This window comes from Megascapheus bottae, chromosome 5 (genome assembly GCF_031878675.1).
Source record: "Megascapheus bottae isolate mThoBot1 chromosome 5, mThoBot2.hap1, whole genome shotgun sequence".
Taxonomy (NCBI): Eukaryota; Metazoa; Chordata; class Mammalia; order Rodentia; family Geomyidae; genus Megascapheus; species Megascapheus bottae.
This window is the reverse complement of record NC_143513.1, coordinates 59,063,865-59,208,043: the sequence shown is the minus strand read 5'-3', so window position 1 is coordinate 59,208,043 and position 144,179 is coordinate 59,063,865. Positions and strand designations below refer to the sequence as shown.

The following is a 144,179-nucleotide window of genomic DNA, read 5'->3' as shown; positions in this document are numbered from 1 at the left end:
TGTATAGAAGTTTTCTGAAATATCTTTTTAGGCCAGCAACACAAATGAATAGAACTTAAATTTGTTATTTTTTTGTATTATTATTTAAACTACTTTTAGAGCTCATATTCCCCTGAAGAGATATACATCCATGAATACATTTTCCTAACATATATAAAGATTTTTTTTCTCTAACAGAACTTTGGATAATGATGATGTTATTTACTTGGGAAGAAGTTGAATTTTCTATAAATGAATTATTTTGGGGCATAATAGATGCCCAATGTATGGAATATGAAGGGATAAAGATAATATGTAGTTTCTAAATCACAGTGAAGAAGTGATAAATTAGAGGAAGAAAGGAAGATGAAACATAAGTAAAACCACTGTAAAACTGTAAAAAATCACATGTGAAGTCAGAGCACAAGTAGTTCATTTTCAGAATTCAAAAATGAAATTCTGAATCATTTCTCTTCTTTGTGTCCATTCTTGCTAATTTTACTCTTTTAGCTCTTGGTGATCTCTCTTTCTCATGCATATATCCTTGGAAAGTTTACTTCTATTTAAAAAATAAGAATGAAAAGCTTTTCCATAGATTGCATCTGTAGATTTTCTTTTTAAAGTCCATTTTTTCCATATATTTTTCATTGTAATTAATAGAAGGGTTACATTATATTCACCAGATAGAAGGTGAATTACTTCACAAACATTGATACCCTTTCTCACGTCTTGGTCCCCATTTCCCTCCCCCCACCCCTGCCACTCATCTTGTTATCCCCCCTTCCCTATCCTATTTCAAATAACCAAATATGCATATATCCAATTTTTTCAGATTACAAGGTGAAATACTGTAACAATATGAGATAACCAATGGACAGCAAAAGAGATGAGAGATAACATAGTACATCAAGGACAACAATCAGTCATTATATGGCTTTTGTTTCTGTAACCTGGAGGTCCTTTCATTTAGCAGCATCCTATATGGCCTTATGTATCTAGGTTTTGTTCTATTGTAAATCTTTGCTAGGAGAGCCTGAGGTTTCTAGTGATTATGACAAATGAGGGAAATCATTGAGCCTATGTTCCTTTGAGTCTGGCTTACTTCACTTAATATGATTTTTTCTAAGTCTTTCCATTTCCTTACAAATGGGGCAATGTCATTCTTTCTGACAGCAGCACAGAAGTACATTGTGTATAAATACCACATCTTGTTGATCCACTCATCTACTGAGGGACTTCTGGGTTGGTTCCATATCTTTGCCATGGTAAACAGTGCTGCAATGAACATCGTTGTGCTAGTGGATTTAGCACATCGTTGTGCTAGTGGATTTTTCTGGATGAGTGGGTAAATGTTAAGTAGTGGAATTGCTGGGTCATAGAGGAGTTCTGTGATTAGTCTTTTGAGGAACTTCCATACTTCTTTCCATAGTGGTTGAACGAGTTTGCATTCCCACCAACAGTGTAGTAGTGATCCCTCCTGGCCACATCCCTGTCAACATCTGTTGTTATTAGATTTCTTGATCATGGCCATTCTAACTGGAGTGAGGTGGAATCTTAGCATTGCTTTGATTTGCATTTCTTTTATGTCCAGAGATGTCAAGCATTTCTTCATGTGTCTTATGGGCCATTCTTATTTCTTCAGAGAAGACTCTCTTTAAGTCTTTGGCCCATCTTTTAATGGGATGGTTGTTTCTTTGGAGATTAGTTTTGGAGTGATTGGCAAATGCAATTCTTACTTCAGAGTTTCAAAGAAAGCAATAGAGTTGTTCAATGGGATAGATGATACACATATTTGCCAAGATTTTTACCTAATTTTATTGGCTGTTCCAAAGTTCCAGAGCAATGTTTAATCATATTAAAATACTGAATGGAGAGTTTGCAGGCTTTGTCAGTTAAGTGAAGTTCAAGTTGTAACTACTATTATAGGAATCAAAATGTAAGAGCCAAATAGTAACTTCTGTTATTTATTCTTTTCACTTGAACTTGTATCATTGTGAAAACAGTGCCTTCTGTGTTCACAGGAAACCTCTCTTTGGGATGCTGAGAAGTGATCTGAACTTAGAAAGGACAATTAGTAGGTTAAAAAAACAAAGGTTTGTATGTTTGCAAGTTTAAACTGTCTTTATGGGAGATTTACTTGAGACAAAGGTCTGACAGTGCTGCCATTCAACCACTACCTCCCAGAGCAAATATCTTTACTAACAACTTTGCTCCAGGCTAAAGTTTGTATCAAGGTTTTAGCCTGGAAGCTATTTTGTTTTTGACAGTCAGTTAGGCTAGTTTAACTTAATGGTTAGAGGTGTTGAATAATAATATGAGTTCTATCTGTTTTTTATTTTATTTTTCTGACATACTTATTAAATTGTGACTTGAATGGCATGAGATTTTTCTCATCTATACAACAAAACAGACATGACTTTATAAGGAGAGGAGTTTAGAACAATGGCATTTTTTAGATGATTTTGCAAATGGGGTTAATGGATTTGAGCTCTTATTTTTATTTTTAAGAGAATGATGGATGGTGAATAGTAGTGAATACGTTGTGTTTGTATATATATGAATATATATTGACATACACTGTATATATATATAGACACATGCAAACACACACTTATGTATATATGTATAGATAGATGGGTCCTAGTGAGACAGAAAATGTGAAAATTAAGAGCAGTGTGGAGATTAATCTGAGTACAGGATAATATATGCATATGTGAAATTATCATGGTGAAGCTTCTCTGTACATATAGTAAATGACAGAAGTGGCAAAGAATGTGTGCCCAGGTCTGGTGATCAGTTGGTACAGTTGCAGAACAAACAGAAAAAAGAGTTAACGTAGTCTAAGTACTTCCTATGAGTGAATGAAAACAATATACTGAAACCTCTTGGAATGGGTTTAAGAAGGGGGTGGGGATTAGAAAGTTCTAGAAAAGGTGCATTTATTTACAGGGACATGGCCTGCATGGATGCAGCTATCACAATAAAATCCCCTTATATGACCAATACATGCTAATAAGGTGGGAAAAAATGAGCATGTTTATATTGGAAATGCTTCTTGGTTGAGAGTACAACAAAGTCTATTTGGGATCCATTTGGGAGACAACTATCTTGGCTCCAATCAGGTCTTGAGTGTCTATTCTTTCACAGAAAGCATTAGTAACTAAAGCATGATATTTAAAAAAAATATCAACCTTATTATAATTGTTTATAAAATGGCTGCGGTAAGAATCTCCTCTTAGTGATGACCAAATGGGAGGAGAAGGATATTAAAGAAAAATAACATCCTAAAAATTTTATGTGAAAATTAATATTCTTGGCTGGCTCGATTTATAAGTGAACCAAGTGTTGGCATGGATGTTTGAATAGAAGAGTATCTCTAGGGATACTGGCTACAAGAAGGGAGGAAAAAACATAACCTTTTTTTTTTTAAATCAGCAACACATCATATATTCCTTTTTGTGTGTATCCTTTTGCCTTTAGAGAGTGGTGATGTCCACCTAACTTGGATGGCCTTTTCAGGGTTATGTTCCTAGTCTCTGCTCCTGTCTTAAGTCATCACTTGCATTTCTATTTTAAGTTGCACATATCAGACTTTTTCTTTTTCTTTTTTGCTAGTCCTGGGGCCTGAACACTGCCCTTGGACTTTTTTGAGGCTAGAGCTCTACCACTTGAGCCTCAGCAGCACTTCTGGCTTTTTTCTATGTATGTGATACCGAGGAATCAAACCCGGGTCTTCATGCATGCTAGGCAAGCATTCTAACACTAAGCCAAACTACCAGCCAGACTTTTTCTTATATGTTTGTATTCTAAATTCATGCACTAACACAGTTTTGGTCTCTATAACGAATGCAACTAATCATTGTATCTTTAAAAATGCTAGTGACTGTGATTTATGCTTAATGGCTATTCATCAATACTGTTCACCAACTTGTTCCTAAAGTCACTACCAACACTTTAAGCTTGTCTCTTGTTCCAGAGTCTGTCTCTTTCTGTCATCTTTCATAATGTGACCCATTTACATTCCTGAAGTAGGGCTCCACACACACACACACACACACACACACACACACACACACACACACACGCACACGCACACACGCACACATGCACGCACGCACGCACGCACGCACACACTCCTTTAACTCCTATCATTTAAATTACATGTGTGCTTTTCATCCTTGAATTCAAGGCCTTAAATAATCCAGTTCCTCCTACATTTCCAATGTTAGTCATTAACTACCTTTTTTGAATCATATTTTCAAGTCCAGTTACAACAGTCACAATTCATCAAATACCTTCCGTGCTTCTCTGTGATAAGTACATAGAGTCAGTAGAGATTTCAAGGATAAAATTGATTCCAGTTGCTATAGATTTAAGCAAGTGCATTCTAAAGTGCTGATGAATTATGGGAACAACGTGATAATGAACTGTAGTGAGTTTATAGTTGTATGAATATCTAAAACCTGAAGAGACTTGCAAAAAGTGTGCAATTTTTATGTTTTCATCAATGTTATGCAGAAGTATTAAACTTGGACCCCAAATTTGCAATGTTTGTAACTTAGTAAATTCCCTTCTCAATAGATCTCATTTTGTCTCTTCTCTCATGTCTATGGTAGCCTGTATGTATGTATGTGTATATGTATGCATACATGTATGTATATATATACATTTATGTGTTTTTACTCATGTTATACATATCTTACTTGATGATATTTAGTGAATATATTTCAGTATTTGAAGTAATTGTTTCTAAGATTAATCTTTTTCATTTATATTAACAAACACTACTACATGCACATAATTGAATAAAAGTAGTTTAAGATGAGCTCATTTAATTTCTATTGAAAGTTTACAGTTTATTGCTTTTTCAGGAAATATACAGATATATGACCACTTTGAGAGTAGTTATTATTTTTTTTTAAGTTAAAGTCTCCATTTATTTTTGCTCTTTTTAAAATATCCAGTGTCAGACCACTGTGCTCGTGGTTGAAAGGAGAGGGATGGGAAGGTGTTCTCAAGAGTCTCAGAGCATCATTTCAGCCAGGAGCACTTAGAGGCTACTGCCATTCTTCAGACAGGGCTGGTCACAAGACATGCCTCTAGTGAACAGGCACTGCTAGAGACCTTGCTCTGCAGTAGATACCATTTTCATTCCTATTTTATATGTAACAAAACCAAGGAAAACAGACGTATAATATCCTGTCTCTGATTCCAGGAATATTTAGCCATCATGCATGTGCTGATGTCTGGAACTATATTTGTGGTAAATATAGCCCTATACAGTAGCACTTTGGGTGGAGATAAGGCAGCTGACAAATCTATTCTTTGAAAAGGTTAGAAGATGATTTCCAAAGAAAGCTCTCTCTCTCTCTCTCTCTCTCTCTCTCTCTCTCTCTCTCTCTCTCTCTCTCTCTCTCTCTCTCTCTCCCTCTCTCTCCCTCCCTCCCTCCCTCCCTCCCTCCCTCCCTCCCTCTCTCTCTCTCTCTCTCTCTCTCTCTCTCTCTCTCTCTCTCTCTCTCTCTCTCTCTCTCTCACAGACTAGCCTAGCAGGAGGTGAGAACAAAGCCCTTGGGCATAGGAAAAACCTGTACCACAGCTCAAAAGTGAGAGATCAGAAAGATTTGGACAGCAAAATAATATGAAGAATAAACTCATGAATTTATCTTGGAGTTAAGACTTCATGGAAACTATTTTTTCAAGAATTGGTGGATTATTACAGAAGGAAGAAAAACTCATGAAAAATGAGCATGTGAGAGTTAGATTGCTTGTTGTTGTTTTTTGTTTTTACTGCTTTAGATTAAGCATTAAGTTGAGGTTAGAATATTTTCGTTTCCTTTGTTAATTCTAGGATTTTTTTTTCTTTTTCATCCTTTCCATTCTCAAAGACACCTTCTACTTCATGTATTTTTGGAACTTGGTTGGTTAGGCAAAGATAATGTGAAGAAAAGTTGAAAAATATATTTTAGCTCCTTAGTTTCTGAGTACAGAATCTGTTGAAAGGGAATGATAATATTCATAGTTAAATCCGTGAGTAAATTTATATAGCTTATGAGGCTGCCATTGAAAAATTGTAAAACACCACCACCACCACTGTATTTGCAATGTATGTGCAGTTCAGACGTGAAGAGTAAGACACATGCAACCTAGGCACTTCTGGACAGTGGTGCTAGATAGTAGTTTTCACTATCCTGGACATTTGCTTTGATACATGTTAAGTTAATTATCTTCATTTCTTAATTTTCACATGTAGTAGTTTCCTCACACCAAAACCACATTGTTAAGCACATGAATTTTTCTAATGAAATATATAATATCCTTTTATGGTAATTCTTGAGTAAATGTATTTTAAGGATAGTTTCTTTGGGATACAATGTTGGTCTAAACAATGTTGTGACTTGTTGCTACTTTTAGGCTTCAACCACTGGCTGAGGTATCTTCTTTCTGCTAGTCTTTAGCTGACTGTGGATCATGTACCAAATGAGTTTTACCTAAAAATCATCAAGAATGGTGCAAATAATGACAGACAAGTGCAGAAAGTTAATAGTTGTCGCTGATGGAAACCATCATGATTTGTTTGATGTCCTTAGTTTACTTCACTTAAAACAATTTCTTTCTAGGTTCAGAAAATACATCTCACTTATATTTTCAGGAAGGAAAATATGAGAAAGATGATCTTGTGAGATTTATGAAAGAAAGCCAGTGTAGCAGAAATCATAGAATTCACTTCAATCAAGTTTACTTGTCCACAAACAGTGGAAGGGAGCCTACAATCATGGCATGGCAAAACACTCAGCTTTTGTTAAACATCAGGTTTTCTAGAATCTCTGAACTCTCATCTAGAACTTATATTGTCTCCTTTCCCTTTACTAACAATCCATTGGGGAAACATGACATCTTTGTAGCACCTTTAGCGTTAGGACATGTAGCACAGCGGGAGAGTACTTGTATGAAGACATTCAAGATCTGAAAAACGAGGACAGGAAGAATTCAAATGGTTACCTGAAGTTGACTTTTCTCAAGTTCCCTGGTCTTTAATATGGTGCTAGTATTTTAGGAAAGTGGCCATTATGTGCCCAACCAGAGATGGAGATGACACTCTGGCATCCGAGGGGCGGCATGTCTATTTACAGCACTCCTCTTAGTTTCAAATATGGAAGTGCTAGCTCAGAAAGGAAAGCCTTTAGAATAAAAATACTTCCCTATCATTTACTTTTGATTTTCATTAGGAAAAAGTAGCTTAATATCTTAAATCATGTATGAAAAGTTAAATTTTAAAGAGATAATTGGCATTCTAAAAATGAAAAGTAGACAAGCCACAGGCTCTCCATGATATATTTTACAGTGGTTATGTAAGAGTCAATTAATTCATGGAACTATTTTTGCCATCCTGATGTTCATGCTAGAGCATCTTATGAAAGAGAGGTTAAAAGGATATATTTAATAACTTTGGAATCATGGTTGGTTATTTTATCATCATGGATTAGCTTTATCAAAAGGTCATTCTAAAAGTTCCATCATTGATAATTCTGGTGGAAATAACCAAATACATATACATCGTTTCTGCTAAAGGTGAACTCTATATGACTTCGAATGAATGATTGGCCTGTTCTCAGTGTAGCTAATAATTTCATTTTAGTTTTACTTTGGATTTACTTTATTCTTGTGACATTTAATAAAATCTATAAACAAACTTTAAAATAACCTTATTCAATAATTTAGTACTCTGGGCACTTAAGAATATTCTTCATTTAACCATAAAATTATTATTCCATTTTTTGATACAGTTGCTTTGAGGGGTTTGGGACTCAATCATTTTTTAATGGACATTAACAAATGCAATCCATTTGGTCAAATATTTCTATAAATTAGATTTCTAAGTAAAGTTTTATGGGATGTGCAAGAAATTCTTTTTACCATAGAGAAAGCAGTGGAATACAGATCTGCTTCACTTCTAGCTTTAAAATTTTTTGATTTATTCTTCGGTGCAAAGAAATCAATTCTACTGTATCTATTGTTCCTTAAATAAAAATCATTCCCTTTTTTCCATAGAATTTCATTTAATACCCAAAGCCAACCAATGAAGTGGGTACAGTATTTATGCTGAAAGATGAAAATACAAGAGAAGATACCACTCACTTGAGCTTTGGGAATTGGTGGTGTACGGCGTTGGTGATCATTGTGGTGTGCACATGGGTGTGTGTTTGTGCATGCACGCATACCTATACATGTATCTTTAGCTTTTATAAAGGACTTCATATCTTCATATTTTCTTGCTGAAACTCATTGCAAAGATACCTTCAAGGTGGGTGGAGGGATAGTGCTTGCTGTTTTATTTTTACTTTTAAACGTTTATTGTACAGAGAGGGGTTGCAGTTACATGGTTCAGATAATGAGTACATTTCTTTTTGAATCGTGTCACCCCCCACCTTCATTCTCTTTCAGTGTTTCCCCTCCTGACTTCCCTCTCCTCAAAGCTGGATGGTTCCTTTCCAACATAGTATAGTGTCTACTGGGTTTCACTGCTAAATTGGTTCACTTTTTGTCCCACTGTTTCTGTGCTTCCCTTTCCTCTCTCCAAGTGAGGTGAACTTATATACAAGACACTCTTGCATGATCTGGTTCCTGTCTATCTTTCGAAGTGAGTTCCAAGTCATCCATTTCCTTTTTGTTAGGTTAAAAACTGGCCTTAATGCAGCAACCCAAGAAAGCCTAGCATGCTATCTTCTCACAAGGACATCTTTCTATCACGTATCCATCTGCCTTGTGTGCACGGATGGCTCCTTTCATTAACTTTAAACCCATATTTAAAAATTAGCCCTTGTATATAATATTAATATTTGCTTATTTGCTGACTTTTTGATAATTCTACTCTTCTAAAGCAGTCAGCAAATGCTTGATATATAGTAGTTGTCCAAGAATTCCTCACTAATAACATAGCTAACACATTTATTAATTCCTGTACAGCCCTTAAACAAGTGCCTAGAGATACTTACTTAAATAAGCTTCAGATACTAATTGAAATTTAACTATATGTGACAAATGGATTTTAAAGCATTTTCAAAAAAAAGGAAATATAAAGCATGATATGATACACACTAGAAAGCATTATAAAGTATCCTTATTTTTAGGATTTTGTTTCAGAATTTTCTTAATGATTGAATATTGGAATATTTAGAAGAATCTGTAGACTCACAAATTGGTTCATTTCAGTATCCTGTTAATGTATTAAGGGTAGTTAGTATGTAATAAAAAGTTGATTAATGTGTCATATAAAATTGAATTTCCTCAGTTTAGATGAATGAGAGAAAAAGAATTTTTCCTAGATGGTGTGACTCTTTGTACAAGAGCAGAATAACTAATTTAGATTTGGTAACAATTCAGGAAAGTATTTTGTTATAAATAATGTGTTTGTACCTTAATTAGTGCAGACAGCATTTAATTGTACCATTCATTTTTAGGAAAGGCTCTACCATGGAATAATTTCTAAGAAAATGTTAAAGTTGTTGTGGTTTATTTTTCTCTAGGCAACTTGGTGAAAACATTTTAGGCAAAACTTGAAAAGATGCTGGAAGGCCAAGCAAAAAAAAAAAAAGCCAAGAATTGGCTTAATTGGCATCACACAAGATGGTTGGGCACAATTGGGAAAAGTGACGGAGAAGAGAGAATTTCCACCAAGAAAGACAGTTTGTGCAATTAGCTCTCTGAACTTTAACCCTTCCAGAATAATTAATGAGTGGCAGAAGGGATCAGGACAAAGACACAAAGTGATATGGTGGGTGCTAGCAAGGAATACATCAAAGAATGCCCGTAATTGGCCCTGTGGCTTTCATTCCTTGCCCTATTTCTTTCAATTCATTGACTCAAAATAATGGGTTCAGGTTCATTATCAACAGGTTTCAGCTACAAGGGAGCACAATATCACGACAAAGCTTGGATTGTGGCTGGGTTGATGGATGAGTAAGAAGTTGCTGTTGCTAACCACTATTAGAAGAAGGAAAAGAGCAAATTCTCTCAGAATGAATCAACAGCTTTCACACTCTTATCCATAATCGTGAAAGCCTTGTGTTCTCCAACTTTACGATGCTTCAGTATGGTTGGTGTGGGCAGGTATGTGTATTTCTATTTTAATGATGACAATGACCACAGAATTTATGCTCTGTATTATTCTCAATGAAGTTGATAGGCAGGATACAGTAAAGACACCAAGCAGTTTGTCAAACATGTTACTATACACAACATTTTACATTTTGAATTATGTAATTTGCTAATTAGTCCCTTTGATTATTTACTTTGTGACTATAGTGGAAGGAAAAGTGGGGTTTTCCTGAGAAATTTCAGAGAAGAGTACTGTGAATTCTTCTAAATTTAGTAAGCTAAATTTATTTTATACTTATTGATATATTCTAATAGTAACCTATTGTTATACAGAAAATATGTGGTTTCCTCCAAGATGTATGAATTCAAATGTATTTTCTGCGAGCCTTAGGTGGGATTATATCTAATTTTAGTACTGGGATACTTGAGGCATATTTTTCTTTACTAATCATTCTTGTCTCCAAAATAAATTAGAATGATAGTCACTGATTTCTGTTATTAAACATCTGTTTTCAATTTTGGAAATTTGGATATGGTTATACAATTAAAATACTAGTGTAAAATGAATTAATATAGTTATATAGAATTTTTAATATTTTCAGAGTAACTAGTATTTCATATAACTAGATATATACAGTGAGCTGACTTTTTTAGTTTTAAAGGCTCTTATACCTTAAGCTATTTCTGTTTGGTAAAAAACAGAACTATCTATTGGTAAGTAAGTCACTTACTGTTGCTGTGTGATAAGCTGGATGCAGAATTTTAAAGACAAATCTTAATAAAATATCAATCAAGAGACTGAGTTAGCAAGCTGTTTTTTAATTTTTACTACAAAAATCTATTAAATTGATTAAAATGAGGTGAGACAACTGACTAGAACTTTTGGTGGTACTGTATTGGAGCATTTATATAATATTGAAATCTGCACTGATTGCATGGATTGTGTCTGCTAAATATTTAATGGTTGCCAACAAAATTGTGCATCATCATCATTAATTCATATAATCCTATTGTTGGAATAATCATTGATAACTATAAAGTGTATGACTGTACTAGGTTTGCTTTACATTTCCTGGCAGATAAGGATCAATGTGCATATTTGTCTAAGGTCATAATTTGCATTCAATTTCAAATGAAGATATCTGTTCATTTTCATGAGTCATAATTATTTTTTTATTTTGGCTGATAAATTATTTCCTCTAGTAAGTCAAATATCTTAGGGCTTTAATCTTAGTGTTTTAGGTCATTAGACCTTTTTGTTATTATCTTCAAATACTCCTTCCAGGGGGTTCCTATTTAACATAACCATTAGTATATACACTTTATCCAGATCATAGTCACCATTCCCTGCTCCTCCTCTATCCACCTGTACCCATTTCATCAACTTTCCTACTTTATTTTTTTATATCTGTATATCCCATGTTATGATCCTATCAGTTTGCTCTTTAGCATTCCACTTATTTCCCCCTACTCATTTTAGACCCTAAGCCCCATTCTAGACACATTTTAGCTTCCTGATATTTATTTTGTTAAAGTATTAATTGCTCAGAGGTATTAAGAATATCATGGAACCTCAGATACTTTTGATTGTGGTGTGTCAAGTCCATGTAGTAGAATGTTTCCCAAGTTCTAATAAGCTATGCTAAAAATCTGAAAGTAATAAAGTTCAAGATTATGACACGTTGAGCATTTGCCTCTCTGTTAAATGCTCATCCTGAAGTTAATGTGTGGGTGCATACTCATAGTTATCACTTCTGTATGCTTTCTATGCTTCCATAAAAATGAAACAATCATTCCTGATGTATCAAGTATTGTATTATTAGATGGATTGACAAGGGACAATAAACATGTCACCACTTATCTCACAGTTTTCTTGGGGACCCACACACATAAATAAAAAATAGCAATGTGATAGCATTCAATGTCATACTAAAGATAAATGTCCCCCCCCCACTTAGTAGAAGGAGCTACAATAAAATCTACAAGAGGGGTCTCACTAACATCTCAGAATAAGTAGCATGTAAGCAGTCTTGAGAAATAAATATTAATCACAGAGAGTAGAAAGAATGTAACCAAGTCACCAAGTTGAAAAACCAAGTTGTCAAAGTATAAAACTCATACAAGTTAATTCAGAAAGCAAAGCAGCAAATTAAGTTGGTTGGAAGTTGACCTAGAGTAAAGTGTAGAGTTTAAAAAGTTGACTGAGCATTAGGCAAATATTCTTTTTTCTTTTTCTTTTTTTGCCGGTCCTGGGCTTGAGCTCAGGGCCTGAGCACTGTCCTTGGACTTTCTCAAGGCTAGAGCTCTACCACTTGAGCCTCAGCACCACTTCCAGCTTTTTTCTATGTATATGGTACCAAGGAATCGAACCCAGGTCTTCATGCATGCTAGGCAAGCACTTGAACCACTAGGCCAAACTCCCGGCCCCAACATTAGGCAAATATTCTTTAGGGTCAGATGAAAGAGTCTCTTCTTCATAACTCTACTAAAGATTTGATTTAATTCCAGGAACTGTAATAGGAAGTATGTGCATTAAGGAAAGTGTGCAGGTGGTGGCTGGCTTGGTCTGGAAATAGTAGAGACATGTAGTAGTCAGGAGATCTGATGGGAAACGGTTGTACTTACACAATGAACTAGAATCTACTCAAGCGAGCTGGTGCAGTGTGCAAAAGGCAAGACTGGGAAATGGGGCACACATGCACAATGGATGCTATCCAGAAATAAAGAAGAATGACATTTTGTCATCTGTAGGGAAACTGATGGAACTGGAGACCATCATGTTAAGCAAAATAAACCAGATTCAGCAGGACAAAGGAATCAGTCCTTTTCTCATATGTGGACGCTAGACCTAAAAGATAAATGTATGTACATAAACATACAAAGGAATGATAGATATGTCAAATATATAGTTTCCAGTTGTCAGGGCATTATGACAGGATTCAAGAAAGAAAGAGAATATTGCAAGGCAAACAATACTGAAATATGTGAAAGAAGATGGCAAAACAAAGCTTACTGAAAAGCCACTGGATAAGAAAAGTGAGCGATCATTCTGATTATACACAAATTAAATACTACCAAGTCCATTTACGTGAACATCTACTAAAATAATATAAATGACAGTAATGCCAAATAGGAGGTCCTGTAAAGAGTATGAGAACTATCTGGAAGAGGAAGGCAATGTAAAGGATGGTGAATACGGTCAAACTGCTTACACACATGTGTGAAAATGGAACAATGAAGCTTGTTCTAATTGGTTGGAAAAGTCTGAGAAGGGATTCAGGCAGGATGGCTGGGCATGAGTCAGATCAGATACCATGTTTACATATATGGACATGTACCAATAATTGAAGTAGAAATGTGGAACGGATTGAAAATGATTGTTGTTATAAAGAAGAAGATGGTAGAGTTGAGGGGAAAACAGAATTCATACTTCTGTGTTTGGGACATTTTAGGTATATATGGTTTTTGTGGAAAGAAGTAAATAAGCATTTTAAAAGAACAGCTTCGATGAGATAAAAATCCAGAGTCTTTTCGTTTCACCCAGATAAAATGTGTCATTCACTGATTTTTAGACTACTCACAGAATGATGCGAACATTCTCATTTTAACTTTAGAATACTTCTATCACATTGACCAGAGAACCCTTACCATACTTGTGTAAAGTTACTCCTCAATTCCACAGTAGGTCTTTTCTCAAATATGGACCACACTGGACTTTTTCTTTTTTTTTTTGTTTTGTTTTTTTATGAGATGGGGATTTGTTGAGGTGGGTTTTTTTTGTCTTTTCATAAAACAAAAAATGTTTAACATGTAGTCTTTTGCGACTAGCTGTTTTGAATTAACATAATGTTTTAAGGCCCATTCATGTTGGAACATGTATTATGATTTTATTTTCCATGTCTTAATTGGCAGGTAATATTTCATTGCTGGGCACATCACATTTTATTTGCTTATTAATCACTTGGTGGATGCCAAAGTGCTTTCATTTTGGACAACTGTGAATGATGCTGGAAACGTGGAAGTTTCTGTATAGACATATTTTGATTTATTTATATAAATAAATCTAACTGTAAAATTAGTACATCATATAGTTAACCTGCTTCAAATTTTTAGACAGTATCTATTGTTTTCTAAAGAGCTGTATGAGTTTACACTTCCACTGGAAATGTATGAAAATTCTAATGTCTCCATATCATCATCAAAAAATTGTCCTGTTGAGAATTGATATCTTTTCATTGACTAATAGATGATTAGTATGGCTTCAATTGAGAAATTTCTATTGAGTTCCTTTAGCCATTTTTAAATAGACTTCTTAATCTTATTCAAATTTAGGTAATTATTTGACCATGTATAAAATATGCAAACATATTCTCCTCTTTTTGCTTTCTTATTTTATGTAAAGTCCTTTTTTTTCTGTGGAAGTCCAGTGTATATGTTTGTGGGTATTCTTTCTTTTTCTTGCCTTATTGCTCCTCATCCACACATGACAGTCCATGTGTTTTCCTTTCTGAGTTTTATGATTTTCTGTTACACATGTGTTTAGGTCTATAATCCATTTTGAATCATTTTCTTAAATCTTCTGAATAGTGATATTCAATTCACCCAGCAACATTTGTCTATGTGATTTTTCTCTTCCTACTTGACTGTGTGTTGCATCCTTGTTGAAAATCAACTGCCTATCCATGTAAACTTTTGTGAATCTGTGTTTATTCTTAGCTAATTCCACATAGTCTTGATTACTACAGATATCTTTGGTATGTCTGAGAACTGAAAGTCATGTCTTCCAACTTAGTCATTCATCATTCTTGATCAAGATTTGTTAGCTATTCTGGGAGTTATTAAAATTTCATGTGAAAAATCCAACTAGAATGATTTTTATCTATTTTTCTTGCCTAGTTGGTTGAAAAGAAGTAGTAACATGAACACACTTATGTTGTTTCTGCTGGTAAGGGTGAGCATCTAGTCTTTTAGCTTGCTTTCAGCCCTGCCTATGCTCTTCATAGCTAATCCTAATTCAGTTGATCCCTTCTATTCATGGTTTGTTGATTATTATTATTATTATTATTATTATTATTATTATTATTATTATTTTGCCAGTCCTGGGCTTGAGCTCAAGGCCTGAGCCCTATCCTTGGATTTTTCTCAAGGCTAGAGCTCTACCACTTGAGCCTCAGCATCACTTCCAGCTTTTTTCTATGCATGTAGTACCGAGGAATTGAACCCTGGTTTTCATGCATGCTAGGCAAGCACTCTACCACTAGGCCAAACTCCCGGCCCTGATTATTATTTTTTAAATCATAAAAATGTGTTGGATTTTGGCAGATGTATTTTCTGCAGCTACTGATATGCCCATGTGGATTAGATAAGTTGAAACTTAGACAAAATGCAAATGCAGCAGGTTTATAAATGCATCATTATACTTATTTAACAACTTCAATATTCCTGTAACAAAACTTTCCTTTTGATAATATAGATTTTCTTTAAAAATGAGCTGAACTATAAATATATGATCTGTGTTTTTTCATGGTTAATTATCTCATACTGAGCAGCACAATTTTATTTTGGGTAAATTTTGAAAACTTTTTTTACCCATAAAATATAAAAATTAATTTACATTATGTGTAGCTGAAAGTATACCTTTTATGTAATTTCAGTGAAGACAGAGAATTGTTCTTAAATGAACAATGAATTCATTTATTTCTTTTGATCTCATATATTTCTATTATGAGAAATACACATTTCATAGTTTAACATTGCCTATTTTACTTATAATTATAGTATACACAACATAGCAGCAATTGGGCATCTGCTTTGATATTTAAACTTGAGAAAAATCCAAGCACATTATTATCATGAGGCATTTTAATGAAAGCAGATGTTTAGATCGGAGCAAGATGTTATTAGCATTCATCAGAGAATTATTGAAAGTAGGAATGGGGCATTATGTGGAAAATGCAGAATTTCTTTTCCTGTTCCTTTTTACAAATACAGCAATGATTATAAATGATTCAAAAAAAATCTGAATTTAGTTGAACACATTGTTTAGAAAAAGGAAATTGGGATGTTTCAAATTACTAGTTATTCTTAAAATAATAAATCATTTCTTTGAAATACTTTTTATTATATAGAATATGAAAATGTCAGTTCAAGATAAATATTGCTGGACTGCTATATACCTGAGCTGCCCTTTAAATGTCTAATGCCCTGATCCATATTCAGGTTTGTTCAAACCTGAGTCTTCCTGCTGTGATGAAAGAGCCATCCTTTCTCGTGTTAATTTCATTGGATATACAGAATATCATTATGACATAGCTGTTGGGGAAGCTTAAATTCAGAAACTCTCTAAACTTTACCAGTAATATTTAAAAGTTCTTTTGTGTAATTTTTATGTTTTTTAGATGTTTATTTTAACATTACCTAAATATAGTAAAAAAAAACTTAACTTTATGATTATCAGAAAATCTCTTTTTTCAAAAAAAAATCAGACCCTTTCATTAAAAAAAGTAGAATGCACCATTACTGGATGCTAAAATTGTTCATATACATTGACATTGTGAAGTTATACAATATAATATATATACAATATATTATATATAATAGATAAATATTTGAATGTATTCTAAAACTAATTATTAGTAAGATTAATGAATTGTGGTTTGCAAAAGATGATTTGAGGAGCTTTCATGATTTTTCAGAAAATAAACCATGAACCCATCAGCTGATATAAGGGCTATGGAGAAAATCAGGAAGATTTTCAAACTATTGATATCACCTTATTGGTCTAGGTTGAGCCATTAATTATAAGCTCTTTGGAGAATGAAGAAATATTCACTGTAGTTTACAGGAATAAATCAGATCAATCTATAATTATAGATAAGATAAGACCCCTGGCTATTCAGTTACTGATGAATAGTATTTTATCAACGTAGAGATAAGAAACTGTGGACATGACACAGAATGTTATCTTTAAATTTTCCTCCACAATATTTTTATTATCAATACAAAGAGGGTAAATATATGAAATATTTGCATAGAATCATTAAAGTTCTCTATTTTTTCTTCCTTTTCCTTTTCTCCCTCTCTCTCCCTCTATCTCTTTTCTGTGCTGGTCCTAGTACTTAAACTCCTGGCCTGAGCACTGTCTTTGAGTTATTTTGCCTAAGATTAACACACCTCTACTTGTGACTGTTTAGGTGCTTAATTGGAGATAAGAGTTTCTCACACTTTGAACATAAACTTGAGCCACCTTATTTTTCCAATTTTTAGGAAACTTTTACCTGAACTAAAAAGAATATCTTAGACATAGTTATACATTTTTCATAGTTTTATATTTCCATTTACTTTTATAGTTTATACCACAGTTTGCTGACCTAGCAATGTACCTTTTTCAGAATCTCTAAATGCCTATATTTAGCTTGAACTTAATATAATACTTAATCAAGCTTGTTCCAGGCTTGGTAACATCAATATACTTATTTGTCTAGGGGTGGTGAGATTAGGGCCAGGTTTACAGAGAAAATAATTAGCCCATCACACCATGGAAAAAAAGCAGGTGCTTTTCTTTCTCTTCACTGATCTCAAAGATAGAGATGAAAATTTACTTCAATTTTCTTTTTAATCCTTATTTCATTTTGCAACACCTTGTGAAATTCTACCAGTTAACCATAAAATTGATATATAATTGTTCCAAAACCATGATATTTCCCAATGGTGGAAATGTATATGGATTTATTTTTGTAAAGTGTGTTGGGTTGTTTGAAGCATTAGAGTATTGCTTTAAAGAGGAAAATGAGAGAAAAGTTTAGCTCAAGACTTTCAGGAAACTTGAGTGGAAGTTCTATACAACATTTCAGATTAGGAATGAAATTTTCACTACTTCCCTTTTTTTTTGTTCTATCAAAATTTAATGAATCTATGAACAATTTGCAAGCTAAATGCTGCATGTTAGTGACCTGACACATTATCAGGTCATGGAAACTGGAAGTGAGAGAAAGACTTCAGTCAAGGATAAAATCTATTTTGATAGGTGAAGTAGGAGTGCGTTTGGAGCTAATAGTCCTAATCAGCACATACTACATGTCAATCAGTAGTTTCTCAACTAATAAATACATACATATTTAAAAAGGATGACAGAAAATTGGTCAATGTACCTGTATAGACAATACACAGTAGAAATCAGTTAGGCTAAAGTGGTTGTGATGAAGGATATACAAAATGCTTGAATAAGTAACAACAGTTTTCTCTGTATTTCTCTTCTTAACCTTGTTTCTTATTTCAACTTTTGTTTCATAATTGAGACCTGTGTTTTGCTGAAAGAGAAGTACTGCAGAGTCTGTCAAAGTAGCACTTGAAATCACTACTGCATTTCTGCCTTATACATGGAAAATATCCCTGGAAAATAACTTAGACTATGAAAGATAAAGACGCTTTTCCTGGGTCTTCCCTATGTTCTGTGGTCTCTTGCTTCTGGGCTATGGTTCAATCTACCTCCCTGTTCATGAGATGTGACCTATGATATGTAAAATCTATGTTAGTAAACAGATCTGGATTTAAATAGTCATCAAAACGTACATCATACTTTTTCCAAAAACTTATTGAAGAAGCTTATATCGCTTGAGTTATCTCTTTAGATGCCATTTCTTAGATGAGAAAAAATGAATGGGCTGCCATTATTTCACTTGAAATCTCCATTTGGCCAAGACAAGTTATGGCCATTACATAAACCATACTTTGACTTAATAGGCCATATATTCTCACTGTATAAACTTTGCCTAGGGAATAAGCTAAACCTTTTACAAATTGCATTATCTTCTCAAGACCACTAGGGTACCATTAAGCTTACTAAAATGGCCATCTGCACAGTGAATCTAATCCCATGTTCTATATTCAGCTCCAGAAAAAGATAAGTGTAAGTGCATTTCTAAAAAATCACAGAAAACAATTACGATTTGGTTAAATTGCTTCATCTGAACTAGTTTATATATCCCCAGTGAAGTTCAAAGCTCTAAAGCCTTTTCCACATTCCTCAGAATCATTACCACACAGAGAAAGAAAATTTTTATTCCCAAATGTGCTTTGACATTTAAAAATTAGAAGATATATTGCTCTTCAGGTTGATCTCATGCACATATCCGACATTTTTGAAAACATGATCTGTTTCATCTCCACTAAGCAATTATTACAAACTATAATAAAAATCTTATTTTCTAGCATATTAAATGTTGATTAATCTCTTAAGAGTGAACTTACATTAACCTAGATATCAAAAGAAACATGTAATTATATTAATTTCTAGTGAGAAATGCAACTCCCAAGGGCAGTACACATATGTGTCCTCTGATAAATGCATTTGATCTTTATAGGTCAACTTGGTGATGGCCTGGAAAAGAGTTAAGAAGGGAGCTGGCTAAGTAACTAAAATGTCTAATGGCAGCAGGTAATGACAGCTGGATGAATTTGCATCCTCAATAGGGAAAGAAATGCCACTGGGGCTGTGAGGCTGTAAGCATAGTATATTCTTTCTTGAGCTGGTCTTGAATGGACAGTATCTCCATTTGCTAGTTTTTTTGCTGACATGGGCTTTACAAGATGGATGCATTATTTTGTTGGATAAACTAACTCTAAAATAACTCTAGTGTGATATGTTATACTCCAATTCTACTTCAGTGGGAAGTTGAACTTTGCTAGGGAAGGAATGAAGAAAAATGTATTTTTTATGCATCTACCATGTTAAATCCATGTACCTAGACACCTCTGGTTTCCCACTTTCATACAATCAATGGCAAAGACTATGGCAGGTTCAGCTGGTGAAAAGTCAATTTATAATTCATGCCGTAGTACATGTATCTGCTATATACAAATACTTTTTTTTTTCTTTTTGTTCAATTCTGGGTCTGGTTGCTATCCCTGAGCTCTTCAGCTCAAGGCTACCACCCTACCCCTTGAGCAACAGAACAACTTCCAGTTTTCTGGTGGTTAACTGGAGATAAGAGTTTCACCATCTTTAGTGCCCGGACTGGCTTTGAACCTCGATCCTCAGATCTCAACCTCCTGAGTACCTAGGATTATAAATCTATTTTGTTTGTTGGCATTTTCACTGAAGTTATACACAACTCAATAACTCAAAAAGACCTTTAGTAACATCAGTAGCTACTCCCCTCCGTAATCTGCTTCCTCCATTCCCTGGAACAATTCTGTTCATATCTGATTTGTTTGATATTATGTTTGAATTATTACTCCAAATGGTTAGAATTACCCTTCTCTCCATTTACCCTCCTAAGTCATTCTTCCATGTTTTAAAGTATTATTACATTAGTTGTTTATATCAATATTATGTGTTTACATCATTATGACTAAGCAATATTCAGAATGGAATGAAAGGATAAACAATGGTTAATTTACTGATCAAGGTTTACTTTTCCTGTAATTATGAGTTATCTAACTCTTTTCTTATTGGGATTTGAACTCAGGGCTTTAAGCTAAAGGCACTTAAACCACATACTTACATACTTCAGTCTTTTTTCCCCTTTTAATTTTTTTTTTTTTTTGCTAGTCTTGGGCTTGGGCTCAGGGCCTGAGCACTGTAATTGGACTTTCTCAAAGCTAGAGCTCTACCACTTGAACCTCAGCACTGCTTCCAGCTTTTTTCTATGTATGTGGTACCGAGGAATCGAACCGGGTATTCGTGCATGCTAAGCAAGCACTCTACCACTAGGCCAAACTCCCGGCCCCCCCTTTTAATTTTTTTTTTAAAGTAGGGCCTAACATTTTAGCCTGAGGATAGCATAGACTGTGTTTTTCTTACTTAGACTGTCTCACATCATTTATTTATTTATATATATATATATATATATTTATTTATTTATTAAATAGTACAGGATACAAACCTGTACTACCATGCTTGCCTTATTGGTTGATAGAGATTTTCCTATTGTTTCCCCCTCTGAACTAACTGAACCACAATTTTGCTTATCATCATATCTCAGTTAGCTAGAGATATGGCTGTGCTTGGTCTAGATTTATTCTGAACTATTTTGATGCTATTTAAATAGTGTCATTTTAAATTTTGATATCGAGTTTTTTGTTAATGGATTACAAAATTGCCACTGAATTTTATATATTGAAATTCATCTGATGTTTTTAGGGCCAGTTTGTAGAGTCAAATAAAATTTTATTTTTCTGTATGTGGTATTGAACTCAGGGCCTTATATTCACTGGGCAAGCAATTTCCTACTTGGCCCTTTTTTGTATTAGATTATTTTCTTAATATGATCTCTGTTGTTGTTGTTGTTTTGCTTTGTTTGTTTTATTACTAGGTCTAGGGAACCACCACCAAATTGCTACTTATGCCTCCTCCTACATAGTTGGGATTATAGGCATAAAGTGCAGGGTTTTCTGTAGAGGTAGAGTCCTTCCTCACTGTTTCCCTTGTCTGGGCTTGAATTGTGACTCTTTTGATTACCACTTATTGAGTAGCTGAAACTCCATGTATGAATCATCATGTTTCATTAATTTTTAAAAATATAGACAAAATTATTATCATTTTACTACTTTTCCTATCTGGATTTTTTTAAAATGCCATTTTCTATCATATTCCAAAGCTCAAGCTTTCAGTACGAAGTGGGATAAAAGTGGCGGTAGTAGACAATTTGTCTTGCTTTTTTTTTAAAAAAAAAAAAATCTTAGTAGCAAAACATTTTATCTTTCTCTGTTAAATATGCTTCATGATTGCCTTTAATCAGACCAAGGAAGTTATATAAGGCTAGATTCTAAATTTACTGAAACTTGAAGAATTAAGAATAAATGTTATGTTTTGTAAATTTTTTGATACCTTAAGCTAATCATATCATTTTTTTTCTTCTTACGCTTTGTGATGGCTAAATTATACACTGGCCTTTTGTTTGTAGAATGGACTCAACTTCATTTATCATGAGTTTTTTCTATTTGATGTAGATCAAGTTATATTTCCATAATATTTGTTTAACATAACACTTAAATTCATAAGAAATATTGCTGTTTAGTTTTCATATTTTTAACATTTGGCTTTGGTTCAGGATAATATTAGTCTTACAGGGTCATTGGGAAAGGATTGCCTTCTTTTGTTTTCTTTTGAAAAGTGTCAATATTTATTTTATTGTCAAATTTTTGTTAAAAGTTTACTGGTGAATTCATCTGAGCTTGTAGCTAGCTTTCTTTTGTTTTCTTCCTCTCACTTGTTTTGGGTTTAATCCTCTTTCTTTGTTTCTTTTTTTTCTTCTAGCTTTTATTATCTTTAAGTACATGTACATAGGAGTTCCAATTAAACATGTTAACTCATGAGGGCAATGCAGCTTGGTCAATGTTACCTCTTCCATCATTTTCTCGCCTGTGTTTATAATCATGTCTATACTATCTAGTCTTTGTTTGTACAAACTATAAATCCATTTTTATAATTGTATCTATTCTAGTGGTTCTGTTTCTCCAGGGCAATATGTTTCTCTATGTTTCTAGAGCAGTTCTGTTTCTCTCTAGAGAGGCACTATGAAATTTGTTTCCTGTTTGTTTTTTATTTTATCCCCTTCTCTTTTTTTTGCTTCCTTTTGAGTCAATTAAGCACAGTCTATCATTATATTTTATCTCTCGTTGCTCTAAAACCCCCAACTTTCCTAAATTCTTTGTTTAGTTGTGTTAAGATTTACCTTAGAGTTTAGAATACACATCTTTCACTCAGCTCATGCCCAAATGATTTTATTACATATTTTTGTGACTATTACATGAATAGTATAGTTGTGTAAGTTCAATTGTCCTCTTCCTATGTTGTACCATTTTTATTAAATGTACATATATTTTCTACATTCCATTGTTATTGTTTTTGCATAAATTGTCATTGATCTTTTAGAGAGGTTTAAATGATAAGAAAAATATTCTAGATGTTATCTAAAAGCTACTATTTCCTCTTCAGTTCTTTATGTAGTTTCATGTGTTCCCAATGAAGTAATTTTTAAAATGTATTTTGTAGTATAGTTATGCAAATTATAAATTCTATAAGGTTTATGGTTTTCTGATATAATGTTTCACCTTTATTTTTAAAAGATAGCATTGTTGAGTATAGATATATAGACCCTTGCTTTTACTTTTCAATATCATAATGTGGTTTTATTGCTGTCAGTGATAGTGCACTCATCTTTTTTCCATGTACGTTTTATTATAATTAATAGAAGGGTTACCTTATATTCACCAGATAGAGGTGCACTGTTTCACATACATTGATACCCTTTCTCATGTCTTGGTCCCCATTTCCCTCCCCCCACCCCACCCCTCATCTTGTTTTCCTCCCTTCCCTATCGAATCTCAAATAACCAAATATGCATAGATCCAATATATCCGATAATAAGGTGAAATACTGTAACAATATGAGATAACCAAGGGACAGCAAAAGATATGAGAGATAACACATAATACATTAAGGACAACAATCACTCATTATATGGCTTTTGTTTCTATATCCTAGAATTTCTTTCAGTTAGTGTCAAACTATATGGCCTTATGTATCTAGGTTTTGTTCTATTGTAATTCTCTGCTAGGACAGTCCAAGGTTTGTACTAATTATTACAAATGAGGGAAATTATTGAGCCTATGTTCCTTTGAGTCTGGCTTACTTCGCTTAATATGATTTTTTTCTAAGTCTTTCCATTTCTTTACAAATGGGGCCATGTCATTCCTTCTGACAGCAGCATAGAATTCCATTGTGTACAAATACCACATCTTGTTGATCCACTCATCAACTGTGGGGCATCTGGGTTGGTTCCATATCTTTGCTAAGGTAAATAGTATATCACATCTTTTTATTTTGAGATATCCAATTTGAGTCTTGTCCCTATTTTTTATAGATCAAAATATTTATTTCAAATATGTGCAGTATGGTTATAATCGCGAATGATCTCCTTAGGAAATCTCTGCTTATTTGGTGCTTTCCTTTTTGTATGTATATTTCCTTTTTTCCTTCTCTGGCTGTCAGACATTGTAAATTTTACCTTGTTAGGTGTTGAGATGTTTATGAATATTATATAAATCATTTTTTTTACTGGGAACGAGTTAGTATTTTAAGGTCATATTTTTAAGATTTTTTTTTTTTTTGCCAGTCCTGGACTTGAGCTCAGGGCCTGAGCACTGTCCTTGGACTTTCTCAAGGCTAGAGCTCTACCACTTGAGCCTCAGCACCACTTCCGGCTTTTTTCTATGTATATGGTACTGAGGAATCGAACCGCGGTCTTCGTGCATGCTAGGCAAGCACTCTACCAGTAGGCCAAACTCCCAGCCCCAAGATTCTTTTAAATAAAAGAAGCTCTTTATCTAATATAAGTGTTCTCATAAGCAAGGCAAAGATTTTGTCGTGTGTCCACCAATCACAAGATTTCTAGCCTGGCTTGTGGGAAATAGAATTGCTTTTGGTCTTGTGTGAGAGGTGGACACTTATTGACATTCAAGGTAGTTTATTTTCTCAATACTTTCTTCATATGAATGTGTGCAGGTCCATAGCTGATTATTTAGAAAGAGATACAGGCAGCGCCAGGGGGCGTTCTCTCTGTCTCTCTGTCTCCCTGTCTCTCTGTCTCTCCGTGTCTGTCTCTCCTTCTCCCTCTCCCTCACCCCCCTCCCTCCCTCACCCCCCTCCCTCCCTCCCTCCCTCCTTCTCCCTCCCTCCCTCCCTCTCTCTCTCTCTCTCTCTCTCTCTCTCTCTCTCTCTCTCTCTCTCTCTCTCTCTCTCTCTCTCTCTCTCTCTGAATAGCTCCTATTCCTGGCATAATTTCTTGAGAATTCTGAGCTACTTGGTATCCAAATGTAATCAGACTTGCTTTCTCATCTCCTGGAGACTTCTACTCTGTCCTGGGGTTTTCCTTTCTTAGCACCATAGTCTGAAAACTGAAGACTCTAAGCTAGAGTGACCTTTGTGCTCACCTTTGTTTCTTGAGTGTTTTCTTTCTAGTAGAAATCACTTCCTTTGTTGACTAGAAGACTGACAGTCAACAAAGAGAAAGCTGGTATTTGAAGTATTTTGCCTCTTTTTTTGTTGTTTCAGTTAGGAGGGTAAACTTGGCCCCTGTTCTCTTTCAATTATAATCAAATTTTGTATCTAGCCCAATTTGTTTTATAACTTTAGTAAGACTGTAATAATATGCAGCAATGATCATAAAGTGATCTTTATGCTCACAGTCTTTTCAATAAAGCTATCTTTTCAATAAAGGCAGAAAGAACATAGTATAAAAGTAAGTACCAAATAAGAGTGGCTGAGAATCTCTTTTATTATACTGAGTTCACAGAAGAAATAACAAAAATATTTGTTTTTTTTTCAGTTCTTATACTGACTGGTTAGCTTGAGACTTATGCTTGCTCTACATGATTTTCGTATATAAAAATAGCAGCTATAATGATAACAATGTTATACTTTTCCTGTCTTTCCCCATAAAATCATGACAATCATTGCAACAAATACTTTGAAATATCAATATATCATACATGATCTCTTTTTAAAAGTATTAAAGTTTAGTTTTATAAAATATTTGTTATAAATGTTTTTGAAGCATGCAGTGTAGATATTGTCTGTATACTTTCATGTTTCACATGGAACACTCAAGGAGTCTTAGGAGAGTACAAAATAATCATATAACTAATATTAAAATGTTTATTTGTTTAATTAATCTATAATTTTCCAGATGGCTGTCTTTTTAATATTCATATCTTCCATCATTCATGATTTTGTCTATATAATTGAATACATATTAAATTAAAGATGAAATAACATCAAATAACATTAGAGAAAGAAAAAAAGCCATATTTAAATGACAGACATTTTGGTTGCATTGATTCCAAATTGTAGAGCCTATTGCTTTTAAAGGCATAACTTCAAACATAATGCTAAATTTGTTTTAAGTGTAACTATGGAATTACTGAGAGGAATCTTTTTTCATTTGTATCAAAGATGAAAGATGATTTGTGATAATGCATAGCCTATTTTCCTGTCATCGTAATTGCACTTATTCACTAAACTGAATTAACAGTAGGGAGATGATCAGGGAGCCTACCACTGATACTTTATTATACTTGTAACTATGACAAAAATTTTAGATGGCCACATATGCTGTTTAAATACGTTTACTTTCACAGAATGCCATATGCATTTATATTTTCATGTGATTATATTATTGTAAGGTCATGGAATACATTTATTTTAATTTGTCAAGCTTGGTACACACTTCTGACTTCTTAAGACGTTTACATCACTTTACTTGCTTAAATTAATGCAAGTGGTAAGAATCTTTCAAATTTCATTTAAGAATTTAGTCTTTAAGGAGGACAAATCACAGTTGAGATGTTGGCTCCATTAGTAGGGTTGTCGATAAAATACAAGATGTTCAACTAGATTTGAAATTCAGATGAACAATTAAGTTTTGGTGTATGTATGCTCTGTTATGCTATATACGGTTTGAAAGATTCTTAAACTAAAAAATACTCATTCAAAAAATCTAAAATTCAAATGTATGATGGCATCCTGTCATTCAGTCTGGCAAACTTAGGAACTATAGGATATGGAAAAAAGAGCTTTATCTTGAGTGATTGTTGTTTTAATGTACTATGTTATTTCTCTTCTCTTTTGTTGCCCTTATGGTTAATCTCATATTGTTACTGTATGTTACCTGGTATATTGTTTATACGTTTATTTGTTTATTTGAAATAGGAAGGGAAAGGTGGAGAAACAAGATGATTGGGAGGGGGTGGGGAGAGGGAATCAGGAACAAAAACCTGAGAAAGGGTATCAGTGTGTGAGAAGTAATGCACCTACTACCTGACGAATTTAACTGTAATCCCTCTATCCATTATCTGACAATAAAAAAAAAATCTGGCAAACCTACCATCATCAGCTACTAGCTGAGAATCAGCTCCCTGCACTTAGTGACCAGTTTGGCATTAGTTTAAAATTATTTTCTCCCAACTATTCCCAGTATCTCTACAGATAATATTTTTAGTGCTGTGTTCTGCACTTAATATCTTTAGTGATCTTGGATTCCGTTATTATACAAGAAAACCTAAAAGCTACTCTTCTTCCATGATGTTAATCTATACATTAGCATTTCAAATATGTGTACTTCCTTTATCCCCTTTGATTTCAAGTATTTTGTTTTACATTGTTTTCCCTTTAAAAATCTTAACTTGTATTTTTATTCGAGTAGACCCACAATACCTTGATTCATCTATTATTTCATCAACTTCATCCTTATATTTTAAAATCTTTTCTCACTCAGTGGCTACCACAATTCATCACAGTTATATAGAATTGTTGTTACATGAAGCTAGCCTATCAGAATTAAAAGAACTTTGCTTGTCTTCCACATTTAATGATTGTAATCATGAGTAAACTACTGAATAATTCAGTTTCAGTTTATGTCACCATGGCAATTATAATAATTAGACATATCATATAAGATTATTGTGATAAATTATGTAAAGTGCTTAAAATAGCTCTCTTAAAATAGTTATAGTACAATAAACTATAGTTTTTGTTATCATCAATATCATCATCATTATTATTGCCATTAACATTATTACCATCAATAATGTCCAAGTATTCTTCGTATTTTCATATCACTTCTTAAATACATTTAAATCCAATTGACCACTATAGCAACGAACAGGAAAAGAGATTCAGTTTTAGTTAGTAATTATGAACTGGAAGCCTAATGCTACACAAAAATCCAATCTTATTTGAAGATTCACTCCCTTTCATACCCTTTTGCTCAAACACCTTTCTAACTCTGACCTCAAACACTCTCCCTGCTGCTAGATTCTACTTCATTGAAAAAAAGAAAAACAGTCTCATGAGAACTTCCACAGACTCACAGCTGTGTTTCCAGCCTGAGTCAGAGGGAGCTTGCAATCTCAGCTTCCTTCCTTTTATTCTGAAACTGCTCTCCATGCTTGGACCTTGACCATTTCCCTGTTCTGCATTTTGACTCCTGTACGATGGACACACTGCTTCAAGGTTAACACGCACAATAACCATCCTCCTGTTTCCTCAAGCAGAATTTTCATGTCAGGTAGTGGCAGTTTTATCTGTGCAGTTCCTCAGGACAAAGCTCTTGGCTGAAGCTTTCAACTGCACACTTTTTCCATGAGATCCTGGGATCCCATAAAAAAAGTTAATTTATTCACCTTTAGTTTCATAATCTGGAAACAGTCATTGAGAGCAAATAAAAATACTTGACAAAAATTGGGGAAGGGGGCAGGAGAGAATCAAATCAATAAACCATGAAAATTGCTGAAAATAGTGTTTGGAGCTAAGTATTAAAATGTTAGTAGCTTGTTTTTTTTTTGTTTTCTTTTTACTTTATTTTGATCTTTTTTTCTCCTTTCTAATGGACTAGTGTAGAAATGCACAAAAATGCAAAATGAATTCCAATATTATTGGACGTGTATTAACACATAAACATAGTATTTGTTCCAGTTTTATGGAAGAGTTATTCTAGTCTGTTTCATATGAGATTTCATTTGAAAGTTACTTGAAGAATTTTTATCACTGCAAGTGGCAAAAGGTAGCATGATAGCACTAAATATTCACATTATGTTAGCCTTCTTGAAACTGAATTGTTGCCTTCCATGTGACAGGTGATTTACTTAAGCACATTTGAGAAACCTCAAGTTTTCTCAGCCAAAATATGAAGATTATAAGCCCTGTATCATAATACCCATATTTACTCTTAGGATTCTTAAGATAATTAATCCCAGCAGTATTTCGTGCACTTGTAACTGTTCACCATTTTTGTCTTTATTACTATAAAGTAGACCTCTTAAAAAAGATCACAAGGTGTAAATTTAAAGGCTTACATTGTAGGTCACCTTTCTTACACTTGTTATGGTCATTTCACTCGGGAATAATGTCTTGTAACTTCAAAAGTATAAAGTACAGCATGATTTTAGCCCACTTTTTGATTATGCTTTTCTGAAATGAAAGAACACTTAATGTGTTAGAAACATAACAAATATTGCATGTCTGCCACTCTCATTTATTCCATAAGTAGATATACTAACAATATACTGTACACTGCCATTTTGTATATAGTGCTAAAATGCAACATTTCCTGCTTTCCTAGAACTTACTGTATGAAACAAGTAAGAAATAAATGTTACATATAATATAGCCAGTTACTTACATTCTTTATGATTGATATCCATATTGGATTGGTATTTGGACCAGGTTTTTTTTTCACTGTTGGATGCTAACTTATAGGAGGCAAATAACACATTGGTGAATACTTAGATTTATATTTTCAAAATTTTGCTTTCCTTTTGGTGCCTGTTATTTGCTGCAGAAGGTCTATTTTAGTAATTATTCTCTGAGAATGCTAACTTGCTAATATATAATATGACTTGATAAATGCAAATGAATATTTGGAATTTTGATATGTTTTGTTTAGTGAGGTGTGTAAGATGAGATCCCTAATTCTTACTTAAATCTCTGTGCAATATACCCCGGTTTAATGATTCATGTGTTAGCACACTATTGTCTTGCATGAATTTTTATTTGTGTTATCTATAAGAACTTTACAATTTATAAGTTATTGCAATATATTGTAACTTTCACTTACAGTAGATTTGATTTATTTTTATAGAAACTTTGAGACTCTGTGAGTATGTGGGGCATCTATTATTAATGAAATATTAATGTTTTTTTCTGAATTGTCTTGAGCAAATAGTGTTCTCCTACTCAGAAAAGAAGTCCTTTAGAATGGATTATTCTTACAGAAAAATCATTATACCCACATATGTTCATAAGTTACTCTATTAAACTTAGTAGTCCTGTCACATGTATGCCTCAGATATTGTTGCTTTAATGCATTCCCTCACTACTTTGATAAAAGCCTTAAGATGTTGCCACTAGTTCTTTGATGATTTCCTCTGATGTTACAGTACCTCTCTTCTTTCTCCCCCCAAAAAAAATCTGTTTTGCATAAACATGAGAAGTCAAGGCAGTTTGAATTAATGAGTAAAGAGATTTACAACAAAAGTACATATATTTATGATAAATTCTTTCCAACTTTGTACCCATCTCCCTCTCAAGGTACAGGAATCTTATTTTATGCATTTAGAAAATGAAACAATTAGCAAATATGTTGTCTAACTTAATAATTTTGAATTTTAATTGTGCACTCTTTGAAATAACAAGGGTCATATGTAGAAAAAGGGTCATATTGAGCTTGTCTTGTGAATGAGTTTAATATTTTGTGGATGAGTGCTTTTTAAGTTTTGTTTGGTTCTAGTTTCCAGTTACTTTTGCAGTGATTTTATTTATTAAACAGCCATTGTGAACTATTATTGTGTTCCAGTTAAGTTTAATATTTTTATTGGGGTCAACTATCAGCAAGCCAGTCACAACTCAAATTTGTCCACTTTTATTTATTAAATTCTGCTTTTTCATGAAGCACTTGCTATTCAGGGTTTAATAATACACTCGAAGGGCTCTACACTTATTCCTGTGATGAATTGCTGCCTGTCTTACATTAGTTTTCTGTGTATTAATGTCTGGTCAAAGACCTCTACATTGTGACTCTGTGAGCCTACATAACCCATTTCCTTGTTTCCTCTTTATTTAAAATATAATCCTTAAAATGCATATACTTACATATAGATGCATACACACATATTGTTCAGAATGTATTTCCATAGATGTATTCTGGCAAAGAATGTTATTCTACCATTTCTCAGTGGTTTCTCTGGTATTGTATTGTGCTGTCATTTTCACTTTGGTACCCAAACCCTGTGCCTTGATCATATAGACTTCATAGCCATGTCTGATATTTTCACCAGTCTTTTTCTTTAAAATAAGGTTACAAGGCATCACTTCTACTGTTGTCCCTTCCCCATCACACCTGTTGTGTTTCTCTAACATCAGGTCTGTTGCTCTGTGTCTGATTGCAGCTGAACGTGAATAGTTGTAGGTCCGCACATTGTGTGTGTTGAAGAGATGAGCCTCTTCCTCCTTGTTTTAGCAACTAGATGATTTTATAATAGCATTGTCCTGGAGGCATTACTGTTAGTAACCAACAGCTGAATTGTTTGCATTACAGGTGTGCACTTGTGTTTGTGTTTGTTCTCTCCATTTCAGATCTGCCATCCAAAGCATAGCATAATGTGAATATAAAATGATGAAATCTCTGGGCTTTTCAAAGCTCTGCCTTCTTTTTGTTGAAACCAGACAATGCAGTACAATTTTCTACATGGCTATCAAGACTTATACACGGAAGAAAGGAATCATTTCTGAGCACACAGCATTTCTTGTCATAGATTTTCAGCTAAATTGCCAGTCGATTCTATTAATCAGTTCCTATTTAAGAAGAAAATTTTCCAAAATGTCGATGGTTCCTGTTTTCTCAAATTGTTTTCAGAATAACTTCTGAAGCTTAACAGATTTTTGTTTAGATTTTCAGATTACTAAGCTGCCTCTGAACATATGGACCCAAAATAACTTGAAATTAGAACTGAATGTTTGATTAAAGGTTTTGATTATGTCCTGTGTTGCTTGGCTTTCCCACACATTTTTATGAGGAAAAAAGAAAATATTTTTATTCATTATTTTTAATCATCTCTTTTTCTCACTAGTTGTCAACACCAACTGAAATGAAATAAAACATTATCGCATCAGACATATAGCATGCTTACATGGTATTCTAAAGATTAAGAGTATGCATAGAGCTCAAACTCAGTGTAATTAGTATGTTTATTAATGCAACACAAATGTACTCATTTGTTTACAACTGAAGAATTCTTTTAGTGGCATACTTTTGTCTCAGTATTACGGAAGGACCTAGACACTGGAGATACATAAACTAAGGATCCCAAAATTAGCATTCTGTTGGTAGACAATGTCACCTAATAAAAATGGGTTACCAAGCCATAGAAGTACGTCTAATTTATTTTGCACTTGAACACTGTCAAAATCAAAGTGAATACTTCAATGTTAATTCTTTCCATGCTGACATAAGATTGGCAATACTGGAAAATGTAGAGCTATGTCTAGAGTGAGGAAATTCAGGACTAAACCACATTCAATGAGTTGTTTTCTTAAAAGATTTTATTAACAATGTGTTTCAAATGTCATGTTTAACAAACAAGTATTCAGAAAGGGAATCTCTATAAACAATCACTGGCACATAGATTTTGGAACATAAATGATAGTGCAGTAGAGGAAAAAAAGGGGGGGGGAATTAATTTGGAAAGTCCAGGAAACTTTTAGTATTAGAGAAGTTAGAGACAAGGTGTTATGAATATATGACTTTATGCTCTGGCCAGGTTTTCTGTCTGACCCAGTCCCTCAAAGATGACCATTAAAGAGCTATGTCATTTAAGCATTATGGTAGGCTTCTATTCTGGGGAGAGATTAAATAAAATACTTATAATATAAAAGTAGTATTAAAATATCAAGTTTTTATAGTTCTTATCTATCATTTAAGTAGTTGATAGAGATGATCTTATTTTATATTGTCATTTATTTATTTATTTTGTTGGTCTTGGAACTTGAAATCCAGGCCTGGGTGTTGTCCCTAAGCTCTTCAGCTCAAGGCTACTGCCCTACCCCTTGAGCCACAGAGCCACTTCCTCTTCTCTAGTGGCTAATTGGAGATAAGAGGATCAGGGACTTTAGTGCTGGGCTGGCTTTGAATCTAGATCCTCAGATCTCATCCTAAATGCTGATTCATTTTGGGATCTTTAGAGTCCAAAGATTATACTTTATGTGATTAAAAAAATAGAAACCCTTTCTGTGTCAACTATTATCTATCATCTATTTTCACTTACCAAAATTAGGAAATAATAATTTGTGATGGTTTCTTCCTAAAATACTAGCAAAAATTCCTGTCACTGCAATTGTTTTCTTGGAATTTATTGATGGGCTCAGTGGATGTGCTGTGAGTATTTTTTCCTTTGTTTCATTCTGCAACAATGACCACCTTCTGAGACAAAAATTTCTAGACACCACAGTTAACACCATTACCACCAGGAGTATGAGTCATCCTTAAGGAAATATTTTTTGTTTTATTTGTCCAGGTCATATCTAGATTTTGAAAAATATAACTACAAATCACCTTTCTTTCACTTCAGAAAAAAAGAGAACCTTTCCTAGTTCTTCTTATAATAATATTATGCAAAATTATAAAGTCAAAAGGAGAATTGTAAGGACACTTTTAACCTCTATAGAAAATGCAAAATGAGAGAACTATTTCTTCTATTGCTCACATATCATTACTATTTCCAGATTTTTGATTTTTTTTTACAAATAATAGCCATGTTATAATTATCATAGTTTCTCGGAGAAAAACTTGCTTTTTAATCTTCTGAAAGAAGACACAATCCTGTTTTCTGATAGATTCTGAGAGAAAGTTTGAGATTTTTAAGAACAAACATCAGAGGGATGACAAAAATACAGACATGTACATATGTCTATGTGTATATATACTTTTGAATATTAGTTTTCTGAGAATTTATAAAATCAAATTTCTATCATTTTAGCCTTTTTCTACTTGTTTCATCCATTCTTCCGATAAATCTTTTTAAGTCTCATTTTCTGCTCTTTTGAACATTTTATTTACAGTAAAATCATAAAGAATAAAGATTATTGCTTATTTGATGCCAGATTTATTTGTTGTATGACAGTGCTTCTCTAAAGAAAATTGTTATTTTTAAAGAATGAAAACCTAGGTACATAAGAACATATAGGATGAGACTAAATGAAAGGATCTCTAGGATATAGAAACAAGAGCTTTATCTTGTATGATTGTTGTTTGTAATGTACTATGTTATTTCTCTTCTCTTTTTTGCCCTTTGGTTAATCTCATATTGTTACTGTATCTGACTTTGTTATTTTGGTATATTGTATGTACATTTATTTGTTTATTTGAAATAGGAAAGGCAAGGGGGGAAAACAAGATGATTAGGAGGGGTAAGGGGAGGGAAATGGGTACAAAAACATGAAAAGCGGTATCAATGTGTGAGAAGTAATGCATGTACTAACTGGTGAATGTAACTGCCACCCCTCTATACATTACCCCAACAATAAAAAATAAAAAAGAATGTTAACATATAGTAGATAATTATTGGCTCTAAAAGCAAGTAATTCACCTTTTTTGTCTTAGCATATGCTAGCATCACCTTAGTGTCTTTTGAAGCAGGAATAATTATTGACTGCATTGGCCAATAAAAAATGGGCAAAAGTGATGAACATTAATTTCATCAGAAGCTAGAAGAACTTTTTTGGTTTTTGGTTTTCTACATTGCTTTCCAAGTCCATAGATATAGAAAGTTTATTTACAGATGAATCCTTTCTCATTCTGGGTGCTTGAGTAAGTTTATGGCACAGAGTAACCACTAACTTATATCAGACATGTAAATTATGGAACAAAGCTTTAATTTTTTGACACTGTCTGTTATGACAGCCTATACCATCCTACCCTTTCTGACAGAGCACAGCTGTACAGTTGCATCAGACTCTACAGGATTTGTCATTTTTCTCATCTCTAGGGAGCTGTAGTGTCAATCACGAGAGATGCTGTCTCAGTTGGAACAGCCTAATGTTGTAAAGAAAGAAGTAATCTTTTATTTATTACATAGATAATGCATTGTCATGTCTGAATATAACATGTTCAGATAAGATGGGAAACTCATGACATATATTTGATTTCTGGAATTTTGTATATAACATTCTCTCCCAATTTTAAATATGATTTTCTTTCTTCACTTAAGTGTTCTATTACTTTCCAAATATAAATGCCTTTGGGAAGGAGAATATTTTAGTTATATCAATCATTTATACCTTAGCAAATGAAGTATGTAATGAATTAATTACAATGTTTTCTAAAAATAGTGTCTGATAGTGGCAAAAATTGGGGAGATGATAAACTACCATCACCTGCTTGGAAAAGGGAAAAGAACATGGAGATTTGCATGTTAAAGATAATTTATCTACTTGATAATCTTTGCATGGACTCATTCTTTGTTAAAGGATTTAGTAGGAATATGCTGAAGAACTAGTAAATTCTAGAGAAAAGTTAAACCCTTTTGTGTGAGAAAATTTAAATTATCTTAGTATTTTAAAGGTTTCTAGAGACTTTGTACATCAAAGGAGAGTTATTGTAGGACACTGAAAGTTGAAAAAGTCATTTGACTATTTTAAATTATTTTATCTGTTTTTCAGGAAGCAACAAATCTCTGAAAGTAAAGCTGTGGCTCAAGTGGTAGAGCACTAGCCTTGAGCAGAAAAGCTCAGGGGCAGTGTCCAGATGCTGAGTTCAATCCCCATGTCTGCCATAAGAAAAAAGAAAATAGGAGCTTTATCTTCTTTCATTTATTTGTTTGTTTTCCACTATTAACTGTACTATTTCTTCAGGGAGTCCATAAACCACCAGGTGATAACAAAAGATTGGATCTAAGCTAGGAAAACTTGCATGGAAGATCTCCCTTACTTTTGTCACAGGAAAGCAAATAACTACTATTAACATGTAGTGTCCAGAGATAACCACTATTAATTTATAGATGCCTAGTCACTTAGATATATGTGACTATAAACATGCTCCTAAATTTAGAAAATTAAATATATGTCCATATAGCAATAGAGCTTTAATTACCCTCTGAATCTTATACATGTATACAATAAAATACCAGACACATTTTGATGAAATTTCTAACATGAATTGAAATCCTCAATGTTTATTTCCTAACAACATTTCTGAGGTGATATAATTTTAATCAAAATCAATTGAAGTGACACAAAAATTTTCTGTTGATAATATCAAAACCATCTAAAAATAGTTTTGAAGCTTTCAAGGCAAGATGGGAAGAGCTAAGCTCCTTTCACATGATTTTCACTTTTAACAAAAAATATCCATTTATTTGTGAATTTTAAATATCAACAGCAAGAAAAATGTGAGTGTAACCTTTTCATGAAACCTTAGTAATTTATCTGAATGTTTGTTTGTAAATTTTTAATAATATGGGTAAAAATAAGCAAATAGTGTGACTATTAGAAAGTGAGCAAAAAGTTACTAGGCAAAAATTGCCTGATGAGAACAAAGGCATATCAATTCATTTTAGTTTCTTAAAGATAAATAGTGCATAAACCGAAACTTTATGAGTTTCATTTACATACACAGTGGGTAACTAATGCTCATATCTATTAGGACTGAAAGTCAAACTAATGTATAAACAACACTACTTAAGAATAAGAAATCTCAAAATCCCAGTTGTGTATCTTCAATATACATGAAACTTATTGTGGACTCATTTTGAGAGCAAAAGGAGATGCAAGAGAACCCTTGTGAGGAAAATGGGGGAAATTCAAATGGTCCTTGAGCAAAAACTCACAATCTATTGATACTCTACACAAAAGTGTACTTCTTCAACTGAAATGTGTACATCAGTTTGTTGAAGAACTGTTATTTGGGAAGTATGGCATGTTGCAACAAATGTGGGATCTTAGTCCATTTTGATAACCACCGTGGAGTAGTTGTGTTTATTCTGGGGAAAAAATGTTAATTATGGGGCAATAAATGGGCTCAACAGGCGTTTTTACTGTGGCCACACCACTGTGGAGGAGTAGCGTTGGTGTGCTGTCTCTCAAATTAGTAGCATATTTCAGATAAAGAAAGGAAGTCGCCTTAACTTGAAACTGCTGTGTCATTTCTTCTTCCTTAACTGAAATTCCAACCAGGGTTCAGGAAATGCCCTCATGAGCTTACTTCTCTTTTCCTCAACTGAGTGGATTCCAACCAGCCCAAACCATTCATTACTTGAGATCAGAGCTTTTCCTTTGGTTGTCTCTTTGGTGCATGGAGCGTATGTTATGGGAAAAGGGACTATAATTTGGTGCTGTCTGTCAAGGTGATTACACTGAAAGAACCCAATCATTGCTGGTAGGTAACTAATCTGGCAGGTTAATTTTCTGTACTTTAAACAAACTAGGAAGGCAAGTTTAATCAATATCTGTTTTACTTTGGTAGGCATAGCTTGCTTATAATTATGATTTTGTCTTGTGGGATAACTAGATATCAAGATGTTAGAGTAGTCAAGCTGTGATTTGCTATAATTTTGATGAAATAAAGCTGACACTCTATTAATGTCTTATTCTATTCAAGATGTAGAAATCGCTGTTTTAGTTCATGATAACCCAAGAAATTTCTTTTTCCAAGTTTAATATTCTCAGATATTTACTAAATTGGAACATGATTCAACATTTTATTGCCTTCCATGTTATTTTATGAGTAAATGTTAATGTCTATTTACATTCCAGGAATGTCTATTTTATTAGCTTTTAAAGGTAAGAAAATATAAATTCTGTTCAGAGCAGAAATAATACCAGGCAGTATATTAATCTCATGTTCTTTTCCAGAGTTAAAACATTCTTCATTTTAATGCAAAATGATGTCCTAATCAGTATTTCTAGGAGATTTCAGCATCCTAAGAAAATAACATTTTAAGTAGCAATTTTTAGCTTTATCAAGTTTAAATTTAATAATTTACTTGTAATAATTTATATTTAAAGTCAGAATGTAGTGACTATTTGCATTTGTACATACATGAAATTGTACATACATGTGTTAGATGCATATACATAAACATATAATTGCCCATATTAATTATTATTCCATACTTCCAACGTTATCTCAGAGTGCTTCATTGAGAGTAGACATGTGAAGAATAATAATAAGCCTGAGCTAATATTTAATTCATTTTTAGTGGCTTGTTAGTAACTTATTTACTAGAAACTTCATTTCTGGTTTATACTTTAAAGTAGTGTTGGTGATTTTTCCCATTCAGAGACTGTGTCAACAAAGAAAATTGAAGCAGGAGTTCGTTATAAACATTATTCAGACAATTCTCCTTAGTGTGTTTTAGGTGAATCCAAATGCCATTATATATTTTCAACTGGCTTTTGAATCAATATTATATCTTTTATCTTTTATTGTAATCTATCTTAAATAGACTGATTTTAGGCTTTGAAGCTTAAGGGTTCCAAAAAACCAAACCAAACAAAAAAAATCCTAGTTATGAAATATACAAAATAAAAATGATGTTTTATTTTTTAAGTTATCATAGTGATATAAGGAAGGGTTAAAGTTACATTCATAAGGTAGTGGGTACATTGCTTCTTGAACATTGTTACCCCTTTCTTTTATTGGTTTTAGTGATTTTTTTAATTTTAATTTTATTTATTTTTACTGATTTCCAATCAGTAAAATTGTGCAGTGTATCAATTCAATTTGCTGAGGTTAAACTTAGAGTTGATATCAAATGTAAAACATGTTTCTTAAAAGTCAACTTTAGGGCTGGGAGTTTGGTCTAGTGGTAGAGTGCTTGCCTAGCATGCACGAAGACTCGGGTTCGATTCCTCGGTACCACATACATAGAAAAAAGCCAGAAGTGGTGCTGAGGCTCAAGTGGTAGAGCTCTAGCCTTGAGAAAGTCCAAAGACAGTGCTCGGACACTGAGCTTAGGCCCAGGACTGGCAAAAAAAAAAAAAAAATAATAAGTCAACTTTAATGAATGAAACACGAAAGTTTAAGTTCTAGGTAGCCAAGATAATTATGAAATATTCACACATATTACCTTTTCTAGCATCAGTAAACTTTCTAGAACTTTTTTTTGGTCATCATTCACACAGTAGAAGAAGAATATAACTTTCAAAATCATAGTTTGGTGAGTCAGAAACAAAAAATAAGACAAAGTAGAAACTGAAAGTAACAAAATGTTTTTGTTTCGAATAGAATCATGATAAACGCTGAAAAAATAACAATTATTGTATATCTGTGCCATTGAATATGAGATAATTTTTTCTAATAAGCACATTCAACCATATAAAATATTCTCAGTGTTCTTAATTTTTTTTTTTTTTTTTTTTTTGGCCAGTCCTGGGCTTAAACTCAGGGCCTGAGCTCTGTCCTTGGATTTTTCTCAAGGGTAGAGCTCTACCACTTGAGCCTCAGCACCACTTCCGGCTTTTTCTAAGTATTTGGTACAAAGGAATCGAACCCGGGTCTTCGTGCATGCTAGGCAAGCACTCTACCACTAGGCCAAACTCCTGGCACCAGTGTTCTTAATTTTTAAAACATTTATTTTTAGTAGCACTGAGGTTTGAACTCAGGGCTTTCAACTTGTGCTTCACCTCCAGCCTTTTTGTTTTGGGTCTGCTTTACCACTTAGAGCCACTCTTCCACTTTAGATTTTCCTGGTGATTAATTGGAAATAAGAGTCTCAGGGACTGGTTTCCATCAGTGATCATCAGATCTTAGACTTCTGAGTAGTGGAATATAGGCATGAGCCACCAGCACCTGGCTAGCTATAAGCCTTTTATTTCTAGATCTCTCCTCTATCTGCATTAAGACAGCAAAGAGAAATTATTCAGTGTCTGGATAAGACTTTGAGTTAAAGGCATGATAGAATCTAGTTCACAGAGATCAAAGTCTATCTATGACTTTGAATAAGTGTCTGTGTATATATGTGTGCTTTAATTTGAATCCATACCTAGAGTAGAGAGTGAGGGTCTGGAGCAGAGTCTGAAGATTAAGGGTGAGGAATCTGAAGTTTCCTAGAGCTCGTTTTTGTACCGGAAGAATAGCTCTGAATTTATTCCTGATTGCTCAAACTTGTATTCACATAGAAGTTCTGCAGTTGAAAAATCTAGCTCACAGAAAAACACTTCTGTCCTTGCTAAGAGGCCTCAATTCCTCATTTCGTAGCAAGCAACAAATGAGCTATTGTCTTATATCTGACATCGTTTTCCTCCCCCCAGGCAAGTTTATCTGTTATCAAACTAGTCTTCCAGAACTCTGCCTTAAGACAGCTTTGATAGTAAAAGGAAGTATGGAATGAAACAATACTTTGCATTATTTGGGAAATACCTTTTCTTCAAAAGACATTTCACTTTTCCAAGTTTTCCCAAAAGAATTGTCAGTTCATTTGCATTGGTTTGCATTTGAAACACCAGTTGCAAAATCAGTTGGAATGTGTGTCCTCATGAGAAGTATAGCAAAGCTCCTACAGTTACTTTAGTTGTATACATGTAAAATAAAACAAATCACAATAAAAACAGAAAAATAGCAAGCAGTGTTATTACACAATATGCTGAGACAGAAATAATTTATAGGATAAATAGATGAGTTAACCATTATTGTTTGAGTAGCTTCAGTGCATATCAAATTCATATTTTCTGAAGTTTTCTCCTCACTCCTTCCCACCCTTATCTTTCTCTTCTCTCCTCTTCCATACCTGCCCCCCCTCCCTTTTTAATTACTATTCTATCTCCTCAACAATTAAGACCACAGTTTAAGCTTTCTTGGTTTATCATCTCATTTGCATCTGTCAATATCCTGGAAGCAAATGCTGACTTCACTGTTGTTCAGAAGAGACAAGTGAAGATTTTGAAAGATAGGTAACTTTCCCAAAAGGTCCCTGAGCAAAGTGATGGAGCAGGGATTGGGAGCAGGGATTGGGATCTAGGTCCAAACAGGACCTAGACAGAAATAAAATTGCATAATCTTTGCTGGTACACTTAACATTAAACTTTATCTTTGTTGTTCTCTTTCATTTCCCATCTTTAAAGAGAAAAGGAGAAGCAGCTGAAGGGGGAAAGATAGAAATTCAAAATCTTGATTCTGCTTTAAAAAAATATATATGTATATATTTCCTAGGGTGATGCAAGGAAGCCTTTGACTTTACTCTATTTGCAAAAGGAGCAGATGCAGAGGTAACAAGGGACCAGAAGAGAGGGCTCTATTTCATGAAAGTAAGGGGCAAAGTGAAGAGACTCATTAATGTCAGAGCCGTAGATGGATAACCAGTGACAAATATCAAGTAGATTTGCTTCAGTTTGGGCTGAGAAAGGTCATTGATTATTTTTGGTTAAACTGGTTCACAGAGGCCAGGTCCCCACTAAAAAAAGGAATTAATTGCTTCCATTTCCCACTAATTGCCTCAACATTTCCCTTTGCTTTGTCATTGGAGATTTGGTCAGAGAGGCAAAAAGTCAAAAGTCAGAGTTTGATGGAATCTACATAAAAAGGGAATCTGAGGAGACCAAATTATGGCATTTGGTGTAATAATGATAATGATATTTAGCATTTTTCCCTGGGAGTGCTGTAGATTTTTAGAGCCCTTTTCAATCTTTAATCAGACCATAGGGCACATTTAAAAGAGTTCACTGTTTTTATTTCCATCTAGAGGATAAGGCATCACAGAGAGATGAACTGACCCAGGGCAGGTCTCCTGAGATGTTAATCCTGTATGTTAGATTACACCTTCCAACGTGGAGTGTTAGCTGGAAGCCTTGACTCTTCCCAGTGGAACCACTCATGCTCATTCCTTCAGCGTCTTTAGGGTTTGTTTTTTTTACTATCAGATTCTAACTGGGAAAAAAATATCACCCAAACAAAACAATATGAAATCATTTGCTTTCACAAAAAGTTTTTCTTTTTTTTTTGGCTTTTTATTTACTTATCCATATATCTTTAGTGTAATTAATAGAAGGGTTACATTATATTCACCAGATAGAAGGTGCATTACTTCACAAACACTGATACCCTTTCTCATGTCTTGGTCCCCATTTCTCTCCCTCTATCCCCGCCCCTCATCTTGTTTTCCTTCCCTTCCCTATCCGATTTCAAATAACCAAATACACATATATGCAATATATCAGATAACAAAGTGAAGCAGAACTGAGGAAATGGAAAAAAGTGTTTTTTTTCAGCTCCTAATTGATGGCTTGAACTGTCTTCACAAAACAAGACACTCTATGGTGTGTTTGCTAAATTAAGCAATTTTGGTGATACTATATCACTCCAAGCTCTTAGAAATATGCGATTTCTTTCAATTACTGTATAATTGTTTGAGAACCCCAAATGACAATTTTAAAAGGGAATGAGAGGATTCAGGATATGATAGACCAGTGATGAACGACTGACTCCTATGTTTTCCTCAAAATGTCTTCCTTCAGAGTGCCAGGGACGAATATTTTTATCTCAAGAAGTTCCAATCTAGCAATGCCAACCACTTATTACTTAATGATTAGAATGAGCTGAAATGCAAATTACGGCTAACTATGTTCCATTGTGAATAATTAGAAACACCATGCATTAGAACAAATGTAACTTTCAAAGTCAGATTGGGTACGTTTCAAAATCAACCACAGATCAATCAATTATTTGATCCCAGACAGTTTAGATAGTTTGACTGTAATTCAACTTCTCCATCTGTAAACCTGATTTGCCTCCTTTGATTTTATGTTTATTAAAGTTTTATATTTCACGAAGCACTTCATTTGAACATGGTCATGCTGCACTTGAGACTAGTCTCTCTTCACCTGATCCATGTAAGCCTTCCTTTCTACTTCCACATGAGGGCATTGCCCATATTAGGTCATTTACTAATGAGTACAACCTTGGGAATGGTGCAGAATTCTTGCATCCATTGCACAATTAATGGCGCTTGCATATTGGTAGAGAGGTATCTGGCACAGGGATTGGCAGTATGGAGCTAAGGTTGATATCTAGAGGATTGATTTTCAAAATTCACAGTCTTAACTTCACACCAACACTGACATTTGCACAACTTAAAAAGTTATGCTACTATGCCTTGTATCCTCAATTTTGTGAAAGGGACTTTTGAAGCCTATCTCCCTTCTGCCAAAATGGCAACTTATACTAAAAATAACAAACCACTGTGAATAGTGGCATCAATGTCACCAAACCTCCATTGGGTTCTTTCCCATCTTCTTTTTTTTTTAAATCTAATTTCAGAATGAGTGAAGAGCCTATTTTCTTGGCTCAGCTAGGCAGATTGTGTTCCTATGTAGTTTGGAACTACTGTCCCCAAGTCCTGGCTTCCTTTCCATCATTCTTAGACAGGGCCATAGCCTCCCCCCACAGTGCTGAAGCTAAGGATTAACTCTGAGAGGAGACTTAGTTGTCAAGCTAGTTGCTCATAACTTTTTGGACTTGTTTCTCTTAAATGAGGTAACTTAATAAAACTCCCTTCAAATATACAAACAGGACACCCCTGCTGAAATAGCAAGTGGTTAGACTGTATACATGGGAAACCTGGATTGACTGTTTTGATTATTTTGACTGCTTGAGTCAGTCAAAAAGTAATCACCAGTGAAGCTAACCATTCTGACAGATTTTTGGCCCACTAACTGCTTATTCAACTGCCTTGCCTGTCAGGTTGAAGTGGTCAGATTGATTGGAGACAGTGTAATAGAAAAATTTAACTTGGGAGAACGTGGGTGTCTGTAAACCAGAATCTACTTTAAATAACTTTATTTGAAATCTGTACTTATTTTCTTGGGACTGGGGAGAGAAGTTTGAAAGTGACACATGGCAGTATTTGACTTTTCTAGAGTGAGATGTCTTGCTGCTTGTTAAGAGTTGGTGATATATTTATAGGCTACAACATGATCTTATTTTCCCTGTGTGTATATAGATTTCAATAACATTGAAACTTTACCCTAACTTGGAAATCATTCTAATAAGGCCTCATATTCTTATACTGTTTTGAAGATTTGATGATAGACACATGACATCAAATGACTTTTCAAATGATGGGATACCAATTCACTAGTTAGTAACTTTTGATAAGTGCAATTGACCTTGTCATTAATATTAGTCCTTCTTTAAAAAAGAAATAAAATATGTGAGAAAGCAGAAACAAAATACCAAACAAAGCCTTTTATAATACATAGGAGAATTTGGATGAAATTATCTTAGCTGTCTATGAAACAAGTTTATATCTGACCACCATACTGCTTTTTCAGAAAGGTTTTGAAATAAACTCCAAGATTTGGATAAGACCAAAATAATGTCACACAGGAAAGATGAAAAGAATGATTTAGGAGGGATAGAAAGAATGATTTATGCTTACCTAGCAGTCTTGGATTTTATAGGGAGACTATAACTATGTTATTATCTACTGTAAACACAGCTTTATACAAGCTGGTGTATGTTTGTTGCATATCCTAGTGCATTAACATTGAGTATTTGAACTATTCAGTTATTGCTTGAAAGATTTAGTTATATGAGGGTCTTTAAGTTTCTCAAAAATTCCAACTTACCCTGTGAAATATTTTCTAAGTATTCAGCACTTACATTTTATCACAGGTATCTTTAAAAATAAATGCAATGGGAAAGGCTAGATGGAAGTGGTAGAATATCAATAATGTGTCTAAAATAATGACTTATTTCTTAAAATAGCTTAGCAGTCATATTTTCTTTGTGTTAGAGTCATTTTGTGTCTCACTTTATTTTTTAAATGTGATTAGTAGAGGGAAAAAGTTTATTTTAGCTTTGCTTTTCAATTTTATGTTTCAGTTACTTTATGAGAAAGTTTTCTCAGCAACATAGCTTTTGACCTGAGTGAAACAATATCAAATCCCATAGTTGGCAGAATGTGGTAAGAAAGCAGAGTATTTATTTAACTTGCATATATTCTTTATATTATGGTCACTCATCACACTATGATCGCCTTGATGTTTCAAACACTTTTCTTTCCATTTAAGACTATGAAAATGTATTATACAAATTTACCTCTTAGTGACTCATTCAGATGCCTGAGCAGTAGGTAGTCACATTAAAAATGTTATCTTGAGCTGGGAGTTTGGCCTAGTGGTAGAGTGCTTTGCCTAGCATGCACGAAGACCCAGGTTAGATTCCTTGATACCACATACATAGAAAAAAGCCAGAAGTGGTGCTGAGGCTCAAGTGGTAGAGCTCTAGCCTTGAGAAAGTCCAAGGACAGTGCTCAGGCTCAAGACTGGCAAAAAAAAAAAAAAAAAAAAGACGCTCAGGTCGGGGCCTGGAGTTGGCCTAGTGGTAGAGTGCTTGCCTAGCATGCATGAAGACCCGGGTTCAATTCCTCGGTCCCACATACATAGAAAAAAGCCAGAAGTGGTGCTGAGGCTCAAGTGGTAGAGCTCTAGCTTTGAGATAGTCCAAGGATAGTGATCAGGCCCTGAGCTCAATCCCAGGACTGGCAAAAAAAAATAATGTTACCTTGAAAGCAGTATGGCAGTGCCTCAAAAGGCTAAACATAAGAGCTCCCCTATGACCCAGCAATTCCACTACTTGGCATTTACCCAACCATCCAGAATCTATGGCATACTAAATCCACTAGCACAACAATGTTCATTGCAGCATTAATCACCATAGCAAAGATATGGAACCAACCTAGATGTCCCTCAGTTGATGAGTGGGTCAACAAGTTGTGGTATTTGTACACAATGGAATTCTATGCTGCTGTCAGAAAAAACGACATCGACCCATTTGTTAGGAAATGGAAAGACTTAGAAAAAACCATATTAAGTGAAGTAAGCCAGACTCAAAGGAACTTAGACTCAGTGGTTTCCCTCATTTGTCATAATCAGTAGAAACCTTGGGCTCTACTAGCAGAGATCTGCAATAGAGCAAAACCTTGATACATAAGGCCATATAGTATGAAGCTAATTGAAAGGACCTCCAGGATATGAAACAAAAGCCATATAACGAATGATTGTTGTCCTTAATGTACTATGTTATCTCTCATCTCCTTTGCTGTCCCTTGGTTATCTCATATTGTTACAGTATCTCACTTTGTTATCTGATATATTGAATTTATTTGTATTTGGTTATTTGAAATTTGATAGGGAAGGGGGGAAAACCAAGATGAGGGGGGGGCAGTGGGGGGGGAGGGTAAAGAGTACCAAGACATGTGAAAGGGTATCAATGTATGTGAATTAATGCACCTTCTAGATGGCAAATATCATGTAACCCTTTTATTAATTACCATAAAAAACTTTGTTTTAATGATTGCTAGTAGCTGAGAGCAACAATTCAGAGGGAGAAACCAGTTTGAATTTGAATTTGTGCTTTGTTCCAGAGCTCCTTACACTATTCTCTCACTCTAATGTCTAAAGTATGTAGAACATAGAAAATGGGGCTATCCTTCTTCTTGGCTTGATGTGAGGATTTTGAGACTGGTTAGATGGAGCTTCCAAGCAAGGTGCCTGACTCAAAGCAAGCTTTGTATATCTAACAATTAGTGCTATTATCATTAAGTTGTTAACTTAATTTTTAACAAAAGCAATTCATTCCATTTTAAGCACTTACACAGTTAGTCATGGAGATTTACAGGCCTGTTGGTGAAAGGAGTCATCCAAAATGGAGATGGTATCAAACTAATGAGCAAGGAGTAACTTGTACAAAAAAAAACTTTTATCAAGGATTAATTTAACTTTAAGAATAAATATAGGCTATCAATTCACTCTGCTTAACTTGGCAGTCCACCTGGGGTACAATTGCCAGGTAAAAACATACAATTTTACAACTGGGTGGTCTCAAGTTAAGAAAAAAAACAAACACAACAAAAAACCATTTCACAGAAAGAAAAGGTATAATATGAAAACAGCCCAAGAAATACACTAATGATCCAAAAATATATGAGGAAGGGAGAACATATAGTTTCAATTTAGCTTAAGAAACCCAGAGAAGACTGGTCTACATAGGAAAATGTGCATTCTGGAAAGTCAGGTGTAAAGTCTTTAGGGATATTATGACTTGAATCTCCCTTTATTCCTGAATACAAATGACATCTTGCAGTATTTATACTTCATGGCTCAGACACCTACCTCATTTGGCTTAATTCTTTACTTGCTCTAGCCTTTACTTTGAAAAACTGGGATATAGGTTAGGAAGAAAAATAACCACACATAACATATCTCTTTCTGTAGCTACTTTAGAACTGGGTTTTTATGAGAAAATTCCTAAAGAGTATTTAAATACACATCTGTGGTTTTGTTGAATTAAGTCCCCCAATTAATATTTAGAAAATATCCACTATTTGGGTTAATGGCTTTGTTGGAGGTAGTATTATAGAGGGATAGCCGAACAAAGTCTATGTCTCAAAAGCAGTGTTAAATCAATCTCAGGATAGAAAAGAATAAAAAGGGGAGCCTAAAACTACAAGTACAGACTGTCTACGATCCCTGTCCTTCTGGATTGACACTTCCTTCAGCGCCTTCACCATTGTAAATGCTCTCTGCCATTTGCCACACCTGCATGATATTATCTTCTGATACCGAACAAATCACCCAAAGTTCATTGGGATTCCAGGAGAAATCAAGTATCTTGACAGTCTTCCTACCATGAAAAAGTGACAATTCTGGCTGGCCATCTGCTGCATCTTCCAGGGATTGTTTTTCAATTTTACTTAAATCCCATTCAGTCTGCACTCAGTACCACTAGAAGCCAGAATAATCTCATTGTGAGGGGACCATTGAACCTGGAATCCTTTATCCTTATGTGATTCAAAGTAATGCAACTTAAGTTTCAGATTTCTCAGGTCCCACAAGGCAACAGTCTTGTCAGCTGATCCTGTGGCAAGAATAAACTCACTATAAGGGTTGGAAAATAAGCATTTCACTTCAGAAGTGTGAGCATCAACTGAATGGCTTGGCATTGAAATATTGTTTGAATGAGTATCCCAAATCGTAACTTTCTGATCATCAGCAACCGACCTACAGACTCATGAGGCAGAAGCCAGGAAACATCTTGTTACTGCTGTATGCCCACTGAATATGGTCTTCATATCAACCACTTATGTCCCGTCCGGCGGGACGTCAACTAGGGCCAAGAACCTAGAGGGAGGAATGAAAGGGACAGGAGACACGAAGAAGGCAGCAAGACAAGCGTTCTGATCAAGCTGCGAATTTTATTTTTCACACAGGGGCTTATATGCCTCTTCAGGAGAGGCAAGAGGGGGTTGGGGTACTGCTCAGGGTAGGAGGTCAGGTGGTAGGATGTTTACATATCAATACAAGCAGGCAAGGGCTGCTTAGTGACCTTAGGGCAAGGAACTATGCAGGCACATTCTTATGCTAAGAATTCAGGGAAGGGGAGAATGTCTCCGACACACTTATCCTTCCTTTGCAACTGCACTGACATCCCATAAGCATGATCATTCCATAAGCATGATCATCCATAAGTATGATCATCTGAAACACTAAGTGAATGCCCATGGAGATGTGGGTTCCAAGAAAGCCCATAGCCTTCCTTCTGATGTAGTCACAAACAAGACCATCACTGGATGGATGCCACATCACTTGGTTGCAGTGATGCAAGGATTCTGAGGCAGGTAATGGGCCCTGTTTACTTCTCCTTCATGGTTGATCTTAACGTCTATTTCAATTTTCCCACTAATAGACTGTAAACCTCCAAATTCTCCTTTCTCACTGTCATAATGTGATGCATGATGGGCGAGACGTATGCTGGCCATCACAAAGTGGTTTTGTTCATCCGACGTGTGTGTCCCCAGGACAAGGTGATGAATACTGAAATCTTTCCCTTCAGGTTTGGTCACATCAGGAAATCACTGCGTGGTGAGGCTGGGCTACTCCAGGTCATGCGTCATCACCAAATAGCACAGAGAGGAAGTGTTCTTTGTCAGTATTTTGTTCTCCTCATTGATCACAGGCTCTTCCACTGCCTCTTCAAAGGCTGCTTCCTTGTCGGCTATGGCGGCAGGCTAGCGGGAGTAAATCCCCGAATCGTATGTTACAGGAGGGGCAGGGAGGCTGCTCTAATTTTTAACTTTGAACAGGACATCAGGATAGCTTTGTTTGATTTTTAACTCCACATGCTAACTTAAGCTCTCAATGCCTGAAGTAGTTAATCAAAAAATGAAATAAATGAGGGAACAAAATAATGAGATCAAGGAAAGGACCATAAAAGGGATTACAAAGATCAATGAGTAAGAAAATGCTCTGTAAGTAGCAAAATACTGTAGAGATATATTGTTCATTTTATTTGTTTCTTTGAATTTATTGTCATCCATTTGCTTTTCCTAGAACCTTCTGACGATGTATTTATAAATTTTGTTTCAAACTAACCTAGTTACAGTGCTAAAGAACTTTCACATAATTGTGTCACTGACAGAGAAAATTATTAAATGTTGGAAACATTCAGAAGCCAAACTATTTGTGCAACATGTTGCACAATTTCTGTTCAGTCTGAAGGTAACTTGTCAGGTTTACAATTAAGAAAATGACCCCTATTTTGTTCTTGTAAATCCTCTTTTAAATAATAAATAAAAGACTAATACTATGATCTTAGCTACTTAGGAGGCTGAGATCTGAGGATCTTGGTTCAAAGCCAGCCTGGGAAAGAAAAGCCCATGAGACTTTTATTTCTAATTAACCACCGGAAAACTGGAAGTGTTGTTGTTACTCAAAGTGGTAGAGTGGTAGAGCGATAGCTTTGAGGGGGCCAGGGGTGGACAAAAGCTCAGGGACAGAATCCAGGCCCTGAGTTCAAGCCCCAAGACTGAACAAATAAGGAAAGATGAACACTATTTCCTATTGAAACTTTTGGTGATGATTTCCCATTAAGTAAAGGAGGCATGATAAATCAATCAGCTAGCATGACTAATAAATGTTTTATGATTTTTTTCCCCTGACCAAAGTAAATGATCTATGCTAACAAGCATGAGGACTTGTTGCAATGTTGGATGGCTTCCTTAAATGAGTGAGCAATTAAAAGGTGACATGAAACTGACAAAAAGAAATCCATGAAGAAAGACTGAGGAACAACATGGTACTAAGGCTTAGGAATTTTCAGAGAATATTATAAGTTGTACACAACTTGCAAGCTTTCAGCTATCTCACTTTCTGTTTATTTGCTTTGATCTGATAGCCTTCTTTTTCATTGGCTACTCCACTTTGTCTCACTGACTTCTTTCTGACTTCCACAGCTCACCTTTAGTCTTTGTCCTTAAGATTCAGTTCTCACAGAATCATGAGATTTGTCCTATAGCTCCTTTATTGTATTTAATCATATATGTGTGTATACATGAAAAATGTGGCATATATGTGTGTATGTATGTGTGTGTATACTAGAGAAAATACAACTTTGTGATTTTTGTTCTGTTAGCATAAATATCAAATTTATACCCCTAGACAGGGCCTTACTGGCAAAGAAAGTAAGTAGAAGAGAAGGTGTCTGGTGCTGAATCTAGCACCTGCATTTCATTTTTCAAATCACTGCATCCTTCACATAGAGCTTTCGTACTGAAATACAATGTAGGAATCATTAGCATGTAACTGGCATTTCAAATCATGAGAACAGATGAGCTTCTCATTCGGACCTGTGGAGACTGGGACTAAGAAGGTGCTTTATCTTCACCCTGAGGTATTCTCACTCACAATCCACAAAGCCCCTCCAGTTCCTGCAGGCGGACTTCCTTCTCCATATGTTCTTGAAAAGTATTCTCCAGAGAATTTCCACTGACCCATTTATTTCCCAGTCTATGGTAGTATCTTCTGTTCTTTCTCTTCTTTCATCTCTTTGTTAAGCACTTTTCCCCCCTTGAAACTGTCCTACATTGGTTTTGTGATGCTGCACTGTCCTCATTTTACTGGTACATATTATTATTATTTTTAGCCTCTTTCAGTTTCTCCCATGCTTAGATGCTGATCATCCTCATAGTTCTTCACTCGACCTACGCTTCTTCTAGTTTTAATTCATAATGCTGCATAACTTTCTCTAAGATCCTGATTTAGTGGCCTGTCTAAACTGGTCACCGAGTCCATGCCTTTACCTCCACTCATTCCACTGTGTACTGGCTCTCCCTCTGGGATGGTTCATAAGTGCAGTTTCATTGATGCAATAAATCAGTAAGGAATCAATCCCTTCTCTTTCAAAATTTTTGCTTCTAATTTTATTCCTTGTTTTGGGAAATCCACCTTTTCCACCACCTCCTATTTCATACCATAACACTGTGTATGAAACTTCCTTCCTCTTTACTATATAAATCAATTACAGATCATAATATTTTCTTCTATTACCTCCTTTCTATTATAGGTAATATTTGCCTATTTTTCAAATCTAAATACTATTGCTTTAGCTAGGGTTGTTTATATCTCTTCCAGAAAATAATTCTATTTATCCTTGTCTGTAACAGAATCTTACAATTACTCAGTTTCTATGCCGTTGCCTGAGGAATACTTCTGAATGTTCATCGGTCAGATTAATATCCTACTAAAGGCCTTATTATGGCTTTAAGAACAAAACATAGAGTAATAAATTTGCTTGCTTATGAGTGGTCTTCTGCCTAATTTTACACGTATAATTCTTTGTATTCACAATTTGTTAGATCAAACTGAAAAGGAGAAAGGAAATACTTGCCTTTGCAACTTCTTTGGAACATTTTACTCACACTGAAAGATTAAGATACAGCTTATGGGGAAGTGAACTTTGCTAGTATTTTCCTCAAGTAACTTCAGCTATGATTGAGAAATCCCTTGTTACCGGCATTTCTATGCATCTCTTAGAAGACCTCAGCAAAATTCAAAATGCTACAAGAAGGAGAAACCTAAACAGAATTAAATCCTGTATTAGTTTCTTTTCTATTGCTGTCATAACCAAATTACTAAAAACTTTATTTTAAAGCCAGGAGTAAAATTTCTCATCTATAGTTCTATAGTTCTAATACACTGAAATGGGTTGCTCTGATCTGGAATCAAAGTACTGCCTGAGCTTAGTCTTTATCTGGAGTCTAGAATGTTATCTGCTCCTATCTTTTCCAGTTCAAAGTTCCATATCATACTGACACCTGCTTTCATTAGCAACTCTGTCTCATTCTGCCCTGTTTTCCTCCTATGGGACTCTTGAGATTATATTGGATCTACCCAGATAACCCATAATGACAGCTCCATCTTTAGATCCTTAATTAAAATACCAACAACTCCTTCATCTAATGTAAAGAGATACAAAGGTTCTAAGACAAAGACATTAAATTACCTATGCAGTCACTACAAACAATTGGAAAAGATTTTTTTAAGAGATTACAAATGATATATTTCCAAATATAGTTTTTGTGTTTTCCTTTTAGTTTTTCAGTTACAAAAATTTTTACTCCCATTAAAAAAATCGTTTGTGTCCTTAAATATGGAAAAGAAATCCTAAGTCCTTATCTCTGAAATTATAGTAAATGGGTTTTTGTATATTTAAAACCTATGACAGTTACTTTTTAATGTTTTTCAAATGTAATTTAAACAAAAGAAAGTTCTTACAGAGAGTATATCTATTCATTGTAGATTTGTTTTTACCAACTTCTCATATGCATTTGTTCATTTCTCATATTTATTCCCAAGATAATGTAGTCTAAGGAGACTGAAGTGTAATGATCATGTTATTTGCTTAAAATAAGCCAGGCTGAAACTAAAATTATTTTTATGCTTCCTCATTTCCCTCCCTTTCACTTGCCCTTTGTGTCTTATAGAACGGGGTGACAACAGCAAAGCATAAAAAAACCCTAATATTTTTCCTGGACAGGGTACTGGATCCAAAACCAGTGTTATGATATAGTTTTAGAAACCAAATTAGATAAAATCAACTTAAGTTACAATGTTTTAGTGGCAGATTTTAATTACAGCATACTTGCCTTTGTATGAAAAGAAAACAGATCTTATAGCATGTGGCATTAAGACAGATAATGTGAAACATGTAATAAACAAAAACCTAATCATGAATGAAATAAATTTCACAATATGGAGAAAGCAAGTCCAATAGCTTTTCTATAGGAGAGAAAAAGCATAAGTTAACTCATATTTGTATGTATCTGTAAGTCACACTTTTTTATACTAATAACGGATGTTTGTGTTCAGTTATATTATCTTAGAGAACAAGTAACAAAGCTTGCAGTTGACAAAATTCCTACTCTCAACCAGAAGATGAGAAATTGAGTCCATATTTTGCTTGTATGTTTATGACAAAGCCTAATAACCTGCCTATGTGTCAGTTTTTTATCTTTGAAGAAAGGGCAAGGAGAATGCTTACTTAAGTTGCTTGAATACTTTGATTCAGTTTCTGAATAGGACTACTACTATTTTGCATTCTGGAGCTTTCATCTATTCCATGATGTCCTGAATTAATGTTTCAAGAATTTTTATAGCCATAAAAAATTTAAAGTGGAAGTACATTTCTTTGATTCTAAAGAATTGTTCTACAGTTACAAGGGGAAGATAAAACTATGACAACTGTGTCACAAAGGTCTTTCTTATTTGAAAGTACTAAGGAATTTGATGAATGTAGATATTGTAATGACAGTTACACTTAAAATATAGAAAGGCAAAATCAATTATGTTTAGTAGTTAAGTAAAACAAAGACAAGATCCGTTTTACTCTTTGCTCAGAAATACTAGTGAGTTTTACAAAAATTGAGTGATAGAAATGTGTTTCTGAAATGAAGTCATTTTCTGCAGTTTGTCAATCAAAATGAATAATCTCGAAGTCTCATTTTCAATTAGATTATTTTAATATTTAACTACCTAAAATGCCCCAATCATACTCTGTAGAAAATGGTTAGACTAGAATACTGCAGTTCTAATGATGACATGTTATTATGATAGAAATGACTTTATTAATTGATGATCATATATCAACCCATAAAGTAAGTAGATAAAAGATAATAAAAGTTTTCAAGTCAAAGAAGATATAAAACCATTTGAATTGTTTAGGATGTTTTTCAAGGATAAATCTTTGGAATATTTTTTTATTCTTGTAAGTATATGTAATTTTCTTTATTACATATCCATTAAAAGATCTGTCACTGAATTGGTATTATCTCAAATCTAAATATTAGGATATAAGAAAAATGATAACTATAGTGCAGAAACTATAGTTGCAGAAAGATATCAGAAACTGAAAATGTAATAAAGTTTGAGTATTTATCACAGTTCCCATTTTTGTGGCTTTTGGTCTATTGTGGAACATGCAGACTTAAAAATTGCACTGGTAACTTCCTAAGATATTTGAAAGTTGATGTTTTACCAAAGTTAGTCTTGTTTTTCTTTTCTTCTTTGTACTGCAAATGGAATCAAAATGGCAATATACAATATCTTTGTATTAACTTTCAAGTTAGACTGTATGCTATAAAGCATAATCTAAACCTATTTGTTAATTTAAGAAACAAAATGTCTTTTAGCTTTAGAAGTCTTTTAAAAAAACTTTGGTGTTTAAGGTTTAACACAATCAGACAAAATATTTGAACTGAAACATTACAACACTTTCTAAGTCCAGCTTAAGTAATTGACTTGTGTACTTCCATATTATTTAATTTAAATTCTAAATGCAGCTATTGTTAATAATATTAAAATAAGACATTGTTATACATGAAAGATTTTTTATAAAGAAAATGCTTTTCCTTCATTCAATTTATTTGTCCCATTAAGAAGGACAATTTTTCCTTTCATTATGCATCCCAGAGATTTGAAGCTTGCTTTGTGATACCATATATTTGAAAAAGCAATCATTAACTCCCACTGCAATGAAGTTTATCAGAAGTATTTAATCACTTATTTTGTTTTAAGAGGCAGGGCCTTGTTTTACAGACTCTCCCGGAACTCCTGAGTTTGAGTAATTCTACTTCAACCTCCTTGGTGCTTAGACTTCAGGTCTGGGACTCAAATTTTCACTGTACAAGAGTATTAAAATGTACTTGTGTAGATTCTTTAAGTTTTGTGGTACAATGAGGTTTTTGGTATGAGGTTAAGATAATATAGATGAAGCATAGTTCTCATTCCATATTTGGCTCAGAAAGTAGTGACAAATGCTATCCAATAGCCTGGGGTAGATGTTGTTCAGAAGTCTCAGCATTTCTGATCCATATAGTCTGTATGTTTGATCCCCCTTGGGATCCAAGACAGCGCTTTTTAGTCCAAAAAATTAATAGAGCTATAGAAAAGTCTGTAAGTATTTATTGTATTTGGGATAAAAATCAATGGTATTAGTTGCCTCACTTCATTTCACACGTGATTTTGTCAGCAAGTGGGATTATACTGATTTTAATATGTCTCCTGTTTTTCACGTTTTTTTTGTTTTGGAATAGATAATGGGGTAAGGACAGGTAACATGAAAGCTGTAATATAGGTGAACTAAGATAATCAGTTCACGACTACACCAAATTTACAATTTTGGAAATAGAGAAACATATTTAGTTCTTAAAGGAGTTACCTTACAGTATAATGAGTGAAAAATTCATATAGATATTTTGTGAAGTGTGTAAAGAAAATTGAATGAGTGAAGCTGAGATAAAAGAGTTTAGAATTATCATAGATTTCCCACTATATTATCAGAAGATGGGTGACTAGCATGCCCACTTCTTAAGTCTTCTCATCTTCTGATCATGTTCTTCTCCTAATCTTCCCATATTCATTTCATTAGTTGTCACCTTTTGAATATAATGGAAACTATATCTCTTATATAATTAATCTTAGAACATACAGTTAAGTTCCAGAATTCTATATTTATTTATTTCACACCTCCTCTGGACACTTTCAAAGTATCAGAACTACAATATATTTTAACCCAGATTTGTGATTCTCTGTTCTGCCATAACCTTATCATTACAATGATGATTGTCATCTATTATTACCATCCAGTTACTTAAGCCAAAGAATGTAATTCTAATTCATTTCTAAACATTTCTCCAACCTAACTCTTGAGTCTATATGACTACTTCACCCAAATCACAGGGCCCTATTTTGAGCACCTTTCTTGATGAAAACTCGTTTACCTCTCCCAAATCCATTTTGCTGACCTTCTACTGATCCTCCCCTGTGATAAAACAACAAAAAAAACATTTAAATACGGAAAACATTTCTGATGTTGTTTCTACTGGCTTTAGCCTCAGATCTTGCTATCCCCTCTCTTATGCTGTGCTCTAGTATCTCTCTTTTCAATGTATTTTTCTCATTTTCCTTCCTTCTAGGCCATTATTCTTGTACCTGATACCCTATCTTATTGACAAATTTTCTCCTACTCTTCCTCATTCAGCAGATGTAGCTTTCTCATCTTCCCCAGGGAAATCCTTATTCATCCTTGCCTTGATATTTTCCTTTCCCTACATGTGCAGTTATATTTATGTCCCTTTCTTATCACCAGAATCACAATCATTTGTGTGATTATTTAAACAAAGCTTGTCTTTCTACTTTCCATATAAGCTACATGAGCAGTAGCACAATATTTGACTTGGTGACCATTGTAACCCATTACTAAATGCCTATCATATATAGTCAAGCATGCATTTGTTAAAAAGAGCAAGTCAGTAAAATTGATACCAGAAACTCACTTTTATTAGGACATTTTGTTCATATTTTATCTAGGTCATTCTGCTTGATTTTATGAAATATTTTACTTTCATAAGACTTGTCACATTGTATTATAATTATATGTTTAAAAATTGATCTCTCCTAATAGACTGTGAACTCTTTGAAGAATGTGGTTATGTCTGTTTTGTTATCATTATAACTCCAGACCTTACTACAGTACCATAAAACCTGATGTATAGTAGCTACATAAGTTATTTATATAACTTGATTGGGGATGTTGCTGAGTGGTAAGGCATTTGCCTAGAAAATATGTAGGAAATCCTGGATTCTATTCACCACAGTCAAAAAATATATAGACTTACATAATCTTTCAAATATATGTTACATATATTTCATGACTTAAATGAGCTGAATGTTTTTCAGTTATCAGTGTGACTAGTTGACTAAATGAATATAAGATTAGATTCCTTTTTGTTAATATCTAAAAAATTCAAACACACAGATTGTACAAAATGAGGTAAGACTAAAAAAACACATTTGTTGGTAGTATTTGTTCTCATTCTTTTCCATGGTGTACAGTGATATTAAGAAACCAGTGTAAACAAAATGACTAAGCACAATCTGAATGAAGCTAAAATAGCTGTAAGAAAAGGATTAGATTCTATAGATTAAATGCACTTTCTCATCAAATGCAAGTGTTTTTACCACTGGAGTGCTATTGAATTAGGAAAACTCTGCATAATAATATCCATGTCTTTTGAAAGTATTTTAAGTGCAGACTTCTCCTTAAAGACACACCACTAGAATTATCCAAATTCAAATGATTGGAACTGAAGAAATATATTACAATCACATTTTATATCATTATCCCTTAAATAGCTTGGATTATATAATACTCAACTGAAATACGCTGACAGTTATTCAGAAATCTAAGTAAAACTTTTGATGAACTGAGTCCTACTTTAGTTCAGCAGTTATATCTCAATCAGACAAGCTCGACTGTATAATTTTAGGTTTAGTCAAGATGAGATTTATGGGTATATCATACGCACAGACCTCTGTGAGGAAAGTAAGATTTGAAGAAATGAGTTATTAATCTACTACAGAATATTAACAAATGTCATGTGGCCTTTATGAGTTGGTACCTAGGAGGTAGTATATTATAACCCCCCCAAAATAGATTTCCTTTTATATACCTCTGGTATCAAGAACATAATGAATAGTTATCTATTACTCACTTGTGAAGTCCATTTTTTTACTACATTTATTAATTTTAAGTTTAGGGTAAAATTTAGAAGATTAAGTAAGGGCTGTCACATTGTAGTGAACAAAATTGGCTATTATGCTTTCTGATATATGTGCATGTATGTGTGTGGTTTATTTACTATCACCACATTTATTTACTATCATATTAATTAAATATGTGGCTGAAAATATTTTGTTCATTTTCTTATTGATGTCTAAATAGATGTTTTTCCACTGATGATTGTGACATTACTTGTGTAATGTTTGCTGATTTGAGTCTTGAGTGTCTGAAGACCAGTACCAAGCAGCTGATTCATCTCCTCCCACCTTCTTTGCCCTCAGTTTAGATAAGTGGTCTCTGGGCGGATAGTGACATGTGGGTCACAACCTTGCTTTCTCTAGATGAATGACTGTCCCTTGGGACTGATTTTTAACAAAAAGCAAGCTCCCATTAAATGTTTGCTGAGTGAATGTTGAAGGAATTAGCTGAGAGCCCTTACCTTTCCCAGGATTTTTCTATTTTTGAAAAAGGTAACAATTTCAAAAGAGCTCTAATAAATATGTCCACTTACATGTAAATTATATTTTATATATGATGTATAGAATTATTTGAGGCATGATACAAGTAGACATAGTCATGGAACATACAATCGTATGGTTGGTGGAGTCCTTCAAAGTTTCTTGTTTTTATACAACTACACATTTTTTTCTGGTTCCCTTATAACATGTGTTTTCTTTGCTATACACGTATTACATTGTAAAACTTATTTAAGATCTGCATCATATAGAATATAAGAGAGTAAAATGAAGGAAGGAATGTACTTACTTGGAGAGTAATCATACTACTTCTGTATATTTATACAGTACATCTTTCCACGTAGGGACATAGAGAAACCCTCCAGCCTGCACTCCTTGTCGGCTTTGCACTAATCTATAGCTCTTTTGCTTACCAAGGAATTTTATGTTCAAATGAAAATACTGTAAGTCACTCAGTAGTATTTATTTGATTTTAATTACTAACTAAATCTTTTGTGAACTTTGTATCACCAGCAAAGAGTGACCTAGACTCCGGAATTGTAAGCCCATCTTTAGTGCTGCTTTAACTGTAATGATCAGACATCATCTGTGACTTCCATCCATGCATGGGCTCTCAAGAATTCCTGCATTGATCACTTTAAAAACAAAACTAGAAAAACGTAAAAGAAAATGAAATCACAGATCATGTATTTTGTAGTCCAGGAGATATTCTCTAATGTTTTCTTTAAACTGGAGATGGCTTTTTATTTCTTATTCCTGATAAAATATTCTTGTAACTTGTTGGACTTGAAGTAATTTCTGTAATTCTAGCTCTTCTTAGGTGCTTTTGTCTGCTCAGTAAGCATCTTGCCTCTGGTTCTCCTAATGGATCTAAGCATCATTGTTGTTTTTCAAGGATACTGGTAAATGTGATTCAGGACTCTGCCTGCAGTAGTACTGTAATTCAGCACCCAGAAGATGAAGACAGAATTACAGCTGCAAAGTGACAAGCACAAGGAGATACTGGGTAGAGACAGGACTTCCAGGGATGATGAGCTTTAAACTGTTGTGGCTCATGAAAGCTTAAGTGAGGATTTGCTTTCAGCAAGTATAGTTTCAATTTTGCCCTTGACACAGTTTAAAAGGCTCATACCTTGTGTAATGTAACCCTAGGGTTCCATTTTTTTTTTATGGAATGTGGTGTAATTCCTTCATGGAACAAATCGAGAGAAGTCAGTAAAGATTTTTGCAAAACTAGCTTCTGAAATGGCAGTATAGTTTTCCATTTCTGCCAACTATGAATATACATACTGCATACACTTGCCAGCATCTGACCATGTTAATGTTTTAGATTTTGGTATTCTAGGAGTAGAAATCTCTTGCTTTCATGTTCATTTCCATGATAACATAGAGTGTGGAACATCTTTGTGTGTGCGTCTTTGTCAACTGGGTATCTTTCCTGATCTGACATATGGAAGGTTTGTGGCTAATTTTTCAGTGATGTTATTTTCTTTTTATTGCTGAACTTTGCTTCCTTTTTAATATGTTGAATATTTTATTATTCTACGTGTGTTTTACAAATATTTTTGCCTGATGTGACTTTTTATTGTCTTCACAGTACCAAGAAGGAAATTTTAATTTTAAAGAAATCCAGCTTATTACATACTTTTTGTAACTAAGGAGTTGGCAACATGAATGAGGTCATCTACATATCCTCCTCTTCTATGTTATCTTCTAGAAGGTTTCATATTTTTCATATAGATCTGTGATCCATTTTGAGTTAATTTTTGTGAAGGAGCTGAAGGATGTGTATGTAACTGAGCAGTTTTGATGACAACTACTGTAAACCCATGGATAGATAGCATTATATTGATTTATAGGTAATGCAAACACCTTATGATAACAAAATGATCCCATCTTCTTCCTCTTGTTCCTTGTATCAAATTGCTTGCAGTGCGTGTGTGTGTGTGTGTGTGTGTGTGTATGTGTGTGTACACATGTATGTATATTCACTTATGTGAATGTTTTCTCAGGGTTCTGGATCCATGGTTTGATGTTTGATAATTGTTTTGAGAAATTGTAATCATTGTTTCAAACATTACTCTTTTCTTTCTTCATAATCCTCTAGTATTTTCATTATTTAAATGTTAAACTTTTTGTAGCTATTCCAGAGTATCTGAATATTCTGAGTGAAATAATCTTTTATTTCTCCTTATATTTTTTGGTTATTATTTTTACCCTTCATATTAAGGAATCATCAGACTCAGGTAGTCTATCTTCAGTTTGTCCTGTCTACCAATACATATGAAAAGAAGTCCCTTATTTTTGTGGCAGTGATTTTTGTCTCTAGCACATATTTTTTACTGTTTAATGGAATTTGTATTGTACTTCTGTTCTTTTATGTGAACGCTTCTATCAGTACCTTTGGCATAATAACTACAGTAGTTTTAATCCAGTCTGATAAGTCTAAATTTGCCTGACATACTGAATTTTGTCTCTGCATCTTCAGGTTATTCTTTGGCTATTAAATAAGCTCTTTAATTTTTTGATGACTATATATGATATACTGTGTTTAAAATTAAATATAATGGCATAAGCAAAATTTTCATAATTCATGCTGTTGTTCTTGCCTGTATTGCTGGAGTTATCATTGATAGTAATATTACTTAATAGATTTATGAACTAGAATCAGGAATCACATTATACAACTTCTCTTGAACTCTTGAGATAACAGTAGAGTAAATGCTCAAATAGTAGAAGTTAATGGATGAAGAGTGTAAAATAGAATTAGATATGATGAATGTAATAAATTCTGAAGCAGCATGCATTTTCTTCAGACAAGATATTTTGTTTGTCAGAATACTTTGTTCTTTGGCAGATAGTTTGATACTGAAAGAGCACTACACTTGTGTAACTGAAAATGTTATTTATCATGTATGTTTTGTAAATGTACACAGATTTAGAGGGATTAACTTAAAACTGTAGGATACTCTAAATAGCTACCCTTAAAAAATTACCAGCAGTAATTTAATGAAATGTTATTTTACAACTTTAAAGCTCACAGCAATATAATTAGTAATATGTGTAATCTTTATTACCGATCTTAATCTTTTTTATATGACTGAAAAATTATTTTATGGTAGTACAATTAAAATAATACTGAAAATGTCAGTGTAACAGAATTAAACTAAAGTAACTACTACAATATTGTACCCCAAACCAGCTAATTTAAATGCAAAATACTTTGTAAAGGCTATTTATCTGAGCTAATGCAAGTTAAGGGATTTAAGAAGTAGTTTGTGGAACTGAAATAAAAAGAAAAATAAGCACTGTACAGCAATCTTTGCTATTGTTTAACATGAGGGAAATATTAAGTAGGTTTATATATGGGCCACTTGAGGAAAATGTACTAGAATCTACATTGCAGCTTAGTAAATATAAAGTCAGCTGGCAGGCAGTACTGCATTCATACGCTTTTATAGGGAAAGCCTGAGATGCTGAACATTGTCCTTTTACAAATGGTGGGTTAACATTAACCATGATAGCTACACTGAAGATGCTCAGAATTTTAATGGCATGTTTTGTCAAAGGTATTCAAAATGCAGGACAGGGACAGCTGTTTACTTGCATTGCCAAAGGAATTTCTCTGAATATTTCCATCTGTCAAGTCACAATAAAAACTCCACTGTCTTATATATGTTTTTTTTTTAATGTGAGGAGGGGAAGGGGAAGCACAAAATGATTGGACTAAAGGTGAACTAATTTAGCAGTTATATTCATTAGACACCACATTGGAAATGAATTATACAATATGCTGGGTGGGGGAGAAGGGAGTCAGGAGGGGAACAACAGGGAGAGAAGGAGAGAGTGGTGACACTATTCAAAAGGAAATATGCTCATTATCTCTCTTATATAACTGTAACCCTTCTGTATATCACCTTTACAAAAACGTTTTAAAAAAAGTAAACCTCCAAGAATTTATAGTTGTAATGTAGAAGATAGGTAAGGTTAAAATAGTAGCTGTACACAATAAAATGTGTCCTAGAATAGAAATTTTGGAAAATACTGGACAACTGAAAAAGAAAAGTGACTAGGTTTGTCCCACACATAGCATATTACAGTAAATATCTAATATATAATCCTCATTTATTCATTCTTATAATATATAATATTCTTGATAAAATTTTGTATTATGCTTCACAGAACATTTATATGCAATATAATAGCACCCAAGGAAAATGTATCATATTAATATCACTCAAATTATTGATTTTGCTATTTCCTTTTTTTTTGTCAGTCCTGGGGCTTGAACTCAGCACCTGGGTACTGCCCAGGACACTTTTTGCTCAAGGCTAGTGCTTTACCACCTGAGCCACAGCACCACTTCCAGCCTTTTCTGTGTATTTGGTACTGAGGAATTGACCCTAGGGCTTCGTGCATGCTAGGTGAGCACTCTACCACTAGGCCATGCTCCCGGCTCCTGGTTTCCTTGTTTTAAACTTTCTTTTTCTAAGATCCTGAAAAAAAAGGGTTGTTTCTTATATATTATTTTCTAATTGATAGAGCTATTTCCTCCTAAAATCTGGATGAAATCGAAGATATTTTAATAGCCTTTTTTTCCTGTAAAACTATAATCCATTAAAATTGCACATAACAAAAACATAGATGTTAATGGGAAAAAACTACAGATATTAGTATATGATTATCGAGGATATTCAGGTCTTAGAGAGATACTGCTTATACTCGATGATTCTTCAAAATGAATTTGTTAATTTTGATTCTTTAGGTCTCAACACACCCAGAAAGTTCCACGAAGCCTCACGTGCAGAAGTCCCGGCCATGGCAAGGAGCACCCTCTATGACCCTTGACCGCCAGATCATCGGCCAGACTCTCAGACAGACCTACCCTCCATCACCAAACTGTGTGCTTTTGACACATTATGGACACCCAAACCCAGACAGAGACACCGGCCTCACAGGAACTCCACTCACCAAGTTACTAACTCTGGAAAGAGACAATGGCAACCTGGAATGGCATGTATGTCTGTCTAATGGCTGGTTTTAAAGCTCTAGTTTAAGCACACACACACACACACACACACACACACACACACACACACACACACACAAACCTTAAAACAGTTGAAGCAGATTGTGTTTTACAGTCAACATCTCACATATATAGTAACAAAAGGAACCTGTTTTAACTAATTAATTTGTAATTATAAATCACATCATCTTAATGATTATGATGAATAGTAAATTTTAATTTATTTTTCAATATGCTCTTCAATGAAGTAGCAGTGACAAATAAAAATAAGCACTGAAAGCTGTGTGCTAGAGGCTCATGCCTATAATCCTAATTACTCATGAAGCCAAGAGTGGAAGAAGATTCATAGTTCAAGGTCAGTCCTAGCAGAAAAGTTGGCAAGGACCTGTCTTAAAACTAAGGAGCATAAAATTGGGCTAGGGATGTAGTGAATGTATAAGACTGACAGCCAAGCAAGCAAGGTCAAACCATAGAACTACCAAAGAGTACTGCACTAATATCTGTTTACCAGCTTAAATTTTAATTTTAAAGGTGTTCTGAGTAAGTATAGTAGTTGATAACTTATCCATTGTTTTAGTTTCTTAATCACAAGATTGGCAGACATCGTTTAAATAGCAATATTTTTGTCTTCTAAAATATTCATTAGAACAAACAACCATCTTTTTTACTTTTTTATTTATTTATTTATTTATTTTTCATATTTTTTTTGTAATTAATAAAAGGGTTACATTATATTCACCAGATAGAAGGTGCATTACTTCACATACATTGATACCCTACTTTTTTTAAATTTTTTATTGTCGTAGTAATGTATAGAGGAGTTACAGTTATATTTGCCAGGTAGTAGGCATATTACTTCTCACACATTGATACTGCTTCTCATGTTTTTGTCCCCATTTTCCTCCCCCACCCTTCCCAATCATCTTGTTTTCCCCCTTCCTTTTCCTATTTCAAATAATTAAATAAATGTATATACAATGTACCAGAATAACAAAGTCAGATACAGTAAAATTATGAGATTAACCAAATGGCAAAAAAGGAGAAGAGAAATAACATAGTACATTAAGAACAATCACTCAAGATAAAACTCTTATTTCCATATCCTAGAGATCCTTTCATTTAGTCTCATCCTATATGAACTTATGTACCTAGATTTTGAGTTATTGTGATCCTCTGTAGGAGAGTCCTAGATGTGTACAAATTAATACAAATGAGGAAAACCATTGAGCCTATGTTCCTTTGGGTCTGGCTCACTTCACTTAATATGATTTTTTTATTGAACTTTATATTTCATGAATCTGATCAGCCCTTTCTTTCTTTCTTTCTTCTTCTTCTTTTTTTTTTTTTTTTGGTGGGTCATGGGATTTGAACTCGTCCCTGAGCTCTTCAGCTCAAGGCTACCACCCTACCCTTGAGCCAAGCCCCACTTCCCATTTTCTAGGTTAATTGGAGATAAGAGTCTCAGGTCCAGGCATGAGCCATTGTGCCCCACTCAGATTTGCCTTCTTTTTATAGTGTTTGTGTTCATTGCATTAATTTATTTTGACAATGGTGAGCCTGAAATTCAGGTCTTTGTCTAAGTTAGGGAAATAGACTACCTCTAAGCTACATCCCTGGTTCTTTAAAGGTATTGATTTATATCTTCAACAAATGATTACTTATTATCTACAAAACAGCAAGCAATTAGTGGACAGAGGATACAAAATAAATTAGAATGATTATATTTATATAGTTTATTTTTATCGTGATTTGTATTTAAGAGATCTTCAAAAAATACTGATGAATGAATAGTGCTAAAGGATGTGATATCGCAGTTTAGACAAATTATACTTTCTCTACAATTTTCATATAAGAATCCCAATATTTGAATCCAAATGATAATAAAATTCTTCTAGCAGGGCATAATGGCTCATGTCTGTAATCCTAGCTACTCAGGAGGTTGAGATCTGAGGACCAAGGTTCAAAGCCAGCCCAGGCACTGAAGAACATGAGACTCTTATCTCCAATTAATCACTAAAAATGGGAAGTGGGGCTGGGGCTCAAGGGATAGGGCAGTAGCCTTGAGCTGAAAAGAGCAGGGTAACTCCCAGGCCCAGGGGTGGGCAGTATCCTTGAGCTGAAGAGCTCAGGGACAGTGCCCAGGCCCAGAGTTCAAGCCCCATGACCCACACAAAAAAGAAAATTCTCTTTCTGTTTTTTTTTTCTTTCTTTCTTTTTCTTTCTTTCTTTCTTTCTTTCTTTCTTTCTTTCTTTCTTTCTTTCTTTTTTTCTTTTTCTCTTTCTTCCTTTCCCTCCTCCTCCTCCTCCTCCTCCCTCTCCACCTCCTCCTCCTCTTTCTCCTCCTCCTCCTTCTTCCTTTTGCCAGTCCTGGAGCTTGAATTCAGAACCTGAGCATTGTCCTTGGGCTTTCTCAAGGCTAGAGCTCTACCACTTGAGCCACAGCACCATTTTCAGCTTTTTCTATGTATGTGGCACCAAGGAATTGGATCTTTGTGCTGCTAGGCAAGCACTCTACCACTAGCCCAAACTCCTGGCCCCTAGAATAAAATTCTTCATAAACAAATTTCATAATTATCTGGATAAGAGAACAGAGTAAGTGTCATTGATGTTCACTAAAAAAAATGATACAATCCTGCAATAGGGCTATCAGAAAGCTAAATGGAATATAGATTTCTACTTGTATATTTACTTAAACTTTTCAATAGTGGATATATAAAGAACTTTCAAAAACAGGGTCATAGACTCAGCTCCATTCACTCAGTGAAATGCATAAAAGATATGAAGGATGAAAATCATCTCAATAGTAAATATTAGAACTATACCCAGTATGATTTATCTTACAACCATCACTTTCAAAGTTCATTTTCCTGTGTGGAAGATTGATTTTTAAGGGAAAAACTCCAAATCTCAAAAGATATGATTATATCAGTCAATTTTAGATAAAATCCAGAAAATAATCTTATGACAATATTTTATTAACCAAGTTTTTCTTTATATGGACAAACAATATTTCTCTCTCTTTCTCTCTGTTTCATCTATCTATCTCTTCTATATTTCTTTCAGGATTCTTTTTTATTTGTTAGATTTGCATCTTGCCCTTGTTTTTATAATAAGTCTGTATATATAGAAGGGACATATGAATTCTTGGGGCCAGGAGTTTGGCCTAGTGGTTAAAGTGCTTGCCTAGCATGCATGAAGACCCAGGTTCGATTCCTTGGTACCACATCTAGAAAAAAAGCTGGAAGTGGTGCCGAGGCTCAAGTGGTAGAGCTCTATCCTTGAGAAAGTCCAAGGACAGTGCTCAGGCCCTGAGCTCAAGCCCAGGACTGGCAAAAAAAAAAAAAAAAAAAAAAAAAAGAAGGGACATATGAATTCTTATTGGCCTCTCTGATAGTCTTAATCAAAGACTTAGTTGCATGATGGGAAGGACTGCAGACAACATTTTCTTTCTTAGTCATTGTCATTTATGTATGTAGAATTGCCTTTCACCCATGATAAGTGTTAACTTAATCATAGTTTATCTTTGATAGTTTGAGTATCTATCTATCTATCTATCTATCTATCTATCTATCTATCTCCTCTATTGTAGACATTTTAGATACAGAGAGCATGCGTAGAACACCACCAATTGAAGAACAGGTTTCCATCCTTTACCTCTCTCACACACTTTCTTATCCTTTGAAAAAGTATTTGTTTTGAGTTAGAGTCTTATTTTGTAGCCCTGGTTGACCTTCAGGTCACAATCCTCTTGCCTCAGCCTATCTGGAATTACAGAGTTTGCTGCCCATACTCAACTGAAAAAAATACCTTGATGCTTATATTTTAAAATTGCCAAACATAAAGGCCAATGGAATCACTATGGTCTTTACCATTTTTGGTGTTTTTTTTTTTTTTTAAGTCTTATCGTTCTAAGACACCAGGGGACATTTCAGTAATTCAAAGAGGTTCCTGAAAGTACTTTGGTAGCACAGGATATGTCTGTGAAAGCATCCTTGAATTCAGAAGTGGATGATGGAATGTAGAATAGTTTGCTATTAAAGATCTCTGAAAGAGAGACATGAAATTGTAAAAAGCATTGTGCAACAGATGTCTATATATGACTCAGGGACAAGACCTTTTCTCATGAACTATTGCCTCTGTCCCAGATCTGCAGTTTAGCATAATTGAGCTGCTATGCTTTAAGGCACATGGGTCCAGTAATAGTTTTCTGTAACTGGGATCTCCTCACATCACTTCTATTTTTATTTATTTATTTATTTTGGCCAGTCCTGATTTTTGCACAAATCATCTTTGGGTAATGTTTTACTGGAGGTCTGTCAACATTTGATTTAATTTGACCAGTGACCTTGCTTGGAAATAATATTAATGAAATCTTAAGATCTTTTTCAGGGCCTGGGTGTGTGGTTTAAATGGCAGAGAGCTTGCCTAGCAAGTGTGAGGCCCTGAGTTCAAACCCTGATACCAAGAATAAATACATAAATAATGGAAAATGCATAAGCTTTTACAATATTCTTCAGCTTTAAAATTTTAAACTATAATCTAACCTATGACATTTAGATATCTACTAGTACAAGGCAATTGAATTCTTATTTTTTGTTACTTATTTTTGAGGAGTCATCTCATGACAACCTAGATCAGTTGGCTGTGGCATGAAATGCCTCCTGGAAAGCAGGGTATTTGTGGAGATCCCACTTTTCAAGGATGTAGCCCGGTTACCATCTGGAAGCAAATGCAAGAGAATAGTTTCAAGATGATCTCACTTTCAGTGATATTTTAGACATCAATATCCATAGTCAAAAAAACTGGATTTAAATAGCTAAAACATTTTCTAGGATTCCCTTTGTAATGTCTGAACCTCTACTTTAATCATTATTTGCAATATTCTCAATATATTTTTTGTAGGTGGAAGATGTTTTTGAGGATATAATCAACATGGAATCAAGTTTCAAAGAGAAAGGAACAAACTCTCTTCTGCTAATGCAAAGAACAGTGAGTGTTTCCACACCCAAGGAAGTCAGTAAGGTTAAAGTGAATTTAGAATCTGCTGAGTAAAATCAAGAAATTTCATTTAATTAGTAAATGGTAATTTATCCTGCACTTTTGAAACAGACACACAATAGCAGGTAAATATTGGGAATTGTTTTTTTTGCTGACAAAATAATAAAACAGTATTAGTAAAATTATGTTGTTTATCTATGTACATGTACATGTGTATGTATGTGTCTATCTTCCTATCTATCATGTATCCATGTGTCATCTGTCACCTATCTCTCTGTGTCTCTAATCTTTATAAACATAGAACCAATTATATATCTAATTTTCAATGGTATTTTCTAGGAGCAATTCAATCTTCATATTCCTATTTATGGCATTGAATTATTCAAACATCTTCATAAGGTTGTGACTCAGCTTTGATTATTTCATCCTGATTAAAATATACAAAATTCAGAGTCTGTGTTTTTGCAGAGCACAGAAATATTAACAACACTAAAACTTATAAATTTATGTCTGAACCAATATCCAGACTTTAAGGATAAATGAAAAAAATTAGAATAGGCCTCATCTAACTTTAAAGGATATGGAAAATCTTCTGAGTCAAAATAAATACAAATTTATAGAACATTATTCAATAAAGGGATACTATTGCAGTTCCTGTTTGATTGCTGTTGCTTTTTCATTATTCATGTGTTGACCAGCAAAAATATTCTTAAAAGGTACACAAATTCTTTCCACATATTTTGCATGGTTAGTGTTAATCATTGTCTGTGTTAAGATGAATGTCTTAAATTTAACGCCTTCAGTTCCATTGGGAGATGTGGGTATCAACAGAAAGGGGGAAGGCCAATTGAGTATCAATATGATCTAAGGAGTTGATTTGCATGTGAGAACAATCAAATAATGAAAGCTGAAATTGTTTTACAACTGAGTGATAGAGGGAGTAAGTTTTGATGAAGAGATGTTATAAATAGGTTTCAAATGTCACCATGAACCCCCCACTACCGCCGTGTTTTGTATGACTAATGTAAGGATGAGGTAGCAACTCTTATTTCCTTTTCTTCTTCTAAGTTCCAAAAGTATAGTTACATAAAAAGCAATTCCCTGCATTAATATTTGATCAATGCTAATTTCTTCCTGTCTAATATCATAACATGAAGACAATATTTTCTTCATTAGTATTTAGTCCTGTGTTTTAGGGAATATTAATTTCCTGCCATTTGGTCTTCTTTGTATGTGGTACTTCCTTCATTGAAATTATATATTGAAACAGTCTGTGCCTAATTAAAATATTTGTATTATTTGTCAAATTTTATCTTCATGTGTGTGTGTGTGTGTGAGTGTGTGTGTGTGTGCCAGTACTGTGGTTTACATTTGGGGCCTTCTGCTTGCTAAGCAAGCACTCCACCACTTGAGCTATGCCCCCAAACCTTTGTTTTGCAAGGTACAGTCTTGCTTTTACCCAAAGTCATTCTCAAACTGTATTCTTCCAACTTCTGCTGACCACATAGCTGACATTACAGTAAGCTTGAACCAACATTGCCCTGCTTGTTTGTTATAATGGAGTCTCATTAACATTTTTTCTTTTTTTGGCCTCTGATGGCTTGAAACTCTAATCCTCTGGATCTCTAGCTCCTGAGTAACTGGAATTATGAACTTCTATCACCACTCCCTGTGACCTTACTTGTTTGTTAAAAGCTTTGTACAGAAGCTTACTCAGTATAAATAGATGGTAATGACTGTGCAGAATTTTTTTTTTACAGAAGGTCTTTTTACAAAATATACACTACTAGCAAATCTGTATTAGTGGCCATCTGAATGAGCTTTATCAAGACAGGACACCACAGTTGGAAAACTTTGGAAGTAGAGGAGAGATAATGTGGATCTGAGTATGAAGGTCAATGCTAAACTTACCAAATCATCTAACATGGCTTTTATTTTCCCACTCATCTCTCTTTTTTCTTCTCCTCTAACAGATGTCTAAATGCTATATGTTCCAATATTCAATTTCAGCTAGCCTTTCTTGTATGACTACATTTTTCTTTTTGGTCGGTTTTGGGGCGTGAATTGTGGGCCTGGGAACTGTCCCTGAGCTTTTCAGCTCAAGGCTACCTCCCTACCCCTTGAGCCACACGGCCATTTCTGGTTTTCTAGGAGTTAATTGGAGATAAGAGTCTCAAGGTCTTCAGTACCCGGGCTGGCTTTGAACTATGATCCTCAGAACTCAGCCTCGTGGGTAGCTAGGATTACAGGTGTGAATCACTGCTCCCAGCTGATTACACATATTTTATGGGTGATAATCAATCCATCTTCAGTCACAGAACTGTCTCCTGGGTGCTACATTCATGTATTTTACTGCTTGTAATATGCAAGTCAAACTTCACATGCTTAAAGAGAAGCTGTAGTTCTTTTTGAAAATTTGCTTTTAGTTGATCAGGAACCAGAACAAAAATAAAACTACCTTCCCCAAATTCAAGGTTTTCCACCTGTGTCAGGATTACTCCCATGCCCACATCAACTGTTTGCCTTAATCAGTATCAGAGATTTCTAGAGTCACATTTTTTTTTGTCACCATCTCCTATCCTAAAGTGGTGACTTGTTTGTTACTTTACTCTTAGCACCTAACACAGTGTTCTATAAAGCCAAAATGTTCAGCACATTCAATGAATTATTGCAAAATGTGCACATGATACAGGAAAATTTCTACTTAGGAATTAATTTAATATATAAAAGGCAGCAGGGATAGCGACAACAATAGGCCTACCCTCTATCAGATACTTACCTAATGTGATTTTGGAAAGCAGGAAAGAGGCTTAGAAAAAAAGTTTTATTTCTTGTTGAGGCTTGTATAATGAGTGAGCAGCAGACTCAGGGCTTGAACCTAATCTTTTGAGAAACAATGGTTCTACCCCGAATGTCATGCCAGCATCTGCAAAAAGGTAGCTATTTCATGAAAATGTAGGATTTGGGAATATAAAAGGACAGTAGAGAGATCTGCTCTGCTCTCAGACTGTAGTTGAATGATGGCATAGCCTCTAAGTTTAGATCTGTCTCTCTATAATTCCGACCCATTGGTCTTGGTCTAACCCTTTCTTTCGGAGATGGAGTTGTGTATAATAATTCATTTCTCTCAACATATATAGGTATTTTTCAATCAGGTATCTGTAAATGCTGGTGGCATTTGGCAATCTAAGTAAACTGTTATAGTTCAAGACCATTCCAGAGACGAAGCTGAGTAAATATTAACAACCCTTGGTGCTTAGTTGGAACTTGAAAGGACTGAATAACATCAGTGAGCAAGCTTTTGTCAATCACAATCTAGACCAGATTAGTCTTAAAGTCCAAGGAAGAGCCAAAGTTCACCTTAGGGCACACCTCTCCGGTTATTGTTTGCAAGCTAAAGTAAAAGAAAATGATGAAGGAGAAAGAGAAAACCATCGCTATTGTGAAGGTTGTAGACCCTTCAAATTTAAAACTGGTGAGCATTGGATTTCTTTCAATGTTTGGAGATGAAACCCATTTAAATACTGAATTTAAACTTTATAAATTGACAGTCAATAAAATAAGGTATGTGGAGATTCAGTTTTGAAATGTATAAAGTTTAATTTACTGTATTGACTAGCTTTTTACTTATGAGTGCTTTAATAAGTGGTATGGGCCACAGTAAAAATTATTATAGGTGACTTAAGAATGGATTGTTAAAATGAATGTTTTATTGTGGTTTTTATATAAAAGTTAAGTGTTTCACTAATTGTTTTAATGTTTATATTAAGCTAAGAGTTGTTATTATTAATTTAGTACTAAATGGACAATATGCATATAAAATGTATGATGTGACAGTATTTGTTATTCTTCTCTTTTATATGTTGTCCTTTTTTCATATGTTAAAAGCCAACTTTGTCAAACACAAGGTTGCTTCCCCTATTCCAGCCCCACTCATTATTTTTACTCACTTCTATTAGAACAAAAATAATAATAACAAAATAACACAGTTGGATTTCTCTGCTCAGTGCTTGTCATTCAGGCCCCATAGTGATACCTTAACAAATAAAATAAAGTTGAAGATAAATCAGTGGAGTGTTTCCTAGGACTGGGAAAATCTGGTTTACTGGCTCTAAATGAATAAACACCCAAAAGGAAGGAAGATATTCTTTCAAGTGAACATTTTTCATGTATGCATACATTGTAGAATGCATGCCTCCCTGTGGTGCTCTTCTTTAGACCAGAAGTTTACTTTCCTTTTATGTTTACAGTTATTCTATCTAATAGTGTCCTGCTCAATTTTTAAAAACCATTTTAAGTTCACAGTAAATGTCTTTATTGAAAAGCCAAACAGAGGATCTGAGCAACTACAAATTTGCTGTCAGTTTCCCTTGAAACTCATACTAACTATGTGGTATATCACACATAGACTCCCACAAACTGATTAGGTTTTTTTCCCTTTTGTTTTATATAAACATCAACAAATAATTTGAAAATATTAGTTACATAAAATTTTATATGAGACAGTCTGCTTTGCATTTATAAGGAAATTATCTAGCTGGTCACATATCTGTAGATATGCATATGTATTTCCAGAAAAGCCCTGGCATTTCTGTACATAATCCAATTTCAGAATGTGGTGAGTGTATGCTACAATATTCTTTTCATTTTCTAGGTTATTACAAAAGATGTATGTAGAAGCAATAACTTGTAATTAAAATAGAAGATTTCTAATGGAGTTTATTAGTGTTATTGTATTTTTAAATAAATCAGATTTCCATAAGGGAGATTATTTGAGAAAGCTAGGACACCCAGCTGAGCAAGAGAGGGCAATTTTAATTCTGGTATTTATTGATTGTATAAGGTATAGGAAAATCTCAGTAGAAAAGAATAAAACTAAGAAAACATAGTCAATAATTTCTTACTATTCCAAATATTTGAGATTAAATATACTAAGTGCAAGAATGTTTCCATAGTAAGATAGGTAGTAAAGAATCCATTCTTTGTATTTATCAGACAAGCTTGGATTTGAATATAAGCCTTGTATTTAGTTAGGTATATCATCCTGAGATTTTTAAATTTCTTAGATACATAAATGTTTTATGTTCAAAATTATAATTATATTGCTTGTTATAATTATAATACTTATTATGCAATATGATTTAGTTAATATTTGGCATAGAATATGCAACTGTGACATATCATAAATGTTATGATGTTTGTGTTTTGTTATCTTTTAAAAGATTCTCCATCTGCTCACATTTAAATTTTTGAGAAAATAATGTTTTTCACAACGGCTGTACCTTTGCCTTATCAATGCTTCAGGGTTCTGGGTTTTCTCTCCTTGTTTTCTTTAATTACCAGTCCTGGGGCTTGAACTCAAGCCCTGGGCACTGTCGTTGTGCTTCTTTTTGCTCATCACTTGAGCCACAGTGCCATTTCCTCCTTTTTTGGCTTATGTAGTATTGAAGAATTGAACCCAGGGATTCATGCATGTATGACAAGCCACATTCACAGCCATTGTTTCCTTTTAATAGACACTAGTATTATGAGTGTGAAGTAGCATCAAAATTGTTTTTATTTTCATTTTCCTCAGGACTAATATTGGTGGGTGGGCATTTTCTCATGTGCTTACTAGCCATTTGTATGTTCTTGAAGAAAAATGTCTATTCATGGTTTTTTAATTTATTTTGTTCCTGCCAGTTGCATACGAGTGTGTGTGTGTGTGTGTGTGTGTGTGTGTGTGTGTGAATAGAAAGAAAGAGACAGACAGGAGAGAGACAATGACATGATTTCAATTTCTTAGCTTCTAAATGATTTACAGGTAGTTTCTCTTATTATGTGCTTTTTTTTCTCATACTTGGTGACATTTGGTGTAGAAAGTTCTAAATTTTACTTAAGCTTATCTTCTTTTTCACTCCATTGCTGAGATTTTGATAACATATCAAAAAAATCATAGCCACATCAATTTTCATGAAGTTGTTGTTGTTCTTCTGAATTTTTTTTTACAATTTTGTCTCTTTTTAAAAAAAAAGTTTTATCTTATGTTTTGTTCTTTAACCCATTTTGAGTTAATTTTTAAATGATTTGTGAGATAAGAACCCACCTTCATTCATTTCGTGTGGCTATTCAGTGTACCCTGTTGGAAAGAATGTCCTTTCACCTTTGGATAGTCTTGGCACTCATGTTAAAAAAAAACAAAAAACAAAAATACTTGACCAGATATTGAAAATTTTATTTCTGTCTTCACTAATATCCTTCTATATATCTATTTTTATGCTACAATAGCACTATGTGCTTTCTTGAAGCATTATAATAATCTTTTAGTGCTGACACTTTGCTCTTTAACAAACTTGCTTTAGTTTTCAAAGGTCCCACAGCATTCCAGATGAATTTTAGTGTGCATGTTTCCTTTTTTCTTTTTTGTTTGTCTTGGGGCTTGAACTCTGGGCCTGGGCGCTCTTCCTGAGCTATCTAGCTCAAGGCTAGTACTCTACCACTTTGAGTCACAGTGGCACTTAGAGTTTACTGGTGGTTAATTGGAGATAAGTTTCAGACTTTAGTGCCTGGGCTAGTTTTAACTGCAGTCCCCAGATCTCAGCCTTCTGAGTGGCTAGGATTACAGGCGTGAGCCACCAGTGCCTAGCCTTCTTTCCATTTTTTTATTACAAAATTTATTAACATTGATTTTTACATCATATTTCAAATGACATATTTGACAAACAAGTATTCAAGAAGGGAATCTCTATATACAATCACTGGCACTTAGATTTTAGAATATAATTAAAATTAGGCTGAGGGCTTGTATGTCATAGATACATATTAATGTATGTAATTAAACATTATGTCTATAGAGTCATAAGTTTTTTAAATTGTAATTAATAGAAGGGTTACTTTATATTCACCAGATAGAAGGTGCATTATTTCACAAACATTGATACCCCCTCTCATGACATGGTCCCCATTTTCCTCCCTCCCCCCTGCTCATCTTGATTTCCCCCCTTCTCTATCCAATTTCAAATAACCGATTAAGCACATATAAAATATATCATATAACAAGGTGAAATATTGTAACAATATGAAATAACCAAGGGATAGCAAAAGAGATGAGGTATAACATAGTACATTAAGGACAACAATCACTCATTATATGGTTTTTGTTTCCTTATCCTGGAGGTCCTTACATTTAGTGTCATACTATTTGACTTTATGTCTCCAGATTTTGTTCTATTGTAAATCTCTGCTAGGAGAGCCCAAGGTTCCTACTGATTATGACAAATGAGGGAGACTCTTGGGCCTATGTTCCTTTGAGTTTGTCTTACTTCACCTAACATGATTTTTTCTAAGTCTTTCCATTTTCTTAAAAATGGGGTGATGTCATTCTTTCTGACAGCAGCATAGAATTCCATTGTGTATAAATACCACATCTTGTTGACCCACTCATCAACTGAGGGACATCTGGGTTGGTTCCATATCTTTGCTATGGTAAATAGTGCTGCAATGAACATCACTGTGCTAGTGGGTTTAGTCTGTCTTTGTTTCTGGATGATTGGGTAAATGCCAAGTAGTGGAATTGCTCTATGTTTAGTCTTTTGAGGAACTGCCAGACTTCTTTCCATAGTGGTTGAACGAGTTTGCATTCCCACCAACAGTGTAGTAGTGATCCCTCCTGGCCACATCCCCTCCAGCATTTGTTGTTAGTTTTCTTGATCCTGGCCATTCTAACTAGAGTGAGGTGGAATCTTAGAGTTGTTTTGATTTGCATTTCTCTCATGACCAGAGATGTTGAGCATTTCTTCATGTGTCTATAGGCCATTTTTATTTCTTCTTCAGAGAAGACTCTCTTTAAGTCTTTGGCACATCTTTTAATGGGATGGTGGTTTCTTTGGAGATTAGTTTTGGAGTGATTCAATTTTTTGAGCTGTTGATATAATTTAAATATGAGGCCTTTGTCCATTGTACGGTTAGTGAAGATTTTCTCCCATTCTGTAGGCTTCTTAATTAATTTACTAGCTATGTCCTTTGCCATATAGAAGCTTTGCAGTTTAATGCAGTCCCACTTATCTAGACTTTCTCTGATTTGTTGTGTTACTTGGTCCTTATTAAGAAATTTTCGACCTGTGCCAAGGAGGCCTAGTGTATCTCCTATTCCTTCGTGTAAAGTTTTCAGTGTGTCGGCTAGAGTCATAAGTTTTTATGTCTATGTAGTTTTGTTTATATTTCCAGTATCATGTCCATAGCATTGGGTACACAAATATTGAGTCCTCTCTCTTGTACTGTTTGGATCTAATAGCTACAAATTAAGGATAACATGCACCTTTTGTTCCTTTGGTCTTGACTTGTCTCATTCAAAATGATTTGCTCTAGATTCATCCACTTCCCTGCAAATGCCATTATTTTATCTTCTTTGTTGGCTATGTAGAATTCTATTGTGTGTATACATATATATATATATATATATATATATATATATCACATTTTCTGTATCCATTCAGCGGCAGTAGGGCATCTGGATTGTTTCCATCACCTGGCTATTGTGAATAGTGCAGAGATGAACATAGCTGAGCAGGTATCCTTATCATATCTTGGGTTATGATGTTCAGGATAGATGCCCAGGAGTGGTATGACAGGATCATAGGGAAGGTCAATTTTCCGTTCTTTAAGAAACTCCATACTGCTTTCCAGAGTGGCTGAACTTGCTTACAATCCCACCAGCAGTGCAGTAGGGTTCTTTTCTCTCCACAATCCTGCCAGCATGTGTTATTGTCTGATTTCAAAATCTTGGCCATTCTTGTTGGGGTAAAGTGGTATCTTAGGGTTGTTTTTATTTACATTTCCTTTATGACCATGGATGATGAGCATTTTCTCATATGCTTTTCTGCCATTTTAATATCTTAAGTCTCTCTTTAGTTCCCTTGCCCATTTAGCGATTGGTTTGTTGGGTTTGGGGGGGATTAGTTTATTTATTTATTTATTTTTGCCAGTCCTGGGCTTAAGCTCAGGGCCTGAGCACTGTCCTTGGCTTTTTCTCAAGGCTAGAGCTCTACCACTTGAGTCTCAGCACCACTTCTGGCTTTTTCTAAGTATGCGGTACCAAGGAATCGAACCCGGGTCTTCGTGCATGCTAGGCAAGCACTCTACCACTAGGCCAAACCCCCGGCTGGGATTAGTTTCTTGAGTTCCCTGTTGATATTAGATGTTCAGCATTTGTCTGATGTGTTATTGGTAAATATCTTTTCCCAGTTAATTGGCTGTCTTTCTATTTTAGTGGCTATGCTTTTATCTGTGCAGAAACTTTATTTTTAGTTAGTCCCATTTATTGAGTCTCTCTCCAATTTGTTGTGACCCTGGGATTCTGTTCAGGAATATTTTGCCTGTGCCGATGAGTTCCAATTCTCTCCAACTCTATTGTGTAGTCGTTTCAAGGGTCTGGTCTGACATTGCGGTCTTTGATCCATTTTGAGTTAATGCTTGTGCAAGGTGAAAGGCTAGGGTCCTTCTTTCCTTTTCTTATGTGATTATTCTGGCTATAATATCCAATATATATATATATATATAGGAGAAATTGTAGGAGTGATTAGTTATTTCTCCAGATCATACAGAAAAGCTTACCTTTTAAATCTTAATTTTTACTATATGTTTTTTCCATTTAAAATAAGTTTATTTAGATTTCTTTCACTTTAATGTGTCTTACTAGCATGGCATAAATAGTGTTATTTTTTCCCCTTGACTTTCATATTAATGGGTTTTGCTTATTTATATTCTTATTTTATTGTTTATTCTACTCTGTTTTGGATTATTATCCATATCTAATGTATTGAGACTGATACTTACTTTAATTAATTCCAAAGATGGATCTACTATTCTTGAATTGTTATTCAAGAGCACACATTTCGTTTAAGGCATTTAAATATTATTATGGACATTACTTTATGTGCGTTTTCATTACTTTAAAATTTCAGTATAAACTTTTGTGTTTTTCAATGCAGTCTTTTTACATGATCTTTAATTATGAGCCCCAAAATGATATTTTTCTCCTTCCTTCTTTCCCTTCCCTTTCCTCCCCTTCCCTTTCTCCTCTCCTTTCCCTTCTCCTCTCCTGTCCTCTTCTCTCCTCTCCTCTCCTCTCCTCTCTTTTCCTCCCCTCTCTTCTCCTCTCCTATTCCTCTGTGTATGTGTTCCAGGATCTGGGACTTGAACTAGGGCCTGAGCACTTTCCTTGACCTCTTATGCTTAAAGCTAGCACTCTACCACTTCAGTAACAGCTGTAGTTCCAGCTTTTTGGTGAGTGGTTGGAGATAAGGATTTCATGGGCTTCCCTCTCCAGACAGGTTATGAGCCTAGATCCTCAAGTTTCAGCCTCTAACTAGTTAGGATTTCAGACATGAACCACCAGTGCCTGGCAACTTGCTATTGTTTTATTCAACATATTTGTTACATTTCTCAAAGTCACAATGAAAATGTTCAGAGCAGGTGGGTAATGCTTAAGTTCATAACCAACAGGCTTTCAAACATGATCATGACAATTTCTATTTTTAAAAATATGATAAAGTGATGCTCATCTTAAGGAAAATATATGACTTTTGGATTTCCTCCTATTTTTATTTGCTTGATCCATATAGCATCTCTCAAATTCAGCCAACTAATTTCATCCTTAGTTTGTAGATCTGGAGGTTGAATGGAGCAAATACTTAACATAAATACCACCTTCCTAGGATCTATAATGAAAAAGAAGATTAAAAAATAATTTTATTCAACTGGGGGTAATTTGATGGTAGAATATTGCATGAACATGGGAGAGTTTCTCAACTTAAGTATCAGTACTAAATATTAAAATGAAGAAATTAATAAAATTATGACTAGAAAACATAGTGGGAAGAGTTCTACAGTTAATGACAAAATTGTCTTGATGTACATTAGAATACCCTGAGTAATCCAGAGAGTCTTATTGGTATGAACATAATTAATAGATGATTTTAACTGGATTTTCAAAGTTTATGTTAGCTAGAAATACATATCATAGCAGTTTGTTATTCAGAAACTAATTTGGTTTAAGTAAGTTCTTCTGCATATTTATTTTGATTTTGATTTTATAATTCCAAAATTTTCTCTCAGGTTAAATCGCAGTTCTGCAAAATGTAAAAATATAGTGCTAGATGCCCTGTAATAATTTTGTTACAACTCTTTTTGATTACATGCAGTGTTCCTAATCATTTAGGAAAGGAAAAAGTTACTTTTTATTCAGTCTTTGGCTAACTGCCCAGAAATAGAATAGAGATAGTTCTCATGGAAATATTCATATCCGATGTTGTAAATGCTTCTTTTTCTGGAAAAATAGTATTAACTTGAAATATGAATATTATTTAAATTTAGTTTTCTTGAGCAATCAAATCAACAATTTTATTTAAAATAAGGAGTCAGTGCAACTTAAGCTGTGAATAATAAAGCCCCTTAACTTTCTGCAGAATTGGTCCCATGAAATGCTTTCACAACTGTGCTGTACTTTAATTGGATGTGTTCTGTATTCACTAGAGGCAAAAGTAGATTTAAAATATTTGTGGTTGGGATATTTTTAATAATACAGAACATTAAGTTTACAATAAGAAAAAATATGCCTTCTAGGTGCAGAGTTTCTGTCTTAATGAATAGTCTGAAATATCCCTTGAATTTGAGTTGCTTATATCATTGATATCATAAAGAACTTCTCAATCTTTGATCATTAAATCTTATTTGTGGTATTCAAGGAACTTTTCAGGTTGGCTAGAAATGTACTTATTTTTACACAAAATGATATTTTCAATTTTATTCATGTCTAACCATGTCATATGTTGGCTCAAACCTATATAACTTTGTAAATATTAAACAGATTTTTTTTCATGCATGAACTCATTTCTTATCTGTTTAAATAGAAGTAACTTTTTTACAGTGTCTCATTCATAAACAGCTCATACATATTTCAAAGTAGTTAATGCATGCTCATTTAAAATGAAGATGTGATATAGTATCATCATTAATAACAGAGTGACAAATTTTAAACGAGAAATTTCAAGTTCACAGTTAAATATATCCAAGTACAGAAAACCAATTGATATTATCTGCCTTTTCTTCTCTACAGTTATCTGGAAGTATTTTGGATGTATATAGTGGTGAGCAGGGAGTGTCACCAGTTAATATGGGTCTTACAAATGCTTCCTGTCCAAGTAACCTACCAATGAAAAAAGAAATTTCAGGTAATCTGGTCAGGTTAAATTCTTGTCTCTTAAGATATTAAATGGCATCTATAAAGCCATATAGGATGAAGCTAATTGAAAAGACCACCAGGATATGTAAACAAGAGTCATATAATGTGTGATTGTTGTTCTTAATGTACTATGTTATCTCTCATCTCTTTTGCTGTACCTTGGTTATCTCATATTGTTACAGTATCTTACCTTATTGGTAAGATACTGGTATATTGTATATATATTTATTTTTTTACTTGAAATAAGACAGGGAAGGGGGAAAACAAGATGAATGGAGGGCAATGGGGACAAAAACATGAGAAGGGGTAGCAATGTTTGTGAAGTAATGCACCTTCTGTCTAGTGAATATAATGTAACCCTTCTATTAATTACAATAAAAGACTATAAAAATAGTTAAAGGTGAAATTTAAAGAGTAATTTTTAATGTGTGTATTTGTGTACATATACATATATAATATATAAAATCATATATATTATCTATTGATTAGCTGAAGAGAGAGAGAGCGAGAGAGAGAGCGAGAGAGAGAGAGAGAGGAAGAGAGAGAGAGAGAGAGAGAGAGAGAGAGAGAGAGAGAGAGAGAGAGAGAGAGAGAGAGACATATGCTGGTCCTGAGGCTTGAACTCAGGGCTTGGATGCTGCCCCTGAGCTCAGAGCTAGCACTCTATTACTTGAGCCACAACTCCACTTCTGTTTCTTGGATGCTTGATTAGAATAAGAAAGAAGAATTTCTTGGATTTGTGTGCCCATTTGGCTTCCATCCACAATGTTCAGATCTCAATCTCCTGAGAAACTATCAACTGCAATCATCAGCTGTGATGAGAGACATAAGCCACTAGTGCCCAGCTTGTGATTACTTTTTTTTTTTTTTTGTCAGTTGTGAGGCTTGAACTGTAGGCCTGGGTGCTGTCTCTGAGATCTTTATTTCAGGGCTAGTGTTCTACTACTTGAGCCTCAGCCCCATTTTCAGTTTTCTGATGGTTAAATGGAGATAAGAGTCTCACACTTTTTGTGCCAGGGCTGGGCTTTGAACTTTGAGCCTCAGATCTCTGCCTCCTGAGTAGCTAGGATTAGACACTATCTTATTTTTTAAGGCATAATAATTCTGAGAACAATGTAAAGGAATTTTATATAAACTTACCTACTTAAAACAAGCATTTATAATCTGATATAATCTATGAGCAACAGAGATTCCAGGAGAAGGTTAGCAAACTGATTCTTAGTCTGTTATAGGGGTGAAATCCAGACATCAGCTAGAAGTACTCAATTGAACTGTTGAATAGGACCGGTAGATATATTCTCAATGTGACCCATTTATAGGTCTTGCAAGTTAATGCTGCTTATTGCCAAGTAATCTGGTTCACTTTTGCTTAGGTGCCGGCATGATATCACAACTGGTGGTCCAAGTGGAAACTGAAAATATTCTATGATCTAGCCTTGAAGTCACATTAGACATTTCCATGACACTGTTGGTTTCACAGTTCAGCTCAATTCAGGGCAGGAGGAACTACAAAAAGTGTGAATATTGGGAAGTGAGAATCATTGTAATCCACCTTAAAGGTCCATGCCCAAAGCCACAACCACATACACAGTAGTTGTGACATTTATTTGGAAGATATCATAGGGTTACTTGCTGTGACTATCTGAGGAATGAAGTCCCAACTCTTTGGATTTTGAAATTTTGTGTGTGAAGGATTAGGTTGGAATAATTTCTACATCACAAGATTCAAAAGATAGTAATGGAAATGGGAGACAGTTTAACAATTTATTTTTATTTCTTAATATTTATTTATTTATCTATTTAGTCGTCCATGGGCTTGAACTCTGGGCCCGGGTGCTGTCCCTGAGCTCTTCAGCTCAGGGCTACCGCTTTACCCTTGAAGCCTCAGTCTCACTTCTTGGTTTTCTAGTGTTTAATTGGAGATAAGAGTCTCATGGTCATTAGTACCAGAGCTGGCTTTGAACCACAATCCTCAGATCTCAGCCTCTTGAGTAACTAGGATTACAGGCATGAGCCACAGCCCCTGGCCACAATTTAACAATTGTGTGTCCTGAACATCTCTTACAGTCATGATGTTGATGATTAGGCAATATTCATATTACAAGGGCCTGAAGAAGGGAATTTTGGTATTTTGTCACAGAACTGTTACATGGGGGAAAAAAGTCCAAGTTTTCCCACTCCAGATCTTGGGGACTTTCCCATCGATTATATTTGAGAATTCTTCCAAACTTATCAATAGCTGTGTAAAATATTCAACCATTTCGGAACAAGCAATATATATTTTCATGTAGTATTTTTGAGTTATAGTCCTTAGAAAGTTTCAAAAATACCAACTAAGCTGTGTTTCAACTTTGTTCCCTCCCAACAGAAACTGATCCAACAGTTCTGACAAAAGAGAGACAAAAGAAAGATAATCATAATCTCAGTGAGTATAACTTCTTTTAGTGAAGCAAAAGTAATGTAAGAAGAAATGCATGGATATTCAATTTCATGCTCTTTTACTGATGTCTTATAAGTACTTGAAATCAGATGATCAAAATTAATTGGTACATATTTTCAATCCTGAGCTACTTTGGGAAATATCTGAAATGTTTAAGAAAATTTGAAAAGCTAAAATTTTTCACCAAATGAGATGTTTGAATTTCCTTCCTTGATCTATATCATTCTGAAGTATGTACTCACCATTTACTTGCTTTTGCAGTGTGCTGCGATTCTTTGATCCAAAAACTTAGAGAAATAAAATAACTATAAAAAAATACAGAATTTAAATGTCAGAAGAGTCTCATTTTTCTGTTTGTTCTTTTCTTCCTAATGATTTGTCATCCCAAAGGTATTGCTTGTGTTGTAATGCTGAATTTCTCATGCATCCTTGAGGTTAATTTGACTCTGATAAGGGATCACATGAGACAGAAGTATGCAGGAAAGAGAAGATTAGCATTAAATGTGAACTTTAGAGTGCTTAGTCTTGTCATAAGTGCTTAAGTATCTCAAGTGGGCTATTGGCTAATTGAGTGAGAATCTTTTTGTTCTAGAAACTAAATTAAAAACTGAGAAAAAAGTAAAACAGAGTAAAAATAAATACTAATAAGAAGCTCTGATGTGAATCAGCAATTTCCTTATGTGTAATTGATTGAATTTGATTTTGCATGTGAATCTGTGTACCTAAACTCCTATCTAATATACCTTCTGTATCAGAGTCGTGACAGCTGACTGCAGGCAGAAAGAGTTGACCTGAGCCACTATGGAAAGCAATATGCTGGTTCCTCAAAAGACCAAACATAGAGCTCCCCTATGACCCAGCAATTCCACTACTTAGAAACAAGGACATACTAAACCCACTAGCACAATGATGTTCATTGCAGCACTATTTACCAGAGCAAAGATATGGAACCAACCCAGATGCCCCTCAGTAGATGACTGGATCAACAAGATGTAGAGTTTATACAGAATGGAATTCTATGCTGCTGTCAGAAAGAACAACATCGCCCCATTTGTAAGGATATGGGAAGACTTAGAAAAAAATCATGTTAAGTGAAGTAAGCCAGACTCAAAGGAACATAGGCTCAATGGTTTCCCTCATTTGTCATAATCAGTAGAAACCTTGGACTTTCCTAGCATAGGATTACAATAGCTCAAAACCTAGATATAAAAGGCCATATAGGATGAGGCTAAATGAATGGACTCCAGGACATGGAAACAACAGCTATATAATGTGCAATTGATGTTCTTAATGTACTATGTTATTTCTCATCTATTTTGTTGTCTTTTGGTTATCCTCATATTGTTACAGCATCTTACCTTGTAATTTGGTATATTGTATATTCCTTTATTGTTTATTTGAAATAAGAAAGGAAAGGGGGGAAAACAAGATGAGGGAAGGGGGTGGGGTGAGGGAAATGGGGACAGAGAAATGAGAAGGGGTACCAATGTGTGTGAAGTAATGCACCTTCTATCTTGTGAATAAAACTTCAACCCTTCTATTAATTACAATAAAAATATATGGGAAAAAAAGGCAAAAAAAGTTGACCTGAGGGAAAGGGTAGCATTCCCATAAGCTTTAAAGACAGACCAGATAACTTTGGTACAGATTTCGAGACATGAATGAATCAAGAGGGTTGATGGCTGGTGGAAGCAAGTAATATAGTCTGAGAAACTATAGCATTTTCTCACAACACTACTGTTAATGTGTAATGCCCCTACTCTTCCTCTATTTATATCTGTAGCATATCAACAGGGTCATTTAATGTAGTGTATTGTAGATGTTTGCTGTGTACCTTATCAAAATGCTTTCTAATCTGGATCCAGAACAACCCATACAAATTGTGAGAGTATATCAAGGAAGGTTTCTCTACCCCATGTCTAAAAATACAAGGTATAAATCAAGTTAGTAAGTGTATTTCATTCTTCCTAATGAATGGAAGAGCAGGGGTGAACTTAACATTCTCAGGTCAAGGTAGTTTGGCCTGGGAGTATCATAGTAATGTTAGGATTCAGCTTGCTGCCCACCCATTCCTCTCTTCACCACTTTTCCATTCAGTCCTTGGGATGACCTCAAACTGAAACCCAGATATGTAGGATTACAAATATAAGCCACCAGTCTTTACTTCTATAGTTCACCATTGAAAAATATTAGGTGCATAAAATTGGTGACTGCTCATAGAATAAACATTGAATACACATCTCTGATCATATATCTTACCTTTATTGGGCTTTGCTATATATATGAAGTTGCCATAGATTATGACTTCATGTAAATGCCAATAAAAATGTCTGATACATATTAAGAAAAGTTCTTAATATATGAGCAGTTTGAAAATCACCAACATATATATTACTAAAAAAATAAATTGATAGTCAAATCAACATACGTATATTTAGTACTACTGCATATGTCAAGCTCTTTATAGGTACCAAAGTGAATAAAGCTATAGTCAAGATAATAATAGCCAGGCATTCCCATCTACAATGTGCTAAAGATGCAGAAGAACATATGAATGTGTTATATGTCCTCAGAAGATTACAACAGTGGTGGACCAATATTTCACAGAAATTTGTGTGGCATAACAAGCAAAATAAACATATATGTGCACACATATATGTAGAAACAGCATCTATTTATGTATATAAGTAAATACAGCACTTAAAAGAATGAAAGATACTTTCTTTACAAAAAGATTATAACATTGTAAAACATATCTAATGTGATAAACTATATTTCCTGAAAAAGATATATTTGAATTTTGAATTTGTTATTAAGAACTACTAAGTAATTTTTCTCACTATTTAATCATTAAATAAGAAAGTTTACAGCTGACCCAAACTGTACTGTGCTTTAATGAGACTAATCAATAATACTTCTTTTTTAATAGTTGAAAGAAGAAGAAGGTATAATATTAATTACCGAATCAAGGAGCTTGGCACTCTTATTCCAAAGTCTAATGATCCGTGAGTTCAAAATCATTTCTGTAATATTGTTGTGATTTCAATACCCTCTCTCCCCCAAATGGGTGGGAGGAAAGAGGGAGGACAGATTCAATGATGAGGAAACTAAGCAAAGGTAAGACTATTGCTGAGCAGGGGTTAAATTTCCCAGGATGTTCCAGCATCAAGGTTGTTCACAGAGCTGTTCTCTGAACATTGGAAGTACTTTTCTTCCCAAGTTCATAATGATTTCTCTTGTATAGTAACGCTATCAGCCATTTCACTGATGATGTCAGTGTTATTTGTAAGGATGACTGGGATACTCAGTTTATGAGATTAAATTCATTCTAATTTAAAATCAAATAAAAAATAGTATCATCAGATTTTCAAATTCTGGAGACTCTTAAGTCTTGAGTTTATTCCTGAATCCAGCACAGTTCTAAATCAAAGTAGCAAAGACCTCATTTGCCGATTTGGTCGAAAGACCCTATACATTAATGTTAAAGACATTTTCCCTACCCAAACTTGCAAAGCCTCACTTTTACTCACTGAGTATGTTATTTTTATTGCAGTGTTCCAATGTTCTTTCTTTAGCTATGTTTTTTAGTATTCCTATATATTTTTATAGTTAAAATGGTTTTAGTTCTAATTTGCTTGAAATTATCAAGGAGAATAAGCAGAATCCCTTTAATATATTAGACAAAGTTAAAAAAATTAATAGCAAAATCTTATTTATTCCAATGCTTTCAAATAGAATGAAAGAGTGCTTTTGAAAATGGCACAGTCTAGGTACAATTTCAAGGAAGACATTGTATTTTCTCTATTACTATTTTGAAAATTAATTTTAGATCTATATAAACAGGTCTTTGAATTTGGCAGATTGCTAGAGTTACCCTTCACCAATAATCTTCATCTTTTTCCCCTATGAAATGAAACAAGGCTCTTGCTGCTATTCAAGAGTTTTAGTTCAGGAGGCAGCAAATGGTTCTATTTTAAACACTTATTTTTTTCAGTGACAAATGCAGCTGTCTTTTTATACTATCCCATCATGTCATAAATTTCTACAAGTAGTGGTTGTCTCGATATCTATTGTGGCCCAGGAAACCTGATAAAGCATTTTCAAACTTGGGAAGCACTGGAAATAGTTTGGGGCACATAGGGAGAAGATACATCACCTACACCCAAATATGCCTTTCCATCACGTGGTAGAAAAAGGAATATTCCTTTAATTTGTAACTGCTAATGATATGGTTACTTAACTTGAATTTTCAACGGGACATATTTAACTTCTATTTTTAATATGCTGTGTTTTCCTACTTCAGATGCTAATAAATATAAATTAAAGTCAACATATATAAACAAAATACATGTAGAATAATATTACATTTCCCTGAATAGTTCCTTTATGATAGTCATGACATCTTATGATATTAATCTGAAACAGAGTAATTCTTAGCAATTAGTTGAACTTGTTCTCTATGCATATTATCAATGCTCCTCAAGTATTACTGTCATAGTTTTATATTCTCAGGCATTAAAAGCAGTAGCTTGTTCCATATTTCTATATCTAAAATTTCTCTAATACAAAAAATAATTTTTATGAAATATTTCCATACTATAGCCAAAAGCATACCTAGTAATACTTAGTTGTATTTATTTACCTTAAACTTATTTTATAATAGGTAACCATAGCTAGCATTTTTAACTACTCTGCTGTTTGTGCAAAAGATTTTTTTTTCAAGTGGTGCAAAACTTTTTTTTTTTTGCATAAAGCAATATTGTCCAAGTCTGATATGTTATGGAATCAATCAGGATTACTACTCAGTAGAGACTTTATTTTTTCTATTAAAAAACAAAAGCAACCATATTAGGAAATAAGCTACAAGACTAGTACATGTGAAATGATCTTAAAATTTTTAGGCTTAAGTCATCAGTAATGTACATTTCCTAGTTCATTAATGCAGAAATACTGCCCATAGATTTTAATCTTGGAGTTAATAATAAAAGCAATTTTCACTAAAAATATAAAAACTGTAATGGTAGAATCATGATATTGCATTTAGTTCTCCCACAAAAAAGTCACTTTATTACTTTCCTTTGACACTTATTTTCATTCTGGGATTAATTTTACTATATAAGGGCTTCTTAACTATTCTATTAAAATTTCTATTCAGAAGCAATAATATCTAAGAGTGAATAATAGTCATGTAAATCATTATTTCATATTAATGTAAAAGATTTTGTAAGTTCTTATGAATTCTGCTGACATGCACAATTGTGAAAAGGTTATCTCTCCGCTCTACAGTGATATGCGCTGGAACAAAGGAACCATTCTGAAAGCATCAGTGGAGTACATCAAGTGGCTACAAAAAGAACAACAGAAGGCCCTTGAGTTAGAACACAGACAGAAGAAATTAGAGCAGGCGAACAGGCGACTCCTTCTACGGATTCAGGTTTTTATAAGAATAGTGTTACCAAGAACTGTGTAGCTAATATATGACATATGGTGTCTTCTGTTTTATCTGTTTTATTCATTGGTCTCATTTACATTCTTTCTTATGAATAGCTTTTTTTTTTCCACAAGAGTTAATTTGATAATCTTTGATGTCTTTTTAGGTGTTTGTCAGTTGGGTTGTTTTATTAGATTTCAATTTGAAATCCAGGATTGAGGTGAATATACATACCTATATATATATTTATTTGTCTAACAAATGCAGAAAAATGAATTTTATTTCATAAATACGTGCATTATTCTAGTCCCAAACATATATACTAAGTAGAACATTTGTTTCTATAAGGTAATACGTTATTGGACATTAAATTCTTCCCTTCTTAATTTCTTTGGTAACATTGCTATGAATTTTATTGCCTCAAGCCACATTGAACTGGTTTATATTAAACCACTTCTCATTGTTCATGTGACACAAAGTATCAAAATATGGGCTTTATAATCTTCTCTTTTCCTTTTTAATGAATGCATGCTTATATCCAGGTAAAGCATTTACTCTATTTCCATGAAATGGCCCAGAATTATGGAGAGAAATTAATCAGGAAGAGTAAATGGGAGACATTCCACTATTTCCATATAGCTGTATATAGTCTGAGCCACCAAGGGGCCATCATATACCATGAATAACTTCTGAGATCATTGAAGGGAGAATTTGTCAAAACCTGGGTAATTTTCTGGGTAATTTTACTTAACAGGCATCAGAAATGCACTGAATTTTTTTCATTGTGAAGAATCCTATTAATCTATATTACTCTTCATTATTTGGGTTCTAATTTCTGGTTTATTCTCTAGAGTGATGTCCTCTTTCCAAGCCATTAAATAATGATTCTTGTTTGGAAATTTCAGGAACTAGAAATACAGGCTCGTGCCCATGGGTTGCCATCCCTGACTTCATTCAGTATGGTTGATTTAGAGGCTCACCTCAACAAACAGCAGAGTCACCCTGAACAGAATTCAGCAGACTTTTGCCAACAACTGACCCCATTTCAGAGAACAAGTCCTGAACTCTGTGATCAAGCTATGGCCTTCTCTGATCCTTTGTCACACTTCACAGACTTATCATTTAGTGCTGCTTTGAAAGAGGAACAAAGATTGGATAATCTGCTACTGGAGGACACTATATCTCCATTCGGAACAGACCCTCTGCTCTCTGCTGCCTCTCCTGCAGTTTCCAAAGCAAGCAGTAGGAGAAGTAGCTTTAGTTCAGAGGACAGGGATGACATATAAAAAACAAAAGCTCAATTCATCAACTAGGAAAACAATTCCATGTCGGTGCTATGTTGTGTGGTTCATACATTGCTTTTGCTCCATTTTTTTCTGAAAAGAAATATGCTCATGAAAAGCTGATTAGAAGCAACAGAAGGACTTATGGAATGACCAAGTCTGATACTGAAGATTATGTAAGATAACAGTGACGTTCTATCCTTTTTCTACATAGACCAAATTGACTTTAAGTCTGTTTCCCTAGTAAGAAATAAGTCTGTCTTGATGTTTTAAAAAATGCATTCTTGATAAGGTTACTAACAGACTGTGAAGAGCAAATTAACTGAAAGATACAGGCCTTATCTTGGTCCTTTTCTTTCATATTCTATTTTTCACTTCTTACACCTGTTCGTATGAATCAACAAATTCAGTGAACATTTCCTCTTTCCATTGTCTGTGGATATTCTGTCCAGAGTTCAAACCTGATGAGGAAATAATTACAGATTATTTTTTCTGTCATGTAATTGAAAAGTGAATCTATAATTAGCACGAGAATCTAATAAAGAGGATTTATTTTTTAAAAATTTGTTAATAAAATTTAATCTTATTGCTCTTGATCAGCTCAATCAAGGTAACTCTAAAAGTGTTCTGACATATTTATGTCTCTGTGTTCTATTCAGAACGAAGAGAAAAAATTGAATAATTACACAAACATCTACATATGTGATATGTGTACACAATTTGGATAGGGCATATTATTTTGTCTCCTTCTTTCTGTTTTTTTTTTAATTTAGCATCAGAAATCACATCATAAATTCTCCTTTCTTCTTCAATAGATGTCAGACAAATTCAGCCAAAAAAAGGTGAAATGGTCTCTTACTAAGAAATCATTTCAAATATTCAAACTTTTTCATTATACCTAAGGTTGGATGTAGATTACCACTTGATGAAGTTTTCTCCAAATTGACTATTAAAAGTTACACAGAGGCTGGGCTCAGTGGCTCATGCCTATAATCCTAGCTACTCAGGAGGCTGAGATCTGATGATTGCAATTCAAAGTCAGCCTGGGCACTAAAGACCATGAGACTCTTATTTCCAATTAACCACTAGAAGAAACTAGAAGTGGCACTAAGGTAGCTCAAGTAGCCTTGAGATGTAGAGCCCAGGCACAATGCCCAGGCCTTGGGATAGGGCAGTAGCCTTGAGCTGGAGAGCTCAGGGACAGCGCCAAGTCCAGAGTCCAAGCATCATGACCCACCAAAATAAAGTTACATAGAAAATGCAAATAGGACAATAAACATAAGACCTATATTATATTCAACACTGAGTAGATTATAAAGTCTCCCCTACCCTCAATAACTTAGAATGTTCTGTATGTAATCTTTAGTGAGTTTGTTACCATTTCACGAACTCAATTTCTCACTCCAATTATTTCTTTTTGTTTTTTCAAATTTTTATTTCTTGAGCTTATTTTAGATTTGGGAATTGGGTCACCAAATGTGTTTATGTGTGTCACATTCCACCTTTATGAGGTATGGTGATCACCTAGTGGGACAATATTTATGGAGAATTTTTCAGAATTTCCACGAGTACTTGTTCTGTGAAAATAGGAGGCAGAAAGATATGGTGGCTGGGGGGAGGAAGCTGGATTAATAAGTGTATTTGAAAAACAACAATAAACTTAGAAAATGAACAGAATTATAATATTGCTCAGGGCCTGAGCAATGTCCTTGGGCTTTCCTCAAGATTAGTGCTCTACCACTTGAGCCACAGCACCACTTCCAAATTTTCTATGTATGTGGTACTGAAGAATCAAACCCGGGTCTTCATGCATGCTGGGCAAGCATTCTACTACTAGGTCAAACTCTAGGCCCCTCAACTATTTAATCTTAATAATAACAATGTTGTTAATAATCTTTGACTTTAATGCATTTATATATATGAGTAGCTGAAGTAACACTCCTATAATTTTAATCTAACACGATTGTATCAAGAAAACATTTCTAATATAATAAGACTGTAGAATTTGTAATTATTGCTATTTTTCATTTTAATAACAAAGCAATGTGTCTTATTTTCTAAGAAAATGAAGAACATTAGTATACTTTATTCCATACAGGAATTTTTGTACAAGTATTTTTAAGTGCACCAATATTTTCTTTGCATATGTTAAACAAAAGACAATTAGCATTGAATCTATTTTTTTCCTCTTTTTGCTCAAGGCTAGCTTTCAGCCACTTGAGCCACAGCACCACTTTTGATTTTTTTTCTGAGTATGTGGTACTGAGTAATCGAACCAGGGGCTTCATTCATTCTAGGTGATCACTCTATCACTAGGTTATGCTTTTAACATATTTTTTGTTCTGTCTTTTTATATAGACTGTAGTTGAAGCACAGAGTGTGGGTTGAATAATCTGAAAAGATACTTAGCAGCCATGAGACTTCATAACTGACAACTGCTTTCCTTGTAGTCCATGCTGAAAACGATATTTCCCTATTATTGAAAGTAATTGTTACATTTTCTAATATGGTCTCCTGCCATCTGCTTCTTCATGCTGTTATGCCTTTGATTTATGGAAAATATTTATCAGAATGTTGCAAAATTGCTAACAGGCAAATGGCAGCAGTGAGATCACTAAGAAACTGCAGAACCTTTTAATATATGAGATACTCCCCAGACAATTTGGATAAATAGAATACCGTGTTTTAATATGTAAAATGTTTTAAAGCTGCTAATTGGTGTTGACTAGACTTATCCCTTGATAATCAAGTTAATAAGATTTTCAGTGATATTAAGACTTTCTAATATGTAATGCCACATTTATGAGTTTTTTCATGCATACCTGCTTCAAAAGTGATAAAGCATCAGTGTTTTATTAACTATAAATTGTACCTATCATGATATTCTATGTTTAAAAATGGATTTTTAAAACATAATATGAATACATAATGGATAAACAGCAAGTGCCAAAATGCTGATCAATACAATAATTTCTATGTATAAACAATAACCAACCTAATACACTTATAGAAAAGTAAGTCAGGGCTGATGAATGAATGGATTTTGTGCTTGATTGTATACTGTATGTGAATGTACAGGTGTTAATGTGCTTATGCATGAATGTCAGTGGGGAAGTTTCATTATATTTTAGTCTCTGTCTGAGACAGGACTCTCCAAATAAGAATTCTTAAGTTAGGCTTTACTATGTCATACATCTGAAAAACATCTTAAACCATGTTCAAATTTCTTTCTTTAGGAACATACACACACACACACACACACACACACACACACACACACAATCACCTTATTCTGAATTAAGTACAAATAGGAGGGAAGGTGTAACACATTTCAATATTTTCATTTTAAAAGAAAATAAGTTATGAAACATTAAAATGTAATCCAATCAACAAATTTTTTATTGACCCATAGGAGAATTAGAGCTCATCACAAAATTGTGACTATGACTAGTAGAATTCTGACTACATATTTAAGGAATAGAATACAATAAAGCTTATCAATCATATAATGAATATCTATCATATTAAATACATATCAGTTTTACTAATTGGCAACCATAAAACAAGACAACAACATATTGGGAGGTGATGATTTTGATAGGACTGAGTGTATTTTGCTTAAGTATATGATTCACATAACAAGAAAAAGTTACCTCCAGGCTATTGTTCCTAGCATGGATTAAAATTTACATATTGCTTCTCCTTATGTCAAAACATCTGCTGCCTACAAATGCTAACATTTCTTTAAAAGTTTCACAAGCCAGGAAAAGTGAATTGGAAACATTGCATGGGAATCACTCAAGCATTATAATAGAATAAGAGCTATGTTCAGAAAAAAATTACATTGCTGCAAACAATACTATAGCCAAGATTATAATTTATTTGCTTACACAGCTGAAAAGTAACATTATGTGTACTTGTGTAGAAAAATAGTGTTTTATCATGTCTCTTCAAAAATATCAATTTCATATAATTATATGGAACAAACATGTTTCTATCTTCTTCAAAATTTATAGTCCCTTTAAAAGCATTAGAAGAAATACATAGTCATAAAATTATTCTGATCAAGTCTGTCTTTGCAACTTCTAATCTTGTCTGAGCTTCTGGTCTTTAGTAACCATGGTCACATAGAATTTTCCTATTTTTAAGAATTTCTTAGTCAGTGTTATACTGTAGTCAATGTTTATCATCATCACAGATTATGATATCATCTTTGAATATCAACCAACTGGTATCTAAATTCTACCCTCATTAGTGTCTAATGCATGGATTACTTCCTTACTAGAAGGACAGTGAGACAAAGGGTGAATTAATTCAGCAGTGATACTAGACACTACATTGGGAATAAACTATACAATTTGGGGGAGCTGGAGTAAGGGGAAAAAACAGAGAAAATGAGTGAGTGACACTTTTCAAAAGGAACTGGGAGTTTGGACTAGTGGTAGAGTGCTTGCTTAGCAGGCATGAAGACCTGGGCTCAATTCCTGGGTTCCACATACATAGAAAAAGCCAGAAGTAGGGCTGTGGCTCAAGTAGTAGAGCGTTAGCTTTAAGAAAGCCCAAGAACAGTGCTCAGGTCCTGAAATCAAGTCCAGGACTGGCAAAAAAACAAAAATAAACACAAAACAAAAAAACCAACCAAACTGGAAATGTACTCATTACCTGACTTATATAACTGCAATCCCTCTGCACACCGCCTTTAAAAAAAGAAAAAGAAGAAGAAAGTAGGTAATTTAAAGGAAATGGGCCCAGTTGGGAGAGATGGGAAAGTGATTGAAAGGGTGACATTGAACAAGATGCATTGCACTCGTAAACAGACACGTTGGATTGAAACCCCTTTGTATAACTAACTACTTAAAAATAATTTTAAAAGTCCATGGGCAGAGTACCCTATCAGCAATAGAAATTAATCTCTTTCAGTTCTGGGACTGGAAAAAGTAATTGGGTGCTTCTTAGATTACAGTCATTTTGCTGTGTTCCCATCTGGCAGGGAGGACAAACACACTCACTTTGGTCTCTGGGGTAAGTGCACTATCCTGTGGAAAAGATTCTGGTTCTTTCACTCACTTCCCAAAAGCTCCATCTCCTACTAAGACCAGCTTAATATGTGGGAAGATAGCTTAATGTGTGAATTTCAGAGTTTTACCATTGTAGCAAATTCTTACCATTTACTTATTGTAGATTTGTTTATGGGCAAAAGTAGGATCTTGGAAGCACATAAACAAAGCAAGAGAGAAGAAAATACAGGAATAAAATCCAGGTTAAAAGGAAGAAAACAAAGAATTGAGGGAAACAAAAAGGGAAAGAAAGGAACAGGGAAAGGAAGAGGATTATTAGGATTCGAGTCTTGTTCGCTATACTTTTATGTCATGCCTTAAAAGTTCCCCATTTAAAGTCTTTCACATTTCCATATGAATTTTAGAAACACCTGTCAGTTTTTGCAAATAATCATTTTGATTGCAGTTGGGATTCTTTTCAACCTATAAATAAATTTGACAGAAAACATAATTAAACAATCTTAAGCCTTCTAATCCATAGAAATAATGTCTTTTCAGGGTAAGGTTTTTTATTTAAATTCCATTAGTTCTATATATTCTGTTACATAAATCTTACATATATTTACCCCTAAGTAACTTACATGTTTGAAACTATACTTAACTATCACTTAAATTTCTTTTTTAAAATTTTATTGTATTTTATTTTGGGGATAATGTAGAGAGGGGTTACAGTTACATTTGTCAGATACTGGGTGCATTATTTCACAAACATTGATACCCTTTCTCATGTCTTGGTCCCCATTTCCCTCTCCCCACTCCTGCCCCTCATCTTGTTTTCCCCCCTTCCTTATCCGATTTCAAATAACCAAATAAGCATATATACAATATAGCAGATAACAAGGTGAAATACTGTAACAATATGAGATAACCAAGGGACAGCAAAAGAGATGAGAGATAACATAGTACATTAAGGACAACAATCACTCATTATTTGGCTTTTATTTTTATATCCTGGAGGTCTTTTCATTTAGCATCATGCTATATGGCCTTATGTATCTAAGTTTTGTTCTATCATAAATCTCTGCTAGGAGAGCCCGAGGTTTCTACTTATTATGACAAATGAGGGAAGCCATTGAACCTATGTTCCTTTGAGTCTGGCTTACTTCACTTAATATGATTTTTTTCCTAAGTCTTTCCATTTCCTTACAAATGGGGCAATGTGGTTCTTTCTGATAGCAGCATAGAATTCCATTGTATATAAGTATAACATCTTGCTGATCCACTCATCAATTGAGGGGCACTTGGGTTGTTTTCACATCTTTGCTGTGGTAAATAGTGCTGCAGTGAACATTGTTGTGCTAGTGCTGTAGTATGTTCTTGTTTCTGGACGATTGGGTAAATGCCAAGTAGTGGAATTGCTGGGTCATAGGGGAGTTCTATATTTAGTCTTTTGGGGAACTGCCATACTGCTTTCCATAGTAGTTGAACGATTTTGCGCTCCCAACAGTGTAGTAGTCATCCCTCCTGGCCACATCCCTGCCAGCATCTGTTGTTATTAGATTTCTTGATCATGGCCATTCTAATTGGAGTGAGGTGGAATTTTAGAATTGTTTTGATTTGCATTTCTTTTATGGCTAGAGATGTCATTAATCTCTATTTCTTTTTCTCTCGCTCTTTCTTTTTTCTTTCTTTCTTTCTTTCTTTCTTTCTTTCTTTCTTTCTTTCTTTCTTTCTTTCTGCCGTCCTGGGCTTGAACTCAGGGCCTGAGCACTCTCCTTGGGCTTTCTCAAGGCTAGAGTTCTACTACTTGAGCCTCAACACCACTGGCTTTATTTGAAACCAAGGAATCGAACCCTAGTCTTCATGCATGCTAGGCAAGCACTCTACCATTAGGCCAAACTCATAGACCCTCCATTTATTTTCTGAATAGAGTAATGGCTTTAAGTTAAGGCTCTTGTGGCTTTCCCTAGCCTCCCCAGATTACATGTGCTTATGCTGAAACAGTGTAGACAAAACAAAAGACCCATCTAGGAGTCAGACTGAGGACAGGCTGAGACTCTGGTATCATTTACATTTCTTATGTCTCTTAGTTTCCAGAGCATGAAAATATAAATGCCTTTTATAAATTTATCTCATAATGTCCAATCGCTCTTATAAATCCTAGTAGTTTAGTCTATACAGGTTTTCTATGCCCATGTACTTAGAATGTAAAGTATTTTATTTCATTTTCTGCCTGGTTATTTAATTGGCTACTAGCCACTAGTACAAAATGAACAAAAACAGTGAAAGCAGATAGCCTTGCCTATTCCTGATTTATGGGGAGAAATATTTATTCCTTTACCATTATAAGTATGCTGTGGATGTTTCATAAATGTCCTTTTTCAGGTTAAAGGAAGTCTCCTTTTGCTTAGTTATCTTTCATTATATAAATATTACACCAAAACCTAATGGCTGAAAACAACAGCATTTGTTACTCTAGTGTTTCTCTATGCCAGAAATCCTGGCATACTTTATTGTATATTTTACTTCTGCATGTTTACAATTTCTCAGTCATTGAAAAGTTCTGCTGGGAAAGATTTAGCTTTAGTTCATTCAAATGGATGTTTTGGTATTTGAATGCAGTTAAGTTACTTAGAAAATACTTGGTCCTTCTGGGTCTTGTTTTACAGTATTTTGGGAGTCTGGAAAGATGTTCAGTCTTAGCTAAACTTTCCAAAGCACTCCATAGATATAAAACCTGTGAAGATTGTTTCTGATAGTTTCTTTCCACTCAATCTGGCTAGCAAGAAAAGAGTCTTTCCATCCTTGAGTCTGTTTTATAGGTTATCACTTACTTTTAATGATTCTCTCATTAATCTTGCATAGTTTCCTCAAATACATCAAACTTGAATGGCCTCTATTGAATACGCAATGGGGATCCTGTGATAGCTGTGATAACTCTGGTATCCTGTGTGTCTTCCCTCTATAGTATATTATTCTATAGTATTACAAATTCATTTACCTGTGTTTGTAATGCAAGAGTTAACTTTGTCTCTGTAACTCAGCAAACTTCTTGCATCCCACCAGCCCATCTTATTTTATACAATGTGATTGAGATTTTCCCAGAGCAGGGAAATTATAAGGCTTTGATTTGCAGTCTATGTCACAGAGAAGATAATGTTCTCTCTAGTTTCCAGTGTCTCCTTAATTTTTGTCATATCTAGACTGATATTTAAAAATACTGTTACTAGTACAAGGGCAATGATTCAATATTTGGGTACCCAAGGTTATGGACATGGTCTTGGAGTTATAAACATAACTACATAGACAAAAAAAGCTATGATGGGATATATACTTTATAGAAATAATGTTTCATTATATAGATTAATATGTATCTATGACATGCAAACTTTCAACTTAATTTTAATTATGTTCTAAAATCTATGTGCCAGTGATTGCACATAGAAATTCCCTTCTTGAATACTTGTTTGTTAAACATGACATTTGAAATATGATGTAAAAATCAATGTTAATAGAATTAAAAAAATAAAAAATACTGTTATTACAAAATTAAGTAAAGGAAGAGGTCGGTCAAAGGGAGGTGAGAATGTTGAAGGAGGTGACACTGATCAAAATGCATTATATTCATAAACTGCTTTGTTAAATAGCACCTCCTCTGTACAACAGCTTAAAGATAATAAAAAAATTAAAAATGCTATTGCTAGCTGGGCAAAGTGGCTCATGCCTGTAATGGTAGTTACTCAAGTGGCTGAGATCTGAGGATTATGGTTCCAAGCCAACCAGGGCAGGAAACTCTGTGATACAATTATCTTGAATAAACTACCAAAGAACTCAAAAAAATTAAAATTCAGAAGACAAACTGTGGCGAAAGTAATCGATTGCTAAACTTGAGAAAAGACGCTCAAGAACATAGCCCAGGCCTTGAATTCAAGTCTTGGAGTGTCATAAAACAGAACAAAAATGAAACAAAAACCTTCTTATTATTTCAAGAAGCAGAATGAATCTATTTCTAATACTTAATCTTAGCCCTAAATTTGTGACTTGCTTTAAAAAAATGTCTGAAATAATTAATACTTTTCACTCAAAAAGAAATACAAATATGAAAAACAATAAATTATTCAAGTCTCACACTAAAGCAGTATGCTTGCAAATTCACAATGTTTAATTATATACATAAAATATACCTGCTAATACTGCCTTTGTCTTCTTTATACGTCTTTATCTATTAGACTGTATGCTGGTAATGTCTGCCATTGAACAATGTATCAAAGTTGGAAAATTTTCATGATTCTATTTCAGTTTATACATTTTCTCTTTTCACATTTTGTTCTGAATACAATAAAGAAGTAGGTATCAGGCTCATACTTTCATAAAAATAAACTCCAACAGCAAAATGTTTGATTAAAAACAATGAAGGCAGCAAACATTTGAGAGAGTAGCATTTAAAATAGAGTTCTAGTTTGAGTGGTACTGGGATTTGAACTCAGGGCCTATATTTGTCAGGAAAGTATTTTACCACTGAGCCATAACTTCCAGCTCTCTTCTAAGTTTCAAAAAATAGTCTACCATTTCACGAGATAGTATGACAGGTGTGGACCACTTTACTCACCTATGAATAAAGGGGCTTCAACAACTTTTCTGCTTGGGGTGACCTCTAATTGCATAAGGTTTGAAAAGAAGAAAGTCCAAATGAAGATATGTACCTATATAGAGATACCTATATCTAGATACAAATATACTCATATATATATACATATTTAGAATATATATGTATCTATATATCTATATCTATGACTATCTCTATCTATAGACTATAGAAACTCAATAGAGCTCAATAAGAAACTGATGGATATTTCTGCTGGGGAAGAAGGAACTGAAATTCAGGTGTCTAACAAGTACCATTAGAAGCAACGTTCTCTAAGAAGTGTTATTAGCAGGACTGTTTAACATAATCTGCATAAAATCCTTCTTAGCCCTAAACAATGCCAATGCTTTCAGGCATATGAAAGCTGGTTGGACATAATGGTGTTGTAAAGAGACTAAAGGTGAAGTCTAGATAATCTTTGAAGAATATTAGTTGAGAAAGTCAATGCCTTCAAAGTTAAAAACCACACCCTACAACATGGTATGAATCCATTTTAGAAGTAAGCAAAGTAGAAGTCATACTAATTGCAAGCCTAAACCAAGGCTTGACAGTTCCAATCATTTGAAATTATTAGATATTACCAAAGTTAAAATTTATACCTAAGAGGAAAATAATATTACACTGAATCATGTGAAAAGGCAGAAAATAATCACTGAGATTCTTTTTTTTACAAGTCAACAACAATATATCCATAGAAGCTCCAGATTTTAATCTAACAGAAAAATTCTCAAAAATAACTGCAATGTTTACTTTAAAGAAAATGGAAAAAGAAAAAAATGCAATTTCAATAGACAATACATATCTACAAATAAATATCAAGTGAAAATGGAAAATTGCAGTATCTAATTTTAGGAAAACATTTGGTCTCACAACTCTGGTACATGGCAGAATAAAGGATGACCAAACTTAAAAGGCCTGACAATAAAACGATATTAGAACTGCAACAGAAAGGAGAATCAGAAATTCTCAGAATGCAGAAACTCAGACTATAGAAACCTAAAAAGTAGACTAGTATACATATAACTGGAATTATAGGTAATGAAGCAATTATGGAACCAAATCAGTATATGAAGAAATAAAGGCCATACTTTTTATCAAATTATATGAAAGATACACCCTCAAAAAAGCTTAGTGAACTCTTTTTTCTCATATATTTTTATTGTAATTAATACATATGTAATTAGTACATTATATTCACCAGATAGAAGGTGCATTGCTTCACATACATGTCTAGGTCCCCATTTCACTCCCCCCACCCCAGCCCCATATCTTGTTTTCCTCCCTTCCCTATCCAACTCAAATAACCAAATATGCATATATATATATATGAACTCTTAATATTTAACTACAAATAAACATTTCCAAGAAAGATTTCATGGTTATACCATGAAATCAACCAGCTATTGGTTGGGGGATGAGGGTGGAAGTTCAGTTTGAAGTGAGCCAAAGAAAAATTAGCAAGACCCTATCTTAAACATCAGCTACATGTGGCAATTCATGCATGCCTGTGCCAGCATCTCAGGAGGTGAAAATAGGGAATGAAATTGGAATAAATTTCTTTCTTTGAATAGGGAAATATGGGAGCAATATGGCCTGGCACACCACAATCCAGACAATCCATAATTATAGTATGCTTTGTTTTATTCTTGCTAAACCAGGAATAAACCTGGTTTATTAAATGGTCATTTATGTCAATGCTGGGAGGAAATGGAAGGGGTTATTTGAATCTTTACACTATTATTGGGAATGATTTACTCAGGGCAGTCAAAATATCTTTCTATATATTATTTTATTTTAATGTCTTTAAACAAATATATGTAATAGCCAATGAAAGAACTATCTTGGCATTAAACCAGACAAGCTGCCTATTTTACATAGATACTTCCAGTAGGACAATTTACTTATAAGAAGACTGCAGATAAAAGAGATAGAAGGCAGAGATTCCTCCTCATCAAAGTAGATGTGCCAAGAAGAACTGAAGAATTGCCATTATCATTTTATTCTCCCAGAAAAGAAAAGAAGAAAGAAAGAAATTCTGGCTATGTTTGAAATTCAGAACCACTGAATGGATGCAAAAATTAGATCAGTCAGAAGATAAATTCATGAAAGTTGTGATTTTATTACACATATAGAGTAAACTTCTGCTTTTCATCTCATGTTTAGCAAATTATACTATCATAAATATTGTAGGGATATTTCTGTTTGTTTATCTACTAACAAATCTTAGTAGTTTCCTGATAGCTTGCATACAAAAAATCTTTGTGTTTTCACACATAGATTATGAGTGATCTGCCAGAATAACCTCTAATTATTATGGTCTATTTTTAGAGCACTTTCTACTAGAATGACAGATAATCTGTTCCACTAAATTTCTTATGCTTTCCCCAAACCATATTTTGTTGCATAAAATAAACTTGTAGATATCAAGAAAAAAGACATCTTTATCTACATATTTTGTGATATTTTATCCCCAATCACAAATAAAAATACCTGCATGTGGTACATCATGGTACTAATAGAATCCAGTCTTAGTGTTTTACTGCCATTCATAAACCTCTTCAAGAGAACTACTTGTGATTTATAGCATCAATAGACTCCTTTAAATTACATCCTATATTATGTCACAGAGCTTATATTGCCCTATGGTCTCACATGCAATGTCAGAGACAGAGGGAACAAGAAAAGGATAATTGTGATTTCACTGTAAATCAAAACCTAAGTGTTGTTTATGAGCACTGAGGCTTAGCACAGGATATCCTTTCACTTTTTTTCCCCTGTATAGCAGTTGACCTGATGTGGGACAAAACTTAATTCAACGAATAATTACTTGCACTTCAATGTCTTTAGGGTCAATAAATAATGTCAGGTGCTAAATAAATCTCTTGTTTTCTTATAAATTAATTTTTATTAAAAAATTAACCAGACTTTTACTCCATAAATTAAGAGATTATTTAAAGATATGTTTAACGTGTGTGTGTGTGTGTGTGTGTGTGTGTGTGTGTGTGTATGTACATACAGGATAGATATTCCATAAACATTAGTTGATTTTTATATTAGTTTTAAATCTTAGAATTCATAACAGAGCTAATAGCAGAGCTAATAGCAGAGCTAATTTATTTACTAGTACCTAACACAGACAATTAAATGCTGCAAGTTGTTCTTGAGAAGATATGTATATTTAATTTTTAAAGGATTTTGAGGCAAAGTGTATGATCAAATATTCAAGTATCAGTATCCTCCTAAGTGGTTTGACCTTCATGTTTCACAGAATAAAGACATCTTTTGACCTAGATTCTCCCTACTCTACCTGCGGAAGCTAGACCTGAGCAACTATTTAAGATTCAAATGCAGGTATCTTACTTGAATATAATCAGATGACATATTTTGGATAAAATAGTGTGAGAGAAAGAGAAAATATGGATGGATAGAAAAAAATCAAGTGTAAGGGATTTGCCACCATGATTTTCTCCTAATATACGTGTGGAATAATACTCCTACTTTCGAATGGAATAGACTTGTCTTTTCCAAGACTTGTCTTTTCCATTTGTGATCATTTATGTGGCTTCAATAGCTCTGTTCCCTGTTCATACCGCATTACTGAAGCAACCTCGTGATATTTCAAGCAGCAAAAGATCCATAGATAAATAAAAGAAATTATGTTTAAAAAATAAATTCTCATCCTCATTTAGATTGACTTAAGGAGGCAGGATAAGAACTCAAAGACATAGACAGTGTTATTCCTACATTTTTGTGCATCTAATATTTACCAGCAGGCATATATGAAATATTTTTAAATTACCGCAGTACCTTAGAATCTGTAGAATTGAAACTATGCTGAGAGTAGTTGATCTAAAACTGACACAACCCAGATAGGCTCTTAATGTGACTCTAAGGAGTTTTAAACTGACTCTGTTAAAGCTGAGGTTATTTGCCTTGGGGATGCCTAATGGAGGGGTTATTATAACACTGTCCACAAATAGGGGCCTTGAGAGAGTCAGGTTATTGCACTCCATTGACAGTTAATAGATTGGGCCATTCCCAAGTCACAGTGATCTCCAAGGCCAAAGGTCGTAACTCTCCCTTAATATTTAAATAAAGATACTTGGCAAGAGCAAAAAACACCCTATTGCCAGTGATGGCTGCTGCTCAATTTATAAGAACCTTTACAAAGTCATGCTAATTCTCAGTCTTCTTAGAATGCATGGTAACCTTTCATAAATCTATCTTTTCCAGATGTCCTTGGAAATGACAGTTATAAAACTACAAATCATTTGTAATGCAAAAACGGCCCTGACAGACTTGAAAGATTATGACTCCATGTACTAAAAGATCTAATAAGATGATAGCTAACAAAGGCATAAAATGCATCGATAAATAGCTACTCAAGATTATTTCAAATGTCTTTAGTAAATGGTGGAACAAAAAAGGTGTGGAAAGAAAATATACGTATAACAGAACAAGTAGCAATTGACTTTACACAGATAATGGGACAGAGTTCATGTTTTTAGGTTGGATAAGTGAAGATAACCAAAGTGTAACATTCCCCTTGAGGCAGTAGACATAATTTCTCTTATGCCATTTTTTTTTTTTGCCAGTCTTGGGCTTGAGCTTAGGGCCTGAGCACTGTCCTTGGACTTTCCCAAGGCTAGAGTTCTACCACTTGAGCCTCAGCACAGCTTCCAGCTTTTTTCTATATATGTGGTACCAAGGAATCAAACCCGGGTCTTCATGCATGCTAGGCAAGCACTCTACCACTAGGCCAACCTCCTGGCCCTCTTATGCCATTTTTTATATATACATATAGGAACTATAGTTTTCCTGTTTTTTGACTATCTTTAAGTAGTTGCACAAAGCAGTTGCCATTTAACAAAGCAGTTTATGAATATAATGCATCTTGATAAATGCCACACCTTCTACATTTTCACCTATCCCTCTGATACCCACTCCTTTCCTCACTCTTCTTAATTCTGTAGGCTATATATTGCACTATTGATGCATTCTCCCCTCTTCCCTTCATCCATCTATTCTTTTCCCCTTGACTTCACTCTACCCATTTCAAGTATCCGTTTTCTGACGTCTATTTTGTTTTTGTTTTGTTTTTAAATCAGGAATACTAAACTAGTTGAATTTAATTATATATTATCTTACTTTAATCTTTTAAAAACCCATCTACTAAACACCTTAATTTACTAATAAATATAAGATTAATTACACATTAGAGTAACTAAAAGTATTTTGACATTCAGTATTTTTTAAAGAGATAACTTACATTTATTTGCAGGACAAGTTCAGACTATCCTTAAATTGCATGTGCATAAGAATATTTTCAAATGCTTGTGTTTTCAGAGAAAATGGATAATTGGAATCTTTGAGGCAAAATTAGAATGCAAAAACAACACCTAAGAAATGCCAACCAGTTGCGGTGACTCACGCCTGTAATCCTAGCTACTCAGGTGGCTGAGATTTGAGGATCACTGTTCAAAGCCAGCCTTGGCATTAAAGTCCATGAGACTCTCATCTCCAATTAACCACTAGAAAACCGGAAGTGGCGTTGTGGCTCAAGGGGTAGGGCTGTAACCTGGAGCTGAAGAGCTCAGGGACAATGCCCAGGCCCACAGTTAAAGTCTCACAACAACAACAAAAAAAAAAAAATTAAAAAAATAAAAAGAAAAGAAAGAACTCCTAAGCACTATATTTTTGCATAATTTCACGTTACTTAAATTATAGGCCACCTGCTATGAGCCTTGTAGGCCTGTCTCGTAAATTACATGGCATCCCCACATGTGAGATTTGTTACCCCTGCCATTTTTGAAGAAGCTCTTAGCTGATCGAGTTGATTTCCACATGTCCATTTTGTTTGTTGTTTCCTTGTTGCTTCCTTCTATGTCCTCAAATTGTTTCCATTTTGTTCACATGTTATTCCCTTTCTTATTACGGCTGTTAAATAAAATGAGACTGAGATCATCTTAACATCAATAAAAACCTTCAGATTTAGATACTTTATATTTATATTTAATTAGGCCATTATTAATGACCTAGAACTAGAATTACAGTGAAGAGTTTCTTATGGAGGATATAATACATTATGAAACAGGAAATACTACATTTTCAAGGAATCTCAGTTTTTTTTTCTGTGAAGTTATATTTATTAGGCAAAATTTACTCAAAGTAGAAAGTTCTTTTTTGCACATTTCTGAAAATCACATGTGTGTTAAGTTTGCTTAACTATAAAGTATCTTTGACCAAAGATATTTTCTTTTTTTGCTTATTTTTCCAATGTCATAAAATGTGCTGTCGTGTTTACAGAATGTCAGAGTGATGTCAGGTGCAGAACACTGAAATAGTATGTGAGTTAAAACAAAAAAAAAACCTCAGAGAAAATGTAGACTCCTTTAATACCAGAATATCACACTGGCATTAAGGATTGTACTGGAGAGGACAGGCCTCCAGCGAAAACAAGGCATGCCTTCCCAGCTACATAGTCTACCTGCTCTCCTTCCTTACTCAGTCCATCTCATAAAATATCTGGGTGCTTGACTGAGGAAAGCAAAGAGGAAGTATGAGTTTGAAGACTGAAATCCAGGGGCCAAGAAAACTGACCTTTCCCAGATATGTTGAGTTTTGAACAGGGCATGTAGCATTTATTTCATTTACTTCTCATTACCTTCATATTTATTTAGTGAATAGAACTGAGAGACCATTTTTGGCTTCTTTGTTAATTCCACCTGAAATGATAATTTGATTTCATATATCCATTCACTCATTCACTCAGCATGTACTATTTCTCAGTTATCAGAGACTCTTCTAGGCATTATAGTTAACAAAGATGAACTATCCAGTGCATCTGCCTTTAAGGACTTGCTAAGAATTTTGCCATTACACCCTCATCAGATTACTCATTTAACTCTCACTGTCATTGCTGATAGACTTTCATTCAAGAGATAATTGTATTTTTCTTTCTTACTTACTAAACTGAGGACTATTCAACATTTTTAATAATCCTAGAAGAAATGTTTAGAAGTGCCAAATGAATAAAATAATAAATGAATAAATAAACAATACATATCAGTAAATTTATGCTTTATTTTCATCTCTGCTGTGTTGGTGTGTTGGTCTTCAACCAGAAATTCTCAAACATCCCTCTGGCACAAGATTTTATGTCATTTTAAACATGATTCTTTCCCTAAACATTGGTTTTGGGAAATTTAAAAGGAAATTTCAGAAAGAGAAGCTCTGAATCAAATATGGCACACAGATGTCCTTGCTGACAATCTAGTAATACCTGAGACAAAAATGAGATGCACAGAACTCTGTGCAAACATATTGTCAAAAAAGACCTGCCATTTTGACTTCTGAAATTTAAACACTTTGCTTAAATGACTTTTTAAAACTGATAAGTCCTTCTCCAACTTTTATCCCATTCAATCTGCTGTTTACTGAAATTAACATGCGTAGCATGCCATCTCATGGCCTCAAATGATTCTTTATGATATTTCTTCAATCCACACAGGATGCCATCATTGCTTCTTTCTCCTTCACATCCCCATTCCCCTTTCAACACAGAAGCTTTTGAGTAACATATTATTCTTTTTTTCTCTTTTTAATATAAATCCACACTGGCAGGCACAGTGCGACTTGTAGATTGGATTGAATCAAAGCAGCATTTTCCTTCCTTCTCTGGGTATAGGCAATGATACCAACAAGAATCAGATTTTCCTGGACCTATAACAGAGGAAACAACTTCTGGCACAATAATTCTTTGAACTGGAACCATGAGGGCAAGTAGTAACATAGCTTTCTGTTGCCCTGTGCACAAATAGCAGACTTTTTGGGGGGAGGGCTGTTGAAATAGATTGACTCAGATTTACAGTATTAAATATTTGAGAGTATATGAATATTTTGATTTATTTTGAAAGCATCTTATGTTCACAATTCATCTGCTTAGATCAAGAGTTTCAGCTTTGATAGCATGTAATTTCCTTATGAGATGGATTTAAGATGAGAGTTTAAAGAAGATGTTTTTATAAGTATTTCATTTGATCAGAAGAAAAAGAAGCAAGACAATTATGAAGAGAAAACACTAATAACCCATCATTCAAATTTTGTACTATTTTTTGTAATAATAATCTTCCTTATTTACTCCCAGAATAAGATTCCTGGTACCAATACTTGGTCATTGGTTACCTCAATGAGCAAGAAATTCATTTTATTTATAAAACTGGAGAAAGTTATACCGACCTCATATGATTATAAAAGTTAAAAGATATCACAAAAGTAATGTACTTTTCAAACAGCACAGTAACCAAATTTTGGAGAAGTATTTCATTTCCAATAATCCATGAGTTTGTTTAGGGTTAGGGCCATGTTGAATTCATCTTCATTAAACTTTCTTTCTATAATATTATGTCTAACCTAAACTTAATAAACAAGACATATTAAAAAGATATGGTGGAGCCAGGAGTTTGGCCTAGTGGTAGAGTGCTTGCCTAGCTTGCACAAAGACCTAGGTTCAATTCCTTGGTACCACATACAAAGAAAAAAGCCAAAAGTGGTGCTGTGGCTCAAGTGGTAGAGTTCTAGTCTTGAGAAAGCCCAAGGACAGTGCTCAGGCCCTGAATTCAAGGCCCAGGACTGAGAAAAAAAAAGTATGATGCATGACTTAAGAAAACACATAATCAAGCTGGGAGTTTGGCCTAGTGGTAGAGTGCTTGCCTAGCATACACAAAGACCTGGGTTCAATTCCTTGGCACTACATACATAGAAAAAAGCCAGAAGTGGTGTTGTGGCTCAAGTGGTAGAACTCTAACCTTGAGAAAACCCAAGGACAGTACTCACATCCTGAGTCCAAGCCTAGGACAGGCAAAAAACAAACAAACAAATCTCTCCCTCCCAAAAGACATAATCACGTTGAGGTAATTGAAGAAAGTACAATGATATAATTTTAAATTATGCCTGTTCAATTTCCACAATGTATTATATTGATTATCTATGGATAAATATTCTTTTTTTCTGTTTGCATGCCAATATATAATATGTATCTAATATATATCTATAAAACAAAAAATCAACTATAGTAATATATGCAATATTAAATTTCCTATGAATTTTGTCACAAGAACAAGAAAAATAAAGTCAAAATTTTCTTGTTTTAGAAGATCAAAGTTGAGAGATAACATAGTACATTAAGGACAACAGTCATTCATTGTATGGCTTTTGTTTCAATATCTTGGAGGTCTTTTCAATTAGCTTCATACTATATGGCCTTATGTATCAAGGTTTTGCTCTATTGCAGATCTCTGCTAGTAGAGCCCAAGGTTTCTACTGATTATGTCCCTTGGTTATCTCATATTGTTACAGTATCTCACTTTGTTATCTGATATATTGGATTTATTTGTATTTGGTTATTTGAAATATGATAGGGAAGGGGGGAAAACCAAGACGGGGGGTGGAGGGGAGGGTATTGGGGACCAAGACATGTGAAAGGGTATCAATATATATGAATTAATGCACCTTCTATCTGGCAAATATCATGTAACCCTTTTATTAATTATAATAAAAAATAAATTTAAAAAGATCAACGTTATTTTAGATGCTCTATCCAGTAAGAAGTTAAGTCTATATTATGTGTGTGTTCTTTTTTTTTAATAAAAGACATGTGAACTGGGTGCAGAGTCTCACACCTGTACACTTATTGCCAATTAACCACTAGAATACTGGAAGTGGCACTGTGTGTTGCTTAAGGAGTAGGGTGGTAGTCTTGAGCTGAAGAGCTCAGGATCAGCATCCAGACCTAGAGTTCAAGCCTCACAACAGACAAAAGAAAAATGACAGGAAACAAAACATTTCCTATTTCTCTCCATTTGTGTAAGAGTAATGAGATCCACATTGATCTGCAATATCTTATAAAAGAGAGAAAAAAAGCCACGTGCTCAAGTGTAGTGAAAAAAAATTGAAGTTAAAATGTTATCTCAAGAAATTTTCTTGTCCCCGACATATTCTTGTTGACAAACCAGAGAAAGCTGTACTTACTTAGCTGGTTCTTAAAGAATTCTGGTTGTAGCTAGGAGTGGTGGCTCAACCCTGTAATCTTAGCTAGTCAGGAGGCTGAGATCTGAGGATCAAAGTTCAAAGGCAGCCTGGACACTAAAATCTGTGAGACTCTTATCTCCAGTTAACCACTAGAAAATTCGAAGTAGCGCTGTGGCTCAAGGGGCAGGGTGGTAACCTTGAGCTGAAGAGTTCAGGGACAGTGCCCAGGCCCAGAGTACAAGCCCCTGACCTAACAAAATAGAAAGAGAGAAAGAAAGAAAGAAAGAAAGAAAGAAAGAAAGAAAGAAAGAAAGAAAGAAAGAAAGAAAAGATATTCTGGTTGCATCAATAGACTAACAACCTCCTAGATCCTTCTTTGCTTTGAAATTCTTTGAGGATGAATAGCACATAATCTTCAGGAGATAGGTCTTTAACCATCCATGTTGTATGTGCATCTGGAACACAAATTCGCTTTCCTCCTGTAATGTTGAATACTAATTATCATACATGTCATTTATTAATGCCAGGAAGTAAATCTGACAGCATCAAATGAAAATTCTATCTAGTTTCATTCACAATTAAGATCCAAAATAATGGGTATAGGTCTTAAGTTAGGAGAAACTCAAGTATAGCTATCATTTTTTTTTTTTTGTCAGTTGTGAGCCTTGAACTCTGGGCCTGGACACTGTCCTTGAGGACTTCAGCTCAAAGCTACAGCCCTACCTCTGGGCCTGGGTGCTGACCAGGGGTTATAGTTACATAAGGAAGGAAATAAGTACAATTCTTGTGGAACATTTCCTCCTCCTTTGTTTTCTCCTGCTTTCCCTCCCCATACAAACCTCCACCCAAGTTGTAAAGTTTCAACATAGTGTCTTGTGAGTATCACTGTTTCACTGATTCACCCTTTATTCTTGGTCTCACCATTTCTATGAGTCCCTTTCCTATAACCATCAGGGTTTTTGTTTTTGTTTTTGTTTTTTTATCCATCCTAGGGCTTGAACTCTGGGCCTGGGCCACTATCCCTGAGCTCTTCAGCTCAAGGCTAACTCTCTAACACTTGAGCCACAGCCCCACTTTCTGTTTTCTGGTGGTTAATTGGAGATAAGAGTCTCATGGACTTCCATGCCTGGGCTGGTTTTGAACCTTGATCCTTAGATCTCAGCCTCCTGAGAAGCTGGCAGGTGATAGCAGGCATGAGCTACACCACCGGGCTAACTGTCAGGTTATCTCTGAAAGATATCTCTCATAGTTGATATTTTATTTTCAGATACAATTTCACTTGATAGCTCAATATTTCTATGGACAAATACTATCATGCTGCAGATAGAGAAAGAGATCTATGAAGACACCTGATTATTTACTGGCAGAAGGCATATTACAATATAACCATACAATTCAGGTCCTCTAATGTTGTTGCACTTATTTTGCTAGTGGATTTTGGTGTGTGTGTGTGTGTGTGTGTGTGTGTGTGTGTATACACTTGCTAATTGGTGGTTGTTGAGATTAGAATGAATTTGGAATAGTGGACGGATTAGATTTTCAATTAACTCATGATCCAGAAGAGAAGTGCATAAAAGTATAATTTCAAATTATAAAGCCCATCTAAAATGAATGCACATGTTTTCTACAAATAGCACTCTCATTTATTTCCATTTTTCTTTTTTTCCCATCTATCATTTGCTTTTGAGAGATGCAAAAACATTAGTAACAGGTATATAAGTATGAATAAGACAAGTACTCACAATTGAATATATTCACAATATGAATGAAATTGTATGTGGATTTTTTCATAGCCAGTGGGGGGTGTGTGTGTGTGCATGTATGTGCATGTGTGTATGTGTTTCTGAAACACAAAACTGTGAAACCATTTGCATTTTAGATCCTTGACAAGCAAAATTGCACACTCTTCTTTTTTTTCCCACTAGGATCCTTGCAAACGCTGAAGACTTCTTTCTACTTGTACTCTTTCTTATGTCTCAAGGTACTTTCAAAACTACTTTGTTGTGGACAAAAGGCTGAGCTCTATTGAGATTGGAAAAAGGACTAAGAAAGCATTCAGGAGGTGCATATGCCAGCCGAGTGTGTGTTCAGCACCATTAAGGGAAACAGCTGCTGACTGAAATGTGCAGTTTTATTTACAGAACACATGGCAACACGTGGAATGTGGTTCATTTTCTTTTAGAGAAGAGGTAATTGGAAAGGAAGCTAGATAAACATGTTTCTTTATTGTCTTATCTTGAGAAGATTTTTCCCCTAGTTATTATACTTATTTTAAAATATAAACAAAAATTTCTTTAACATATCCTCACACTTTGAAGCTCTTTTTTCTGTCTTTCTATATCTGTAAAAGATCCAGTGTAAACTAGAAACAAAGTTAGGGATATAAAATTTGTGTCAATGTCCTGTTTGATGGGGCCCTATGACTTGGGTATGAGTGGAAGATAGAATCTCCATAACATTGATTGAGATAAATTAGTAAGAAGCATTTAACTCCTGATAATTAGGCTTTAAAATTTCATCATTGTAAAGAGAAATTGAAGAGAATATTACTAAAGACAATGCACAGAATTAAACATGGTTAAGAAAATCAGGAGCTGACATGTAACATAAAAACAGTCTTACTACATACTTTTTTTTTCTCACAAAGATGCTTAATTTTAAAGGCATATATTATTCACATTTACCATTATATTAGAGTGGGTTTGTACAAAGTGTTGTGCTTTGCAACTAGTTTCTACTGATGTCATGTTCAGTCCTGACAAAACAATGATTTTTTAAATTTTTTAACCACTATAATATGTTTTCTTTATGCTGGGACACATTCTGAAGTATATAGCTCCAGCTCAGGGTCTCCCTGAACTAAAAGGGGGTGGTCTAATTTAAAAAACAAGTTGTATTACTCCTGAGTTCAGTAAATATGAATTGATGCAAATTTCTTGGGAGTGGTTGGGTATTAGTACTCTTGCTAAAAATATTCATTTTCATACTCACCGTTCATATTGTTCAAAGTAGAAAATTTTTAATAACAAACAATATTGGTTTGAATATCAGAGGATCAACCAAATGCAGTTGTATGAGTAACAAAGAAGGAATAATCTTCGAAGGAGCATTAGTGGAAGAACATAGTCTGTCATCTACAAGCTGGTGTTTTCTTTAAGTAGCTCCACTTATCCTGGCCTCTCTACTCTTCATCTCACAGACCTTCACCATGTTCTTAAAAAATACTTTCAGTCACTATTTATGATATCATTAGTAAATTTAGTATTTTTGTAAAGTGGGGAGATCCTCTTGGTTTTTCTATCTCCAGAAAATATCACTTCCATAAACAAATACAGGACTATGGTTTCTAGAATATGAAATGCCTCCAGATTCTTGAAGCCTGTTTTTCTATGGGACTATCTAGAGCTTATTTTTGAAAATCTAAGATGTGAGAAGTTAAGTTTCATTCAAGCACTGTGCTAACTTCACCCAGAAATGCATTATTGCCTGAATAAATGGCCTGCTCACTTGTTAAAGAGGGATTGAGTTTGCTGCACCGTGGACAGTCATATACTGAGGCATGTTCCAAGTTGATTTTCTCAGATGAAGCAGACAATAAAACCCTTTCCCAAGACACTTGCAACTTTTCCACTAGAGGTCTCTCTCGTCACGGCTTTCCTTTGGTTGAAATCATTAATTATTTGACTCAAAGGAACAATTCCACCTTTTAGATTGGAATGCTGCACTTAACATGTTATGCTAGAGAAAGATATAATGTCTCCTTTAGCTTGTTCTTCTCCTTGATGAGAAGATATTAGGGTGACTGAATGAGTCATTTGGGGTATTTTATTATACAGTGACAACACTTGTTAATAAAGAAGTTTGAAATTTCACCTTTGCTTCCAAAAGTCTGAAAATCTGACCAGTTAAAACAATACTCTGAAATAAATACATCTTACCATCAAGCACTAAATTGTGGGGCATTGAGTTCTCCTGAAATCATCCAATATATAACTGCTTTGAAATATCCAAAACTTAACTCATATAATTGCAAGTCAAAACCATTTTACATCATTCCCCTTGCCTTTTCCCCCCAATGAGGAAACTGTATTTGCTCATTTGTGTAGAGACGTTAAGTCCTTTTTTTCCTCTTTCATTTTCTTTTCTATTTCTTGCACAGAAAATAAACTATTAATTTCAGGATAATATATGTTCCATTTTGGAGGACTTTTTTTAAAATATGCTTTCTGAAAGGAAATACAAATTAGAACTTCTTTTTTTTACACTCTCTGACATTTCTTGTCTTTAATTCATGGAGAAGCTCAGTAAGTTTTGGCAAATTTAAGACAAAAAGAATGAAGATCAGTGAAGAATACTCTCAAAGCACAATATGAAATTGCAGTGAACAAAGTGCCATAGAATGAAAACCCACTGACATCAGTCACAAAGCTATTTAAATATTCAGAAAGCCCAAAGAATGTTCAGATTTCTGAGGACGGAAGTAGAAAGACAGAGCTGTGTTCTTGACACAAGAAATTCAATGGGAAGATGTGAAATGTGAAGAGGCAAAAGAGCGCCTGGCAAATCAATTTTAGTGTTATATTGAAGGTAGACTATGTCTGCATGAACGGATACAGTGGCTAAGCACAGAGCAATACTGTATAATGAAAAAGGGCTCGAGCCAGCGAGGAAATTTGACAAGCCGCAGAATGTACCTCAACCTGGCCAGGAGAACACAGACTTGTCAGACAACAGTTTTGAGAATCAGAAACTCTGTTGTACTGGAAGCAAAAACTAGATCATGCATTATTTGCATGATTGAAATTTTATTTGGTTACCCAACGAGTTTACCTCATAGCTCCTCCAACAATTGTAAATTATTAAGCAATTAAGGTGTAAGCATATGCTCTCTTTCAACAACAGTTCAGACATGTCAATATATTTAGTGATTAAACTAGATGTGTACCTGCAACCACTTGTATTGTTGTTCACCTCATAAAAATCAGCAGAGATATCTGTGGGGCTGATTGAAATGCTTTCTAAACTAGTGAGATGAACTAGAACAAGCATGTTTACAAAGTTTTGTACTGTCAGTGTTAGTGACAGGCACACCCCAAAAAGCAGAGGCAGGTGACCTGCTTGAACAGTTCTATGGCTTAAATAATAGCAGAGGCATCATAACCTTGTAGAAGTTTGATTCCAGAAGAAGGTCACTGAAGTGGCTATGGTGGGAATTGGAATAGCTTTTAAGTAAAAAAAAAAAGCCCAATTATTTAAAAAGGGAAAAACGAACAGCCAGATAAACATGCAACAGTGTAGAACAATCACAGCAAATATAAATACCACAAAAATATGCAGATGCTAAATGCTGATGTACTATAGACATACCAATGGCTTTTTATTATGAAAACTTTATCTTTTTATTATTTATTTATATATGTATTTATTGCCAGTGCTGGGCCTTGAACTCAGGGCCTGGGCACTGTCCTTGCATTTTCTCAAGGCTTGAACTCTACCACTTGAGCCACAGCACTGTTTCTGGCTTTTTGCTACATATGTGGTCTTTGTGCATGCTAGGCAAGCACTCTACAACTAGGCTAAACTTCCAGCCTGAAAACATTATCTTTTTCAGAATATGAATTGGCTCCTATTGGCAACAGGCAAAATAAATCTTACCTTTAAGAAAAAATGGTTTTCAATTCAAGAGGTTTTACTTAATCTATCAATGGGCAATGTGCTTTCATGTTTCTATTTTTAACTTCTGATTCAATATCTATACCTTCAAGCAATTATTATTTTTACTTAACTCAAAATATTGTTATTGATCAGAGGATAGAGTAATCCAGTCAGCAATTCCCAATTGGACAAACAACAAAATTCATCAATGTAGGTCAAATGTTGAACAAGCCTATGTCAAGTGGTAATTTTTTGTTTTGTTTCCATGCTAACATTTTTGCAATGAGTCCATGGTCAAAACTGAATGTTTCAAAGCAAAATATTGAAATGGAGACAGTAAGGAATGCTTCCATTAAAAAATGGAAGCTGGAAACATCTACCAGACAATTAGAAGTGAATATGCAAAGATATTTTTTGAAAAGAATATGACTCTGCTATGTCACTTCTTTTTTTGCACATATTCTGTGTGTTTATATCAAATGGCTTTTATTCTGAGAAAATGTTGGCATTCTAATATTGAACATATTTTTGGAAAAATAAATCATGAGCTCTCGCCAAACCTTAAAGAGACATAGTACACTTTTTTTTTGGTCTCAGTGATTCTTTAAGTGAAATATGTAGGTATTTTTGTAAATATGTTAAGTACTGACTAGCGAATTACAAAGAAATAAAACTGACTTACATCATATTTGTTCAGAGTTTATTGCAATCTTAGCAATTAAAAATATCTGCATATGGTATGTACTGGAGTGAGGCACCAACAACCTGAAATTAATTTGTGCCCATTTTCTTCCATTTAGTATTTCTTTAAAAAATAATTTTTTTATCCTTCATTTCCTTGTGACATTTAAAATAGTTATTTGCTTAGCTTTGGTTTACGCGTTCCTTTTTAAATACAGGATGAATTTCATGAGGTCAATGAAAACAATCTGCAAGAGACTATAAATAAGTTTCTTAATTCACATATATTTGTAAATATGTAGTCATATGCACATGTATGTGAGTATATATGCATGTATTCTTATTGTGGGAATAGGAATATTTAGGCATTCCCTCCTAGCACTAAATCATAGATTTTTGTAATCCCTGATCAGAAATAAAAATGCCAGGATGACAAAGATCATCAATGCATTTTCCCTCCAGTGAAAAGCTTTGCTTTATTGTCTAGGCAATAAGCTGTACTTCCTCCTGTTCGAACAAGCAGGGTATAAACTCAATTTATGAGACAAATACAGAAATGGGCTTTTGTTTTCCTTTTGGAAATTCGCATGCTCCCCTCCCCGCTTAACAACTACTTCCCCACAGAGAGTGATTACAGTTAGTTGTTAAGGTAAAATAGTCCCTTATCCTGCTGGACTAAGACAATGTGTTTCTGCTTGGATCATATTGAAGTTTGTTCATGGAAGAGCAACAGGCACTTGGAAGTTAGCTCAGACTTGAATAAACTTAAAAAAAGAAAAGGAAAAAATTGGGCTGGGAGTTTGGCCAAGTGGTTAAAGTGCTTGCCTAGCATGCACGAAGACATGGGTTCGATTCCTTGGTACCACATACATACAAAAAAAAAAAAGCCGGAAGCGGTGCTGAGGCTCAAGTGGTAGAGCTCTAGCCTTGAGAAAGTCCAAGGACAGTGCTCAGGCCTTGAGCTCAAGCCCAGGACTGGCCAAAAAAAAAAAAAACAATACATATATATATAGTTCTTTGTTCTTTAAATGACTTTTCCATAGTAGACAAAGATTATTTTTTCTGGTTAGGTTTCCTAGAAAACATATTTGAACCACCTGGTTGACAGTTCCTTCCATTTGGCAAATAACTAGGATGCCATAGGAAATATAAGTAGAGTGTCATTGTGGTTTATTTTACTTTTTATAAAATCTACTTTATTTTCATAGGACTCTGACATTTTTGTAAGCTTTTTTCCCTTTAAAGTACATACAATTTTAAAAACTCTTCGTCAGTAGCCATCCGATATATCATTTATACAAGTAAAATTTGGCATAAATAAATATAGATATTGAAATAGTACACAAAAGTCTTGAACATTCAGTGCAGTAGATCATGCATCAGCTGTCATCATGAATGGAAACATGTCTGCATAATGAGTAGCATGTTTGTGCGTCTAATCAGAACAGTATGTAATCTGCTGGTGCATATGAACTCTTGCCAAACCAAAATTATTTACAAGTCACATAAAGTGTCCTGCAAAGATTCATAAATGAAAAAAATGTAACTACAACAAAAATGGAGAGTAATTCTGGTCTCACACAAAATGTTAAAATTTGAATCAAAAGAAGCAAAATGTGAATTTTGTGACAAAAGATGTCATAAAACAACCATGGTTTTATAGTTCAATTTTGAAAACGATATGTTTTAAAAATTATATGTTTGTATTAATCTTTTCCTCCTAGTTCTCTGAAAATCTGAAGTAATTTTTTTCTGGTTCATCTTTTTTCTTCCAAACAAGTTTAAGCATATCTGGAGTTCAATTATACTCCATATGATTGGTGGACAACTTTTCCCATGGAATCCTTCTTATATGAGATAATAACTGGAGTTATTATATTCCATATATGCCAAGATAATCCTGTTAAGGTAAAAGTAAACCAATATTTGCCCTGTTGCATGGACATTTATGCATTCTTGAAGGAGGAGATAGGAGATAATCTTAGAAAATACTTGAAATTAGTAAAACTCATTTTTCCAGCACCCTCGATTTCTCTTGCAAATCTTTTTTCCACTTTTACGCTCTAGGCATTTTTACACTTTTTTTTCTTGTATTCCACATATTTTTTCCATCTTGTCATTAGAGAATACTGATAGTGATTTAAACTCTTGAATACAACAGACCCAAGGTCAATTGTTGACACTTTAGAGAAAAAAAAATACACATTTCACACCTCTAATCCAGCCTCATTGGTATGCTCCCTTACATTACCATGGTTTTTATTCTTTTCATATATATATATTTTTGGAAGTTTTCCTCCAGTAAATATGAGAGAAAATCTACATTTCTATTTAAAGACTATAAATCTACATTAAAAATAATTTTTAGTAATTGTATATGGTCTCCAAAAATGGTATTTTTAATACAAATCAAAGTACCACCAATAGTTGTTAAACAGGTGCTAGTTTCCTAATTAGAGTTTGATTTACTCTTTCTATTACGGTCTAATAACTGACACACTGGATTCCAATGTTTGGTAGTACTATTTTAACTTCTGTTCTCCTTTGTTGTGATAGATTTTTCAGCGACTCACCTTCCTTCATCTTTTCCACTTCCAAGACACAGTTAGAAGAAAAAGGTGTGAATAAAAGAATTTTGTGATAAAATAGATTTTTCTTTACAACAATTGCATATTAGGGTTTATTTACATTTAAGTAAAATGCTTGCCTGATTTTTTCAATTTGTACTATTTTATAAATTCACATGATAATCATCATTTTTTAAATATTAAGCAAATAAGTATATGTGAACTTACTCAGACTTACTTGGCTGTTACCCCTTTGTTTCTCAGGGGTATTTTCACCTTTTAAAATTTAATGGATTCTCATAAATAAACCTCTTGTTTTATGAGTATACCATAGGTTTGTTTTGTAGGCTATAAATTCAATTATTCATATATTGGTATTATGAAATATATATATATATATACACACATACACATATATATGTAGTGGACCATAAGCTTCAATAAAAACTATCTGCTCATATATTTGGAATATGATTTATGAGTTTAAAATATGTCAAAAGGCCAGATATGGTGGTATATTCCTGTAATATCAGTTATATGGGAAGAGAAGTAGGAGAATAGCAATCAGAAGATGACTCTAGCAAAAGTTAGAGGTGCTGTCTGAAAAGCAAACTGGCTGTATGGCTCAATTGGTAGAGCAAGAGTGAGACACTGAGTTCACTACCCAGTACAATTTTAAAAAATAAAATTATCAAATAAACTATAACTTATAAAATGATCCTAGATGCGTACATATTGTATTAATTCCTTTTCTAGAAACATAGAAATCAGTGGTTAAAGAGATTATGGACACTAGCAAGATCCAATTCCAAGGAGGTGGAGGCGGGGTAGGGGAATAAAACTAGGATTAAAGAACTAGGCATTTTATGTCAGTCCTCTCAGCAATGCTGTATCTTATGTAAGGAAGTATGCACTTGAGATACCCACTATTCCTGTAATTTAAATACACATTTATTTAAAGCTAAACAAACATTTAAGGAAATAGGGAATATGAAATAAGTTGACTGCTAGTAGGAAATGGTCCCAACTACGGGAGCCAGCGGACACATTCCACCAGAAACTCAAGAAAATATGCATAAAATTTGTTGAGAGAAACCAAACTGCTTTTAGAAAAAAAAAAACAAAAACAGCAAAAAAGATGAGAGACAACATAGTACATTAAGGACAACAATCACTCATTATATGGCTTTTGTTTCTATGTCCTGGAGTTCCTTTCATTCAGAGTCATACTATATGGCCTTATGTATCTAAGTTTTGCTCTATTGTAAATCTCTGCTAGGAGAGTCCAAGGTTTCTACTGATTATGACAAATGAGGGAAACCATTGAGCCTATGTTCCTTTGAGTCTGGCATATTGTTACAGTATTTAACCTTTTTATCTGATGTATTGTATATATGCTTATTTAGTTATTTAAATAGGATAGGGAAGGGGAGAAAATAAGATGAGGGGCAGGGTGGGGGGAGTGAAATGGGGACCAAGACATGAGAAAGGGTATCAATGTTTGTGAAGTAATGCACCTTCTATCTGGAGAATATAATGTAACTCTTCTATTAATTATAATAAAATATATGAAAAAAGAAAACGAAAACAAAAACATTGTCACATCAAATCCAGAATTGACTCATAGGAAGTAAAAAGGAAAAGAAGGAGCAGGAAAAAGTATCTGCCTAAACACCTTGATGAGATGCTGGACGCCTTAAAAGAGATGCCAATTCCATTATGTCAGGGATGGCTTTCCATTTTCTATTTCCAGCTAGCAGGAAGGCCACATAGGTAGTTGCCACAGTACTGATTTAGAAATGAACTACTGGAATTTCAAAAAATGACCTGAAGAAAGTCTCAAAATATTTGCTAGAACATTAAATGAGTGTTACAAAGCACCAAAACAATGCTAAAAGTTAGAAATAGAAAATCATACCCTAACATTGATTGGTCCTCACCCGTTTGCTTTTAGGGATCCCACACTCTCATTATACTATATAAACTATACATGAACATATAAGGTCTTGGTTTCCATGGTAACCCAATTACTCTTTCCATACATAATTATCATTGAGATGACAGAAAACCACCCTGTTCTATCAAAGAATGCTACTTTAGCTCTTAATAGTTGAAATTACAGCTGATTTTTATATATATTTAATATCAGAGTGTTTTAAACAGATTCCTCTTTCACCAAAAGCTGAGGCCACAGGATAGTCATTACCTCATAAACAGTTTATTTCATACGTGACTTCTGTAAAAGGCTTTGGGTTTGCAAAAAGTGAAGACTTCATTTCTTCCTTTGGTCAGTACCATGGGGTTCCCCAGAGCTAAGCTTACAAAACATGGCAGAACACACTCAGTGTAAGGCACAAACTTCAATTCCATTAATATCTGTTCAAAGAGAGGGCATACTTATCTTGACTTTGTTGACAACCAGACAGTGACAAAGTTATTGGAAATCACCAAATTAATACTTTGAGAAGCAACATGTGCTTAACTTTTAATCCATTTATTATCTTTTAAAGATTGTGCAGTTTTCTTTGTGGTCTATGAAGCAACTTGATTTACACCAACGTTCTTTTACTTAAAATGGAGCCATCATTAAAGTCCCCTCACTCATGCTATATTATTTGTAGCCACTAATTAACATTACTCTAATTTTGAGGTCTATGTATCATGGTTAGCATATTATTCAACTCACTTTTTGCATATTACAATCATCAAAATGAGAAAGAAATATAACTGAGACATTTAATAGTATTAAACTATCATCATCGAAAGACAACTCATGTAATACATTTTAGGAAATGAATGAAAACATGGTTAAGATAAAAATGATTCATCTGCACATCAAACTTGTTGAAAATCCCCTTACAACTGCATCAAAACAATGTGAAAAATGTATTGAAATGTCTAAGACAGGAAGTTGGATGAAAGATAAAGGTCAAAGTATCATTTGGAAGAAAGAATATTACACCGGGTAGGTTAAATCCTTCTATCTCTGATTAGGAAGAATGAGGAAAAATATGTATTGGAATAAAATGATATCAAATTATTACTTGAATTATAGGAACAAGAGGCAGAAATTTAATATACCAAGCTCTATAAATATATGCCTGTTTTTGCACTCTTTTTTAAAAAAATGAAAATATATGAAATAATGTTTGCTCTACTTATACAAATGTGTACAATCTGTTGCAAGAAAATAAAGGAAAGGGGAGTAAAGTTTCTATATCACACTAAAAATAATGTGAGAAAATGATAAACATTCTAATAAATATATGTTGAAAACTTTAAATGAGCCACTGAGAAAATTGGAAACGTATAGTGGAAAATTGCTAAATAAAATAAAATGCTATGTGAGAAAATAATCATTCGTGGAAATATAGGTGGTTGGGGAAAAAGTAAGTAAGAAATAAAAGAGAACATGAGAAACAGGAAACTGCTAGAAGGAAATTTAACTATATTAGTAACTGAAATAGTAACTGTGAATGGAGTAGGCAATAAAATCAAAAGGCATAGTTTTTCAGACTGGATAAAAACAGCACCACAAAACATACTGCCTGCATCAAACAACAAGCCAAAGTGAGTTAAATTGACCATATTCGTATCATACAAAATAATGAAAAAACAAAAACCAGGGTTTCAAATGAGAACTGTTACTATAGATAAAAGGATACTTTATAGTAAAAAAAAATCTATGAAAATACACGTGTAAACACATATGCACCTAACAACAAAGCCCCAAGGCACAAGAAGTAAAGGCTGAACTGAGAAGGTAAAATGTACAGTGTAATAATAATACCTGAATACTCCCAAACTTCATTTACTTTATCAGAAATAATAATTAGATATTCAAATATAAAATATTTGAATAATAGCACAAACCAACAGCAAAATAAACATTTTATTAAATATGTCATGCCACAATTGGTGTAGGTATATGTCGGGATTTTTAGTACTCTTTGCCTCCTGACCAGCAGGAAGGGCAAAGAGAACATGTCCCGACTAAGACGAGACCGAGAAAGGATAGGGCCGGCTGGCCGCCTTCACCCAGCCCTCCCTCTCCAGAGGGAAGACACAGACGCGCCAGGGAGAATGTCACAGCAGACATGGGAAAAATACAAGGGGCTAAGAAGCAGGAGTAGGCAGGACAGGGGGAGGTAGGTGTGGTCAGAGGGCTGCGGGGCCAATCCAAGGGTTCGAGATAGCCTTATTTTACATCACAAACCACAGCCAAACCTCCCAACCAGGAGACAGGCAGGTTGGATCTCCAAAACCAGAAAGTGAACACCAGGCCACGAGGTAGGCCTTTTACCCTTGATGTGACGTGCCCCACAGGTATATAACATCTCTTTCAAACCCACCATCTCCTCATTTTCTATAATTCCCTTTTTGCATGTACATTTCACATATACATTTTTCACGTACACATATACATTATTCTCATATATGTTTGTTAAAAATCCAAAATCTTACCTTCAACTATATTATAGTTTGTAATAGCGCACAATTCTCTGAATAAAATAATGACCATTGAACTATGCACTCTACATATTTTTGGTACTTTTGATGAGAACTTTTTGTCAATAAAAATGTTAAACATAGCTGGAGTGTTTACATTTTAGTGTAAAGTAAGAAGTATTATCCTCCCAAAGAGTTTTCAATATATTGTTAACAATGTATTATGCTCTAGCCTATAATCAATTTAAATAAACCTTGAAACATTTATTATAATAGTTTGTAATTCTATTTGCTTTTTTCTGGACAAGAAGGTTTATGTACAGAGAAGAGTGATATATTAAATTTACTTAGTTAAATTTATTTGATGAACATCATAATTCCTGGAGAATTAGTCCACTTTCTTACCATTGGGTTCTATATAATAAATTTCAGGGCTAAACATATTAGCTGATCACCATGGTTCATGCCTACAAGCCTAACTCAAAAGGCTGAGATCTGAGAATTGTCATTTAAAGCCAGCCTGTCCAGGAAAGTCAGTGAGATGTCTCTCTCCAATTCACCACCAGAGTCAGAAGTGGAGCTACAGTTTAAGCACAAGGCTTGAGCAATGAAACCTCAAGGGCAGCTAATAGGCTAAATTCAGTCAAAGATTTGGGTATGCGTGAACAAACACAAACACAAACACACAGAATTAGTAGGTTAAAAAAAGTGTTGCTTGGGGCCTGGGAGTTTGGCCTAATGGTAGAGTGCTTGCCTAGCATGCACAAAGACCGGGGTTCAATTCCTCAGTACCACCTACATAGAAAAAAGGCAGGAAATGGTGCTGTGGATCAAGTGCTAGAGCTCTAGCTTTGAGAAAGTCCAAGGACAGTGCTCAGACCCTGTGCTCAAGCCCGGGACTGGCAAAAAAGAAAAAGAAAAAAAATCATTGCTTCATATATTGGCACCTAGGGCAAATTTACAACTCAGATAGTTACCTATGTGTAATTATATTTTCCATTACAGAAGAGATCCAATGGAATCAACTTGCCTTAACCTCTGACTCCATATCCTGGCCATGCTGCTGCAGGTTTCTGGGTGATTAAAACCAGCAGCAAACACTCTTATTTAGTGATAATAGGTAATTCTTGTTTTCTTTCTGGCTTTTTTCTATGTATGTGGTACCAAGAAATCAAACCCTCATCTTCGTACACGCTAAGCAAGCACTCTATCACTAGGCCAAACTCCTGGCCACGGTAATAGGTAATTCTTTTCCACTATAAGTCAACATTCTAAGACTAACTGTGTTATTTTTTGCTTTCAAATCCAACCAATAAGGAGATCAATCATGCATTCTTATTTTCTCAGACTGTTTTTTAATCAGTGATGATGCTGTTGACAGTTCAGATCAAAGACAAATAGCAGTACAGATAATCAAAACTAAAAGAATTTATTATGAGGCCCTAAATGATCCACTGGATACTCAGATGACCTGAAAAAAAAAGATATCACATTTGATCTCTCAACATTCATGGAGGCATTATCTGGATTGTAGGATGTTGTTAATGCTCCTGCTAAGCAAACAAGTATCTCCTGTATGGGAGACGTATGCCAAGTGTCACATCATTTTTCATTCTCATCCAATGGCTTCCAACTGTTAACCTTATATGACCTCTAAAGTTCTTTCCTTCCTTCCTTCGTTCCTTCCTTTGTTCATTCGTTCCTTCCTTCCTTCTTTCCTCCTCCTTTTTACTTCTCTTCCTCCCCCCTCCCCTCTTTTCCTACCTCCTTCTCTTCCTTTTTTCCCTTCACAAACTCTTGCCAGTAATAACATCATGCATATATACATATATATATATATATATATTTAATGGCAGAATCTTTCTGTCAGAGAATGTCACTATAGCATACCAGGCCCCACAGTACATGATCAATTAAAACTATTTCATTAGGTCTTAAACTATTTATTTATTTCGTTTGGGAATCATGGGACTTGAACTTAGCCTGGGTACTGTTCCTGAGCTCTTCAGCTCAATGCTACCACCCTACCTTTGAGCCAAGTCCCACTTCCCATTTTCTAGAGGTTAATTGGAAATAAGAGTCTCAGGTCCTTTTGTGCCTGGGTTGGCTTGAGCATTGATCCTCAGATCTCAGCCTACTGAGTAGCTAGAATTACAGGCATGAGCCACCAAGCCCAGCTAGATCTTTTATATTCCAAAACAGACATTGTCAAACATTTACTTTCTGTAGAATAAAGGAAGAATAGACATTTCCAAATGGGTTCTTTCACGTTGTAGAATCTCATCACAATATTTACTGGTATTTATGTCTTTACTTATTACTGAAAGAAGTGCAAGATACATTCAGACTGAAAGTCTGCTTAGAAACACAATATTTTCTTTTACATCCCCATATTATTTCTTCAGGTAGTCCCAGATAGAACAGATAATTGCTAATTGACAATACCATGTAGATGCCTGACTTCTTCAGAGTGGCTGAGGGCAGGATAAATATAGAAAATTCTCAAGAGAAATTAAGAGTTATTTGCTTCTTTTCTTCTGTATCTGGGACACTGATGTATTCAGGATCCTCTACCCAGTCTCACTGGGCCAGGTGTATCCTGAGACTTCACCTGTACTTCCTGCTGGCAACATTGCTTCCTCATCATTAAAGAATTCTGGCAAGGACCTAGTGCCTGCTCAAACCTGTAATCCTTGTTACTTAGGAGGCTGAGATCTTAGAACAAAGGTTCCAAGCCAACCCCACACAGAAAAGTCACTGAGGCTCTTATCTCCAATAAACCATTCCAAAAAGGTTAGAAATGGTAGAGCACTAGCCTTGAGCATAAAGAAGTCAAGGATGATGGCCAGACCCTCAGTTCATGCAGTAGGATTGGCAAAAATAAATAAATAGACAAATACATAAACAAATAAATAAAGTAGTACAAGTGAAATTGTAACACCTAGTTTGATTTTAATTTCAGAATGACAAACATGCACCAAATCGTGCTATCCAATAAAATTACAGCCAGTTTTCATTATTTTAGCTATAAGCATGAGAAGAATCCTGTCTTTTTGGTTTGCTACATCTGGCAAACTAAAGCCTGCCTTGTGCCAGTAATGTCATGCAAATTTATTTATGTAGCCAAGAGTCCAGGAAAGCTGATGACACAGCTGCCTTCCTAAGAGGTTATGTAGAGTAGCGGCTGAAGTTATAAATCCTGGTGTAAATCTCTTAGTGTCAGATTTTAGGAGTTACCTACATTTTTTCTATTTTAGTGAATTCTCCTGTGAAGCTGGTCTAACCGTGCTTCCTAGTACATAAGAGCACTGCATCTGGCAATCTGTGTTTAACATTTTAGAAGGTAACAGGTCTATATGGAAATGCTAAGTATTAGCTACTAGTTATCATTATTTGGGGCATATAGAGAAAACCTTGGGCCTCCCTCAATGAACTCACTAGAAATGCTCTTTAAACTGCAACAGTGAAAGCAACATCAAGTGTAAATTCTGCATTTGCACTTTAGCTTTTCTTGGCTTAACCCATATCCATAATCACAACTAAAACAGTACACATGGTCTTCCATATCATCCTTTCTTTCCTATTCTCTCAATTCTTCTTGAGAGTCTAAAGCACTTTCTCCAGAGGGGAATTTTGAACTAGCCTTTGTAACTTGTCATCTCATCTACACTCAATCTAGCAGAAACGCTTTGCTATTTCTGACAATGGAAATGATAACCCTTCTCTGGCCTTTTAACTCATGCAGATTAGTGTCTATTTTTATATTACTTCGGTCATTTCAATAGATATGGAACAGGATGGAAATTAGACCCCTGGACTCAAATTATCAGTGTCCTCAGTATTCCAGTGCATAAGCAGAACCTTCATTTTGTTTTAATCACTCCACTATACTGACAGTTCATAACTTGTATGCTACTTAAAATTCAGAGGGACAACAGTGGAGAAAAGATCTTTCAATATGAGCTTCATTGGCTGGCTCACATTTGTGTTGTTTATAAATTTTAGCTCAGACCTCCTCACTAGTATTTTACATGTTAGTATGTGAAATTCCCTCTTTCTGTAGCAAATGTAATACAGATCTAATCCTTATGCGATGACTCTAGCCTAGGCCTTTTTTCCAGTCCTCTGGAGTTATTCATATGCAATTTTCAAACAGAGGTGATCTTTCCTATATGCACTAATAATATTTACATTTTTAAATGGAACAAAGACTAAAAGTTGAGGTAGAGGGTCATAGGGTCAAAGAAACATAGAGATTAGATCTTCAGCCAACATAGACATATTGAAAATATCAATATCATATTTTGCAACTTTTATTCTGCCATCAGTGATATAGATGCCAGTAATAGGAGACTTTCTTATATGAAAGAAGAACTATTTGTCAGTAGCATCAAAGAAGACCCTGTAAAGAATACTGATCACTAGGAGAAAAAAATATCTGAACAATTTCCTACCATAAAGTCCAAAATATGGGTTGAAAAGGAGTGAAAACAGTGAGTGGTTGTTTTCATTTTTAAAAAATAATGAGCAACAGAAAATGAAGTGTAAAATCATAATTAATGTAGCCATTTTTCAAGGCTGCAGTCACTAATTGCAGGAAAGCTAAACAAGAAAAGGTTATTTTTAATTTTCATTTTTCAAATAAATAAAATAGGAACTGCTATTTTAATGAAACCACATATGACTTTTGATGAAGAAACAGTTTAAAACAAAAATACGAATACAAGTTAAAGCAAGCTCTAAATTCAAAAAAGAGGCTAACTGAAAAATTTTCTCTTCTTTCCATTTATCAGGATTCATCTCCCCAGAGAATGAGAGTTTTATGGAAGCAGTTTGTAGCTTGCTCAGGTATTATTGTCATTTTACATTAGAATAAGGTTTGTATGGCTTGGTCTAATGGCTTAGTGTAATCGCTTAAGATTTCTGCTCTATCTTTTGTAGAGATGATGAATGACTCCTTTACTGCCTACCAAAAGTTTTTTTTCCAGTATAGCTCAAGTGGTGGAAGTGTATACTACCATTGCTAAGCATTTTGCAATATAATTTTCTTTTCTTTGTACACACTGGATTTGCTTGCTGACTATCCAATCTAGTTATCTGAAAGAATGTACATATTTGTATATATGCATAGAGAACCATGTGTATTTCTATACATATATACATAAAGGTTTTATTGTGTTGCTCAGGCTGGATGTAAACTCATAATCTTCCTGCATTGGCCTCTTGAGGGCTCAAATTACACATATGTGCTACCACGGCTGGCTAACGTAATACTCAAATACCTTTAATGCACAGTGATTAACACATTCCATCTCTAAATATGGTGAATATTGGCTTAACTTAACACTATATATTAGGTAAGTGGTGAGAAGCTTTCTCTGTGGATGGCCTGATAGTAAATATATCAGCCTGTGTTGCGATTCTACAACTCTGTGTTGGTGCCACTGCTCCTGAATAGGGCACAGACAGCAAGGCCACCACTGGGCTTCTATTGACTTGACTGTGACTGACATATTGTATTAGATAACACCAGTATAGTAGAATAAAGTGATACTTTATTCTTTTACTTTATCATTAAAGCATTAAGGTAATAGATGAGATTATATTTTATTTTGCTTTTATTCCTCTAAGGTGATACATATAATCATAATTTGTATGTTATTGGTATATCTAAACTGTAAATTGCCTTGATATCTTTATTAAAAATAATACATACATGTATATGTAAGAGGATAACTATATAGGATATATATACATATATATATGTCTACAGAGAGTGACAGAGAGGAGAGAGAATAAGCATAGTAAGCCATCCCTAAAATTACCTTCCATTTGAGGAAAACCTTGAAGGTTCAAGGTTTCAATATAAACTCAGCAACATGCTGGTTAAAGCACTCAGAGCAGGGTCGGAAAAGTAATGAAGACTATGTAACTTCTCAAAATGGGACAATCTAATCCATGGATCTGACAGATGAATAAATTCCATTTGAAATCTTCAATAGAAGTACTGTATGTTAAAGAACAAAAGAGGAAGCTTCAGGCTGTTTTTCTCATAATTTTTCTAATTCTTTGTTTTAATGGAATGGAAGAATTTTGTGGGACAGAAAGATAAAAAGAAGAAGAAGAAGTGCTTTCTGATGAGCTCTGCATTTGCAAATAGTACCTGCCACCTGAATAAAGTGCAGTACATTGAATGATGATGATATTGTCAATGATGCATTTTAAATCAATGTAGCTCCAAATGACTTCAAGATCTTTTCTTCATTTCACATTAATATATTTACCATTTTTCCTGGGCTTTTGCCTAGGTCATAAATAATAAAAGAACTTATCTCAGACAAAATGTGGAGGACAATCTGAATGCTGGTTAAATTAATTGTAATAATAATAATTATTATATTAATACTTGTAGCAGATATTTCAGTAGAAATTATAGATCTCCTGTGAGAACTACATCCTGATTCAATGTAAGAAATATGGCAAAAATGCAATTCTTCATAAATGGATAGAATAAGGGCTAGGTAGTTCAAACTACCATTCCTTTCATAGATATGAAGCTCCTACAGGATTCAAAAAATGCTTTGTATATGCAGAAATGTATTGGAGATATACAACCCATAAGATACTTTTTTTAAATACAATGAGCTGAATCTCCTAAAAGAGAGAAAAAACTTAGCTTAGTTAGCTAGTGGCTCTTTTGTGCTGTCCTTTGAAAAACAAAACAAAACAAACAACAACAACAACAACAAAAAAGTTGGAAACTGGTAGTGAGGGTGACAGCAAGCCAGATGACTTCTGAGTTAAGTGACCAGAGCTATCTACATCACCACAGAGAAAAGACCAAAGTAAAACAAATACAGCTTGGGGATGCCAGGAAAGGATGTATTAACTAGGACAGACTGAGCTCCCCTTTGGAGGTCCAGGAGAAAGAGCAAAGGGATTAGAAGCACAAAGAACACAGGAAATGCTGTCTCCCCGCCCCTCCCCCTCAAGCACATCCTCATCCTTAGACTCCTATTGCTGCTGGAGCTGTACAATGTCATTGTCAAATTGGGCTCTATGTTGTAAAAATTAAAGGAGACCAGAAAGTATTACCTATCGTGGATTCACTCACTTTTCTGTTTTAAAAGTAGAGAAATAAGTCTTTGGGGGGAATCTCCGTGTGTTTCTTGATGAACCAGAAACCACAGTGGGATTGTGATACTCAATTTTAGCCCTAGGTTAAGTCAGAGAGAGCAGTGTATCAAAATTAGAATAAAATAAAAGAACTCATTAAAGACATGTTATAACCAGGAGCATTTAGTCTGAGGCAGATAAGACTTTGAAAGAAGGTTATAATAAATAACCTTTCCACAGTGTTGTGGAATATATTGAGATTGCTGTATAAGATACAGGTTTACTTAAGTAAACCTGATGGCCATCTGTGTGAAGAAATTAATAATTACTCTATTTTCCCCCACTAGAACTGAGAAGTATATTTCTTATTTTCTCTCTTAGAAACATTGGCAAGTACAATAGTCTGTGCCTTGTGGATCATAGATATTCATGCTTAGTGAACTATTAGTCAATAAACTTGAAAGCATTATCTTTAAATAGGTACCAAGTAAAATGTTTTATGGCTTTTAAACAAGAAAAAACAAGAAAAAGTTCTATAAAATAAAATCTCAGGAAAGTTATGTTTAAAATGTACTTCATAGACCCAAGACATGAGAAAGGGTATCAATGTTTGTGAAGTAATGCACCTTCTATCTGATGAATATAATGTAACCCTTCTATTAATTACAATAAAATATATGAAAAATGTATTTCATAGACCAAAAGAGATATCCACTTCTACTTCAGGTGAGATTAAAAAAAAAAGTAGAAAGAGCTGGGCACAGTGGTTCACGCTTGTAATCCTAGCTACTCAGGAGGCTGAGATATGAGGATTGAGGTGCAAAGCCAGCCAGGGCACTAAAAAGTCCGTGAGACTCTTATCTCCAATTAACTACTGGAAAAGTGGAAGAGACACTGTGGCTCAAGGAATAGGGCAGTAGTCTTGAGCTTAAGAGCTTAGGGACAGTGCCCAGGGCCAGAGTCCAATCCCCACGACCAGAAAAAAAGAAAAGAAAAGAAAAAAAAAGATAATTTTAGCATTAATGTTAATTTTTTGGTAACATCAATGCCACTTTCATGTCTTGAAATATTAATTCCTTCCTATCCCAAGAAAGGTTTCGGTATTTATATAAAGTCTCAGACATTAGTGACAGCATAGATAATAACTAATCTATTCATTATAAATAAGGTTGTAAAACAGGATACAGATTACATTAGAGGACAATCTCCTTGGGATCTGAGAAGTCACAGCCCCCACTGAAACACATGCTTGTTGGATTCTTGAACGCTTCAGGGTTTTATGAAGAAGAAGGTAGGAGGTTTCTTATCAAAATATCAAAGATATTCTTAGCAGAACTAGAAAAAACAATCTTAAAGTTCATATGGATACATAAATGACCTCTAATAGTCAAAGCAATCCTGATCCCAAACAGCAATGGTAGAGACATCATAATACATGGCCATAGTAACAGCATCATACTGGGGGGAAAATAAGTAAGGCATGCAGACTGGTGAAATAGAATCGAGTACTCTGCACTATATAATAACTAGAAATATGGGATCCAGAAATAGGGGAAACAGATTTTTCTCCTACAAACACAAAGAATGTATGCTGGAAGATTGGAGTTAGTTTCCTTTGGGTATTAAATGACAGTACTTCTAATATTGAAATCTTATCATCTTTCTCAAATGAGGATGTTCAATTTTTAAAAACATTACACAGCTCACAGTTGATGGCCTCTTCTAGGACCAAATCAAAGAAACAACTATCCATTTCAACTCTGATTTGTTGATCTCACCATTATTTAAAAGGGAACCTGCCTATGAAATTTTAGGTAACTTTAAATATATACATACATATATATAATAAATATATATATAAAACTTTAAATGCTGAATTTAGAAATAAAAGTAGGCACCAGCTTTCTTGGAAATCTCCAATCCCTGTCAGCATATCATTTCAAGAACTCTTGTAGGAAAGAAATCAACTTACACACTTTAAAGAGCACTTCTGAAATTTATTTCAGCAATAATTTATAGAAATTAGCAGCTTTCATAACTTAATAAAGGTAGAGAAAAATTAAACTCTAAAGAACTGAATATGTGTATCTGTAGGAGTGCATTAGCCTCACAAATAAATAAATAAATGACATTTACTTAATAATACATAAATATACATTTATTATTTGTCAGTCAAGGTTCTTAGTTACAGGGAATAAAAATTGACTAATGAAATTAAAGGGGAAAATCTTGATTGGATTGGTCTCAAAAATCTTGAGGATGTTTAGTAAGATAGGCTAGGATGTTACATAGTTAAGGAGAAAATGGAAGTCACCTCAGAAAACGACTCCTATTGTTGTCTTCTCATTCCTATCTGTTCTGTGTAGGAATAGTACATTTTATCTGTGGTCACAAGAATGCTGACCCTACGATGGTGTTGCTAGCAAACAATGCAGCTGACCTTGGAAAATGGATGTAGAAACTGCTGCTTCTACTAATTTCACTTGAAGTGCTCCTTAAGACTTTACTAACAAAGTTGGTCAGAATTTATCTTGCATTCTTAAGGTCAGACAGCATGGAAAAATGGAAAACTGAGTTTCAAGTGCTTCTAGGTTTTGTTTGCACCTAAGATACGAACTGGGACTTTTAAGCACAGAAAGGAGGTTGAAACGTCATGTAATAAAGAAAGAAAACAGATGTCCTCTTGCAGCCACGGAATCAACATCCAGTGCTTGAGTTGCTCCGAGTTGATCATTTCTTCTTAACCCAATTCTGTCAGCCAGAAACTGATGTCTTCTCCTTTCTTATCACTGCAGAATTCAATAAGTTGGCTTCTGATATTGTCTTGACTTTTCATGGTAGCCTAATACTTAAAGCACTTCAAAACATCACACATCTGCGTATTGATGTTCACTGGAAGGGGAAGAGGAAATGTGGCTCCTGTGTAATTGAAGAACCAAGGAAACAAATTCTGCAAGAATCTTCTCTCTTTCTGTCATCATCATCATCATCATCATCATCATCATCATCATCATCATCATCATCATGGTTTTTCATATCATTGTGTTCCCAGTTCTCAAACCATTACTGTGACAACTGGTTCAGGATAACGTCTCTGGGGCCAGAAAAGACAGAGGCTCCAATGAAGTTAATTACTATTCTATTAGAAAGAAACCAGAAACTTCACCATCCAAACAATAAGGAGATTCTTCACATAACTGAAAAAAAAGAAAACACTTCCAGTCACCAGTGTCTCATGCCTGTTATTCTAGCTATTAATGAGGCTGAGATCTAATTATCATGGTTTGAAGCCTACCCTGGCTTATCTCCAATTAATATCCAAATAAACTGGAAATGCAGGTGTAGCTTAAGTGTTTGAGTGTTTATCCTTGAATAAAAAGGCTGAGGGACAGTTCCCAGGCACCAAGTTCAAGACCCTAGCCCTGATAATAGCATTAGTAGAGGTATTAGTAATCCTAAAAGTCACACAAATAGTTCAAAAGGACAGTACCAGTTTTAAATTGCAATACCGGGGCTGGGAGTTTGGCCTACTGGTAGAGTGCTTGCCTAGCATGCATGGTGATCCGGGTTCGATTCCTCGGTACCACATATATAGAAAAGCTGGAAGTGGTGTTGTGGCTCTAATGGTAGAGCACTAGCCTTGAGGAAAGCCCAAGGACTGTGCTCATGTCCTGAATTCAATCCCCAAGACTGGCAAAAAAAATAATAATTAAATTACAATATATATTTTCAAATATGCAACAAATAGAATACAATATTTACATAAAAACAAACATGGGTCATATACCTATCCATTAACTTGTCATTGGTCCAAGTTATGTGCTTGTAAATGTCACATGGTCAGCGCTGGAGTCTGAAAGGTAGTCAGCCACACCAGAAAGTCCAGAGAGCAGTTAGAGAGGGAGGGGAGCAGGTGTTCTCTCTGAGAAGGAAGCTTGATCAAAATTTCCAGAGATAAATGAGTCAAAACTTAGCTGGTGCCTAGGCAAAGAGAAAAGAAAGTAGAAATTGATGGTAGAAGATGAGTATGAACACCAAAATGGGGCACGTACCCTAAAGATTGGCTATCCAAGACACTGAAAGGAGAAATCTTTATTTTTAAGTCATATAAAAAATAAATGATTGTCTTAAAGCTATACATGATATTTTTCTTTAATTTCTAAAAGTTAACATACATCTTGCAATTTTGGAAAATTTGTTCACATAATTTATTTGAAACTCATAGTATTTATGTTTAATGTTTTGCATGTGAAGCCAGCCATGGTTAAAAGGGATGACTGAAATGAGAGTATGTGTGTTTTAGAACATAATCTTTTATCAGCTCTGTAAATGCTGGCAGACAAATTTAAACTCTGTGTTGCTCATTTGTAAAATGGGGAGCAAAAGAGGTCATAGAATTCATATGATTGTTGTGAAGATTAAACAATGTAGTATAGTTAGAATATTACTTATTATTCAATAGCTAGATAAATAATGTGAAGTATTGTTAAGAATTTCTATAAGCCTCACAATCTATTAGATAGATATATAGTTATTATATAAAAGGAGAGAAGTTAGACTGATTTTTCACATCACACAGCAAATTGCAGAGGTGGGGTATGCTTTTTGTAGTCCTCTAAAATTTGTGCTGTATGCCATAAGTTAAACAATTTTGGGTGTCTATAGATCCTCTACCAAAATTCAGGTCTCCCTGGATTTATGAAATCAATACACAATGTAACTGCAGTTCAGCTGTCTATCTCTTAAGTATTTGCTGATTCACCATCTAAGGGAGCAGTATAGACTATTTTTTTTGCCAGTCCTGGGGCTTGAACTCAGGGCCTGACCACTGTCCTTGGGCCTTCTTAAGGCTCTACCACTTGAGCCATAGCACCACTTCTGGGTTTTTCTAAGTATGTGGTACCAAGGAATTGAACCTGGGTCTTTGTGCGTGCTAGGCAAGAACTCTTACCACTAGGCAAAACTCCCAGCCTTAGACTATTTTATAAGTAATAAAGATTGTATTCTGTATAATAATTAGTCTTATAGAGGCAAGAAGCCATCTACATCATCACTTCTAATTCAAATTTGATCAGAGCCTGAAAATAATAGTAACTAGAAATTCCACTAGCAAATGTAATCAATCAGTCAGTCAGATAGCCTGCATACCATTAGACACTTAATTTGCTAGGGCCAGGCATCCACTTCTTTCAGTTAAAATAAGACTAATGCTTAGCATATCAATATTTAAGGTGAATCTATTTTTATTAATTAGGACTTGAAGGTTGTCAGAAACTCACTGCAAATCGTCAATTACATTGTACCTGGGATGTCCCTTATAAGAACATCGTATTACATGCCATGAAAAATTCAGAGCTAAGGTAGAATGTTCAAGAAAAGCTTCATTTAAAACTGAAAGAGTAAAAATTAACCCCTATTCTTTTAAAGGCCTTGTATTTAACTTTATGCTTTTCTAGGTTTTGAAACTATTAAAGAATAACTGTAGATATCAGTTCTTTTTTTGTTCTTTGTAATCCAATTGAATCTACTTTAAATAGCCATAATTGGTGATTTTCCAGATCAAAGGTCTTTCTCAGATCAATGAGCAGAGCTTGTCTATATTGATTACCAGCCATGCCTATGAAAATATCATTCGTTACCTCGGGAATGATAGTGGAATGAAGAGGCTAACACCAAATTGGAGGGAGATCAATGAGTTTCATGTAGATAAAAATAAGTATGTTACCTGAGAAGAGAACATCAATTTTTTATGGGCCATGGACCAAAAGCAAAGAAAAAAATCTACGAGGTCAGTCCACTGAGTGCACAGCATATCTTCTTAATCATAATGAACCCTCTAATATAACAGATTCATCAAAGAAGCAGGGATTGAGAATTCTTTAATTTCTATTGATTGCTATAAAACTACCTGTTTTATTTTTTAAGCCTAAGTATCCCTCTCTCAATTTATTTAACTAGAAAACAAAGTAATGAAATTTTCAGAATCACTTAGACTCACAGCATTATTCTATATCTGGACAGGTGTAATTTATTTTGAAATAAAAGTATGCTTGAAGAAGAGTATCATTAATTTAGTTCAGAATAAATGAAATAATCATTTGTAGAAATTGCAAGCTTTAAAAATATGGAGATTTAGTAGCATTTTTCCCTTAAATATGCTTATTGCTCTTAATTGGTACTTTAAATTACCTTCAAATTTAAATGGCCTAGATATTAAGTCATCCCTGCTCTCCTGAATGCACAAAATCCTATTCAAGTTAGAGTTGATGTAAGGGGCCCTTATACAGATGTTATAGAAACAGAAGATTTAAAAAGCAAAGGGTTAGGCTGAGCATAGTCAAACTGTCTGAGAGAGACCATGCATTCCTAGTTATGAATAATTCGGCAGAACTTACAATACAAAAAGTAAGTTAGCAGAATTTATCATTTGAAAGGAGTAGTGTGAAAAATCAGAGCTGAAACAGTGTAGAAATGTTGATATAAGGGAAGAATAAAGGCAGGGAGGAACCAAGTTTAGAGCTTGAAACCATGCCTCACTTAACCTTGGAAAGACAATTGAGGATACTTTTGTAGTCCACATCTGTACTCTTAAACTTGTCCATTTTGTTTTTATAGACTTATGCCATACACATCTTAGCCTGAGAACTTTGTGTTTCTGTTTCCAGAAGTCATTCCACTTCCAGTGCAAACCAAAAATTTTCCATGGGCTATATTTCTTGTATTTTATCATTTCCATTGGAGAATAGCTGCAGAAAAGGGGGAGGTTGGCACCATTTAGAAACCTTCTGCAGTGAGCTACAACTTGGAGCTACTAGCTTTCATCAATATAATAACCAAAATCAACTGGAATAAACATGTAGAGTAATTAGGTTCTAGGAGTCATTGTAGTCCTACCACATCTGTGTGCTTGTCTAAGGACCACATTATTGAAAAGAAGAGCCTATGATACTCACTCTTTTTACTACCATAGCCACTGCTCTTAGAATCTCTTAGTCCTTAGTAAATTGTCTTAGGCTTTTATGACAAATCACTGGGGAAATCCAACAGATAGAGAAGGTAAGGATGAGTTAAGATGTAAGTAAACACTAGCTTCAAAATATTTATGCCTAATGTGTTCTATAATCAAAAACTCCTGGCTTTTACGGACTATTTGGAGATGGAATCTAGCAAACTCTTTTTAGACCTAAAGTTAACCCTTGTTAGAAAAGTTTGCTAGATTTCATCTCCAAAAATATAAGGTAGGATTTCAATGGGAACATACTTGGAACTAGTATCTTTTGTATGCTTATGTGTGCTGGTGCCCTAGGGCTTGAACTCAGGGCGGATACTGTCTCTAAGCTTTTATTCTCAAGGCTAGAGGTATATCACATGAGCCGCAGCTCCAGTTCCAGTTTTGCTGGTTAATTGGAGGTAAGACTCTCACAGATTTTCTTGCCTGGGCTGGTTTCCCATTGTGATACTTGGACCTCAGCTTCCTGAGTAGCTAGGACATAGACACCCAACTGTACTGGTGTTTTTATTGGATAAAAAATTTGATAAGTAATTTAATTGGGCATTGATTCAACATATAAGAATCATACTTACTACCATTTTTCGTTTTGTCATGCATGTATACTGTTTTGATTAGAGAAATACCTTACAGTAAATTCAATAAGCAGAAAACAAATAAGCCAGCAACAGCTACTTTAAATTTATTCATTGAATCAACAAATGTGAATAATTTTCTGTATAAATATTATTGTTCAACATGAAACCAAGGTGATATTCACAGTAGGAAGAATTACTGGAACATTGAAATTCATTAATACATTCCCTACAAGAAAAATAAACAAAAACTGAAAAGCTGTGTATGTTTTTATTTCTTGATTGAAGCTGCTACTATTATGTGTATGTGTGTATATGAGTGGTACTATCAACTAGAGTATACACAGATGTTCACAAAACCTGTGGAATGATGCACAAACATTGGCTTCACTGGCTGCTTTCCAGTGGATGAGATAAGAAAAAGATGAAAAAGAAGTACAAAAGGAAGGCTTCTTACTCCATATTTTCAGTACCTTAAATATGGGAATCTATCACTTATTTACTAAATAGAAAACATTGAAATAAACATTAAAATAATTTTTCTGTGTAGTAATTAGGAAGTTAAGTGGACAATGAGATGATTTAGAAGAAGAATGCATTTGAATGTCAGAACATAAAAGGAGAGTTCTATCCTGAACTACCTTTCAAAAGGAATTATTTGCTTTACATTTGAGTTCTCACAAAACAGCTCCAGTTATAGGTGTTCTTCCAATTACCTTATTTTGAACGTCAATGTACTGTTCCACAAGTCACTCTTTTAGTGTTAAAATCAATGCTAGCTTTGCATGACCTTAGAGGCTAACTGATGGGATTTTTACAAAGGAGAAACAGAAACGTAACAGAGCTTTGTATCTCAATAGATGCTGGGTTCAATTACAAATAATACTGTGAAACATTGCTTATATATATATATATTCTTTACTTAGTGTGTTGGTTATGAAAATAATGATGAAAATTATGTCCTAATATCAATTAATTCTTGTCTTTTTGAGATATGCATTCCAAAGACAGTTCATAAAGTTTTTAAATGCTACATTTAAACACTTGGGTAAAAATAAAATGGACATCAGGAAAAATGTGTTGTGGGGTCTAAGATGTATATGAAAATCAAGATAAAGTTTTCTATTAAATTGAGGAATGGGAAAATTAATACTCATAATTATTCTATCATATGATATAGTATAAAATTTTAAAATGTGCATAAAAGGTAATTATTTAAGTAGAAATCTATCTCATATATATTCTGCATCTCTATGTGTTTATATATTCAAACTGACTAAAACAATATTTGGCTCTTACTGGAAATGTTGAGCTGTCATTGTTTGTGTAATCATACATTTGGTATTTGGCATCATAAATTTGTTTTCAACATTTGCTTTTCTTTTCTTTTCTTTTCCTTTTTCTGTCTGTCCTGGGGCTTGGACTCTGGGCCTGGATGCTGTTGCTGAGCTCTTCAGATAAAGGCTACTGCCCTACCCCTTGAGCCAAAGTGCCAATTCTAGTTTTCTAGTGGTTAATTAGCGATAAGAATCCAATGGTCTTTAGTGCCTGGGCTTGGTTTGAACTGTGATCCTCAGATCTCAGCCTCCTGAGAAGCTAGTATTACAAGTGAGAGCCACAATGGGGCCGGGAGTTTGGCCTAGTGGTTAAAGTGCTTGCCTAGCATGCATGAAGACCCGGGTTCGATTCCTTGGTACCACATACATAGATAAAAGCCAGAAGTGGTGCTGAGGCTCAAGTGGTAGAGCTCTAGCCTTGAGAAAGTCCAAGGACAGTGCTCAGGCCCTAAGCTCAAGCCCAGGACTGGCAAAAAAAAAAAAAAAAAACCAAAAAACAAGTGAGAGCCACTGTGCCAGGCTTGTTTTCAACATTTTCTAAAACTAAAGGTGAGATTTCTGATACTCCTTCTCTAATCATAGTCTTTTAACGTATTGTTTAGTGTGGCTTTCAGATTTCATTCCACAGCTCTGTAAATTATCTCCTAAATTCATAGCTGGAATAAAACAGGTAGAATTGCCTCTGACTCACATTATGTTAGATGCCTTACAACTCAAGGAGCAGATATGATACCAAACTAAAATCATTTTAATAAAAGCTTATGTCTCTTTGAGATTTTATTTCACTCAATATCAGGAAGACTAAAGAAGGAAGCCCTTTAGCTTCATTAGTAAAGACCATTGTATCATCATAAAGTTCACAAATTATCCACAGCTACTTCAAATAAATATTTCTCTACAGTACAGTACTCTTAAACAGACCAGATGAACTCATGCACCCTTGAGGAACAAAAATGTGTAGGAGTTGAAAACACAAATACTACTGTGGCTTACAGAATTCGTAATTTAATGTAAACAGGGTGGCTAAAATGCTAATCTTTGGGTTATTTAAAACAAGGAAGAAGGTCATGAAAATAATTCATCATGCTGATTCTGGCATGTAAGGGAAAAATGAAGGCTTGTCAGGAAAGAAAGGAATGTTAAGACAAAATTAGTGTGCTGGATCTAATTCATGCTGTTTGCTATAGTTTTGACATGAGATCACTCTTTTTCACTAAGGATTAAAAAGTGGCTGTAAGCCTTGTTTTATGAGTGATGCATGTACTAAGTACAGGATTTAATATACTTTTAAATCTTAAACTGAAATTCATGATAAGTTACAAACAAAAGTCTTATTAAATATTTCTTATAGCATGTATGTTTTTACTTATGTGCTGCAAGGTGGTCATTTTTAGGTAAATAAACACAAATTGAATTAAGCCAATTCATTAATTAGGTTAGAAGTTCTCAACAATATTTCTTTATAGCTTTCATGGGACTCTTGTACTGAGGCTTTCAAATAAAGGTCATGTGAGAAACTTTTGTTTTGTCAGGTGGATGGTCTACAGTATACAGAGCTTTGATAAAAACCAGCTGCTATGATCTGATATAGGTTAAGGCTGAAAAACCAGACAGTGCAAACAAATATTCTATCTTGGCACAAAATACCTTCCACATCTGCCAACAATTAGTTCTGTATCAGACCTAGAAAGGGGTGCTAAAAAACAGGATCAGATTTCAGAGAGCGCAAATAAACATAAGGCTCTGCATCAAGTGAATGCAGTGTGGTACTCAACTTCTACACTGAGACTCAGTGATATAATTCAGTCAAAATTATTGCTTAAAAGAGTGCAAGTATATTGGGAGAAGACTGTCTAATTAGATCACTAGATTATGGGTGTCACCAATAATAGCTTATTATTCCAGATAGAAGAGACCATCCAGAGAGTCTCTGGCACTAATCTTACTTTTCAAAACATTCAGATGTCATCTACTGACAATTTTGGTCAAGATTTATGGCATGGTTTAGGGTGGGAATGGAAAAGAAAGAACAGATTTTTCTTTCCTTCTCCACTTTCTCCACATCTACCTCCTACCCCTTGCCGTTACTTCACTTAACTTGCTTAGCATTCGTTTACTTATTCAACTTCTTTAGGATGGAAGGTATGCCCTGATTGGCTCTAACTCCTTGGGCCTAAAATGTATCTACTTAATTGGATTATTTCTGGTACTACGATTTATTGGTTAACTGTTCTTGTTCAGTTTCTAACCTGAGAATTGTGCTTTTCATCTGGCTCATCTGTGGCTTTTTGATTTTATGGTTTGTTGATATGATATCTACAGATGTGAACTAATCCTAGATTGGCAATACTAATACTATATGTCAGAAATAAACCATGCCCATGGAAAGTTAGCTGTCACAGTTGGCTCCATAGTTTAATTCAGTGATCAAAAGATTTTTGTTATGAGTATTGTGTTTTAGACTCTCTTTTGAACCAAGGATTTTCTCTCTCTCCCTTCATAGTGCTGGCACTAAAACTATTGAATGGAACATGCCAATCTTTCTATCCAGAACAAAAAGTCTTTTCTCAGAGAGCATTTCCTCTCATTCTGCCCCTTGAAAAACTGTCTCTTGTTTTCCCTCAAACTTTTGGTTACATGAATCAATCAACAGATTCATTAGGCAACATTCTCCTCTAACCTGTCATAACTCTACAAATCTACCCATTTCTTTTCTACAGAGTTGTGTACCAGAGATGGCTGAAGGTGATAAGAGAAAAAATAAGTCATTTGTTTAATTTCATTATCTGCAAAAAATGAGTAATTGGGAGAGTGGGGGAAATACATATTAAACCAATTATTCTTTTAGGTACAAAATTATTTTAAACATTCATTAGTAATAAGGCAAGAAAGTTTTGCTATAGAGTCTCTTCAACATAGAAAGAAGATGGACTTACTACTCCTATATTCCACTAGAAAGAATAATTTAATTAAAAGGCAAAGCCGGCAGGAACTTCATAATCTGCATGCAATGCAGGATATTACATAATGACCTTCATTTAAAACTCAAATCATTAAAACTAGTAAGTCTAACTGGTGACAAGGGAGATTTCAACATCAGACCCAACAGCTTAAAAATATGAATAAAAATCATAGCTTAAATGAATCAGTCCATTGAGAACTTACTGCAAAGTGAAAATGAGAGAAGAAATAAGTTACCTAGGCAATGAATCCTTCTTCTGCACTGTTTTATCTTTTGACGGTTGAGGCTTTTCCCCTTTCTCCCACCCATCCAGAATTTTCTCCCCATATAAAATAAGCCTGTATCTATTTCCTAGAGAAAAAATTGTTTCAGACAACTTGAATGCATCAGAGAAAATAATCTCTAGTGGTGGCTAAATTTTTTCTTGTCTAGCCCAATCTCATTTGTCGCATAATCTCCAGAGAAGTATGCATTTTGAAATAAAGGTGGAGGAATTAAGCCCTCTAAACAAACACAAAGAATTGAATATACACTGATAATCATTTCTGGACATTTCTTCAGCTGTATAACAATAGCTGGAAATGGTGTTTAGTTTCTGTTTCAGGTAGCTTTTCTTTAGCATCAACTTCTTCATATAATACCGATTCTTAACATAAATATGGTTATACCAACCATTAGAAGAACATTGATATGGAAGTGGTTTCTCTTTTAGTTGTCAAAATCATTTCTAAGCATGAAAACAAAGCAACTCAACTAGATTTTTTATTACACTTATATAATATTCACCAAATTCTCATTTCTTTCTTTTTTGTTTTAACTCTTTGGGTCTGTTCTTTGTCTGCTTGCTTTATCATATGAACTATCATTAGCCTACATTCCCTCAGTATCCTTCAGGCCTGATTTCCCAGATTGCAAACACCAACAACTTGTCTTATTCATGCTAACTCTCAGAAGGGAAAGAAAACAGGAAATTCAGGAACAATCATTTGAAACATGATGCCAGAGGACTAGGAGGAGGATAAAAGCTAACTTAAAGCCGAGTGCGGTGGTTCATAACTATAATCCTAGTTGCTCGTGAGACTGAAATCTGAGAATGGCAGTTCAAAGCTAGCCTGGACACTAAAGACCATGAGACTCTTATCTCCAATTAACCACTAGAAGTGGCACCTTGGCTCAAGGGGTAGGGTGGTAGCCTTGAGCTGAAGTGCTCAGAGACAGTGCCCAGACCAGAGTCCAAGCCCCATGACTGACAAAAAACCAAAACCACAAAACAAAACAACAATAATAAAACACCAAATAAACAATTGAAAAAATGCTAACTTAAGGCAATCCTTTAGTGTTGTGTGAGAAAATCAATACGAGTTTATCACAAGAACCTTATCAAATGACTATGACTTTATTTACAACTAACCAATACAGAGTAATAGGTAATATGTGAGTGAGAGCCAATACCATTAAAATATTGCACATGTGTATATGTGGAATACTACTACCAAACCCCATGAACAATTCACATTCATTTAAAAAGTGAATAATGGCAGTGTAAAACAGATCCTACCTAGGTTATGGGTACTAGTAAGAAGAAGAAGAGCAAATAGAGAAGCAGGATGAATATGCTCAAAATGCCCTTTGTACATGATGGAATGGAATAAGGAAGCTTCTTGAAATAGGTTTGGTGAGGGAAGATGCGGGATAGAGATTGACAGGGTGAGTCTGGTTAAGGTACGTTGCATGTATATGTGGACACATCAAGATGAAGCAGTTTATTATAAGTATTTGGTAGTAATAAACTATATGAGAAATGTAAACTATTCCATTCACCAGTAACTATATTTAATTATAAGTAAATAGCTAGTTGAATTAGTTATTTCACTGCAAATTGTCCAATAAATCTTATTAACCAATAATTTTATCATGTAATCAGATTTTTTTTTTTTTTGGCCCCCTTCTCTTTCTGGCCCCGCTCGCTCCGGCCCCGCTCGCTCCGGCCCCGCTCGCTTGCTTTCGCTCTCTGTCGCTTGTTGCAGTCTCGTCTCTGCCACTTCCGGCTTGGTTGTGTCTCGTCTCTGCCACTTCCGGCTTGGTTGTGTATGTGGGATACCGAGGAATCGAACCCGGGTCTTTGTGCATGCTAGGCAAGCACTTTAACCGCTAGGCCAAACTCCCGGGCCCTCAGATTATTTTCTTAAGCAGATTTGAATAAGATATATTCCTGATGTTGGTGTCAAAAAAAGCTAATAAATCTCCCAAGGAAAAGAAACAGGATTCCAGATCACCTACGTAGGATACAATAAGGTATCAATTTATATAATTGTTCTATCATTTTCTTACTGAAAGTAAATATACTTCTTTTCAATAGAAAAAATTACTGTCTTAGGAATGTTGAGTCCTTGATCATCTTGCTGGCTTGTTGATATTGACAAAAATTGCATACACTCTCTATTCCTCACTTTCTTTGTTGCATAAGAGCACTCTGCAAGCAATCTAATCTCATATGTCTGCTTTTATTCTCACCATCTGTAGCTGGATGGAATGTTAGAAATATCCCAAAGGACAATACAAATATGAAGCTAAATATCTCTCTAAGTCACTAAATTTCAATGAATATGTATTACTAATTAATGGTATTACTATTAGCATTTCATAATGTAGCTAAAAATGGGAAAGTGTTCTTAGTGGTGTGAAAAAAGATTTGGTACTGTTACAATGGAATAGTATTCTAATGGTTTCCTCTTGTTAAAAGTAAGTCCCATTTTAAA

At 34.4% G+C, this 144,179-nt stretch overlaps 1 protein-coding gene and 1 pseudogene across 2 annotated transcripts; one reads left to right on the top strand and one right to left on the bottom strand.

Annotated features, from left to right (window-relative positions):
• Positions 1-36,917: 36,917 nt before the first annotated feature.
• Tfec (transcription factor EC) lies at positions 36,918-89,931 on the top strand. Of its 2 annotated transcripts, XM_090332368.1 has the most exons (8): positions 36,918-37,004; positions 62,763-63,014; positions 67,929-68,015; positions 80,119-80,233; positions 82,613-82,669; positions 85,614-85,689; positions 87,971-88,118; positions 89,021-89,931. In XM_090332368.1, the coding sequence occupies exons 2-8, from the start codon at positions 62,835-62,837 to the stop codon at positions 89,399-89,401; spliced, it is 1,044 nt and encodes a 347-aa protein (XP_090188494.1). In that variant the 5' UTR covers positions 36,918-37,004; positions 62,763-62,834; the 3' UTR covers positions 89,402-89,931. The 2 variants fall into 2 exon arrangements, with proteins under 2 accessions (XP_090188494.1, XP_090188495.1); XM_090332369.1 differs by lacking the exons at positions 36,918-37,004; positions 62,763-63,014; positions 67,929-68,015 and adding an exon at positions 71,418-71,499.
• Positions 47,002-48,534, bottom strand: LOC150063460 (histone-binding protein RBBP4-like; annotated as a pseudogene).
• Positions 89,932-144,179: the final 54,248 nt, after the last annotated feature.

Coding starts and splice junctions, on each gene's coding strand:
- Tfec (XM_090332368.1), top strand. CDS start 62,835: ATGACCCTTGACCGCCAGATCATCGGCCAGACTCTCAGACAGACCTAC. Junction 80,234..82,612: donor AATGAAAAAAGAAATTTCAG/GTAATCTGGTCA, acceptor CCCTCCCAACAG/AAACTGATCCAACAGTTCTG. Junction 88,119..89,020: donor GACTCCTTCTACGGATTCAG/GTTTTTATAAGA, acceptor TGGAAATTTCAG/GAACTAGAAATACAGGCTCG.